The sequence below is a fragment of the Haliotis rufescens genome, unplaced genomic scaffold (assembly GCF_023055435.1).
Source record: "Haliotis rufescens isolate VD_foot unplaced genomic scaffold, xgHalRufe1.0.p SCAF_20, whole genome shotgun sequence".
Lineage (NCBI taxonomy): Eukaryota > Metazoa > Mollusca > Gastropoda > Lepetellida > Haliotidae > Haliotis > Haliotis rufescens.
The window spans coordinates 9,474,939-9,619,117 of record NW_025963891.1 but is presented as its reverse complement, the minus strand read 5'-3'; the positions used below and the strand labels follow the sequence as shown (position 1 = coordinate 9,619,117).

General features: G+C 42.0%; 2 protein-coding genes across 2 annotated transcripts; both read left to right on the top strand.

The window, feature by feature from the left end:
• The first annotated feature begins 43,732 nt into the window (after positions 1 to 43,732).
• Positions 43,733 to 66,511, top strand: LOC124131050 (neurofilament heavy polypeptide-like). The gene is made up of 6 exons (XM_046494133.2): positions 43,733 to 44,838; positions 55,994 to 57,126; positions 58,959 to 59,188; positions 60,039 to 60,588; positions 60,782 to 61,406; positions 64,194 to 66,511. Exons 1-6 carry the CDS (start codon positions 44,305 to 44,307, stop codon positions 64,377 to 64,379), a joined length of 3,258 nt encoding a protein of 1,085 aa, XP_046350089.2. The 5' UTR covers positions 43,733 to 44,304; the 3' UTR covers positions 64,380 to 66,511.
• A 12,731-nt stretch (positions 66,512 to 79,242) lies between these two features.
• LOC124133245 (protein FAM186A-like) lies at positions 79,243 to 138,289 on the top strand. Its single transcript, XM_048401006.1, has 5 exons — positions 79,243 to 79,276; positions 80,412 to 81,736; positions 82,753 to 83,345; positions 137,210 to 137,818; positions 137,953 to 138,289. The coding sequence occupies exons 1-5, from the start codon at positions 79,243 to 79,245 to the stop codon at positions 138,287 to 138,289; spliced, it is 2,898 nt and encodes a 965-aa protein (XP_048256963.1).
• Positions 138,290 to 144,179: the final 5,890 nt, after the last annotated feature.

Below are 144,179 nucleotides of genomic sequence, written 5' to 3'. Positions count from 1 at the left end.
AACAATTCTTATTCCCCAAAACATGGTGTTTGGATTATCTCACATGTGAGTTCAATTGATGTGATTCTAAAGATTTCTTTATGTTGTTCCACTTAAAACTGTTTGAAATACGGATATTAAAGCTATGTGTAATTTGTTGCATAGGTCCTCAATGAGACGGCCCCGTGGTGTAGTGGATAGAGCGTCTTCCCGATAAGTGGCAGCTTGGTGGTTCGATACCCGACCGCGTCATACTAAAAGAGGTTAAAATGGTACTTGTTGTTACCCTGCCTGGCCCTCGGCATGAAGAGGATAAAAAAGGACTGGTCGGCTCGGAAAGTATACGGTGACTGAGTAGGGTATGCAGGATATGGTATCTCAGTTGGCTAGCGCTATAAAACCTGCATAAGTCGAGATTAGTACAAGCAGCCACACACAAATACACACACGCACATTCACACACACACATTCCTGGGTGCCGTTCCACAAAGGGATCGTAGTAGCGCTTAGACTGCCAAGCTTTAGCATGGACTTACGACAATCGTAGTGCTAAGATCACTTTGTGGAACGGGACCCAGGTCCCTCGATAGGAAGACCGGGGTAGAATAGGTGTTCAGCAACCCATGCTTGCTGTAGAAGGCGGCTATGCTTGTCTTAAGAGGCGACTAACGGGATCGGGTGGTCAGGCTCGCTAACTTGGTTGATTCATGTTATCGTATCCCAATTGCGTGGATCGATGCTCATGATGTCAATCAGTGGATTGTCTGGTCCAGACACGATTTACAGACCGCCGTCATATAGCTAGGATAATGCTGAGTGCGTGCGGCGTTAAACAACAAACAAACAAACAAACAAACAAACAAACGTTAGGAAGAACCTTGTTGTGGGCTTGCGGACAGACACTTGAACAATCGTACACCACAGCTGGCTTGCAAGAGTTGTGAGTTGTGTAAGAGGCGACTAACGGGATCGGGTGGTCAGGCTCGCTGACTTGGTTGATGCATGTCATCGTATCCCAATTGCGTCGATCGATGTTCATGATCTCATTCATTTGATTGTCTGGTCTAGACTCGATTATTTACAGACCGCCGTCATATAGCTGGAATATTGCTGAGTGCGGCGTTAAACAACAAACAAACATATTCAAAAGCCGTAATATAACTGAAAAAAAATGTTCCAAAATCCCCCCTCACGCAGGGAACTCGATTAGTCCTTTGCTCTTCGGTTTCGTGTCATTTCCACATAGGCAGCGTTTCGAGATAGCTGGGTTTGGTGTAATGGGACCTGGAGTATTTACAGGAACATAATCTCCTGAAATGTATTGAGACGGGACCGGAAGTAAAGAAATCCGATTGTTCGTCAAATTCCTATAATGATACCTTCTGCGCCATCGTCAAGCAGATAAACTGTTTCTAATAAATGACTTTCCCTCTTACTGCATTATTAGTTTTGTCTTTTTTTTCGACTATAGGTATTATTTACTCTACAAAACAGTTCTGGTCGATTAACGATCGACGCCGACGTCTAATAGCCTTACGGGGATCGCTATTCTCGTTTCGAAACCGATACTTCTAGAAGGTGTACGTGCAGCATGTTAGATGGCGGACAGTTGACGTAGGTTAATATGGTTTTACATACTGACACACCTGACATCTAGAGTATCAGACGCTATTCAACACCAGACACTGCCGGTTTCTCGCCAGACGGAAGCCAATCAATGCATTAATACCTAAAGGTTACAGAGTAAATAATGCAAAGCGGAGGAAGATATGAAATGGGCGATGTTCGTGCATGTATGACGGCAAATCATATGAATTATCCTCTATCAACGCTTTCGAGTAGGTTGGCATTTCGGCTATACGTGACAGTAGAAAATCCCGCGATAATTCCGTTGCAAAAATCGATAAGATTTATGTCGAAATAAAATCATCAGCGATTATGTCCCTGGCTCTGGTATAATGTCCCCTGTCCCGACGATCATTTCATGTGCTAAGCGGTAATTGATAGGGATTTCATATCGTCACTTGAAGTGGTTTCAAACGAGGAAATCACCGATGGCTCTGCGTCGGCGATGTCGCGGTGTTTTGTGTAATGCCGCTGCCAAAGACGTCATAGCCTTGTGCGTCTAACGCGGATGCAGCGGCAACTAGGCAAAACATCATCCCGTAAACGTTACCGGGGGTCTACCGATTTGCATAAAAGGGGATCTAGCGCGGCGTTTGATATTGAAAGACAGATTCGGTTTATTCAGAGGAATGTTTTTGACGATGCATTATTTAGGATAGTTGTCAGGGGCGAGGTTTTGTGATACAGGATAAGCTTTGCGATTACTGTTGTGGCAGCCTCTGAAGCAGGCACGTATCCAGTTAAGCTCTATTTAATGATGTTTGTTTTCTAACGTATCGATGGGATTGATGCACGGAATTCCTCAGTTGGGTCGTGGGTGCTTCGTTATTGCGCGCTGGTGGGCATAAGAACGTCTATATAGCGATTCAAGATTCGATTCTACATTCTAAATCTCTAAAATGAAAACACAGTTTGTTTATCTCCCCAGTAAGGGTTCCTTATTAAAATATAAAAACTGGATTTAACCCCAAAATTACAAACGTTTTAAAAAAGTCCCTAGGCTGCATACATTCGCAGAAACAATGCCAACTTTGGTCCAAAACACAACTATGTACCCGTATAAAATACATCACCATCGAATAACCATTTCTTGTTTGTTACACTTTTACCACCATCAAACATGGGCGTACACTTTCCGTTTCCCGGTAGTTTATATCAAAGTCCATTCGCTCCGATATTTCTGGAAATTAATTAAATGGGCTATAATGAAATAGTTGTAATGATACGAACGCTGATATTATCATCATAATACTATCTAAGTAAACTTATCTTTTAAAAAAATAACAACTGCATTAATCAGATAAGTATTTTTTTTAAATATGGAAAGTAAGGCCGCGTCAATACATAATAATTACACTCACAAAATACAGAGAAACCCCGTTAATCTGGTAGCCTTCCCACTGAAACCGTCCGGATTAACAAATGTCGCGATTAACGAATGACAAGAACGACGTAATGTCGCCTTGCAGATACATGTGAGCGTTCCCAGCAGCGATCATCCGGTAGGTGGGGTTTCAAGAATATCAAGCTCCGGACAGTTTCACAAGTTTGACGAGTGTCGGTCAAGCAGATAAATATGTTTGACGGATACACAACACAGAATATCGCGATGGTCGTGCGTTTGCTGTTCTGTTTCGGCCTCATATACTCGGGTCTGCATACTGGTTCCAGATGTCGCGTACATATATCAACTTCGATCATCGGGATAAACCACATTACTTGATACAGAAATAGATGGCTTTTCAGCAGAGGCTTCGGGCAATGTTCGGTATTAACAATCTGCCCTTAAACAGCAGAGCGAAGAAGGTGGGAAGAATGGGTCACTGCGTTATCTTATTTATGATGTTCGGAATGTAATTAAAATGTCAGCGTTCATTACAAGTACGTATTGTTATCACAATCAAAATGTTTGGTCATTCGCAAATATGTGTGATTTTTACCTTAATAAAATAAATAAATTGTCCCTGAATATAAGAGAAACGCTTCATGAAGACTGTTGAAATAAAAAAAATTGCCTGCCACAAAAATAGCATTGCTGCATGGTGTTTTTCTTAAGAAAAACATGACCATAGTAGTAAATAAATACGGTATGGTTTTGTAGCTGTAGCTGAAGAAATATGTAATCTCAATAACCCCCCCCCCACCTCACCTCACCCCCCATTCTAATGTCGATATGTTAGCGTCCCAAAAGACAAATGGCAACATTTCTGTTATAGAACACACGTTATTTTTTTCTTCCATAGTCCTGAATGACGTATGCTGATACAGAGCTTTCGTTGGTATGTCGAAACAGGGCTATAAATTCAATTTTGACAAAATTACCATTAATAACCCGTAAATCAAGCTGTTTGCATGACAATCATGTATGTGCATCCACGCACACAAACACTGTCTGGAAAGCGAAAGTGAAACCTTCCGGCAGTATACGTGTAGATGCAAGGTATAATTTATTGCGTAAGTTACTTTAAGAACTTCCCTGATGACTTAACACTGGTCGTCATTACGTGGTGTCTGGTGGTGAGATGGCTACAAACATGATGGATTGGGCGTCCTCGTGTGGGATACTTAGCCCAGACACTGATAGCTACATGAGTAAGAGGGCTGGGTTTTACGCTGCTTAGAAACAGATTTCAGTTAAATCAAGGCGTGTCAGCTGATCGTGAGGGAAAGCCCTCTTGACGACAAGTGTAGACATGTATTATTTTGATCAAACCACGAACGGGTGTTGTGGTGGCCAAACAAGGATTGTGTTGGGGTAAACCAGGTATTAAACCAGCGACCAGTGTCAAATGAGTATAATTGACGAGAATCAAACCCAGGACTTTTTGCAGTTTTAAAGACGTAATACTTCACAGGGAGTTGAGGCAGCCCGGTCCGTTAGCTAGGAAACAATGGTTTACATGATGTTATGTGAAATGTGTTAATATGATTACTTCCGGGTGCGTATTTATTAGGGGGGGGGGGGGGGGGGGGAGGTATCGATTGTTTACTTCCGCGTCCAGGACAGTTTGATTTTGTCTGTTTTCCCCCATTCTACACTAGATCCGCCTCCCCTTCTCGTGTCTAACAAGGATCAGTTAGTTAAGAAATAAACGACGAGTGGGAGTTGTTTATCGTACATTAAAACACCACAAGGAGAATAAACCATGAGGGCGCATTTGTTTATTTCTTAGTAGCCTAGTGGTTAAAGCGTTCGCTCGTCACGCCGAAGGCCCGGGTTCGATTCCCGAGATGGGTACAATGTGTGAAGCCCATTTATGGTGTCCCCCGTCGTGATATTGCTGGAATATTGCTAACAGCGGCGTAAAACCATACTCGCTCACTCACTCACTCTTATATGCGACATCAACATAATGTACAACCTCTTTAACGATGATGATCAAATGTACAAACTTTAAAAATATTTACCCGTATTTGATTTACCCGTAATAATGACTCCGACCTAGGAAATTTTCGGACAAATCCATTTTATGAACAGGTAGGTTGGGTATTGGTATTTCCCGCATATTCTCTCAATTCTCACGACGACTATCTGTACCTTTTTTCCAAATACCGATTATCATATCTCTCCCACTTTTGGATGCGATCGTTCGGCAGCTGTGTTTATCTGCGTAGCCCAGCTACATCTGTGGGGAACAACTTACTAGACACGTCCCTCTAAAAATAAACGCGTCCAACATATTACTTCATCAAGACGCGAGCGCATACTCGAATCTCCAGAAATGACGTCATGATAGAACAATGTTTTATCATGAAATAAACCACGCTTCGTTATTCATTGTTCTTTGCGATTTATTGCGTAGCTATCTTATTTATATTTAAGAAATAAACGATGAGTACAATCGTACAATATCGTACAATTAAACACTACAGGGAGAATAAACCATGAGGAACGCAGCTGCGATTAATCGCGCAGCTATCTAATAAAGGTCAATACATCGATGTTGACTTAATATAGAGGGCGATATTGTCGTCGGTTAAACCATGCACACAAGGCGTCGGATCGACATATATTCCTCTAAATTAAACCTTTGCTATTGATTTATATTAAGAAAAGGTTCGACATCTGTCGCCATTTTAGTGGCTTTTTCCACATGTAGAAATTGATTAATACGAAGTAACACGCTGCGTCATCAGTGTAACGACACGAGACTTGTGAACATATGTATTCGCGAGGACATGGATACCGCGTTCAGATACCAGTTGTCCAATTTGACTTAACTAATGATTTGTCCAAATATTTGAAGCCGATTTAATACCCGTGCGGGACGTGAAGCTTCATTTTATCACTTTACGGCCCCGTCGTCCGATGTCACCCAGGAAATCAATGGCTATGATTTAAATTATATCTGTATTTTCCGGTTAATTTTAAAAATCGAAAATAATGTCACAAGGCACAGCTGTTGGGATATCATAACACTAATCAATGAAATGTATTTAATAGGGTAACACTGTCGAACAGATCTAGAAGTGAATACTTGATACTATAGTGATATAAACGTATTGTAACTTAGCATAACGGACTATCTCATTTAGATATAAGTAATTTATTTTTTTACAAGTTAATTTGTTCGTCAATTTATGTTAAAGGTTTGACCCCCATTGACCCCAAAGAAACGTATGCATGCATGACCTTTAAGTACAAAGGAGGAACTTACGAACCCTTGATAATCCTAGAGTAAAGTTCTTAGCTAGTTTAAGAGTCGCCCTTCGTTCAAGGTTCAACGCCCCTCTTGTAAATTGCAACGACGTCATTATCATAAATTCGGTGAATTCGACAGGGTTCGTTCAGGACGTCGTTCACCTTTGAAGATGTTCACACCTTACAATCGTTCTGTGAGACTGGTGTCGTACGAGTTACGTTTTATCCGCTACACGAATTTAAAAATCACGCTTGACCGAAGGGTGTTTATTTTTAAATCACGTCCCCGCGTTTCACAGCAAAGACGCAACATTCTTAAAGCCACACAGCGGGAGTTAAAAAAGTCGGTTGTGTAAAATGCCCTGCGGTACACGAGCAATGTGGTCACATAGTGTTAACGGTGGGTATTTATAGTCGTAATCCCGACACGGAGGGACGTAGCTTGGGGCGTCGTTCTGCACCTTAGAAGCACAGGCCGGCTTTAATTACCGTCTCACTCGTTAGATATATTCAGATACCTATCGGTGACGCTCTGAGCCATATACGGCTAATTAGAATTACGTTGTCGTCAAGCAAAATATTAAAGCTTTTCCACTGATAGTAGGTTGCTAGGCAACGCCACTTCGGTTGGAGATTCGAGCCCCGCGTTTCGTCCATCGCGCGACGGCGGAAGGATATCTTTCTCCACGTCTGCTTCGTCTACGTGACAATTAATCTTATTTGGAGCGGTCGCCATTTGAACTCGATGAGACTGCGTGCAAAGAATGTCCTTTGTTCGGCCAGTTTGTGTCTGAAGACCGGCAGTGTCGCCCTCGCCATGAGTTGTACCTCCCGACTCATAAAACGTTTACGTTCAATTATCTTTTGAATTTTTACAAAATTTAAACGCCATTTTTAGTCGCTCCGTGTATATTTAAAGTAGATCAATGTTGTGTATAAACTACATAAATTGCAGTAGTGTAGGTCAACATGTTTTGTTAAAAATTGAACTGTGAAGTTTTGTATATTTGTATACTTGTACGGGAGCCTGTTTTAGAAGGAGAATTTAATGTCTGACAATATACAGTTAAGTGAAATACTGACATCCATTACCCAGAAGGGGTTGCTGATCGAGCGGTTGTAATTACGGAATATATAGTCAGGTAGGAGAACGTCAATGTCATCAATGTATGTTGTCGCATAATCACAATTGTATTATCACTATTAGTATTAGTATTGTCAATAATAACAATGAGTGAGTGAGGGAGCTGGGTTTAATGCCGCTTTTAAAAACAACAACAACAACAACAACAACAACAACAACAACAGCAACAATACTTTTCCCGCTTATACAAGTTCTGGATAAACGAATCATGGATGCTTGGGAGGGTCCTTCCGTATTCCGTATTTATAAACATCCCCAGGCGTTCGGAAAAACAGGGTTTTTGTTTCAACGGGGTCCGGATAAATGGGTTTTCAGTGTATATACATTTTAATTATTATGTAATACTGCAATGTGGATACTAAACCAAAAGGATTTCCAATACATGACCCGACATGACTTAATATGGGCTCATATGGGCGAACACAAGACATGGTCATTCGATGGTTATGAATTCAGCTTAGTAACGAATAATAATAATAATAATAATAATAATAATAATAATAATAATAATAATGCATTTTTTATTTTAATCTGTAAATAAGGAAAAACTTCGGGCAGAGTACAAATGTAGACTTTAAAAGATCTGTCAGAGCCACAAATACTTATGCTGTGCCCGTCCTTTCGTATTCTTTTGGTTTTGTTGATTGGACGAAACAAGACATTCAGGTATTGACACCCTCACACGACGAATCATGTCAGACAAAAGATCCCAACACCCTTGCTCTTCCCTCGATCGCTTATATTATCAATTATGATGGGAGGGCGTGGATTGATCAATGTGGAGGCTCTTCATGACAGAATTGTTTTGTGCACTTTTGCACACATTTATTTGTCTGAATGTCAAGAAGCATGATGAAAACAAGGTATTCCAGATTTTTTTTAAAACGAGCCAAGGATGTGGGACATAATCTCAATGTTGTTTGTTGATGGTTCTGTAGTGCTGGAGGGTACAGAAATGAGTGTCAACAAAGCCAAGTGCCATATCAAATCGGCCCAGACTCAGTTTTTTCAAGGAGAGGCTTTCTGAACGATCACTGCATCGAATTTATGTGCAGTGTGTTGAGAAGATAGGCAACCCTGCAGAGTCCTACGCTTGGATGAAGTCCTCTGGCCTGAAAAGTGAAACAGCAGGTTTTTTGTTTGCTGCTCAGGACCAGTCACTTCCCACTCGAAACCGCCAATGTGTGATTTTGCATCAAAATATAAATATGAAATGTATATTATGTAATGAATTTAATGTGCACCACATTGTCATTGGATGCCAAGCTTTGGCACAAACACAGTATCTTAAGCGACATGATGGTGTAGCTCGATCATTTTATTACCGCCTTCGCCATGCTTGTGGTTTTGACACAGAGGTCCATCCATGGTACGACCCAGAATATGTAGAGGGCGTCATGGAAAATGTTTAATACAAAATTCTTTGGAATAGGCCTCGCTTTCGCAATGCCACGCTTGCAACCCAAGTACCAAGTTGTCCGACTCCCCATTGTTCTCGGTGCCTTAGGTTTGGTATAATAATAATAATAATAATAATAATAATAATAATAATAAACTAGTCATGTCGGTCTCCCTCGTATTTTTAACTTTCAATCGAAGACGAATAGCGGAGTAGGAACGACTATCAGATTTGCGGGCTTCGGAAGTGTCTGAAATAATACAATTCCATTGAGCTGGTGATTCCTGGCAGCCAATTTCCCCGCTCATGAAGGCTCAGAAATACTTGAGGATGTTAACGTTGCTTGTCTGGAATAATGTGGCCGTCTTCGAGATCACTACAGCGGTTCAGCCTTCGGCTTACGTAACACGCCGAAAGTCCAAAAGGACATATACATGTCTAATTTCAACAGGATAATGTTGTATTTATAAACATTTCCTCATATGAATGTAAAGTTAATGTTAATGATTTCGTGGCACCTGCTTCGTGATTCTTGCAACAGCATGCCTCGTCATTTGACGAAATATCCGCAGTATTCAGTTACCACACAAATGGCGCGATGGACAACTTGATATAATTCATATATTCTACGATCTGACAATTTCATTCATGATTTATGGAAATACAGAAAAAAAACTCAAAACCTGGGAGCTCGTTTTATCAAGAGGTTGATAATGTTTCATTATCCCGTCAGGGCGGTGAAGTAGCCTTGTGGCTAAAGCGTTCGCTCGTCATACCTAACGCCCGGGTTCGATTCTATACCTGGGTATAACGAGTGAAGCCTATATCTGGTGTCGGCTGTGACATTGCTGGAATGGAGCAAAAAGCGGCGTAAAACCCAACTCATTCAAACTTGTCCTGTGGTCATCAATATTTAATACCGTTAAACAATAACACGCATTCCGATTGGTCAATATATCGGCACATTGTTACCGTTTACGTTGTCAGTGAAACCACGCCTTCGATTATTGCTGGTTACCGCAATTAATACCCATAATACTTAAAAGTACCCATAATACGTTAATCCGGACATTTTTTAATCCGTATGATTTGACATGGAACGCTTCCGTCCATTTTAACGGGTTAATGTACTTGTGCATCGGACAAGAAGCACTGAACATATATGTTGACGCTTCGTGTACCGATGTAGCATGAATGTTGAAACCTAACAAGCTAGCGAAAAGTTATATTATCATATTCTTTGATTTCTTACCTGAAGCGAACCGCCATCTTGTACCTGGACTATTGGTGAGTGCGGCGTAAAACAACAGACAAACATATACGTCATTTCCGACAAAGCGGTATTGCTTTGCTGACGCCATGACCAAGTGGTGTTTCCAGGTTCCCATTGTTAGTGCCCCCTTCTAGGAAATGTCTGGTATACTGAGTAGATGGTTAAAAAAACTTATTCCCTCATTCATATAATATGAGGGGACCATGTGTTCTTAAACGTCCGTACAGAGTTGTGTCCCAGGATCCGCTGGCTTAGGTTCGAATTCGACCAGATTATGTTCTTTGGTATGTACAAACCATACTCGTCCATAGATTTCACCAAAGTGGTAAAACTCCACGACCTTTCCTCTCACATTAATCTGACCGCCATCATATGACGTTAAGCACCTGGCCGCCATCGTATGACGTTAAGCACCTAACCGCCAGCATATGACGTTAAGCACCTGACCGCCACCGTATGACGTTAAGCACTTGACCGCCATCATATGACGTTAAGCACCTGACCGCCTCCATATGACGTTAAGCACCTGACCGCCATCATATGACGTTAAGCACTTGACCGCCATCATATGACGTTAAGCACCTGACCGCCACCATATGACGCTAAGCATCTGAGCACCGCCATCTGACAGCAATCGCCATTATTCCATTCATATATCATAAAGATATCTATAAGATATAAACATATTTTGTTTGGTACCATTAGTTCATTATAACAGTACATACATGTCTATGGTATGGAATCATTAGGGATGACAGCAGAGTTCAAATGAAACAATTGCGTCCTTCGCTATAATGTGTGTCATACATACACGCAATAGATATACTGACAACTGGTGTACACAACTAATCAATATCATGATGCAGTTATTAATATCATTTTTGCGTGACGTTGATATCGTGATGTATTAGCAGTATGAGTCAGAGATCGATCGCCCATTGCTGGAGACGAGTTTATTTAATATGAGGCGAACATTTTATGAACAAGAACGTATATTTTTTCCATCATGAAAGGAAAGAAATATTGTGTTTCAGAGCGAAAAATCAACCGTTTTACACTGAATTAGAATTATGAGTGTGGGGAGTCATATAGCCGTGCCTCAGTTAAAATGAGAAACATTTGCGACGTTGAGACGGGAATGGCTAATTCTTGACGATATAAGTGCGACAGCTTTCGCGACTGCGTCAACCCACTGACGTCCACATCGCTGTCGCCGTCCTTGCGATCATTAGGAATGCTATTTTGTTATCATATTTATACAAGCCCTTTAAATCATTTGAATACAATTGCACATTGTGAATAATATACAATATCGATGAAATACAATTCTTGTGACAATGCCGGAGATACATAGTGTTCATATCATGTTCGTTACGTATATTGCTTTTAGCTACCCTTCCAAAGAGATTCTAATCTATTGTGAATACATTTACATGTTGGATGATATTGAGTTACACTCATATTTCAGCATCTCGTGATGAGATGCTGATTGTACAATGAACTGGTTAAATGTTTTATAGTTTGATTTGATATTCGTGACGTAGATATTCAAAATGGCTGCCGTGAGAGCAATGTCAAGGTTAGTGAAGGCGATGGTACACTTATACAGGTCTGGTCCAAAAGTCTTACTAACTTTCAACTATGGGCCAAAGCAGTGAACTAGTCAATGTAGTACATTGTTTGAGTAGTTCATTGCAAGTGTATTTGGTCTGTTAAGGCCGTTTGTATATTAGTGACAGCCAGTTGAACGTGATAGGGGTCCAAGAGGACACAGAAATGGAAAAGAACGAGTACCAAGCAGTCATCAAGTCTTTTTACTTCAGAGAGAAGTACTCGCCAAGACATTAATGACCGCATGTATGGATATCAGTGCCCTAGCTGTTCCACTGTTAAACGTTGGGCAGCTGTCTTAAAGGCTGGCAGAACAAGCCTTGATGATGACCCTCGATCTGGACGTCCCTCGACTTCCATCAATGAAGATTCAAAATGCTTATACTATCAGATAGACGTATTACCATTGCTGAACTTGAGGAACACACGGGTCTAAGCCATGGATCCGTTGAAACTATTATTTATGAACAATTACAGATGAATAAGATATCTGCTCGTTTGGTGCCAAAGTTTCCAATTTCTGATCTTAAGGATAAAAAAGTGACATTGCCAGAGAAAAGTTAGAGCTAATTGAGGAGGATTTCGTCAAATTTAAAAAAATATATTAGTAACGGGTGATGAAATATGATTCCGTGTCATAACGTCAATCCATGGAATGGCACCATTCTACTTCTCCTGCACCAAACAAATTAACGTCTTCAAAATCAGTGAAGCAAGTTATGGCTATTGTATTCTGGGATACAAAGGGTGTGGTCCTTGTTGATTACTTAGAAAGTTAAAAGACGATTACCGGTGCCTACTATGCTGATCCGCCTGAGATATTCTATCAAAGAAAAGCGGCGAGGAGTGCTAACTGCTGGGTTTCTATTCCTTCATGACAATGCCTCTTCTCACACCTTTCGACTTGCAAATGCTGCTGCGCGACAATGTGGGTCCGAAGAACTTCCTCACCCTCCATTTCGCCAGACCTGGCACCAAGTGATTTCCACCTGTTTCCTGAACTGAAAGAACAACTTCGTGGTAAGCGCTATGACGACAACGATGACCTCAAAGCTGGCGTGAATGGGATTGTTCAGGGTGGCTTCAAAAATCTCTTCTTGACTGGAATTGAAAAGCTTCATTATCGATATGAGAATAATATTGAAAAGCAGGGAGATTATGCTGAAAAATAAAATTAAAAACACTTTCACAATTGTTGGTTCTGTTTGTTAGGCGTAGAACTGTTCAACCAGCCCTCGTATAACAATGCGTAGAGGAGTCGAACCAGGACCAGACTGGAGGTCGATAGTGTGAGCAACGATCCATCGGTCGGCTATGATGCTGTAACAGTATTCAAGTCATAACTGATAATCACGACTGTCTTCCATGGCGTTAACCAATCCGATTAAAGCATTAGATTCAATATAACAGTACTTCAGATGCATGAATTGATAACAGTAACTCCTTCCCAGGAAAATGAAGTGAATGCTGTTTTACTCCGCAGTCACCAATTTCAAACACCATAATGGCGGCCTGTAAATAATCCAGTTGGATCAGATAAACAAGTGGCTGATATTATGGGCATCGATCTACGCCGTCTGGATACGATGACAGGACATTCACACCTTGTCTGGTCATCATCTCATTCGCCAAGAATCACGGGTACATTGTGTTAAGTCTATTTGTGGTGAAGGGGGCACGGGTGGCCCAGTCGTCTAAGGCGCCGCGATTCGCTGTGCAGAGTTGCGTCCCTTGGGTACGCCAGAAACCTATGATTGTGGGTTCGAATCCCGGTTCGCCCCGATTATGTTTCTAGGTTTGTCAGCACCATACCCGTGCTCGTGGGTTTCACCGAAGTGGTAAACGTCTGAGACCTGCATCACTTCGGGCTTTCCTCCCACATTAAGCTGACACGCCGTGATATAACTGGAATACTGTTAAAAGCGGCGTTAAACCCAACTCACTCACTCACTCACTCACTATTTGTGGTGTACTCGTGGTTATAGTGTTGAAATATTGTTGAATGCTGCGTATATTACTCACTCACGGACTTCGAACACCACCTTCCAAAGATATCAGAGGATAACCTTTTTGTTTTGGATACACATATTTTAACTGATTTCAAGCAAGACAAATCGCAGTATTCATAACTTGATGCTTCGGAAAGAATTATGCTGCGCATACACTCAAAATCCTGTACACAGTCGCTAAGCTCTCACTAACCTCAAACACAACACCCCCAACTAGGCATTCGCCCCGACAGTGGAAGTCCTTTGTGTAATAAATGTATTTCCGGTGATACGGATTATTCGTCTCTTTTTTGTTTGTTTGTTGTTTAACGCCGCACTCAGCAATATTCCAGCTATACGACGGCGGTCTGTAAATAATCTAGTCTGGACCAGACAATCCGGTAATTGATAACATGTGCATCGATCCACTCAATTGGGATACGATGACCTGTATCAACCAAGTCAGCGAGCCTGATCACCCGATCCCGTTAGTCGCCTCTTACGGCAAACATGGGGTGACTGAAGACCTATTCTACCCCGGATCATCAGAGGTAGATTATTCGTAGTGATATTTAGGTATCACATGTGTGTGGCCGTAGACGTTTTTTGTGTCGTCACTGTAGCTCACATTTATCACCCACCAAATAAGCAACACTATACAACGAAACCCCGTTATTCCGGACGGTACTTTTCCCGCTTATAGTAGTTCTGGATAAACGAATCATAGATGCTTGGTTTGGGTCCTTCCGTATTCCGTATTTATAAACATCCCCAGGCGGGAAAACAGGGTTTTTGTTTCAACGGGGTCCGGATAAATGGGTTTTCAGTGTATATACATCTTAATTATTATGTAATACTGTAATGTGGATACTAAATCAAAAGGATTTCCAGTACATGACCCGACATGACTTAATATGGGCTCATATCGGCGAACACAAGACATGGTCATTCGATGGTTATGAATTCAGCTTAGTAACGAATAATAATAATAATAATAATAATAATAATATAAAAAAAGAAAAAGAATACCTGTTGTGAAGAATGTCAAGGTTTATGTGCAGTGTGTTGAGAAGATCAGCAATCCTGCAGAGTCCTTCCCTTGGGTGAATTCGTCTGGCCTGAAAAGTGAAACAGAAGGCTTTCTGTTTGCTGCTCAGGACCAGTCACTTCCAACTCGAAACGATCACTGTGTGATTTTGCATCAAAGTATAAATATGAAATGTAGATTATGTAATGAATTTATTGAGACTGTCCAACACATTGTCATTGGATGCCCAGCTTTGGCACAAACACATTATCTTAAACGACATGATGGTGAAGCTCCATCATTATATTACCGTCTTCGACATGCTTGTGGTTTTGACACACAGGTACACCCATGGTACGACCCTGAATAACCACAGTCAGCCTAACCAGCCTGACTGTGCCAGTATCATCCAAACCCTCTTTGCTGCATTTTTTATTTTAATCTAATAATAATAATAATAATAATGATAATAACCCTGCTTCATAAGCTCAATAAAAGTGCCTAAAATTGATGAATTGAAGTCATTACGAAAAAAAAGAAGTCAACTCGAACGAAAACCCTGTATAGTCCTCTGATTTAATCAACAAACAATAACAGACACTGACTAAATGAAGAATTCCTTACAAAACAAACCATCCGACAAAATATGCGCCTAAATGAAATCACCATTTTGTGAACCTTCCAACCTTCCTAATGGAAAATCTTAATCAAACCGAAAAAAAACACTGACAAAATAATTTAACAAAATTAACTCTTATGAAACATTTAGCAGTCCATGGATGTTTGTAGGCGGGTACTGGAGCCTGGGGACAGAGAGGACATATTTTATAATCATCTGGACACGTCTCATTAGATGGACTGGCGACGCTGTCGTTCCTGGCAATGTCATACGAGACGCTGATGTCGTGAGCCGATATCTCGGTAGCCTGGGTGGTCATCGGATACTGTGGCGCAAAACACTGGAGACACGGGGGACATTGGAGAGGTTGAATGGTGGAAGACGCTGTCTTGGTACTTTTATAGGTGCTGTGCATGACTATATGATATCGGAACACCCTAGTGTTCGGACGCTAAAAGAGTTTGACCGTACTTCTATGTTTATCACTTTCTTGTTTTCTACCACCGCGCTCTGTTAACCCCTGACGCTCTATTAACCCCTGACGCTCTATTAACCCCTGACGCTCTATTAACTCCTGACGCTCTATTAACTGCTCCCGCGTCTTTTCCTCTGTGAATTTAATGACTATGCAATGCCTTTTGGAAAGTGGCATATTCGAGGAAAGCTGGGTTTAGAAGTTCACAATTTTGGTGTACGGAGTGTCAAATTACGTACAAAGTGGTATGTTAGTATTTAAGTAATATCATGGCATATTCGAGGAAAGCTAGTCTTAGAAGTTCACAATGTTGGTGTACGGAGTGTCAAATAACGAACAAAGAAGTTTGTTAGTATTTAAGTAATATCATGGCATATTCGAGGAAAGCTGGTCTTAGAAGTTCACCATTTTTGTTTCCGGAGTGTGAAATTACGTACAAAGTGGTATGTTAGTATTTAAGTAATATCATGGCATGTTCGAGGAAAGCTGGTCTTAGAAGTTCACCATTTTTGTGTACGGAGTGTGAAATTATATACAAAGTAGTAGGTTTGTAAAAGTGGTATGTTAGTGTTTAAGTAATATCATGGCATATTCGAGAAAAGCTGGTCTTAGAAGTTCACCATTTTTGTGTACGGAGTGTCAAATTACGTATAAAGTGGTTTGTTAGTGTTTAAGTAATATCATGGCTTATTCGAGGAAAGCTGGTCTGAGAAGTTCACCATTTTTGTGTACGGAGTGTGAAATTACGTATAAAGTGGTATGTTAGTATTTAAGTAATATCATGGCATATTTGTGGAAAGCTGGTCTTAGACGTTCACCATTTTTGTCTACGGAGTTTCAAATTACGTATAAAGTGGTATGTTAGTATTTAAGTAATATCATGGCATATTCGAGGAAAGCTGGTCTTAGAAGTTCACCATTTCTGTGTACGGAGTGTCAAATTGGTGGTTCACTTCGTGCGCTTGGTGAGTTTCAGACAACACGCCTCCGAAAGCCCACTTTAACGTCATGTCTTCTCGTGAGAGTGCAACACATCAGCATCCCCCCCCCCTTCCCCCCCCCCCCCCCCCCCCCCCCCCCCACTCCAGCCCACAGGAAACACTCAAGTCTGATTTGTTGGTAACATTGAAACATCAGATGCATAATCCCCCGCCGCCACTGTTCAGATCAGAGAGCGAAGCATGCTTGAGCTATGTAGACACATAACTGGGGGAAATTCGCCACTTCCCGTTCTTGTGGAGCTTGTGTCTTCATCAAAAAGGATATTTTATTTTGTCAACCCACGCACTTGAGTTGTTGTAGTATTAATATGAAACACTCGTTAGAAAATCGATTAAGGTTCTGATGTTATCTACGTGACGGTCAGAATCATGCCAAGTTATGAGCCAACCTTAATATACTGCCGGAGACAAGGCGACAAAACCGTGCTGGAATGACGTCATGTTCAATACGTGTATCACGCAGTGCTTTCGAAAACGGGGTCATCTGGAGCGCAGATCGTGTCTGAAATATTAAACAAAACTGAGCTAAATTGTCAAAGCGTGATGAAGATTAACATGTGTAGGTCTTCCCATAGTGTAATGGTTTTCCTATAGATTAGATCCCTCCCCGTGACGATCCGGGTTAGAACAGGTCTTTGGCAATCCTAGCTTGTCTCCCCACATGAAAATCCGGGTAAAATGCGTCTTCAGCTACCAATGCTTGTCGTAAGAGGCGACTAACGAGATCGGGCGATCAGGCTCACTGACTTGGTTGATGCATGTCATCGTATTCCAGTTGCGTTGATCGACGCTCATAGTGTCAATTACTGGATTGTCTGGTCCAGACTCGATATTACAGACTGCCGTCATTACACTCACACACAGACACACACAGACACAGACACACTCACTCATACAGACATATACATACACATACATGGACACTCTCACACACATATACTGCACACATACACACAGAGAAACTGCGTTCAAAGTAATACATTTGTGAGAGGAATAACAAGCAAATAAAACCCCCGGCTGTTTAGAAATCTACACGTCCTGACCACAACAATGTTGACACGGGGGTGACACCTATGGCCCGGAGTCAGTGTAAGTAAGTTTTATATTATTTATAGGCGGTGACTTTTACAGTGTCATAGGGTGCAATCTGGAACCGCTGTTTGGTTCGAGGTCAACAGAAACTAAGTTTAAAGACCAGTAGAAAGTAGGTAACGCAATGTCGAAGGGCAAGTATACATACGTGGGGGCCTCACAATTAACACAAGCAAGCCTCGAACATTTAATGAGGAACAAACTATGCGCAATTCGCAGCCATCGCAAAATGTGTGATTCAGTATGCTTAAACACCATTAACTCTATCAGCTAACGCTCATCTATATCAATCATTTTGTTCGCCAAATAACAGCGAAACAATGTCTCTTTTTAAAGATGACACTAATTACGGCGAAATTAACAGACCCTTATGCATAGTACCTCGTAAATATGTTTTATGAATGGCAAATCATTATCGGACATTGTTATGTGGAGTGGACACTGCGCGGTGATACCGTTTTATGAAGTCGCTGCGTGCTTTGTGGTAGCGCTATATCGTGACACGGAGAACGCGTAGTCGTCGCGACAGTGGGACAATGACGACCGCGAACACAACGCGATCTTCGCGTCACGATATGTCGTAATGATGAATTCACCTTAATGTCTTGGTGTTTGTGATGGCCGTAAATTATTCCGCTTAGTAGCTACTTGAACCCGATAAACGTTGAAGAAGTAAAAATATGTGAAACCATCACTTTTAATTGTATAATCAACGGAAGATTTCTTGTTCCTGCAATTACAACTTGATAAAGTTTCCACTCTACCATACGGAGTATTTTTATTAAGGATAAAAAATATTTTTAAAAGGAAATAATGTATGTTTTAAAACTTATTGCGCTATATTTGATCTTGTACATGGATGTCTTAATTAACAGATTTCCTTAAGTTTATTCATCTTGATTCCCTCAATTATTTAATCTCTCATTGTAATTAGTGTTCTGTTTACCCTTCAGTGTTTAGCAGGTCGATGTAATGTACTATCTCTCTCTGTTTGTTGTTTAACGCCGCACTCTGCATTATTCCAGCTGTATGACGGCGCTCTGTAAATAATCGAGTTTGGGCTAGAGAATCCAGTGATTGACATCATGAGCATCGATCCACCCAATTGGGACACGATGACATGCATCAACCAAGTCAGCGAGCCTGACCACCTGATCCCGTTAGTCGCCTCTTCCGACAAGCATAGTCGCCTTTTACGGCAAGGATGGGTTTCTGAAGACCTATTCTACCCCGCATCTTCACGGGTCGTGTGTGTGGTGGAGACGACACTGTAATTCTTATGTCTGATCCATTTGTCTTCTGACAATAAACTAGGTTTATAACAAACACTGCGAGTAGGTGCGGCAAGTTGTAAAATGATCAACAATGGGAAAACACAGACATAACCACGTGCCAACAAACATGTTATTCTTGGTGAAAGCGACGAGCGATGTTTCAAAACTTATTGAAGGATAACTGGAGATTATTCGCCGAGAGTGTTTTCACATCGTAAATAACATACAGACTGTACATATGGAACATCACACATCGGGAAACCACTATCTTGTTTGTTTGTTTGTTGTTTAACGCCGCACTCAGCAATATTCCAGCTATATGACGGCGCTCTGTAAATAATCGAGTCTGGACCAGAGAATCCAGTGATGGACATCATGAGCATCGAATCCACCCAATTAGGATACGATGACATGCATCAACCAAGCCAGCGAGCCTGACCACCCGATCCCGTTAGTCGCCTCTTACGACAAGCATAGTCGCCTTTTACGGCAAGCATGGGTTACTAAAGACCTATTCAAAACCGTATATTCGCGGGTTGAAACCACTATCTAATCATTCTGGTGACGTCATGCAATACTTTTGAGGAAGTAAACCCAACACCGATGTACAGACCTTTAGGAAACTAGTTCCTGGTAGGTGATCCCATTTGCATAGTTATCGGATCGTGATACCAAGTTTAACGATTGATTTATCGTATTGATAACAATGTCCATTTTATGATGAACGCCATTTTGAAATAGACATACAAAATATAACCTAACGCAAATATGATACATCTCGACATCACTCGAGAGCAATATTTTAACCAACATATAGTTCCGTATTCACTTCACACTTAATTGTACCCGTGAAGATCCGGGTAGAGAATAGGTCTTCAGAAACCCATGCTTGCCGTAAGGGGCGACTATGCTTGGCGTAAGAGGCCACTGACGGGATCGGGTGATCAGGCTCGCTGACTTGGTTGATGCATGTCATCGCATCCCAATGGCGTAGATCGATGCTCATGATGTCATGACTGTCACTGTCACTGGATTGTCTGGCACAGACTCGATTATTTACAGACCGGCGTCATATAGCTGGAATTTTGCTGAGTGCAGCGTTAAACAACAAACAAACAAACAAATCACACTTGATTGATCTATGAGCGCCTTTCAATATGAACAAGAGAATAAGTTGACAATCACGCGTGACTTGGGAAAGGGTGTCGCTGCGCGGAGCTTGCCGAGTTCGAAGAAAATGAGCGCAAGTAGGAGGAACCAGTTTTTCTGAATGCAGATAAAGACCCGCCTCCTCGTGAATATGAAACATTACTCCATTCATATCTGCAAATATGACAAATCAAACCCGTACCAATAGATAAACCCAAACCGATAACAGATGATAGTCACAGGTCCTAACGGCGAATAGGACGAGAAAGCGGAAAGCTGGATCTAATAAAAACAGGCTCTGCCTCCGAGCTTTTCGTGACCGGATCGTAACGGCTGTTAAAAACACGCCGCAACGACATCAAGCAACGTTGATGAGATGCAGCAAGCGATGAAGAATATGCATGCACATAATTTCTATCCCTGGTAAATATCAGCTGTGATGTTCTTGTGATCACATGACTGGTGTAATTATACGAGCGGGTATACTGGATCAAGCATAACACCAAGATTAATGCGTCGCTTTACCAATAATGACATGACACGTTATACATAAATGACAATGGCCATTCGTCTGCGTGCAGTATTGTTGCTTAGCCTTATGTACAGAGCATATGTTATCATATTTTGCCAAACACAATTGACCTCGCGGATCATGAAATATAACGGAAACGATATGTTCACAACAAAGCGTACATTGGAGGGTTTTGTTTGCCATAGAGTGTTATCACTGACATTCAATACAGCGAGGTTGACAAAGGTCATACAATATACCGAAATGCAGCTATGTTATCTCGGTCGAATTCCGATATTTGTATAGAGTTGGGATCGGATTTCCGAGCAACGCAATATTTTTTCCATTAGGTCACATCGTCCACCGAGCATTGGACGAACACAGTGCAGCTTCAGCCCATAGTAAGACGTGTCACTGCTTGGCGTACATTAATGATCGTGTGAGGTTCACACATCGCAAGTAATGGTGACGTGCTTAGAATTGATCATGTGACTACAACCGGAAGTCGTCGCTAACTACTTCCGGAGTGAAAATTGGGCATTGGCGATTCTGGGAGAACAAAGGATTTAGAGAAGCTTTATAAGGATTGCAGTGGCGAGACAAGACGCGTTGATTAGAGATTATGTTGTTCATATAATTCAAGGCGGTTTTGTTGTGCGCGTTGGGCAAAGCAAAGTAACTTGCGGAATAACCCGGGTCCTGTAATCAAGGATCGTATGATTCGCTGGTTGGATTGTTAACGTCATTGTCAATGAAATAAGTAAGGGAAGAAATGGTAATCCAGAAGACGAATGCGTGTACTGTGTTCAATCTTAATGCATAATATGATCAAAGTGAGTCTGCTTTCGGGAATCCGGGTCAATATAGGTGGATGACGTACCTCCCACTTTTTGTAAAAGCAGATCGGAAGGTCAGGCTCTGTGAGATATCTGTGTCCTCATACCCGACGGAACTCAATGATGATCATGCTCAAGCTATCGACCACTGGTTTGCCCGGTTCAGATGCGATTATTTACAGGCAGTCGTATTATAGCTGGCATATTGCTGACTGTGGAATAAACCTTCACCTACAGTTTGTGATATTTAAACTAAAGTAATACCTCGAATTATATTGTAGAATAGTCTATAGCGTACAAACACATGGCATTAGATATGGTATGTCATGGACGTAGAGTGTTAGGGCCAGTATTGTAGACTATTAACCCAGATCCAGCTCGGTTCGATTCCCCACATCATGTCCCCCGGCGTGATATTGCTTGAATAATGATAAATGCGGCGACAAAACTCCCTCACTCAATCAATTACACAGGACATGATACAAGAAAGTAATGCAAATTACTAAACCACGGTCTTTAGCGCCAGGCTGGTAAACGCCGCATTACAACGTAAATAAAGTAACAAAACCTTTTTCATATCCAGTAGAAATCTCTGCATAAAGCAGAGTCGATTGTACAGATTCAAATGTACGGTGAAAGAACTTCCGAGGAAATGTATCACGACTTATTCTAATAATCGCTATGATTCTGGGACTTGACGCTGCTTTTAAGTAATTCTCAAAATGTTTCTAGAAACTGTTATAGCTGACTGCGCCAAACACACACACAAAAATGTCAATGAATAAAAGCGATTAAACGGTTTCAATAATAATATGAACTCTGCCAAAAGCAGTGTCTATTGAACGGATTCGAATCTATCACGAGCATGTGTTTGTGAATCACTATCTTATAGAAATGATACCAGATAGCAAATGATAATGATAGCAAATGTCTGAATTGTGCGACTGGCTTGTATTGACATTTACGATGCAACAGGATATTAATTTATTGTCGTCACAGAGAGAATTGTATCCGTTAAACTCGGAAGTCCAACCAAAGGTTACCCATAGATAGGTACTATGGTTTACATATGTGTTAATCTCACTGTGTACAAGTCATCGGTTTTCTTCCGGGTACCCATGAATGGCGTATAAAACACATCTTTATTGGCGTTACTCTATTTCGTTCAATAAGTACATTTGACAATCATGATTTTGGAAATTATTGTTTTCAGGTTTCATAGTGTTACCTATACAATCTGAAATCCGTATTCGTTTATTACTACACCTATTTCACCGACCTGTTATAGTGATCTGCCCCCATTGAGTCACACCCAGGAGCAGGATGTTGTGAAAGATCTCATGCCCCCTGTTTACGAACAAAGGCATAGACTAACTTCTAGTCTCTGAAATGAACATATCCTACAGAAACAAATAGTTTTTCAATTATCTTAATAAAAATATAATATAAAGGAGCCCAGAGACTCTCTTCATTTTCAGACACTGCAGTAATCTATTCTTGCCAATCATTATAGGCTTGCATGGGCTGTATTTCATATATTTGTATCAGGGTCTGTAAGACAGACTTAGCAAGGGCACACAAGATATATTTAACATGAGTTGCATGTCATATCCCGCATGTATAAATCCGATTGTTTAAGATATCTATTTCTATCACCACACCAATCCGGATCCGTTTTCCTACGCAGTTCAAAATGTTTTATAAGGCAACTCTGATTAATTCAGATATGCACCCTTAAGACCATTGGAATCCGGATCCGTTTATTTTTAGTTATATCCCTGTAGATTTCGATTATGTGTATGTCGTTGCCGCCTGCGAGGATTTCTTCACGATGGTGGTAGTTGTTTGTTTGAGATAAAAAAAAATCAATTTCAACGACAGTTGGCATACAATAATTAATATATACTATGCTGTCTTGGCTTACACTATATCTGATCTTGCCACTTATTGTGTTTGTTTGTTCTTTAACGCCGCACTCAGCAATATTCCAGCATATGGCGGCCGTTTGTAAATATTCGAATCTGTACCAGACAATCCAGTGATTGATATCATCAGCATGATCTACGTAATGACATGCATCATATCCCAATTGGGCAGACCGATGCTTATGATGTCAATCACTGTATTGTCTGGTCCAGAATCGATTATTCCGTGTGGTCGCAGACATGAGCAGTGTGTGGAGCTTTCAAAGATGGTTTTGTACTATAATTAGAGTTTTGTGTGTTTGTTTGTTAGTTTGTTGTTTAATGCTGCATTCAGCAATATTCCAGCTATATGGCGGCGGTCTGTAAATAATCAAATCTGGATCAGACAATCCAGTGATTGATATCATGAGCATCGATCTACACAATTGGGATACGATGACATGCATCAACCAAATCAGCGAGCCTGAACACCCGATCCCGTTAGTCGCCTCTAGGCAACCTTGGGTTGCTGAGGACCTATTCTACCCCGGATCTTCAGGGGTCGTGTGTGTGGTGGAGACGACAATGTACGTTCTAGTGTTAATTTTATCTGACCTTGTCGTATACGTGGACATAGCAGGCTTGACCGTTCTGGGTGGGTCAGTTTCTGGCTGAAGATAAGTGGGCGATTCGGGGACTTTTTGATCTGATTTGTTTCTGATTCACTTGCCAAATGCAGTTTCGATACTTATTTGGAAACACCTAATTCTTGCCAGCTTCTTACACTAGCCTGGATTAAAAAACTGAGACAGGATTCTATTAAATTCGTAACTTTAGTGAGCGAACAATATTAATATCCTGAGCTCGTTGCTTATTGGCGTTCACACATATTTGACTCATTTTATTTCCTGTTTTGATTGAAAAAATTACCTGTGTGTTCATTTTTTATTGATTATTCTTTGATCTTATATGGGCATTTACTGATTTCACAATCTAGTGACAATTTCTGGATTAACCTCTGCGTTTCAGTTTTGAAATCACCTCGTAACACGATAAACATTAACATGTTTGGCTTTATCACTGCCTCTCCGCTACGCTATAAACAGGTCTATTATTCTGATGTACGGAAATACCACTTTCACATGTGCATTGTTGGCATGGTCAATGGCGTAAATAGATGCCACGTTATTTCAGCTGCCCCAGCTGCATGAGACTTTACACGTACGCCATCTGGTAACCCCTAGTTAACGTCAATACCAATGTCACGAACAGAAAAAACTTTGGTATCAACTGAAGTACCTTTAAGTCTAAATGTCAGTAACAAATCACGTAATTTAGTTTACATGCTGAATACAGTAGACACTATTTGATCGGAAATCTCCCCACAATACATGGCATAAATACATGTTACTAAAAAAATATTACACAGTAAAACCTCGTTCATCCAGACCCCTTTTTTATCCGGAACCCCTTCCTTCCGGACGTTTTCTTTTTAATCCACATCCGGACGACTTCACTTGAAGCGGTATCAGGAATAACGGTCTTGAATAGCATTCAATATGTGAAAAAAGGAGAGGAAGGGTTTTGTTCTTTGTCGTGTGGTGCTTTTAGAAGGAAATGCAATTTCTTTCCTGGTCGAGAAAGTTTGGGGTGTTCTATTGGTTGCTGTCTGGTGCAAGTACTCACGTGTTGAAGTGTACGAAACGAGGAAACCAGAACATGCTGACATACATCCGCGTGTCGGGGAAATACTGCTAGAATTACTCACTGGTACGTGTGTGCACTGTCACGCATGTTTGCCGGTAGCGGAAAATAAAACATACAAGAAACGGTTATTCGATGGTGATGTATGTGATACGGGTATCACACACCGTAGAAATGTGATTCGATTGTAAGCACATACCATACATGTTTGGATCTAATGTCTAAACATGTTTAGGGGTGTGTTTAAATCCTTAACGGAAACCACATTTCGTATGTTTTATCTAAACACGTTTAGAGTCTAAACACACGAAAGGAGATCCTAGCAAACCTATCTAAACTCAACAACCCCATTATATAAATATATGTTTCGGTGACTGTTTTCAGACTTAGTTATGATTTGACGTTTGTCATTTTTGTCCAATTTTCAAGTGTATGCTTTCTTTTGGTTTAGTAAGAGTTTTTATCATTTTTGTCTTTACAACTTAGGGACAAGAATCAAGAATCAGACTATTGAAAAAATGGAAACTGCACGCCATAAAATAGCATTGGTGAGTTGAAATATGTTTTTAAAAACAACAATTCATCCTCATAGTTTTAGATGAGTTTTAGTACATGACAAATATCTAATCTCTGTACAACCCCAGGCCGCGAATATCACACGGTCGATCAATCATTCTATGTTCATCCTCCGCCATTGGGTGCGGTCGGTAGCCTAGTGGTTAAAGCGTTCGCTCGTCACGCCGAAGATCCGGGTTCGATTCCCGACATGGGTACAATGTGTGAAGCCCATTTCTGGTGTTCCCCGCCGTGATATTGCTGGAATATTGCTAAAAGCAGCGTAAAACCATACTCACTCACTCTACGCCATTGACGCTTACCTTGACCTCTCATGAAGGGTTTTAACGACGTTTAACGTTTTCTTCACACGGAAAGGTAAAACATAAAAATTCGTCTTACAGGGGTGGTCTGCTCTGCCTCTCATTGATACGAGAGCAGCTGAAACACGTTGTGTTGAGCTACGAAGCATGGCCACTTTCCAGTCCTCGAGGGGGCACGGGTGGCCAAGTCGTCTAAGGCGCCGCGATTCGCTGTGCAGAGTTGCGTCCCCTGGGCATGCCAGAAACCTGTGATTGTGGGTTCGAATCCCGGTTCGCCCCGATTATGTTTCTAGGTTGTCAGCACCATACCCGTGCTCGTGGGTTTTCACCGAAGTGGTAAACGTCTGAGACCTGCATCACTTCGGGCTTTCCGCCCACATTAAGCTGACACGCCGTGATATAACTGGAATACTGTTAAAAGCGGCGTTAAACACAACTCACTCACTCCAATCCTCGATTCGCCCTGATTATGATTTTTCAGTTCCATTTCCAAACTCCTGAGTATCACCAAAAGGAAAATATCAACAACCTGCGTCCTCTGTATTAAACTGTAGTCTGTTTTACAGACCCTGATACAAATATATATCAAATACAGCCCATGCAAGTCTATAATGTTTGGCAAGTCTAGATCACTGCAGGTCAAATGAAGAGAGTCACTGGGCTCCTTTTTATTATATTTTTATTAAGATAACTGAACAACTGTTTTTTTATGGACGATATGTTCATTTCAGAGACTAGATGTTAGTCTATATTAAACTGATACGCCGCGGTATAAGAAATGTTAGCCTCACTCACTCCAACGTAGACACGACTTTGCAAGGGCAGGTTGTTCTGATCTTGCAAGAAGGAGAAAATACTGAATTATTGGAAGAAACAATAAAATGCGATATATTTTCATTACCATATTCACGAAATACCAAACATTTTGATTGTGATAACAATACGTACCTGTAATGAACGCTGACATTTTAATTACATTCCGAACATCATACATATGATAACGCAGTGACCCGTTCTTCCTAAATCCTTCGCTCTTTGCGGGCTGTTTAAAGGCAGACTGTTTCGAAAAATATTTATTACTTTCCCAAAACATGTAAATGCCTTTACTTAAATACAGAACCTTGAATAACAAATTACGATAGAGACCGGCAGATGGCGTTGTCTTCCCCTTGTTGACAGAAGATGCTGTCTGAGAGACTCTCCATCTGGAGCAGATGCATTTCACTATCTGTTTAAATGTCCTTATTTCAGCTCTCATACATAGTAGTATTTAGAGGAATTTTTTTGATTTGGCCAAAGGTATTTAAATATAGACGTGTGGTATTCCTACAAGACTAAACGATATGGAGAAACTTTCTGAATGTATTTTGATTATTATCGCTACCGTCAAAGAAAGTTTTATATCAAACCTATATCTATGTGTCTGTCTTTCATCACGTGTAATTATTTCCATGATTGTAAATATTCTGTAAATTATACTCTTATACAACCGTGGGTGGTTTTCAGGATTTAATGACTTGACATGACTTGTTTGTTTCTTTGTTTGTTTGTTGTTTAACGCCGCACTCAGCAATATCTCAGCTATATGGCGCCGGTCTGTAATCGTTTGGACCAGACAATCCAGTGATAGCTATCGTGAGCATCGATCCATGCAGTTGGGACACGATGACTTGCACCAACCAAGTCAGCTAGCCTGATCACCCGATCCCGTTAGTCGCCTCAGTAAACAGTCTTCGTCAAACCGACAATGTGTTGTGGACTATAACACCTGACTACACGTGGGCCGAATGTGCGGAGACTATTTATTAAATTAAATAATAAATCAAGATTAATTTCGTGTTATTTTTGCAGAAACACTGTTACGTCCATGCTGGTGAATGTTTCGTTGAATTCGTAATTATTGAAATAACGTCCTTCAAACTGGTGTACAGTTCGTTGTAGACATGTAGAGCAGACAGACATCGTGTTGTCTCCCTGTCAGCTGTGCAATTAATTAGAGAGTTTATTCATCACGTGGACAACTCGGGTAATGAGATCACGTGGTTATTGCTGACTGTGGCCAATTTCGGCCAGATTTATGTCTGACGGGTCTGTCTTTACAACAAAACCATAAAATATTACATGGTTATGAGATAAGGTATTAATAAAAAAATCGTTTACGGTCGGGAGATTGTCTCGCGAATACCCTTGCCGCATAAAACGTTGATTAGGGGACAGATGCAGAGCAGGGGCTAGTCACAGTTTCTGGGGAACATGTGCAATCTTTAACACTTTGGGTAAACTGAATAGTTTGAGTAAAGCCCCATGGGACCCCCCGCGGTATTCCAGGGAAAAACAACGCCCTGATTCCCCCATGGGACGTGAGTCACGCCGACATGGTGTTCGGGTGGTTACTATGTGTCATATGTTTGTTTGTTTGTTTGTTGTTTAACGCCGCAATATTGCAGCTATATGACGGCGGTCTGACAATATTCGAGTCTGGACAGACAATCCAGTGATTGATATCATGAGCATCGATCCACGAAGTTGGAATACGATGACATGCATCAACCAAGTCAAGGAGCCTGACCACCCGATGCCGCTAGTCGCCTCTTACGACAAGCATAGTCGCCTTTTAAGGCAAGCATTGGTTACTGAAGACCTATTCTGATACGGATCTTCACGGGTGGGAAATGGTCTTCAGCAACCAATACTTGTGGTAAGTGGCGACTGACGAGATCACTATTTGATGGTGATTCCTAAACACATGCTCATCATACAGTCGAATTCGTACAATGAACACTGCTTTTGGCAGAGAGTTCATATGATTATGGAAACTGTTTGATCGCTTTTATTTATTGACAATTTTTGTTGTGTTAAGCACAGTTAGCTATGACAGTTTGTTTCTAGAAATTTCTGAGAATTACTGAAAAGCAGTGTCAAGTCCCAGAATCATAACGATTATTAGAATAAGTCATGTTACCTTTCCTCGGCTGTTCTTTTCCCTTACAATGACCGTCATGAGTAACCATGTCAAACGCTGAGAACCAAGTACATTTTAAACAAATATTGACGTATTTTCTATTCCACGTATCCAATGCTCAAACAAATATTATTTAAAAACATTAACAATATATGTGAATATACCCGCACCATTTGATAAAGAAAAAAGGGGACTTATTAAAAAAAAGGTAATTATTTTCCAAGAATAATAAAAAGTATTTATTTTCACATATAATCCAATAGTGAGTGCGTGTGGTTTTACGCCGCTTTTAGCAATATTCCAGCAATATCACGGCGGGGGACACCAGAAAAGGACTTCACACCCATGTCGGGAATCGAACCCGGGTCTTCGGCGTGACGAGCGAACGCTTTAACCAATAGGCTACCCGACCGCCCCATATAATCCAATAATCCAATAAATACAATATGAGCATATTCCAACGTGTTACGTCATAATACACATAATAACCAAAGTTTTGTTTATTTACATTTTCCAATAATCAGATATACTATAGTCACATATTTCAGCGTGTCATGTCGTAATATATTTCGAATTGATAAAGGGCGACAGGTTTGATATTGTCGGACAAAATGGTTGATTCTGAGAACATCACGTCGCCCTCTCTGATTGGCCAAATCATGTGGCTTGGATGACAGGTGTCGATTGGTCAATGGTAACATTGCCCACTGAATGAATTTAAAAATTATACATAATATAATCTACAATATATGGGAATTTATCGAAAAAGATAAATTGTCTCCGAAAATTCAAGAACAAATTTATTATGCTTCAGACTGTTGAAAAAGAAGAAATTGCCTGCCACAAATATGACATCGTTGAAATATGTTTACTTTAAAAACAATTCAGCCTCAAAGATTTAAATAAAAACAAACATCTGGTTTTGTAGCTTTAGCTGAGAAAATATATCTCGATACAAAATCTCAGCCCCCGCAACAACAACCCCACCGCCCCGCCCTAATATAAATATCAAATGGTCTGTCGCATGCTCTGCTCAACAAGTTTAGCATCCTTGGCTGCACCGCCAACATTGCACCTGCACACCTTTGCAGCGTCTCAGTCTCAGTTACCCGAGTCTTGTCAATACACACGCCGTCGACGGCTTCGTGTTCCTGTTGATAGTATCGAGATGTTGCAGAACCATATAAGTCAAGGCTGATATATTATTGGTGTGAAGATGGAGGATTTACTTTTTTTAAATCAAATTTCTAAAAATTTAAAATCTGGAAATTCAAATTCTTTCTGGAAATGTTTTTTTCTTGAAAGGTTATGTCGGAATTCTGGTCACAGATGAGAAACATTTTGAAAAAGGGAAGGAAAATTTGAAGGGTGACTTCCCTTTTAAACGGTCAACATCAGTTCCGCACCAACCTACCCGGTTACATCGAAACTGATCAAATTATAAAGCCATATAGTCCATATGATCATTAAGTCTTTGAAAGGCATTTAGAAGTGATACACATAAGGAGGAGAATTTATTGATGTCAACTTCTTTATTATGAGGAACACAAAGTTTCGGAGTACAAGCATTCACCTGATGAAGGAGTAAGCATGTACTCCGAAACGTTGTGTTCCTCATAATAAAGAAGTTGACATCCTTAAATTTTCTTCCTTATGATTATTATTATTTGTAATTTGCAGCGATCAATAGAGATATATGACCACAGACCCATGACCCGTGAAGATTCTTGGGTAGAATAGCTCTTCAGCAACCCATGCTTGCCGTAATTTTAAGGCGACTATGCTTGTCGTAAAAGGCGACTAACGGGATCGGGTGGTCAGGCTCGCTGACTTGGTTGATGCATGTAACCGATCTCAATTGCGTGGATTGATGCTCATGATGTCAATCACTGGATTGTCTGGTCCAGACTCGATCATTTACAGACCGCCAAATTGCTGTGTGCGGCGTTAAACAACAAACCAACCAACCAAACAACCACAGACACATATAATATTCAGTATGTGTTCATTGTTCGACAAAACCTTTTCCACCACCATTAGAAATGTCTGCTAAATGAGTCGATTATACGATTCCGACTTCATCATAAGCATATGTTTATGAATCACTATCACATAGTGATTATAAAATCTGTTCGCGAAAAGGTGCGCGTACCCTTCCCCTCCGGTGGTACCCATCACAAACACATGCAAAGGCAAGTCAATTGTTCAACTGTCCGAAAAATACTATGCTTGTTGTAAGAGGCGACAAAAGGAATCGGGAGGTCAGGCTCGCTGACTTATTTGATGAATGTCATCGTATCCCAATTGCGTAGATCCAGACGATTATATACAAACCGCCGCCATACAGCTGTAATACTGCTGAATGAGACGTTTAACAACAAACAAAACAATAATAGTTCACCTGAAAACAAAAAGGGAACATATGGCACAAGTCAAAATAGGGAACTGCATCAGACGCCGTTTTTTTGTCACGGATGCGTCAAATGTGGAAATTTCCTCCACATGTCTACCAAAAAAACCGTTTAGAAGTTTTACTAATGTCTTCAATGTTGTAACCCTGATCAAACAACTTTTAACCAGGAGTCGTATGACGCTCTTTGAAATTTTCGTAGAAAGAACTCGCTAGTGTGTGCCTCAACAGCTGTGAAATATAGACACCAAAGGCAGGAGCTGTTCGAACATTGCTCGTCATACCGGGAAGCTGACTATTGGAAAGTTGAAGTCATTCCCCTTGTCATGAAGTCATTCCCCTTGTCATAAAGTCTTGAGGATACTTTGTCTGTCACTCTGACTCTTTGTGCATAGATCTGATAATGAAACGGATGAGGCGATCTCGCTGGTCTCCTTTATTTCTGTTTCAGGTGGCAAGGGCATTTGTAAAAGTGAGGGGGCCAAAATATCAAAATCCCCTCTCATATGATTTTACTGCCAACAACATACTACATTTGGTTTTCCAAAAGGGTGGGTTCCCCACCCTCCAGATCCAGCTGTTTGACAAGTATTGAACATGTCAGATCGTCGATTTCCCTGAAGCTTAAGATAAAATTCCTTTTCTTTGATTTTACCAATCTGCTTACTCGTACGCATGAAGAACAGATTATCAAGGAGGGGAACGAAGTTGGTGCAAACCCTTCTTGCCTGAATGTCTTATCTTTAAATGACACATATATGTTTTCTAGGAGGAAGTCTAGCAGTTCAAAGTTTGTTTTCTCATGAAACTTCAGATGACATTTGCTTTCTTTTTTTTTATAAATTGTCCGAAACCTTGATAAACTATATCTATGGTCACCACGCTTAGTGATAAAACCCGTACAGATCCGGGGTAGTATAGGTCTTCAGCAACCCATGCTTGCCGTAAAAGGTGACTATGCTTGTCGTAAAAGGCGACTAACGGGATCGGGTGGTCAGGTTCGCTGACTTGGTTGAAGCATGCCATCGATCCCAATTGCGTGGATCGATGATCATGATATCAATCACTGGCTTGTATTGTCCAGACTCGATTATTTACAGACCGCCGTCATATAGCTGAAATATTGCTGATTGCGGCGTTAAACAACAGACCAACCAACCAAATCTTTTCATGCTTTTCGATGAAAAGATGTTCACGTAATTTGATGCACTTCGCGAATTAAGACTCGTTTTATTACAATATAGATCTTGATTATCGATCAGAAGTCTTCACTGGACACATTTTTTTTGAAGCAAATGCAAGTGATATGAGAAGTGGAATCTGATTGGTCAACAGGAGGGACATAGAAGGGACGTAACTCGTAAACGCCACTGGTGGCGCAACGATCGAACCCAGGAATTCCAGCCTATTTCGGCAAGGGTGAACTGGACTATTACAGTCAGTTAACTCCCTTGCCTCGAAAAGAGGCAGTAGTGAAGTCACCCGAATTTATTTGACAAAGATATTGGTAGCAGAATGATGAGTCCTGGCAGGCACACTTATTTACATCATGAGCTGTCAAGCCTACATTCAGCAACACGTTCCTATAATTGACCAACTTGCATGAGACGGTGTTCACAAGAGAAAGAAACTGTTAGGTCTTGAAATTTGAAATATTGTGGGACATTTTGGGAAACTGATTTTTGTCTGAGAATGTTACTTATCAATTAAGTTTAAAGCATCAGTTACCTTGTTTGCAAATTTCAATTAATGAACTTGCGGTCTTGTTGTTTAGTGGAGTCTTTCCGGTTCGGCCAAACGTTTCAAAGCAATATGAAGACATTATCAACGACACAGAGCATAGTTCTTACTTTGTACAGCCCTAATGGTTCCTGGGGAGAAGCAACGAATCTCCCAAAACAATGGCCTCGTTTGACCTTCGCCCTTTCTTGTGACCATGGCTGCGTCGATGTCTTTAGGATGCCGGAAACATACTCAATAAATTGACGTTGGCAGTTAGCTGGTTAGATAGACTGACAAAGTCATTACATCCATATAACATTGATGTATACAACAGGCGAATCCAATGATTTTCTCTGGACATGTTGTTGGGACGAATGGGTTGAAGCCTTTTATATTGATGGTATATTTTCTTTAATACAGGATGCACAGGATGGAGTGATTTTCAGAACTGAGATATTGGTTAACACAATATCGAAACATTTCTGTTGATGTCCGATCTGTGCTGGCTTGTTTCGATAATGTCTGGTGTGTGTCTACAACACAACTCAATTCACCTTTGAGGCATTCAATGCCATAGATGGTGGTTTTAGTTTGATATACACACGTTTTGTGTATTATGGTTTTGGCTGTAACGTTAGATTCAAATTATTTAGATTGGACAAGTTTTGCAATTTTGTGTGCCACGTGTAAAAATACTGCAGATGGGTTCGAATGCAACTAAACTGAGATTTATTCTAATGATGATGTTTGTAAATGAATTTTTGTTTAGGAAATAGAAGTTGACTACCAGAGAACTGCAATGTAAACCTTGTGGTGTGTGTGTATGTGTGTGTGTATTTATATGTGTGTGTGTGTGTGTGTGTCCATTTTTAACAGATTTTTAATGTGGAATCTATTCGACTGTCTACATACTATTCTCGACTTATACCAGTCGCCTAAGGCGCCGCAATTCGCTGTGCAGAGTTGCGTCCCTTTGGCACGCAGGAACCTATGATTGTGTGTTCGAATCCACGTTCGTCCAGATTATGTTTCTAGGTTTGTCAGCGTCATACCCGTACGCTCGTGGGTTTTACCAAAGTGGTTAACGTCTGAGACCTGCATTAATCTGACACGCAGTGATGTAACTGACACACTGTTCAAAGTGGCATTAATCTCAACTCACTCACTCACTCACTTTTAACGTTTTCGGATTCGTGACGCCACTGACCAACAGATGTCGCGCTGTGTATCACAAGATTATATATATTTCAAACAAATTCGATCCAACAATATGTTACCAAGTAGTGACACAAAACAAAGGAAAATCCGTATAAAACAACACCTAAAAAACATTATCGATCCGATCCACGTGGCGTATCCTTGCGTTGCGCTCAATGTACGGTTGAACCTAGTTAACGTTCGCCTCTCTGATCAGATTAAAACGAAATTGTAAATCCCTTAACTCCACCTGCTACAAAACAGATGTGAAAGAAACAACGGATTTTAACATCCCATAAATGTCGCCGCTGTCAAAACATCAACAAAAAACAACAAATGTTAGCATGATGTGACGTCAACCACATCTTTCGCCCGGATGGTTCTGCGTTGACGAATTACGACTCAGAAGTTCTACTAAAATGTTCAAATAGAAAAAAAATCTAAAGTACGAGCAAGTATATTTTTGACCAAATTATCAGCATTGTCGGATTTCTGAAAGATAGGCGTGTCACTCCTTGAATAACTTGACCGATCTTGCGCGCCTACCAATCGTCAGTGAAATGCACAGCGTCGCGTAATTACTCTTAAATATGCTGTTTACATCTCAATGTACAATTCCAAATGTAACTTGTGAAAATGATTCACGTAGTTACCATAATACTGTATGAACTATACTACTCAACGTTTGATAGGAACACTGATATAGGTCATACTGTTACAAAATATAAAACAACAACTTTAGGGAATGTTATAGAATTTTTTTTTTATTTGTAATGATGCAAAAAGATGAGTCAGTTTCATGGTCCTATTGAATACGATTTGTATGACAACTCCTCCCAGCGATCAGCCACAATCAGTCCCTATCCGGACTCACAGAATATCTCTAACAAACGTTGAGTAGTATATACTAGAAACACGAGTTTAATATACCCATGTGCGTATCATCATAGCTGCAATACGCCCATGAACTTTACAATGATATTAACAACGAAATCAATAAAATTGATTTACGTACGGTAACCTAAGTCACGAAGAACGACAATCAATAGAATTTTATACCAAGCAGTTTCACACCGCAGTGTACGTGGCAATATCGCAACAGCTGCTGTCGATCAGGCCTACTTTTGCATTACTTCACATCTTCTAATTGCGACGCCACACACTGTTTCAATATCACAACTGCAGATGATAACGCGGGACATGCACTGGACACGTTTCCTTTCGTTGTTGGTTGCGAAGCCGGAATGCGTTTGCCGGCGATAGCACTGAGCTATGTGAATAACAGCACGTACCGGTTAAAACACAACACGGATGTACGTAAGCGTGACTAACACGACGCCTCTTGAGCAACCCATCTTATAATACTTCGACTTAAGGAATGTATGATAAAACGCCCGGTGTTGTTTATTGTATCTTTAAATATTGAGTGAATGAGTATGGTTTTACGCCGCTTTGTGTCAGCAATATTCCAGCACACGGCGGGGACACTAGAAATACGCATCACGTCGTACCCATATGGAGACTCGAACCTGGGGTTTGGGCGTAACGTGCGAATACTTTAACCACTAGGCTATCCGACTGCCCCCTTTTTAAAGCAATGGAACATATACGATAAGTACATTAAACTAGTTGCACATTATAGAATGGTATCGGGAGCGCCCGTCCCACACGCTATGCCACGCCCAGTCCACACTATCTCAACCCGTGCGAGTAAATGAGAATCGGGTGGGCACAATTTGCAATAGACAACATGTTTATCTACCAGTGGTGTGCCAGCTCAAGGTCTAGTATGTACTTTCGCTGTATAGTAAGAATAACATTCCCTCACTAACTCAACAGTCAGATACAACAATTTGGGGATTGCCGGTTACATTGTGTCAGACTGTGTCCGTAAAACTCGGAAATCAGGTCGAAGGTTATGTCAATGGCCTGGGTAATGTAACGAAGTACAGTAAACTACGGTTATAACGAACTCAAAGGGACTACTAATTTTAGTTCGTTATAACCGTAATTCGTTATAAGCATATATACAGTATTACTACAGCAAATAGTCGGGACTAAAAAATTAGTTCGTTATATCCGTTAGTTCGTTATAAGCGTGTTCGTTATAACCGTAGTTTACTGTAGTCTAAATGTTGAACTGTATCTTCAATTTGTCCGTGATACTGTCTGCGGCGAAAGTTGTCTTTGCTTTATTTCGACGAAAAAGAAGTAACATTCCAGACAAAACATCTGAACAGAAATATTTAATCTAGGTTATATTACGGGACGTCGCCCCCACTCCCAAACAGTCCCGGGGAATCTCTCTAAATATATTCAAACTTCCCACTACTTACAAACATATTCATTGATAAGGAACTTGCCCTTGGTAATATAATCCGATTTCACATGTAGATACGGATATGCATGCAATTAATGCATGTGACGTATTTCATTCCTTGGGAATTTCGTTTTAGTGATGCATCGTGCTGTTTCATTTAAAGGAGTGGGAAAACCAAGCAAAAAACACAATTGTGCTTTCAGCGTTAAATCACGTGCTAATTCCGTATTGGGTGCAAGAATGACTTTAAATGATGGTGATAAATAACTATTGTGTGAAATGGGCGGTATCGTCGGTGACCCGGATGTACACGCATATTTATCGGCCAAATTACCCGAAAATCGACAGAGATAACAAGAAGGGACATTTTCCTGCATAAACCGTCTCATTTAGATTTACATTATGACGGTCGCTCACGACATTAAACAAAAACCTACACCAAACCGATAAAGTGGTTTTCAAACAAAACGAAACAATGCTAAATATATTTTCTTTACTGTCATGTGAAGAATTCCTAAACTTTATTAGTTATACTAACTTTGGATAATATATATATTTACAAAATATTTCATGGTAGACATATTGAGGACATTTCAAAATGAGACGCATCGGTGACCAAACTGATTTCCTTTGCAATTTTGTCCCGTGTTTGTTCAGATGAACACTTGCCTAGCCTTTGCATGTGTTTGTGAAGGATGTCACTGGTTGGACAGAATACGCTCATCATTTCACAAACATCTGGTATTATACCTACTTTATAGTGATTTATAAACATATGGTTGTGATATGGTCAGAATCGTACACCGGACTCTGCTTTAAGTACAGCGTTGTTATGGATTATGAAAATTGTTTTGTCGCTATTATTTTTAAGATTATGGAAAAGGTTTTGTCGCGTATATTCTTGTTGCATGGCGGCCAAATGCAAAAATTAGAGTGAAGTCACCAAACAGCTCACCTAATACAAAGGTAATACGTTAGGTAGGGTAGTAAAAACAAGCAGAAAACAACTGACAGAATCGGCTTTCATCAGTTTATCCGCCAGTCACGTCGCTGCGTACAGTCCAGAGCCATTATCAATCTCTGACGACGATGTTGCGCTGTCAATAACTGTCCTCTGTAAGAATACACAATGCCTCTGTAAGGTCTGTGAACCCTAATTCCTTGAGCCCTGAGTCGCCACTGTCTGTCTTTCGACAAACATATGTCCTGGAACATTCGTCGCTGATGGAATTGATTCCGGAGATGCAAAGTACGCAAATTCCGGTCTTCATTGGGCGTAGTTACCCTTGGTAACGTTGCATCAGGTTAGTTACAGCAACACAGGAGCAACCTAAAGTGCTAGCAAAGTGGGCATGGGTGACTCCTATCTGTATCATACCCAGGGCCCGCGCGCGTTGTTCGGGTGTCAGTCGTGGCATTTCTGTAGTGTTTTTTTTTTTTTTTATCAGTGTTAGTGTCAGACATGCCGTCCGTATAATTTATATACCCTTATTGAACGTGTATTTTCGGCTGCCCAAGCGGCACGTGTTTTTCACTTTTTCGAATTTTCTATAAAATATATAAAAAAGGTGCCTCGAACGTGTATCACTTTCTGCATAGGGCATTGTTATGTTTGGGCGACATGTTTTGCAATTATTTACTTGGAACTTGTGTTTCTAAAGTTTTACAAATTCATTTTTAAAGTGGTAAAGTTTCTTTTGGTCGTCATTTTACATTGGCGCTCACTAATAAGATTAACTTGTTTATGTTCATGGCTCTCTAACCTTTACAAATACGTTAGTAAACGAGGGGGAAGTACTTTGATATGTGAGTTATTATCGAATTTGTAAAATATAATGATGGGCGACTGTCACAAACTGTCAGTATCAGCTGTTACTTGCGATGATCAAACGTTATGACATAATCCTTGATTTTATACTCCCCGCTGAGCAGAGAATGAAAATCGAATGCACAGATCCATTGACAGGGGTAATAATGTAGTCCTTTGGGCATGCTTTAGGGTGCGGGTTTGGTTCGTTATAAATATACACATCATTAAGATATTCCATACATTCAAAGGAGGACTGATCCCTAGTGCATAATAATTCCTGTACTATATTATATATGTTTGAGACCAGCCCCAATGGATTACTACTTCAGTGCAAATATTATGAAATACTGAACATTTACCAATTTATAGATACCACCGTTGGTTAAATCCTGACCACAAAACTTTCTCACATTTCGTTGACACCTTTTGTAAACATCCGTGACAATGTCTTGTATATAGTATAGCCTTGCTTCATGCTCTACTTAATTTAATAGCAGTGAACAGGTTTTTTCTTTTCATTTAACGCTTTTATTCCACCCCTATCCCCGGGGATCCCGAGGCGACATAAAACGTGCCAATACAGCAATCTATGTACATCTCTTCAACGAACTTACATTAGATACTAGATATTAAGACTAGATACTTTATAGTCTTCGTTTCAGTAACCATTTGACCTACTTTCTCATGTCACTATAAATACTTACATAAACGGTATGTAGGTAAAGTTGGGTAGTATTGACTCTTTATTCTTGTGCGATCACCATAACAAATCAACATAAAATAGAACGCCCTTAACGGCGTTTGAAATCTCAAAGGCAATAAACAGGTCTTATGAGACCGCCTTGCCGCAGACCTCATCAAAGGATTGGACATTTTTCTCTGAATATGTAAAGCGTTATTACTTTACTAAACGGGCGAAATACTTCACGCATTTACTAGTTCTTTATCAAGTTTTATTTAACGTGTAAAAAATACACGATGTGTATCAGCTTCGCCTGATAACCGAGACTTGTCATTCTCTGGTCTTGACGTTTCATGTTGTAAAAAGGTTTGATGTTTGTTTGTTTAACGCCGCAATCAGCATTATTCCAGATATATGATCTATAAATACATTGTAATCGAGTCTGGACCAGACAATCCAGTGATTGATATGAGCATCGATCCATGCATCAACCAAGTCAGCGCGGTGGACCACCCGATCCCGTTAGTCGCCTTTTACGACGCGCGTAGTCGCCTTTTTACGGCAAGCATGGGTTGCTGAAGACGTATTCTACCCCTAAAAAGTTTGCATTTCGCAAATTTATTGCAAATCCCTTAGAAATGATAAACCTAGTTAGTGTTCTGTATGTCATACAACCACTACAATAACATAATATATATACAAAAATTCGAAGTGTGTATTTCAGGACTGGACATATTCTATAATAATACATATTCCCAAGGCAAGAGCGTCCACTAGCTTCTTTTATCAAAGTCTTGTTTCCACTAGGCTTTGATATAGGCTAGTGGACACGCTTGCCTAGTAAAGATGAAAATAATAACAAATTAATGTTTTCAATTTTTTTTCCGCATAACGTATGTATGTTTGTCAACGTGACTTACTTTGAATCTATTCGGGTATCTATGATCATGAAAAACAGTTCTTATCACCAAATTATTCCTGTCTCTATGGTTCTGCACTCGGATGTCGAATTTCCTCACATGAGTAGCATACGTATTTCGCATAACTACATACATTACCTATAACGCATATATACTGACCTACTTCGCCCGAGGTAAACACCGCGGCGATATCTATTCATGCTTAAATATAACATCTGGTCTACTACTCGAATTTCATTTTCTTTCTAACAATGTATATCCAAGGTTCATACATATATTTATATGTCATATAAATTCATTCGTTTTTAGTCTACGTGTTGCGTCGTCTGTCTTTTATACATACATTCGTTGTTCAATTCAATAAATATTATTCGTTCGTTTTGTTAGTTTCTTCGTGTCTTATATTTCATCCAATTTTGACTGATATATACATCTATATGTATATGAAGACATTTGTAACAGGGCAGTGTGCGAAATTAAAAAATACAACGCATTATTAGGTCTGATTCATAAATATCCTTTACAGTAATAAGCACGACTATATACTGTCTCGCCCTTGACGATAATTACACATGTGTTACATTTCCTGCCATGATTTATGTGATGTAATCGATGAGCTCGCGCCGTTGAGTGACATGTGTATATTTCAATGCATTAGCGTCTGTTTGGATGGCATCAACCACACCTTACAAAATGACAGATGACATTTAGCAAATGCTTGAATGAATTATCATTATTTTGCAACTACGTTTCTGAAGTTTTTCGCGGCTGGTGTATTATGTAAAGATTTTAGGCATTTGCTCCCTATATGAAACATCCCCTGGATGTGAAGAAGCGACTGTGATGTGTATTACAATAGAAGCGCGTGTTTCCGTTTGGGATGATGACGGTATTGACGCACGGGAAATCGCTGATGTCAGAGGAGCGTTTTATTCCTGTACATCGGCAATAACTATTTAGGCTCTTGCACACATTTGGGTTTGGTCAAGATTTACAATGTAGGAACTCCCGTTATAAATGTCCCGTTTCAATTTACATTAATCTTTTTAAATCTTTATTAAGTAACTTTTTGATAAAATTTACTTAATATTGATGATTTATACTTAAACACATATCCGTCGAGTTCTTTTAAAGATAATGCGACATTTGATATGAATAAGTAACAAATCAAAAAGTTGTTATTCTTCATCTGTTTGTTGTTTCACGCCGCGCCCAGAAACATTCCAGCAATATGACGGCGGCCTGTAAATAATCGAGTCTTGGGTCATTCTAGTGATCGTTATTCTACGTCGTAACATTGTACATCTATTATGTAAAAATAATTTACGTTTGTTCTTCATGTTATTACGTAGCTCATGTACCATCGACGGTAGTTATCGAGTAATAAAGGATTGAATAAGATAGGTAACAGCTGGGAATTTAACTATGTTTCTTGATATTTTCAAGCAAAATTCAGCAATGTTGTTCGATAAAAATGTGATCAACAATTTATTTTGTATCGAAGTATAAACCCGGAATTGTTGGTATTTAGAAAAGCAATTTATATTTACGTAAACCAAACGATTGCAGTCTATAGTGTCACTTACAGATGACGTTAAATGCCAATGGTACACATTCGATAAACACTATTTCAAAGAAAAGTCCTAAGAAGTTTAGAAGTGTTACCTAGTAACGCATATATTATAAATCAAAATGATAGTTCTCCGTGAGCGAAGTATAGAATTTGATGAGACAATACTGTGAGGCTAAGCGCAAGAAGGAGCAATAAAAGTGGATTGCGTAATTTGAGTAGAGGTTGCGATGCCGGTGTAATCTCGATTGCGTCGGGTTTAATTAAACTTTGTCGAGGATATCCGCCGTGAAACAACGCGGATCTCATTGCAAAAATGCCATTTCTCTCGTATCGACAGCCTCACGTTTCGGTAACAGTCCGCGAGATCGGCCCTTCGCGTTAGCCATCGGTTCAGTTAATTACTCTCGCAGTTTACGCCACGATTCGGCGATTTTTTTTTCATCAAGTCGAGGCATGAGTCATACTATGCTCTATCATCATGAAACCTCAAGATTTAAACTTACCATCCGTAACAGTTCCGTAGCTACTTAACCTCGTATGACGTCACAGAATAGCTAGATATTCAATTGGGCATTCGTGCAGCATACTATTCGATGTTACTTTGTGGCACTTGTATATACGATACGCGACCTGAATAGCGTACAATGTGAGTTGAAGAAATCACTTGAGGCTGGTTTTATATCTTTGCTAAGATACCGGCTCCGTTTCGTGCCCCGTGCGTGTGTACCAGTAATACTGTTCTCAGTTGAAGGTCCTTTGTATGATTGGGGACCCGCCACAAATGCTATTGATTCGGGCTGGAAAATAATAGCAGCTTAAGCAAAGCTATTATCCCTGAGAAAGTAGTAGGACAAGGGACGGCACTTTAGTTTGGGGATACGGAGAAAGGCGACGTTGTACACTCGTCACCATCAAACTGAAACAAAGGCCGGATAATCAATTCCCCCGTCTTGAGACAGAAATAAAATCGTTTCCCGACGCGCTCACGAAAGGCCGCGAGTTTTGATTCAAAACAGCCTGCGCGAGTGCCGAGTGTGAGATGTAGAGAAATGTACTTTGATACTCTACGCACGTCCCTGCCCGAACCGCGTTGCTCCACCGACCTAGGAATAAACTCAGCCGACTGTGAGATGATTTAGGATAACCCAGCTCTTCGGTCGATCCCGCAGTCGCCTAGCGAATGTGAGCTCGTTTACCGTGAGACGCTGAAACATATGCAGATCGTTCCCCTCCCGCTCCATCCAGCCTCACCATGGGGTCTAAAGCCACACACGGATGTCCGTTATGTATTATCATGAATGTTGTCTCTACAAAACAACCCACGCGGGTGACATAATCTCTCCCCCCACGCCGAGTTCCCCCATTTACGGCGCCGTCGAATTTCTGTTAATCCGCCAAGCAGTTGGCTGGATCTCGCTTTAAACTGAAACAATAGCGGTACCCGCTTACACTGTGTTGTAAAAACACGTCTTTATCACCGCAAGCCAGATGAAAGCTATTGACGCAATGTTGAGGATATGAATTACGTAATGAACGACCGAGTCGCGCTACGGTTCAGCGAGCGGCGCGGTGTTTAGACGTGTCACGTTCTTTATCAATACCACGTGTGTGTGTAGTGTTTGATATGCGGATAACACAGCTCGGCTTTGACAAATGTATATTGCAATACCTGACCTTTACTGAAATTGACAACCCACTCACGGAGTCGTAAAAGTTTGTTAAAACAATGGAACGTGGTTAGAATATTTACATATTAACGACGTGGAATTTCATTTGCTATTTCGACAAGGGACGTGGAGTTAAAAACTTTCAAATAGTCATATCAGGCACGAATGGTTAACGTGACCACGGACTATTTTCCTTCATTCGCCGACCCTCGCGTATAAATACGGCGTCGTAGTTGTACTAGACATTGTTCAATGTGCGTGACTTATGCATTTATAAGCCAGTATCAAGTTACCTCTTTGTTCAACTTCTCTAATAGCACGTAGCGGCCAACGGGTTTTATTTCTATTCGCTCGAGGGGAGGGCGAACTTCCGTGCTTCGTGCGTGCAAAGGCCGGGACGACAGCGTTGCACGTGACAGACTTTGCCAATCGTAACTGACTCACGCATATTGATTACATACACAGTGTCACTAAATCGGCCGACACGGCGTCGACTCGCGCTCTTTGGAAGTTGGGACTGTACTCTCGTCAGATCGAGCCTAGCTGGTATTGGCTCCTGTCATTCAAAGCCCCTCAGTCGGGCAAGCGCCACAATCAATACCCACATGCCTTGCCGCGGTGAGCGCACACGGCCCGATATCACATCAAGGAGAAGGTTATTACTTCAGCGTGGACCGCCCCAGAAAAGTCTTTCTCGGTGTCGTAAATAGCTCACGGTCTTTACTGAAGGATTTCCAGTGAGAGGTTAGCTGTTCCTAAACTCTCACCAGATCGGTGAAGATAACTGGGCGAGCTGGAAGCTTCTGTGACGGGTCCATTATAGTTTATCGCGCTCTCCTCTCGAAATAGCTTCTCGGGCGAAACAGATTGATCAGCTAGCCATTCGTTTTTGTTGCATTGCTCTCCACGATGAGGCGACGGAAGGGTAATCGCGGGCGACCCAGGAAAGTTAAGAAAGGACGCTTTCCCAAACTGAGGGAGAGTATACCGTTTGATTCAAAACTTTGTGAAAACAACTCGAACGACCAGACGACAAGTTTGAAAAGTGACGACGCCGTGACTGGAGTTATCGGGCTGGATAAGACGGGGCCATTCAGCTACCGTGTCGGCAGTGTTAACATCGAACTAGAAGGATCTGAGGAGGATATTAAACCAGTCATTCAGGAGAATGACATTATGTTGGAGGTCGAGTGTGGATCAAATACCGCAAGTATGTTTTTGTCAAGACTTTGCCAAGGGAGCAAGGGGTCGTGTATTGAGTTCGATGGAGCCTGGTTAACTCCCAACGAGTTTCAGTTTGTCAGTGGACGGGAGACGGCGAAAGATTGGAAAAGATCTATCCGACATTTTGGACGAAGCTTAAAACTCCTAATTACTAAAGGAATATTGACTGTCCATCCCGCTGCTTGTCGATGCGACAGCTGTCGTCTGCTCTCCTCAACGGTACGTATTACTTCTCTACCGCCATACGACTCGCTGTGTTATCATTACAAATGGCCGCCATCTTGGGGCGGTCGAGCAGACGAGGCAATATGTCTGCCTATGATACGTGTAGGTCAACTAACCGACATTCAATCACGCTTTACACATTAATGAAGCTTTTAGCCGCTACGGAACACGTTGAATACTGGAGCTGAAACACCCATTTATACAACGGTTCAAGTTCCGTAGCACATCTCTTTGAATGTTTTTTGTTATTTGATGACGTAAAGCGACAAATTGAAAGCAGAAAGACAACACCCCTCTCGCCACTTCCCAAATCGCCATTATCCTCTACCGTCCTTCGTTACGGAAATGTTACAGCCAGAAGCGCGACTGTTTTTACTATCGAACTAATGTTGTTCCGTAGCATGAACGTGTCTTTGAACTTCTCAAAAAATGTAAACGTGTGCTATATATTGTAAGTGACATTAGTAAATAAGTATATATGTCCATATACTGAATTTTCAATTTTATCTCAACAGGGATTTCATCAAGCTTAACATTCCTCTTTTCGTATCGATTCCCCATACACTGATCTGAATTAATCATTTATTCACATTAAGCACGTGTTTATTGATGATTGGAAGGTGCACAGTTAATCGATAGCATGGTGACGACATCGATAGCGTGACGCTATTGTTCAAGGCAATTTTTCCCACCGCGCAAGCAACAACCAACACCGTTGTCAAATATACTGCTGATAAATATATCATTTTTCCACATTTACTTTAATTTACGGCGTCGTCAGTCAATACTGACTTTGCCGCACACCCTTATCTCGGTATGTTATCAGATGCGACTGGGTAGCGGTGCTTGATAGCTTTAATTGCAGGACTTTAGTTGATTTTTTTTGCATGCACGTACAAAAGCTCGCCATTATCTGGGCCCCGGCTATATGGGGAGAGCTTCGTGATCGAAATGCGTGAAAGATCACGCAGAAGGCTTGCCCGGGTCTTGTGTAACCTTGCCTCACTGATATCCCAAGTCCCAAACGTGTTTGGGAAACTCCTGCGGGCATTTGAACAAATGTTGAAATATAGCAGACGACAGTCCGTTCGTGACGTAAATACCGACACGCCATTATCCAATCAGATCTATCGATTAGAAGTAATAGAATATTTTTTCTCCCGATGGCGAACCCGATCGCTTTGTCCCTTGACGGAAATCCACATTCGTTTCAGAAAAGCCCGTCTGCAATTTTATCGCTACCTTCACCGCGGGACGCCATCTTGGCAGATCAGGCCGCGCACACGTGACGTAATTAGTGGCAGTGTCGAAAGCTTCCCGCCTTTCCCCTAGCCAACGTGACGTTTATTTACTGAGAGTTTTGCTCACAAAGCAGCTATTAATCCGCAAGTTCGGCACAGGAACCCGACACATGGCAGCCGTTAGAAGTAACGCTTACGACCGAGATTGCCATGGCCCCCAACGCACGCTAACGCCAGCCACATTCTATTGTCTATATTTATAATCTTTTAGATATACATGCGCCCCTGCACGGAATTCAGATATCGGTGTAACTTGATACGACGAGACATCTCCTCGACAGATGAGTGTCAGATGGTGCGAGGACTGCGCGTGTATTCGTAATACCAACATACGACGCAAATAAGCTATCATTTTACGTAATCATTTCTCACAAACGAATGTTAGGTTTTCGTGTGCACATTAACAGCGACATATGTTGGTTAATGGTTACACACTCGTGTCGTAAATACACCCGTGAACGCTACGGGACAGACAGAAAACGCGTAACGTTACTGATAATATGTCATCGTACCCCGACGTGACGGGTCGGTGCTCATACTATCGACCTAATGTTTGCCGAAACGCGTCATAAATGCCCCCACAACGTACACAGGTGACGACTACACTCTAAACATCGTATAAGTTCAAGCCACATTTCAAATGTTTAATGTCAAGGGAAATGCTAAACAGCAGTTCCAACGTTTTTCGTGAGATGCGCTTGCTGTTTCCACGTAAATTCTGTCTGTAAGATTAATGGACCATTCACGAAATGGGTATTGAAGCGTGAATGATTTCGTTTCGTTCTCTCTGAACGGTTTATTACCCCGCGATTCGGAAAGGAGTCCATTAATCGTAGAAGAAACCTCCCGACTGCTAGAACAAACACGTGGATATAAAACAAGCACGGGTTTATTGCTTCACGAGATGTTGCCATGGTAACCGCGATTGTAACGTACGCTCTGCATTTATAAGCATAAGGTGTATATGTCCCTTTGAAATGCAGGTCTGTTGATACGCACGGACGGATACGTAATATTTATTTCAACGCCTTGCTCGCAGCCTGGACAATTGTTCGTGAAAGTAATCACGTGGGCAATTTGCATAAGGGCTTCAGCTCAACGTGTTTAGCATAAAGGGGATGGTAATGTTGTCGAATTTCCTCCATTTTGGGATCATCGACAACCTGGCTCCAAACAAAAAGAGCCGTGACATTTCTAGCCGACAAAAATGCCCTTGTCACGACTTGGGTTCTAACACGTGTCAAACGCGAGATGTCCCACCGCTAAGCGAACGTACTGTTTGCAGTCGAGCGGTGTCGATTATTGAGACACATTAAAACGAGTGAATACTTTACGCTTTATGGGCCAGACTCTACATAAATTGTTTCCAAAGGCAATGTACGTAATCGATTTGCACAAAACGGGATAAATCCATAAAATTCCTGTCATGTTTTGAGGACCATATGTTGCCGCGGCGCACGTTCTCTTGCAATGTACAACGGTTACAAGCGCTCGTGACGGATATGGACATCTGAATTTATCATCCTGGCATGTTACAACTGTCACGCTTTATGAATAATATATGGCACATGAACGTATAAATATATCATTAGCGTTACTAACACAAACAATGAGAGCACAATGCGTTTATTCGGTTGGGAACAGCTTTGTGGGCCTTGTGTATACTCACGTATCACATTTGCCAATGTAAAAATCAATATTTATACACGTGTGTGACGTACATTTCACCAATCAGCTGTGGCTCCGTGAACTGTGTTTTATGCGCTGTAGATGCATAACCTGGAGTCAAAATGGATATCATAAATTTTAGACAGGCAAATAAATTGCCAAGCCATGCTCGAGGCATTGTTAAACAGCACCGACTCGTTTTAGATTACTTACCGTGACCCGCAGTGCGCATCCACCTATATTTATCCTTCATTTACCGTGGCGGTGCAATCTACACGGACTGAGCGGGTGTGAATTGCTCTGACATATACAACTTGCGCCACGTCGGCTTTTTGAAATCTACAACATGATCAATAACTAATGATATGCATTATTTATTGTCGACGTGCTGGAGACGGTGTTGTTGAGGACTTGTAAATTTCATTTACGACACCAACCTCCGCAATGGCCGGTATGTTCAATGTAAGTAGCAAACGTGGTTAATTTCAGTGTGTTGTTGTACATTACAGCGGTGATGGTTTGAGCACGGCAGGAAATGTACATATGCCGGGCGCAATGTGCGTCACTCAAGACGGTTCACGCAAATAGAACATTATCGTGTTACTACCGTGGATCGTGCTCGCCTAAAAAGGAATAAAAAGGCCGGGGGAAGTACATTTTATTGAATTTGGCCTACAGCGGAAAATGAATGTAATTTTTTTTAAAATACAGCTTGATTTTATTTCGTTCTCTTGGCTCATTCATCGATTTACGGAGCCGTAGACACGAATACTCGCCGAACATTCGCGGTAAATGCTGTTCTTTTCATGGAAAATCGGCTTGATAGAGGCCGTTCTCTCTTCACCACGGCACCGATGTAATTAAAGATGTATTTGCAGGCGATACGACCAGTCTTATGCTATTATCAAGGGTCAGTAATTTTCCACACCTCGCCTCTTCTTGTGTTTAATGCGCTGAACATTTGCACACGGTGCAATAGGGGTTATTACGTCACGACTTTTCTTATCTAACCACCACAATTAATTGTGCCTGTTAACCTTTCAACCCGATACCCACGGAGTATATGTTGCTGATAATGAATTGTCAGACGCCGCGTCCGCTTTAGGAAGTATTGACATTTTACACGTGTGCTAAATATCTACGCGTCTCTCAGCGTAAATAGTGCGCTTGTTTGTTGGAAGTGAGATGGCGGCAGTACCACGCATACTGGACTCGATGCCTGGAAGCAGTTACAGACACTTTTCAAACATCATTTTTAATCGATTACGTCTTGAAATCTAATTTTTAAAAGGACACGTGTCTCGTATTCCGCTGAATAGTCTCTATGAAATGCGACCGTTGTTTGAAAGGCTTGGGATTTTTAAACTGTGTGCGTACAACGCTATGCAACTAGATGTTAAAACACAGGATGATTTATGCTTCAGCAACAATATGTTTAACCCGGCAACATCACGCAAGAAAGAGTGCCGCAGATTAAAGGACTGCTGTCGATTAAAGATGCTGTCTTAATCAACCGATATACGTTTAATGTCAGTTATGGTTTTGATATCTATAAACTCTAATTAGTATGAAACTGATGCAGCAAACTAATATTCAACTACGACGAATCATTTCTGTGGAATGTGTTGAATGTGATTAATATACGTTAATGCCAGATTTAACTGAAACCATACTCCTTTAAATATAGTACATGTAATGCTTCATAGGATGAAAAGTATATGGTGTTTGTACATGCAACGTGTAGAGTGACAGTTTTGGGACTCTCCTAATCTTTCACAGCTTCAGTTGTGTTTTCTAATTAAAATAGTCCCTCGACGCTATTTCCGGCACGTGGGCGATAAACGAGCTGTCTTATCCATTCCCAGCAATCTGCAAAACGTGGTGATGATGGGGCGTTGTTTACCTTATCTCCATCCGCATCATAGCTGCATAGAAACTCATCTTCAATAAACGTGTTAGGCAGGGTGTACGTAATATGTAAATTAACCTGTAATGTGTAAAGAACACACTTTTAAAAAAACTTTTGAAATTTTGAAAATCGGGGCTCGTTTCGTAGAGGAATATGCTCACTCATATTCTGAAGTAAACAAGCCGTCAACAAACAGTGTTCACAAGCGTTATTTTTCCCGGCCATACAGAGTCATTATCGTTATTTCGTTTAAAATGGCTAAGATTGGTTTGATATACGGGATCGCAACACATTACAACGCATTAACTTGGTTCCTTAACGTAAATTCTTTTGAAACCATACAAAGCTTTATGATCAAGTTGCGAAATATTTGTTAAACCTTAGCGTTGTGAATAGACGGCTGTCAACGATTCGTCGGGGAACGAGTTCGTGTCATAGCGTTCCCTCTTAATAGACCCGGGCGATGACGACGATAAATTGTGTAGCGGTAATGTCTGGGTATGTCGTATACTGAACAACAATCATCGGTTGTCTAGTAGGTGACGTTGTACAAAAATAACTGGTTTGTTTTGTAGGTCATGCGTGCAATGTTCACCATTTCGAAGACCAATAAAACAAACCATTTTAGAATATGTAATATGATCCTAAAAACAACAACAATAGGCCTCGTACGCTGGTGAGCCAATTGGTTGTAGCAGCCATCACTGGTAATGTCATGCAGTACTTCGTCGGTATTTATGCGAGAAGAATGTTTCAACGATAGGTAAAATACCCTGCGAGATCGGTAACATTTCATTACAGACTCATTACGTCAGCAAAACCGCATCGTAATTTGAATTCGTGGTGACGTCAGTGCCTTTTTATTTTGAATAACCGCTTGCTGTCCGTTTGGATGATGTGCAATAAACAGTAATGTTGGTCGTGGGTTTGGAAGTGAGCGAGTCTGATCAATTGTCATCAGCATATATTTAATGTACGTATGTTTATTTTTAATCGATTTGGTTGTGAGATGGATTGAAATGTACATGCTATGGGTGTCAACAGACCAGAGAACGCAAACTGATGTCTATTGCATGTACTTTTCAATCCATCTCAAGGCGATATCGATTAATTGCAAACATGTATTAATCTTGTAGTGTACTGTTTAATACTTCATCTTAACCTTCTCACGGCGAAATCGTTTAATTGCATGTAGTTTAATGTTTAATGGTTTTATTTCAAGTAGCATTTTAATCAAGAGTTCATTAACGAATTATAAATATACAAATGGCTGACCAGTGAGTTCTATTTAAATAAACTATAATTATTTTGGGTGTAAGCTCAACGAACATGGAAGTGAGCTGTTATATTGTTGACTTTTGACAGTTTCACGATGTGGATCACGTCCCCACAGACTTACGTCCTTGCTCGTAGCTCACATCGTGACAAAAATATAACATAACTCAAGGAAGCAGGGTTTGTTTTAAAAAAGCCAAAACAACTTTAACATTCTCTGTTCACGGTAGCCGACTGGAAAGTTTGCAGACGATCGTTTGCGCAGACATCAATCCAAAATGGCGCCTCTAAAAACGTTTGGTTTGTAGCCGGCCCGTGTCACCATACCTTCCCTTCTAGGCAAGGATCAAATCTTTTGGCCGCGACTTAACGTCGACTTGCAGAGGCGAAACAACTACACTTATCTAAACCTCCCAATCTCTGGGGGTTCATTTTCGGGAATAGCGTTACGCGAACGGATCACGTGTTGGACTGCCATTTACCCCTATTGCCATGACAACCGCGCGTGTTTTAATATTGACAGGAATTGTTCGAGACCAACCCGCACGTTCACGGGACTGGTTTATCGACAGGGGGAGAGCGGGAGGGGGGTCTATCAAGTCTTGTAGGCGAGCTTGACGGCGCCGAACATGTTCGCGTGATGCCCGTGTCCAACCCATGCATGCTGAGTTGGCTCGGCGCCAGATCTCGTGCACTCATCTGGTCTCATGGCTCTCCGTGATCGAAGGCAGCCGTGTATATAATGTCTACAGACCGGCTGGTCTTCGATAACTCGCTTGCGACAAACCTTAAATTGTTATCGATCCCACTGAGACAATCATGTGACCAAGACCCAATCACTTGCCTTCTACATTCCAAACTATCGATTCTCTTTTGTATCGGAGAGTGTTCCGTTTCTCAGCGACTCCTATATTCGATAAAGTTTTCGAGACCATTCCGTCCCCAGTTGCACGGGAGTGTGAACTGCTGTAGACGCCATCGGCAAAAAATCTGACGCAAATATTAGCAATTTTCTCCATGGTTAGTACTGGTTCTATAGTCTTGCCGCGCGTCGAACAGTAATTAACGGTCTTATAAAACCGTATATGTTCTGAAGCGAAAAGAGAGATTAAATGCGACACCATCCTTTTTCTCCAGTTCCGTTCTTTAGACGCGAGTTCATCTACCGAACCAGTGAAGTACAAAAATGCCATGTCGTTAACTGGTGTTATAGTTAAGAATCTTATTTTCGATTACATAGCTTATGAGTATCTAAGTAGCGAGGACATTCTGGGCTCTTTCAGACCTCGCCGCCACATTACGTATTCAGTACACGGCGCATTGCAAGTAATCACGTGAGCGAGATGTGGTTTGAATTTAGCGAAAGATATCACTTGTTTTTTTTATGTCCTGAAATGCTATTATTTCTTAGTTTATTGAAGTTTGTTGACTCACGGGTATTAATTGTTTCGTGTAATCATTTCCCCCTATTACTGTAGTGATATTTTTCCTGTTGGTTATCAAGTCATGGTTTCGGAACAGGCAATAGCGTTTTTATTAATGACACTTAAGGAGGGGTGTATACTGAACAAAAGAAGTTAGGGATCATGAATATTTCAGGGGATCCTTTTCTGAAATTGTGTGATGTCTTCACTACAAAAGCTTATCCCCCAAAATATTCATGCCAAAAGATAATTATTTGTTAAGAATATGTGATGGTACAACAACGAATGGTAATCGTTTTTCAGTTAACAGTCTGAAAATTTGTCATTGTATTTCGCAACATAGCATTTCTTCTCTTATCTATAAAATTGCAATATATGTTGTAATGTATCTTGCTATCCATCACAATGTTATTTTAATATAGATGGGCAATATCACCCAATACCCCTTGGCAAGGACAGATAGTGAAGTCCAATATTATACACTCGGTATAATTTGAATATTTAATGAATAATTCATAATGTCATGCATATGGATAATAATGGGCAATTTATTTATTTGTCGAGATCAACTTCCCAGAAACACTTATTTTGTTCCTCTGACACTGTACAACAGAACCGTCATCTGCAATGCGAAGCCCTTAATCATGAAGCTGATTGCATAAGAGACGCATATGTTAATACCATTGTGGTACGCAATAATGATATAAACAACTGTTTAGTCACGAGACTGGCGAACTTTGAGTCCGTGTCAAATCGGTTTGTGCGCATTAACCAGCATGTCTCGAGCGCCGCGTTAATCTGAACGTTAGATCGGAAGTTGCCGGTTTCATTTAACGAAATCGGGGCGTTATCATTTGGTTTTTCCGCATTAATAATCCTATCAAAAATATTGGTCGTACTGATGATTCTGTTACCCCTCCCACAGGTCATTACATCCACTGACCGGTCCCCTTGAGGGCATTTTGGACTCTCGTCACGTGTTGGCTGAATATTTATGATGACCACCGGTCTTAGTTCTCCGACTGGACGCTTGACCTTTGTGTCTGGTTTGTGAAAGAACGCTTGACCGTAACGGTTATCTGAGATGGCGGTTGTGTTTGCAACGAGGGCAATAGCTGATAATGATCGCTCCCCGACCTCGGAAGCCTGATAAAGAGGGGCATTATCTAGTTTACCGAAGGACGCCCAAGATGCGGCGATTCAACCCACGTCATATATGCATGGCGGAATCATAAATCATTATACGTGGGAATTGTCACGTGCTTGACAGTTTAAGTTATCAGGCAACATTTATGCTTCCAAGCCGAACAATTAATGTGAATTTAAGATGACGATATTTCGACAGACCTATTCTACTTGTCAGAGGTTAAACTTAAATATATATCTTTTAAGTTTAATAGAGCAATGTATCGCCGTTTCGGCGTATATGGTACTCTCTTTCCAGTTTGTTGCACTGTACCGAGAGTAATCACGTGTTGACATTTTAGGAAATGAGATAAGTGTGACTTCAAGCATGTATATTGTCATGGTAATACTATCAAAGCTCGACTGAAACAGTATTTGTGTGAATAATTTATAATGTCGAAGTTAAAGTAGGCAATAGCGTGTGATGCCTCGGTTGTAAGATAGCGCATTAATGTCGCCTCTCGCCTTCCTGTCACGTGACGCTGGTATAAGTCCGCGATCTACATTTACCTCAGTCGTTGATGAACCTGTACCCCAGTCAATGTACATTTACCCCGGGATCCGTGAAGATCCGGCTTATAATACCTGTCTTTATCAACCCATGCTTGTCGTAAAAGGCGACTATGCTTGTAAGAGGGATCGGGTGATCAGAATCGCTGACTTGGTTGATGTATGTCATCGTATCCCAATTGCGTGGATCGATGCTCATGATATCAGTCACTGGATTGTCTGTTCCGGACTCGATTATTTACAGACCGCCGCCAAATAGCTTGTCTATTGCCAGGTGTGGCGTCAAACAACAAACAAACAAAACAAAACAGTGAGTGACGTACTTTTACCTCAGTCATGGGATTATGCATTTATGGAAATACTGATGTTCACATGTAGCCATTTCTTTCAGGTTGCCAACTACACTAATGTGGTACAAAAACACTTATATAATTATTCTTATCAATTTCTACATTTTCACCAATTCATTTATTTTATCAATGTACATTATTTTGTCATTATAACTATATATACTTACAAATATGTTTTGTTTCGTATAACAGTTAGTCTAAGACGACTAATATAAACGTACATGTAAAACATATGTAAATGATTGTCAATCATTTCGTTTGAAATGTACAACCCGATGTTTACACAAGCGCGGTCATAGCGCTCAGTACTGTAAAGATACACCCTCTCTGGCAGATACACCCTCTCTGACAGATACATTGTCTCTGACAGAAACACCTATGACAGATACACCCTCTCTGACAGAAACAACCGCTCTGACAGATACACCCTCTCTGACAGAAACACCCACTCTGACGGATACACCCCTGAAAGTATTCAGATTTCTCGAGTACCCGTAGATCATCAATTAGATCACACAGACTTGACAAAGCCCATAAACTTAATACGAGATCAACATTATCTGTAATAATTCGAAAAACCCACATTATCCACAAACAAACATGACCAGAATTATTCATGAAGTACTAAAATGCGCAATCGTGGCCCGAACGTCCACATGACTCCATGCATTCCTCCTCACATGCACTTGCTTCACGCAATGTCCATTCGTGACAGAGACCTCCCTTTCCCGACTTCCCCGACTTCTCCACCTGATTCAGGGGGACTATGAATTATTCACGGATCATCAAATTGTAATTAGTCAAGAGACGTTTCGTAATTACAGTCTTGCGGCAGTAATTGTCTTGTAGTCGAGGCCGAAAACGTCCATTTGAAATTAATGTCCACTTTCTGAGTTGAAAGCAAAATCCGGAATATTGTCAAATGAAGTTAGCGTAACTTTGCTGGGAGGAAAGACTCTACGGGGGACGGGGATGGGGTTGGTGACACAGGGGGAGGGGTGGGACACAGAAAATGCCATTCTATTGTTGTCAGTTGACATGCGTCCAATCATTCGTGTATTTCTCGCAATACACTGCGCAGTTTAGTAAATGTGACTAACCCGTTTGGCATTCGTCGTAGCACGAATGTATACGTTTTGAAACCCGTACGTCCTTTATTTGTATAATTAGGAGCAGGTTACACAAGTAAATGTAGACGATGTCGGGCAATACGACACGCCTTTGTTGATAATGAACACTGCCAGTGTGGGGCCCTAGGACGGGAGTTGTCGTCACATGGATGCGCGTACCCTATCGGCTGAGGTGAACTTTATGAGACTCACAAATTCATATAATCCCCCCTAAATAAACATGCGTGCACACGAATTAACGCCGACTTTAGTAAAAACCGATCTGATGTGTTCGGCTTGACTGGGCAGCCGAAGCGTCGGTGTCAGATTTTATTTCGTCGATTTTAATGGGCTGATTGTGAATGCTCAATAAAGTTGCTTCGTGGCTGTAGATTTATTGAGCTGGTTTCTGTTTCAGACAAACGAGCCCAAACTGGTGAAAGACAAACGTGAACGGGACTTGAGAGAAAGGGCAAGCAAAGGTTGTTCCGGGTCAGCCTCGGGGTCGGACAAGGATGAGGGCGGAAGTCGAGGGAGCGAAGATGATGGGAGCGAGGAAGCTGACGAGGAGAGTCAGGAATCCGGCGAGAACGGAGACGAAGATAGTGGGTCTGAGGAAGAGGAGGAAGAAGGAAAGGTAGAGGAGAATAACAACGAGGCTGGTGAGAAGGAGTCGAGTAGTAGTGATACCTCATCTTCATCGTCTGGCTCCTCTTCCTCCGGTTCTGATTCTGACTCTGATGAAGACGAGAAAAAAGAGGAAGAAGAGGAAGAAGAAGAAGTGAAACAAGATGAAGCAGTGGCTGAAGAACCAACTGATAATGTGACCGAAAATATGACCGAAAATATCGAAACTCCCGTTGAAATTACTAAAACAGTTGATGAAGATGTGGACACACCTCAACAAATGGAGGTTGTTGAGGATGTCCAAGGGGAAGAGGGAGGCAATGAGTCTGTTGTAGAAGAGGAAGAGGAAATGCCAAATGATGAAGATAATGTTGTTGAATCTAAAGATGAGGATAGTATTCCTGCTTTGGAAAATGGCATCGAAGCTGAGGCAGAGAAGGCAATGGAGGAGGAGGAGGAGGGGGAGGGGGAGGAGGATGAAGAGGATGTCGAGCCCAAGGATGAAGAGATGGAGAAGTGTGAAACCAAAGTCATACCCATGGAGGAAGAGTGTTCCGTGAAAGAAGAAGAAATTGTCGAACCAGTTGAGTCATCTGAGCCAACAGAACTTGAGGCCGTCGATTCTTCTCCCGTCAGTGCCACCGAGATCGAAGACTCCAAAAACCTTGAAGAGCCAAGGGGGGTTTCTCCCGTAGAGGTCAAACCGGAAGATGAGCCTTCTGACAGTGTTCCTGTGGTAGATTCGGACAAGATGAAAGAACTAACTGAGGACGAAGCCAGTCGGGGTAGCGTCAGCAGTGCACCCAGCATTGACAGTAGCATTAAAAACTCCTCAGATAGGGAACAAACACCTGTCCCTCGCAAGCTTTCCACACCAACCCTGCCTGACGTCTCCGTCAAGAAGAATGCTGAAAGATCAAACAGGTATGTATCTTTCAGTACTGTTAATCCTAAGTATCCTTAAACTAATAATTTAGACAAAACTGAAAAATACACAATAATATATTACTCTTACGTACATCAACCATAACAAAACGTAATCTTTGATTGGACAAACAGGTGAGGAAACTTAGACGAGAAAAAAAAAACTCATAAAAAATTATCGCTAGGACTTATGCAAAAAGCGTCAACCTTCAAATTCCAAGATGGCGTTTCGGTTGTTTCAGTCTTCACGGGCGGTGGATGTAATTGTAGTCATGTCGACAGTTGATGAATCGTTGTTCGCCGATGCCGCGGGCTTTCGGGTCATTGAGCGTTAGGGGACAACGGGGAGGGGGCTTGGGGCAGGGAGGCTTTCTTGTCACTCTTTGCACTGTGTTCCTAATGTAATTTAACACATCGAAGGGACATTTCTCAGGATTAGCTTTGTGGCAGCGTGAAATAACTCCCGACTTGTTTTTGTTGTTTTTCGGGACATCTGGAATTTGTCGCAATTCTGTTGAAAAGAATTCGAATTAACTAAGGCAAATTCTAAACTTAAAATGTATAGTTCGTGTGAATGCGCATTTCCTCTTACGTCCGCATGTTTCGACTGACATTTTGATACGACATTAACATCAGGGCAATACCATGGTAAAAATACTATATCCACCTTGTCATTATGTGGATCGATGCTCATGATTTCAATCTCTGGATTGTCTGGTCCACTATCGATTATTTACAGACCGCCCTCATATAGCTGGAATATTGCTGAGTGCGGCGTTAAACAACGAACAAACCGAACAAATCATACGTTAGTTGAGTTTAACTCCACATTTAACATCGTATCCACTATATATCACGGCGAGTAGTAATTTAGGTTTGCATCTTTGGGGAGCACACCACGAATGGGAACCCGTGACCCCCCACCCCCTCCCAACACTCACACCACAATATATCCAAAGGTATAAACACGACACAATATCACAATATGCCAGCCCGGTCTTTCTGTATATTGAAACATATGGTGTAAGTCAAAATAGGAAATTGCTTCATAAGTAATCAAACGCAGGCTGTCTGCTTCGTCGCTCTTGTCACAAACTACTGGCGTGTTACACGTTAATTCTCAACTGTTCAAGGGAAGCCATTATTTAAACAGCATTCCAAATAGGTATTACCCAAGTCCATCAATCTTCCAACATCGTTGTCAACGTTCATCAAAGAACTTTTTCCCTCCTCGAATTGTCTTGGGAATATCTTTCAATTTCAGTCAATTTCTACTCAGCAACCGGTATGGTGTTTAAAACGGAACTGATTGATACATAATAACATCAAAGAAGGTTCCCGATCACTTGGAAATCGAACGTGATCGGCGTCGGAAGAAACAATGATAAATGGCTTGGGAAAACATGCTAGAGGAAGACTTTCAGACTAAATGCCTTTAGAGATTTATTACCAGTGTTGTAGATTTCCTAAACCGACTCGTTCTATATAAAGGCGCGTTGTGTTAGATGCCTGCATCTCTCGCGGGGTATACATTGTGTTTGGTTTTCGCACATTGCCATATAATTGAGTAAACGTATGTTTTACATTCATTGTATTGTAAAGAAATTTTCAGACCAAGATCCAGAAGGACGTGTTTTGAGAAAATACGATCAATTTCTATTAAATTCTTACGATCTTTGTCTCGCGATTGAAGAATCTTATGAAATGACGTAATTAGTTGCTGCCAGTATCGTGTATTTACATTGGTGGGGCAATCCACAAGTTATTGCAATGAATTAACCAGAGGTAATGTATTTCTGCAGTACATCACAATCTGCCATTGTTAATTTCAGCGGCGGAGGTAAATCTCGCCTGAGCAACATTATTGATCTTCTGAGGACATCGAAAGAGAAAGAGACCCAAAAGCAAACGACACCAGACCGACCTGAAGAAAAGCGCCAAGAAACGCGACAGCCTGAAGTGAAGGATGTTAAGACTCCTTTTCCCCTTCCACAAAGACGTGACGAGACCAAGCCAAGGAAGCCAGAGCGGGAAGAACCATCGGTTCAGAAACCGTCAAGAGGTAGCTGCCGCCAGCTCGTACTGGCTTCATCTCACACATATATGTTAGCGGCGATACAATTACAAAAATAACCTCGTCTGCTTCTATGCTCAACCGTTTTAGTGAGTGAGTGAGTATTGTTTACGCCGCCTTTAGCAATATTCCTGCAATATCACGGCGGGGGACACACATTGTACCCATGTGGGAAGTCGAACCCAGACCTTCGTCGTGACGAGCGGACGCTGGACCCTACCGCCCCCAATCGTTTAAAAATGGATCGTCGATAAATATTCTCAGACCTTTCAATATGGATCCTCGATAGTCAATGGCTTGTCACGAACGTCATCGCGATATGCGATATGAGTGTTTTCTATTGTGGTCGAATGTGGTCTTCGTATGTCTTTGATGGTGATTAGGTGGTCAAATCATGTGACGCGTCTGTCAAGCAACGTTGATGGTTTCTTGTTTTTTAACGCCGAACTCAGCATTATTCCAGCTATATGACGTCGGTCTGTAAATAATAGAGTCTGGGCCTGACAACGCAGTGATTGCCATCGATCTATCAATTAGGATACGATGACATGCATCAATCAAGTCAGCGAGCCTGACCACCCGATCCCGTTGGTCGGCTCTTACGACAAGCTTGGGATGCTGAAGACCATTCTAACCCGGATCTTTACGGGAAACTCTTCCTGACTCCATCAATTGTCCAGTGACCACACCTGGAATACTGCTGACATTCACTTACTCGCGTATTTTAGCGACATTGTGATTATTATAGTTATATTATAATAGACTGACTGGGTATGGAAATAGACCACATAAATATTGTTTAATTTTGGTTTTTATTTTTATCATTTTGGTTTTACAGAAGACGCGAGAATTAGCGAAAAAGCCCGTGAAGCGATGCGACTTCCCATGGGTCGACTTCCGTTTGGTTTCCCACCACCAGAGATCTTAGAACGTGCCAGCAGGGAGGCCCACGAACAGCTGTCCAAGAGCCACAGGCAGTTTGAAAAGAACCTCGAATCCCTCATCACCCAAAATATGAATCCATTTATCCCAGAACTAAGCATCTTCTCCTTACCGGAGCATCGGGCACAGCTCGAGTATAACTACATCAAGAACATGGAACGTCTGGATCAGATGGCGAAAGAACGGATGGCATCAATGGCGGAGATGCGGCACCAACAACTTCTCCGGGAACACAACAGCTTCGTGGCCAAGTTGGCGGAACAACAGAAGCCCAAGCCCGTTAGATCGGAGCCCAGTGAACACAGGAACAATAGGGAGAGTGTTAAGAAACCAGTGGCTCCGAATAAACGTACTGTAGCCGAAGGAAATTCGTCATCTTTACCAAAGGTTCCACATGCACATAGAGCGATGCCTGAAGTCAGGAAAGACAAACCAGATCATAGAACGTACGTTCAGTTATTTTCTCATTTTATATATTTTACAAAATATTTTTCTTTGTCCCTTCTCCTGGGACAAAAAATTATAATGCTAACATCACTTTCATATTCATCTGTTTTAGTTATTTTGTTAAAAAATGCTATATATATATATAATCGTTTTGTACGTTCTGTATTATTAATAATGTGTTTTAATTTACAGGCTCCAAACGCCCCCGGCAGCGCACCACCATCATCCTTCGAGTCGACCTCCAAGTACCGGAAATAAACCACCGTCCGCACTTCCGCTTCCTGCTTCAACCGGAAGAGCGGCTCACCCAACAGGTCCGAGTGCGACACAGTCCCGGAGTTCCCCAATGGTGGCACCAATCGCCCCGCCGCTCCAGATGTGGTCGTCCTGCTTTCCATATGTGATTCCACCACCAACAATAGAAATGCAAAGACTTACTCAGTTTTTTCCTAACCTAAACGGAGGGATGTTCTCGGCGGAAACGGGCGAGAAACGTCAAACGGAGTCCCCTATACTTGACCTTTCCACGAAAAAGAGAAAAATGGACGATAATGGCAATGAACATCGTAGCAAACAAGCAAAACTGTCTTCCAACTCGCGATCAGTTCATCATCCTCATGCTAACGGATTACCAAGAGATCGTCACTCTCATAAAGACTTCAGTGCTAAAGACAGACCCATGTGGGCTAACTTTGAAAGGAGTGGCGCTATGGCTTGTACATGCGCATTGCAGCATTTAAACGACATCCGGCACTGGTCCGTGGAGGATGTATGTTGTTTCATGAAGGGACTGGAAGGATGCTCTTTATACGTTGATGTAAGGAGAATATAATGTTCTAGTAATCATTATTTATTTGTAATACTCCAAACATGGCTTCAATCGCCTGACAGGGCGAGGGCGTCCATTGGGTTTTACCTGGCGCTTGAATTACGCCTTGTGGTCGCCCGGAGCCAAAATATACTATTGAGTTGAATTTTCAATGATTATAGACGCAACTACGCAAACAACTCCAAATAACAAGAATACTTTCCATAGTACACGAGGGCTGATAATCAGAGTTGGGGGAAAAAGCGAAAATCTACGTAGACATACTTAAATACCTCATCTTACGATTAAGCATCATTTAACATCTTCTGAAGCTTGTAAGTTTTCTCAAAAGAAGCCAACAATGTTCGAAACAGATTGCGAATAATTCATTTACCCAGCTTTGAATGGCGGTCGCTAGGTGTCCCACTCCCATCGCTTCGATACAACTAGGGCGACGGTAATACATGGAAATATTTGAACGGATCACTAACCAGACGGACGGTCTCCAGGCACGGCAAACATACACTATTGAAGAGAATACACCATCACTCCTCGGTTGGCTAATCATTCATTTTTAGCATTTTATCCATAAGCTGATATTGTGCGAACGTTATGAACCGTTTAGCGATAGCATTGCGAGGTTTGCGGTATTTGCGGTTTTTTTCTATTGTGAAGGAGTCCCTGGGAATATATTGCCTTTCGTAGGAACAAGAATATTTCTAACTGCGGTTGGTTTCATTTTCGACTTTGATGGTAACGCCAGCTCCTAATGCAAATAGAAGTGAGAGAATGGTGCAGTCGTATACAGGGCATGGCGGTAAAGGGCGCACAATGGACATAATCATATTGCATTGTATGAAAATGGGTGATGTAATGGAGGCAGTCACTGGATATAATAGTAGCCTGTGCATGAAAGGAACTTCATCTATGGTATTATTTGTACCACAGTTGGTGTTATTGTGTACGGATGTATGTACGTATGTCGAACGTGAATCACAATGGGTGGTAGTGCACGCAGAGGAATCTCTTCATGTTATGCTTACAAATATACTTCTAAAAAGAAGTTAAGGATCCTAGATTATTTCATATTACTATTGTTTGGTTTGTTTGTTGTATAACGCCGCACTCAGCAATATTCCAGCTATATGACGTCGGTCTGTAAATAATCGAGTCTGGACCTGACAATCCAGTGATTAACATCATGAGCATCGATCCACGCAAACGGGGTTAGGATGACATGCATCAACCAAGTCAGCGAGCCTGACCACACGAACCCGTTTGTTGCCTCTTACGACCAGCATAGTCGCCTTTAACGGCAAGTCTATTACTATGGCACGACAGATTAACTATAGTATTATAAAATAATCGCGTGTTCCTTAACTTCTCTTGAGTAGTGTAATTGATATCCAACGATAAGCGACATGACGTTAGTTGATAAATAATCAGAGTGGTATTTTGAATACCAGGACTGGTATATGTGACAATATGGTATTGCATATAGCAGACACGATAGTTATCTGAAATATCGGATACGAAGAGCGTGTACGGTATACACAATATGTTATTATTAATATATATGCTAATGGTAGGTTTATGAAATGAGTCGATATCGACATGTACGAAAGGTCGTGTTGGTACGCAATAATTTAAATTCGGAAATTGACCAGTGAAATATTAATCTCGTTTTAACCCAGACATGCCGTAAGCACTTGTTCTATCTATGCACATTACATTAGACTCTTGCTCCCATTGTTCCCACGTGTTATGTAATACTCCACGTTGAAGAACAACGGACAGTGCTTAGATAGACAAGCGTTATCGACGCGTCGACTCATTCACGGGGTCGTAGGTATTACGCCAAGGTTTTGTTTGTATAGGTCTTGACAACCCGGGGTTTTAGGAAATGCCCATTAACGACGTAATGACAAATGTGACGCAACATGCTCCAACGACAGTTAAGGCTGTGATTACAGCAACGCAGAATTCAACTGATATCAATGGCTCCGCTATCCCGACGCGACCACCCGTGAATAACTACAACTGGTTTTGTTTACACGATACGTTCGGGCTAAAGAAGATTGCAGGCCAATAACTAGTGCTATTATCTCGTAACCAGGAACGTACTATCACGGGAAAAATAAGTTGTTTTCATCACCAGCGTGACGGAAACGGCGTAACAACGTAGTTTGTTCTTATGTAATGATTGATTTATTAAGACTTGTTTTAGCATCTGTGGTAAACGGTTGACAAGGGGATATTATTTCGCGGAGAAACAAGCGGGTCGGGTTAATAGGTGCTGATGTCTATAAGTCGGTAGTAGTTGTGTCGGTGGATCAACGTTACCTTCCGTTAATATATTATACACACTCATTCATTTCAACACAAGCATAATCAATATTCAAACTAACGTTTGAACGAACCCCCCCTCCCCCCCCCCCACGAATACTGTTCTTACAAATGACCAGGTTACTAAATGTATGACCCGTGAAGATCCGGGGTAGAAAAGGTCTTCAGCAACCCATGCTTGCCGTAAAAGGCGACTAACAGGATCGGGTGGTCAGGCTTCTGACTTGGTTGATGCATGTAATCGTATCCCAACTGCTTGGATCGATGCTCATGATGTCAATCAATGGTTTGTCTGGTACATACTCGATTATTTACAGGCCGCCGTCATATAGCTGGAATATTGCGTAATGCGGCGTTAAACAACAAACAAACTAAATGTATAATTATTGATGGGAACAATCAAGATTAAACTATGGAATGTATTTATAAACCGTATTATTTTGTTTTCAGACATTCCGTCGGCATGGGATTGATGGTAACACATTGCTCCTACTGACGTCAGACACGCTGGTGAAATCCCTCGGCATGAAAATCGGCGCCGCAACGTTCCTCACAGATGCCGTAGCAAGGCGGTCAAGAGAGCTTCAGAAACTAGTGCCATGTGAATACTGTCGGTTTAAGAACCAAAAGGGCTAGACTCGTCATTGTGGTGAATCGGTGGTGCTTATGGACGCCATGGAACTGGAACGCGAGGATTTGTACATAAGGATTGGTCGGAATATTCTGCAATAAACCGACCGAGACGATTCGGTGAACGGATGTCAACACACGCTAAAGTGACGTGAACGGGATGTATATTTTGGTTAAATTGCTTTTGAAGGGATGGCTAAGCTGGACTCATTTATCATTCTCTCGTTTTGGAGAAATACGGGACCATGAGATAAATCCTCGTTGGGTGTTGAGTTTGTGTTCAAAGACGGAGTGTGTGTTGCTCCACTGAGGGTACCAGGCAGGTTTTGGATACGTCGACTTGAAAAATTCCAAAATTGTTCCTTCAAAAATGAACACGAACGTCCGTCATATTCTGCACGGATCTAGTGGTCGTGTGTGTATATAATCACTGACAGGTTAACTATCCATGTAGCTCATTCCAGTTAGCAGTGGACCAGCCTCTTTTATGTCACGTGACTGAAATAGACATAATCACCAAGCCATTTATCACCCATCATGATGTATTGATACAACCATTTCTCAGTCATTCGTGGACATCGTGTACAGAATGTTAAACATGCTGTGTGACCTTATTTATTGCTTTGTCGGTTTCATACATACATGATATCTACATGTGTACATTTCACAAATGAATGACAATCGCATATGTCAAAGTCTCGCCATTACTGTCATCTATGCGTGTTCATTAAGTTATTTGCGTCCGGTGGTGTTTTGTCCGGACGCCAACCCATATCACAACTATGCACTCTCATCTATTCCACGCACTATGCAGTCAGTGGTGTCAATTTCAGTGTTGAAATCGATTACCTTTGAAAGACATCTTCCAATTGAGACCAGAGATGTGTCCGTAAAGAAGAATAAGAGTTAGACACGGAAACTAGGACGGATTTATATATTTTTTTTCTAAAATAAAGAAATATGTTTCACGAACCATTTTAATAATAAACAAAATGACTGAATAAGCTGTGGACTGCTTGGCTACAAATCGCGGTGTCGACCCGTGATAATATTATTAAAATCATGTCCGATCATCGGGCCAGTTTTAAGAATACTTTATGAATTTTACGTGTTATTTTAAACGTTTTCGTTAAATATATCATTTTAAGTTTGTATTTTTAATCTATTCACGGACACATTTCTGATGGTTTGAACAAAATATATGAAGGAATATGTTGTTTTTTGTTAATGCGATGACGTATAGTATTACGCTTTTGTTATGCAATCAATATACATTGATGTGTTTTACATCCGATCGTTTCCATGTTGATTTCGTGCCATAGACTCAGCACATGGAACCAAAGTTCTTCAGAAATAAACAGTTGTTACTCGCAACGACCCCATAGCTAGCCCGCTTTTGAACTGACAATTAGCTTTCATCGGCATTTTTGCGACCGAAATTCATGCAAGATTATTCACAAACGTTTCCATTATGGTTGTGAATCCCTTCCGGATATGACGTCATTTCTAGCGGAAGTCAAATGGCGTTCACTTAGCAAATGTCAGTTTTGGGGTGAATGAAACGACGACGGCAATGATAACAACCCGCCGTGTTGTAGCGGCGCTGTTATAACAGTCCCGCAGAAATCGTCGGCTGTGGTATAACACAATTTATATCTTCGTATTTTTGCAGCGGCTTAAATGGGATCGGTTGCGTTTGACATGCTCATATTTCTAACCAAATGAATTATGCTTTGAAGTCTTGGGTTTAACAAATCGATTGAGATCGTTAGTGGCAACATTTATCAGACTTTTGACAGTTTTTTTAGATAACGACAAGGTAAGGCTTTTTGGCAGAAATTCATGCTCTGTAAGGTCGTGACTTTGCTCACGATTTTAATGGATTAGAGTTTTAAAGTTTTAAACCTGAACCAAGGGGTGGCTGATTTTACTTTGGATTGAAATATGAGTCTGTCTCGCTGTGTGACAAACCTGCTACAATGAACGGTCCCCATAAGGGATCTGTTGAATCGCGTAAAACCAATATGGCGGATGTGCCTCTGTGCTCGAAAAAAGTGCGCAACATAACTGGTTGTACATATGTCTGAAAGCTTATGTTGAGATGAAATTGTTTGTAATAAACAGCCTGGTAGATATAACGTCTGTGTGTGTTGTTTATCTTCACTGATCGCTGTCATGTGAATAAAACCAGAACGAGGCAGTGAAACATGACCTACAGGAAAGGACAACCCAAGACAGAACAGTGTGAGTGAGTAGGGTGTAAAGCCGCTTTGAACAATGATATCACGGCGTGTCGGCTTAAGTAGGGAGGAAAGCTTGATGTAATGCCGGTCTCAGACGTTTACAACTTTGGTGAAACCCACGAGCAGGGGTATTGTACTGACATACCTAGAAACATTATCAGTACGAACCGGGATTTGAACCCACTGTCCTAGGTTCCTGTCGTGCCCAACGGACGCACCAGGACAGAAGAAGCGAGTGTTTTAATGTTGTAACGACATTGTCGACGATGGTCGCACTATTGACACATTTAAGCATTAACGCCATCGACGCTATCATTCTCGTATATATCCCCCAAAAGGCGACTATGATTGTCGTTGAGGCGACTAACGGGATCGGGTGGTCAGGCTATCTTGGTTGATACATGTCATCGTATCCCAATTGCCTGTATCGATGCTCATGATATCAATCACTGGATTGTGTGGTCAAGACTCGATTATTTTCCAGACCGCCGTCATATAGCTGGAATATTGCTGGGTGCGGCGTTAAACAACAAACAAACAAACAAACACATCTTCGTCATGCGAAGCCTCTGCCATTTCGAGCTCTGGCCTTTAGCCAACTGACCAGGGTCGGTGGCGTCTAGGTCAGACAACTGGAGATAGCTAATGGGTTATACCTACGCAAGACCTCGTCAACATTCTCCAACACAACAGACAACTTTTCACGTATCAATAGACAAGGACGATAACTTGGTAAAAACCTTTCTGATAATAACCTTTGGCTGAAGCAAGCGAGCTGGCGGCATGATACATGTGCACATCTTCCCTGATCCCCAAACAGGAATAGGGAGGAGGAAGTCATACAAAAAACTTGATGATGTGGATTATGCTTTACGACAGAACTGAAACTTATCAACACGTTAAACAAATGACACCATGTCGCATACAGTCGAACATCAATACGGTTTCTACCACGAAGACAAGCATATAAACTTAACTCGTTTCAACTCGTTAAACCCTCACATATAGCTTAAAATACATTGTTAATGCTGGATCATAGAGGACGCTCTGATTGGCACCGAACACCATTGTGGGGAGTTTATATTACACCGTAATCTGCCAAAAAAATCCAGAAACTATACTCTGCTTAAAAAGAAGAGCAAAGGTGTTTCCGATGCATATTTTATATACCATGTAAATAATCAACAAATGGTAATCGATTGTTCAAAATTAGCACATATCATTGTCATTGACCCAGGTCTGTATGGCACACATGGAACAGTAGATTTTCAAGGTCGGGGTCATCTGTTCTCAATATCTTGTATGGCCACAATTAGAGCACAGAACTTATTGGCATCGCCGTCCAATGGACGAAATTAGATCCCGGATTGGGTTTAAATCTGGAGAAGGACCATGGCAGGACCTGCATTTTGTGATTCCTGAAAAAGCCTGTTGTCAGTCTTGCCGTGTGAGGTCGCGCGTTGTCTTGTTGGAAAATGACGTTTCCCTGTTGCATAATGGGAAGGACATGTGACCGCAAAATCTCACCCATGTAACGTTGTGCTGTTAAATTCCCGAGAACTTGCACCAGGTCTGTTCTACTAGTGTAGTACCACATTACCACCACCAAATGTGCCCACTTCCTGAATGCAGTTTCGTGTATAATGTTCCCCGCGACGCCTCTTAACACGACCCTCTACCATCCACATGGCGAAGCAAAAAAAAGCGACTCATCACAAAGCCAAACTTGTCTCGTTCGCAGTTTTGGCCATACAAAGCCGTGGCCTTGACACCATTGACGTCGCAGGTCCGTCAAAATGACACCTCGAACTGGTTGTCCAGCGCGAATACCTTCAGCGCGTAAATGGCTCCTCGCTGTCTGAGCTGATATCCTACGCCATCCTGGTATTGCCGTAGTTGTAGAGGTGGCCGTGGTGGTTCTTTCGCGACAGTGACGAAGCCGTATGTATCTATCCTGTGCTCTAGTCGTGATACGTGGTCGACCGGATCTGAGAAGGTCACGCGTTGTCCCGTGTGTCTGATAACGCTCCACAGACTTGTAATGTTGCTTGGTGCGACGTGGAAAAAACCTGGCTGCGGCTAAATATGATTCTCCTGTTTTCAGTCTGCCGATGGCATTGTTGCGTTTGGCTTCCGTTATTCGTGGCATGTTTTCGCTCTTCACTTGTTGTCAGATTGTGATGGCATGCAAATGAAAACCAAACGTTTTCACAGCCCAACAAGTAATGTTGCACGTGCATGTCATGTTGGTGTGTTTCGGCGCCAGATTTTTCCATATTTTCACCTAATTTCTACTGCACTTCATTCTTTCCACACAAGTCAATCACGCTCCATGCATAAATAACAAATTCATTTTTGGTATGAATTTTGTATGTTTGTCGGCAGCACTTTCCTATTTTACTATTTTTGCGTTTCTTTTTTTGCAGAGTATATATCTGGATAAGAAAACAACCGACAAGCGCCTTCACCATTGTCTATACATGTGCGTCATTGTGTCAATCAATATTTCTTTTATTCAGTTATTTCCCATTGTGATTTAAAGATGAGAAATGTTCGTTTATGCTCACAAAGAAACGAAATACTTTGTCAACATATGCAAACGCATTACACAAGCTTAACATAGAAACAACCTTCATTCGCCATCTCCATTACTTTAATATGGAGGACATATACCATCTAAAGCGTACACAGGTCTGGGAGGTCATATGAAAAGAAAGTACACACTTGAAAATTGGATTTGGTAAAAAAATTATAAACCTTATCTAAACGCTACAAGCCTGAAGACAGTCACCGGAAAACTGCAAAACACAACAAGATCAAATATACAACTCAAGGTTTGCTAAGGATCATAGGTGGATCAAAAGGTAATAGTGAATGAGTATGGTATTACGCCGCTTTTAGCAATATTTCAGCAATATCACGGGCGACACTAGAAATGGGCTAACCCGTGTGGGGAATCAAACCCTGGTCTGCGGCGTGACGAGCGAACGCGTCACCACTAGGCTACCCCACCGCCCCTTAATTCGTCAAATTGTGTGCATCTGTTGAAATAGCCAAAGGCAATATTGCATGAAGACATATTTAATGAACAAAAGCCTGTTGTCGTGTGCCACACAATGCCAACAAGCAACATGTGACCAATAATCAGTCAGATCAGCCGTCAAAATGAGAATATCTTACCAAATCTAAAACGTAATTCATTGTCCCAAAAAACATCAATGTGATCCAAGTGATGCGATGACATCGCCTGTTCCCAATAAGAGTCAGGATGGTTGCAAATGGAAGATTGTTAAACTCTTCAGTAAGAGCATCGCGAGGTCCTGCAGAGTTGCCGGAAGGACAGGGTGTCATGAGAGGGCGATCTGCAGCTCGTTTGAAATGTGTTCGTCAGGGTTGAGGATATTTCATGTGGACAATGGTCAATAGTCTCCTACTCGAAATGGGCATCAACTATCCTGACACGGTGAGATCGTGCGTTGTCGTACATGAGGATGAAGTCATGTCCGATTGCACAAGCATGCGGTCTCGCGTACACATCGAATGTCACCCCTGTAGCGCACACCTGTCGCCATGCGCCGATGTAGGACATGGGGATCGGTTCTCCCAGCTCAGCTGATCCCACCCCAAATCATGATTAAGCCCCATCCACAGCGGCCATGTTCGGCTACTATGGAATCCTGAAATATTTCCCCTTGTCTTCTCGACACTTGGGCACCAGGATCTGTGAAGTCAAGACAGTATCTCAATTCATCAGTGAAAAGTACTGGAGCCCAGTCCTTTGTCTGTCCAATTGACGTGATCTTCAGCCCAATCCAAACTTGCTATCCTGTGGTGTCGGTTCAGTGGGATGCGCATGCATGCCATCATGTGTCTGGAGACCAGTCGCACGGAGACGATTACGCGCTGTCTGAGTAGAAACGTTACCGCCACTGGCAGGTCATTTCTGAGTGTGGTGACAGTCACGATATGAAGACATCTTGCTGAACTCAGGGAAACTTGTCTTCCCGCTGTGTGAAGGACGCTGTCAACAACCTGCATGTCTTTGAGTAGCTGATCCAAACGTCTGCTGATCACACCAAAGACGTTTGCAGCGTGATGTTGTGTTGACCCAGTGTCATCTGTCTAATTCTTCGGTCGTCAAACGACGTCTTTGACGCTGAAGGGGCATAAGTACTTTAAGTTGTTGCAATCCCCACTAGCAAATGTTGTTGTGCTCCTTGAAAATGATGTGCAACGATTCTGTCGCGATACATCCAAACACAGGTTTTCAAGCACCTCGTGCCCATGCCTCTGTCCGTTCATCGTGAAATTGAAGGTCCGGTGTTTGATCCCCGGCAGCGTCATTACAAAAGGCGTTACAAGATGGTACTTGTTGTTACCCTGACTGGCACTCGGCATTAAGGGGCTAAAACAAGGACTGATCGGCTCGCAGTAAGTATACTGTGCCTTAGAGGAGCTTACACACACACACACACACACACACACACACACACACACACACACACACACACACACACACACACACACACACACACACCATATATAAGTGCAATAATCTTGGACGCGACGTTAAACCCCATTTCACCTCACCTATTTACTTTATATAGTGGTTGTATCTATAAACAATAGAGATTTATGTCTATGAACAATAGTGTCTATCTCAGTTTCATGTGTTCTTGTGATCTCGGCATGGGGATCAGTTTCTTTGTTGTCTAACTCTGTACTCAGCAAGAGTCTTGCTGTATGGCGACGGCCTGTTAGTACTCGACTCCGGGCCAGACAAACCAAGATAAGATGGAAAGAAGACGCTATCAACTAGGCCACGCAGCCTGACCACCGACCCATTACGTGACATCGTGCGACAAATAGGTTGCTCGAGACTAACCAGGAATCCCCAGGGGGGTGATACGTGACCGAACCGAGAGTGTGTTCCAGTTTTGCAATTATTGAAAACGGACGTGTGGTAGTTTGAGCAAGGCTTGGAAGGAAAGGTTCTACAAGTACTAGTATATTAAAGAATTATTTAAGAACTGACTTCGATTGTTTGCGTTTATGGAGGTATAAACGTACCTTCAGAGACTGCTTATGTTATCATTCACATAGAAAAACAATATTGACAACAGTATGAAATCAGTGACAAAGTAAAAATACAACAAAAGCCCCGCCCATTCTATTATCAGCAAATCAGGAAACAGTCGCCGTAGTGGGCTAACTTAATGTTTTTTCGGTTTATGGATAATAACATAAACGCATAAAAATAGCTATCAAATGCCATAAAATCATCACTATTTATTTTATGTCCAACAATATTTAATTGGTCAGGCTCTGTGTCAGCGAATCCCAACGACGTGCAATTTTACTCATGCTGTCGGCTACAGGTTTGCCGGATCCAAACGCGATTAGTTACAGACCGCCGACATAACGGTTAAATATTACTGACTTCATCGTTAAAACAACAAATGGGTACTTAAAATGAGATATGGACTAGAAACACTACTGTTTGATAGCATAAGCGATGAAGCACACATCTGGGTCACAGTGACACCCATTTATCATACATTGTTGCCAACCAATACCCGTTTTTATAAGCGTTAAGCATGGGATACCGGTAGTGACCCGGCCCGAGAACCTGCCTTAGCCACAAGGTGTAACGGACATAGCAAGTACCTTAGCAAACATCGATGGCAACACACACACATGAATTAAATGAAAAAGATCCACAACTTTACACTGTCATTTTCGTGTGATCAATCGTTCGGCCAAATTAATGATTTTGTTAAGGCATGAATTCAACTTGAAACTGTTGTCATCCGATCGTTTAAAATATGCACCTTCCACTATTCGGTTCTCGTCCTCGCGTTCTGAACCTCATCTATTGATAATAACATCATTTGGGTGTCGGTTCGAATGAAATATCGCGGCATTATGATAAGTGCAGTTCAGTCATGACACGAGGGATGTTATACGAAACCGGGGCTACATAATTACAGGCAGCGAATATATAGACCCGAACACGCGTAGTGCTTGAAATAAACTCCCTCACTCAAATGTCAGTTCGCTTTCAAATAATCGTCGTACAGACAACGCCAAAAAATTTAAGGTCATTTGTAAACCTGCTTTTAGTTAAAAGACATGTGACCTTTAAAATGTTACACGCCTAAATGTATTGCGAGTTTATCGCATGCACTGCATGAGTGCAGATAGCTGAGCATGCTCGCTGTGACGAAAGTGCTATTTAAGACGTGACATTGTTTTCTCGGTGGTTTTCTTTGTCATCGTACTCAGGGTTGTGACGTATGTATTATATTACCGTAAACTACGGTTATAACGAATACGCTTATAACGAACTGACGGTTATAACGAACTTACTTTTTTGGTCCCGACTATTTGCTGCAGTTATGCTGTATATATGCTTATAGACAGACAGACAGACAAACATGTTTATTCAGTAAAAGGCCAATGGCCCAAAATACAGACATGTGAGCATGACATTTACAGGGCACAGAATTTATCATTAATTATTTTGTGAGCATAATATAAGAATTTACAAACTAGAAATAATGTTTGCTCATTATAATTATTAAGAATATTTATTACATGAGAATATATGCTTATAACGAACTAGGGTCATAACGAACTAAAATTAGTAGTCCCTTTGAGTTCGTTATAACCGTAGTTTACTGTATTTTCTAATGCTTCAGGGAACTAAATCACTGCTTCAAAAAACACAATTTATTTCTGTGAAAAGGCCTTCAAATATTTTTTTCAGGAGATGGGAACAATTAAATTTGATTTTAAGACCGGAGGCACAATTAAAAAATAAAAATTCATTTTTTATTGAACAAATTACGTTTTTGTATTATGTCTCATAAACATATCCGATAACTCACACAACATTATTTTGATATTTCTGTGAACTACAAGCTTTGAAAATTGTCACTGTAGTGGTAGTCTGTTTCCCCATGCATCTTCCTTTACGAAATGAGCATCCCATCAACATGTGTTAAATATCAGCTGACATTAAGTGGTCTATCCTAGACTTTCCGAACCCAGCTCCCCTGTGCCTGAGTGAAGCAAAGCACCTGTCAACAGAGACACTCCTTGCCGTGGCATACGACAAACTGAAATGTGGTTTAAAAATTGAAAAGAATAAAACTAACTAAACTGACGGACAAAAGAAAGTATACGCCAATGTTTGATAGTGGCTAAACACGAAACGTACAAGAAATAGTTTTTCGATGGTTTTTTTTAAAAACGGGTATCATGTTTTGGACCTTCGCAGTGTTTCGGCGATTGTTTTCAGCCCTGTAACGTTTTGATAACGTTTGTGATTTGTGGGTCGAATCCAATTTTCCAGTGTATTGTTTCCCGGTAGTATCTTTCCATAATTAGGTTACATCATCATTTCAGAAAAAAAATTAAAAAAATGTATCATTAACTTTCCATAACGAGTATTAGGCACCGAAACAAAACAAAACATATTTCGAAGTGCCCTGCCATTCATTCTTCAGTCTGTAACGAAATACACTTGACCTAGGCTACACGTCACATCGCTATCTCCAATTCTCGTATCAGTAACTTCCCTCGGAATTACTCTCGCACTTTAGCGTACTTTGATTGGGTGACTGTTTTAGCGCCACGTCTTTCGAATCTGATTTTAAACGAATGTATAGCAGTGACTGTACCCATGGTATTTTATCACAACAGAACGGAAATACTCAGTGGAATGTCTGAGATGCATGCTTGTCTGTGATCATTCTGTTCAGCCAATAGGAGCAAAGATGCTTGCGTGGCTGCAGTCGGCCCTGATATAAAAGAAATACTCTGCTGAAAAGATGTTTGCTGTCACCACTTATTAGCTTTAGATGTGGGTATTCATGAATGAGCGGGTTTGGTTTAACGCCGCTTTGAACAGTAGTTCAGCTATATAACGGCGTGTCAGTTTGATGTTGGGGGAAGCTGGATTTCGTACGGGTCGTTTACCACGCTGGTGAAACTTACGATCTGTGCTGACAAACCAAGAAACATAATCAGGGCTAATCTGGTATTCGATCCCACGATCATAGGTTTCTGATACGGACAAGGGGCGCAACTCTGCAAAGCGAATGGTGCGCCTGAGACGCCACCCAAGCCGGAAGTATTATAGAACACGACTTGATTTAAACATAAAAGTGCATATCCATATCAGCATATTGAAATATTCGACTGTTTCTACCGCTGTGAGGAGCTGGGTCATAAAAAGAGGGTACATGTGTTGAACATTTAATGTAGGCGTCGTCTCGTCGAATTTCAAAGAAGGATCCAATGGTAAAAAATAATAAATTTAGTTATCAACGCATACATGAGTATAGATTACTTTCGTGTACATGTCTGTTCACAACCAGGACCAAATAATGAGCAGTCAGCTATGGCTGGAGACCAATTATGCTGTATCCCCAACACTATATTGTGCTAATCACCGTTGTTTCTCACAGGACCAGGAAGGCACCTGTCGAACTTGTCAGACATAGTTTCCTGGGGCAGGTATAGTCACACCGCAGTGAGTGGGGATCAAGGCCACGACTAATGTCCGCATTGCTAGTTTACGTACGAATTTAACGACGAGTTACCTTTCGGCGGAAATACAAACCGCAATGTCGTCGTCAAGGAGATATTTGTTTTACAATGTATAATCTTCTTGAGGGTTTGTTTAAAGCTTGAAATACATAAAATCGTGAAGACATTGTGAAGTAGGTGTGAGACGTTACACAAAAATAAATGTTATTCCTAAATGTTCTCCCAACTTCTAAATGCCTATCAAAGACTTAATTAAAATTATTTTCATAACAGTTGGCAGTTATTTGTACACATAACTGTAAAACAGTTATGTTTAAAATCAACAGGTATGGTAATCCAAAAGTCCTTGAAATCGCATTGTAACAAGCTCGGTGACGTCCCTTATACAGTGCCGGGCAAAAGAAAGTATACACTTACAAAAATTGACATTTTTTTTTTACAAACGTTATCAACACATTACAAGGCTGAAAACAGTCGCCGAAACACTGCCACGTTAAGGTCTAAAACACAGCTGTGATACCTGTATCACATAGACATTGCCATCGAAACCATTTCTTGTTTGCCTTACAGTAACGACAGAACACGACAGTCAGACCTTAGACATTGGGCAGATAATCACTGGAGCCTGACTTCGTGCAATCAGTCTTCATTAAGTTAGTAAAAGTATGAAAGTGATAGACACAGACGGGATACAAACTTGTAGAACGTGGTAGTCTTGTTTCACACATCAGGGGCGGTCGGGTAGCCTAGTGGTTACAGCGTTCGCTCGTCACGCCGAAGAGCCGGGTTCGATTCCCGACATGGGTACAAAGTGTGAAGCCCATTTCTGGTGAAGCCCGCCGTGATATTGCTGGGCCCATTTCTGGTGTTCCCCGCCGTGATATTGCTGGAATATTGCTAAAAGCGGCGTAAAACCTCACTCACTCACTCACTCAAACATCAAGTTCACCACACACTTTCAGAGTTGTAGAAGCGCTAGTTTATACGGCGTCGGGAAGACCTAATATACATGTATATTCAAAGTATTATATTATCAACTGTTGTTATTGTTGTTGGTATTTATATAAGTATGGTGTGACGAAGCCTTCAGTGATATTCTAGCAAGGTGAATATGAAGAATGGGTTTCTCACGATGTACAAGTGTAATGGACAGAATCAAACCTGCTTCTCGGCTTGACGAGCGAACCCTTTAACCACTAAGCTACTACTACCCCCCCCCCCCCCCCCCCCCCCACACACACACACACCCCTCCCCACCCCTCCTGCACAGCTGTCGCCACCTCTTTCAGCCTTTCACATAAAACAGCTCCCCGTTTCTCACCGATCCACTCTGCCTTACCCTAGAATTAACATGAAATGCATGTTAGATTCGGTTCCATTTCTCAGCCGTTGAGTAATTTGTTGTTTTTCATTCTGAAATTGCACTCTTTGATGTAACCTGCCTTTATGACCAGTTATTCGCTTTGATATATCTCGTATAGTTTAAAAAATAACACAGCATCAGCATTGTTTCAGACATATATATTGACATTTTCTATCAAAGGCTTCAAATACATACTCTCCACTTTGAATTCTTTATAGCATTGTTGTCGCTCAGTACAATTGCGAATTTAGATTGGCGTGTTTGGGAAATCGAAATAAAAAATACAATTCAAACAACCTATCATGTTCATTTTTCTAAAAAGGTACGAGAAACAAGCTGTTTTAACGCGGCGGTAGCTAGAACATTATTTTCACTTACATCGAGATCGACGTTTTTGTTACTCTATATAAATTGATATTATACCGCAAAATCCTACCAAACGATATTTTCTTTACAAAGAAAATTGAAATGAAATACTGTAACAAGAATGGACTCAGTATCACCGAACGAAATTAGAAGCACGAAAACAGATCCAGTATCGCAGAACGAAAGGAGAATCACGTGTTTGTAATGAGGAAACACATTAAAATCATACAATTAAAAATAAACAATTTTCCTCGTGAACCGGAAGACGTCGATTATACACGTAGCGCGTGGTTCCTCCCAGATCGAGTCTAGTGTTGCTAAAAAGGAAGTTACACTCGATTTGATGACCTTTTGACCCCGCTTCGCCCTTATTCCCGGGGCAGCTTCAGATATAATCAAACTATTGAGCGCTGGTATATTTATGTAGACAACAAAGCGCTCGCGATATTCGATATGAGGATCAGCATATCCGTCAAGAACTATTGTTGTTTTATGAGCAGTTAACGTTTGTGATAAAAGTCCTAACCTTTATTCTGTTGTGCTTTGCATGGAATGCGATATTCGCTGGAGGCTGTTGAATGCAAGCTCTAGCCGCACGGGTATTGTGATTATGGAACGACATTTAGCTGCATGTTGTTTTAACGCCTCGTAAAGCTTTGAAGTTTTCAAACTCAAGGCGTACTAAATTCGCCGTTGCAGTTGAACACTGTTTTCTTTTATTGTTTTGGGGTTATTGTTAATAGTTGAGCAATGTACGAACTGTTTATGATGACATTAAAACGTCATTAAAAGTATAATGATAGCTGGATTAATATCATTACGAATGCTTTGTTTGGCGGGAAGACGTGTGACTCTATTGAGCAGTGTTAAGGACAAAGATATTACGGTAATTACATCTTTTGACGCGCGTTATGTTCATAAACTATAGCCACGCGAGTGATGTAATGTAATATACTCACATGTACAGATTTTTTTATCTGTTGAGCAATGGATCAATTATGAAACTTTGGGATTGACGGGATTTCGCCATATGCAGAATTGCATCTCTTAGTCATACCAGGTCCATTGGTCGACCCTGTTCGAGTCTCACACTCAACCTTATAATACTTCTTTGGATATCGAGGGGCGGTGGGGTTCAAGTTTGAATCCCCCAATGGTACAAAGCCCAATACTGACGTTCCCCACCACGACATTGCTGGAATATTGCTGAAAGCGGCGTACATCCATACTCACTCACTCACTCACTCACTCACTGATTCTCTCTCTCTCTCTTTCTCTCGCTCCCTCTCTCTCGCTCTCTCTCTCGCTCTCTCTCTCGCGCGCACTCTCTCTCGCTCTCGCGCTCTCTCTCTCTCTCGCTCTCTCTCTCGCGCTCTCTCGCGCGCTCTCTCTCTCGCGCTCTCTCTCTCGCTCCCGCTCTCTCTCTCTCGCGCTCTCTCTCTCGCGCGCTTTCTCTCTCTCTCTCTCTCTCCTTTGGCCATCGCTGCCATGTCTGTTGTTTTATCACCACAACGATAACTCTCAACGACCTGCGTTACAGACGGCTTCCCTCACATGCAGATTACAAGTCAAATACTGTTCAAATCTGTGTTAAACCCACAAGCACTAATCACTCGAATTCCACGTCGTGATACTATTAAAAGGGCGAATTGAGCGTTAGTTCGAAACCAGTCGTGTTCGGGATATTGCCAGTGGATTAAATAAATCACGTTTCCAATTACGAGACAAATAAAATCCACCAAATATGTTACTCAAAAGAAATTAAAGAACACTCGTTCCTTTCATGTTAGTGTAGTTAATCTTTCATGGCATGACAGATTAGTTGTAGTAATTTGAAAACAATTGTTCTTTTGAGTAACATATTTCGAGGGTGTTTAAGTAGTAAATATGGCAATATGAAGAAAACGGAATGGAAATGTGATTATTTGTTTTGAGTTGTATATTATGCCAATCAATATTCTTCAGGCAACCGTAAATTCTGTACGCGTTTAGGATGCCTTAAGCGTTTGCTCGTCACGTCGAAGGCCCGAGTTTGTTTCTCCACGTGGTCACAGTGTGTAAAGCTCTCGGTGTTCCCCGCTGTGAAACCACAACATGCAAAACGGTTTAAACCCCAAACTCACTCACTCACTCTGTTGGTTGAAGGTGAGCTATATCTCGATTGATACACATGCTTGTTCGGGATATAGAGGGTGAAGTATAATTCTGTCCTCACACATCGATACACGCAATAAAACTGAATTATTCAACACAGCCAAGGAGCGATCGCTGTGGTTGGAATGGGCATATTTTTAATACTAGGATTTCCTATTTGGTTTATTCCAACACATTCCTCGCGAGAATGACAATTATGCCGTTCTCGCTCCTCGTGGCTGGTAAGATATAAAAAAAATAGCCTCCGACAAAAAACTCTGTAATCGTTTACATATGCTATGAGCGTATTGGTACGCCGAGCATGATGCCCTATACAATATCCGTGGTAACGGCACGATCGCGATCGATCAGGAGAACCGATACGACAGTTGGTATTTGGAAAGGGATGTTGGGGTAATATCCTGGAAATTGACAGGTCGTGATGCGGGTAGATATATGTATCAGTATGGGTAGATGAAGGGATGAGGGACGAGGATGTATCTATTCTGAAGTTGATATATTGACATACAGGATATGGAATGATTAAGATCTGTTAAGGTTTGACAGTTAAATATTTTCAATCTTCATTAAGCATTTGACGTCCTCGAACTTAAACCGATCTTTTAGAATTTGAAAAATCGTTTCTGGATTCGTTCATGTTGTCGGAAAACGTGACTCATCTAAAGGATTTCTGTTTAGCAAAGTTGTATAATCGACTCTCTATATCTGATACTGTTCATAAACTGGAATAGCATATCGGTCACATCAACGATTGGGCTGTAGTTACTCCCAAGACGTCCATCTATCCGTGGTGGTAGTGTGTGGGAGTGTGTGCATGTGCATGTCTGAGTATGCGTGCGTGGATGTATGTGTGTGTTTTTGTTCGTGTCTGTTCGCCTCTGTATATCTCTGTGTGTGTGTTGACGTTGTTAATGATACTCATGACGCTTGTCATCCACTGACTTGCTTGTATTCCGTGCAACCCGCTGTCATATAGAAAAAAGCATCAGCTGTCTATACCGCGCACCTCCAGTTCACATCATCAGCTTGTGAATGCGGCTGCAGTAGTCCTGGACATCGTCATCAGCGGGGTAAGAGCATCACCATCCCTGGCTAATCAGCACTTTGTATTTTCCGATTTGGGCAAGTAATTCCATTTTGTTCTAAGCTTTCATAAAAAAGAACTCAATGAGTTGGAAGTGTGAAAATGTAGATATTACCAAAGAAAGCAACTGCCATCTCGATTTTTTTTCAAGATGAAATTGTCAGTGTAGACCTCGAAACTGTCCAGTTGATCTATTCTTGTTTGATCACCGAATAGTCACGTCCTCACCTCAACCCATCAGTGTACTCCCTCACCCCACCTCAACCCATCAGTGTACTCCCTCACCCCACCTCAACCCATCAGCATCTCCCTCACCCCACCTCAACCCATCAGCATCTCCCTCACCCCACCTCAACCCATCAGCATCTCCCTCACCCCACCTCAACCCATCAGCTTCTCCCTCACCCCACCTCAACCCATCAGCATCTCCCTCACCCCACCTCAACCCATCAGCATCTCCCTCACCCCACCTCAACCCATCAGCATCTCCCTCACCCCACCTCAACACATCAGTGTCTCCCTCACCCCACCTCAACCCATCAGTGTCTCCCTCACCCCACCTCAACCCATCAGTGTCTCCCTCACCCCACCTCAACCCATCAGTGTCTCCCTCACCCCACCTCAACCCATCAGTGTCTCCCTCATCCCACCTCAATCCATCAGCATCTCCCTCACCCCACCTCAACCCATCAGCATCTGCCTTACCCCACCTCAACCCATCAGTGTCTCCCTCACCCCACCTCAACCCATCAGCATCTCCCTCACCCCACTTCAACCCATCAGTGTGTCCCTCACCCCACCTCAACCCATAAGCATCTGCCTTACCCCACCTCAACCCATAAGCATCTGCCATTCCCCACCTCAACCCATCAGCATCTGCCTTACCCCACCTCAACCCATCAGTGTCTCCCTCACCCAACCTCAACACATCAGTGTCTCCCTCACCCCACCTCAACCCATCAGCTTCTCCCTCACCCCACCTCAACCCATCAGTGTCTCCCTCACCCCACCTCAACCCATCAGTGTCTCCCCCACCCCACCTCAACCCATCAGTGTCTCCCTCACCCCACCGCAACCCATCAGTGTCTCCCCCACCCCACCTCAACCCATCAGTGTCTCCCTCACCCCACCTCAACCCATCAGTGTCTCCCTCACCCCACCCCAACCCATCAGTGTCACCCTCACCCCACCTCAACCCATCAGCTTCTCCCTCACCCCACCTCAACCCATCAGCTTCTCCCTCACCCCACCTCAACCCATCAGTGTCTCCCCCACCCCACCGCAACCCATCAGTGTCTCCCCCACCCCACCTCAACCCATCAGCTTCTCCCTCACCCCACCTCAACCCATCAGTGTCTCCCCCACCCCACCTCAACCCATCAGTGTCTCCCTCACCCCACCTCAACCCATCAGTGTCTCCCTCATCCCACCTCAACCAATCAGCATCTCCCTCACCCCACCTCAACCCATCAGTGGCTCCCTCACCCCACCTCAACACATCAGCATCTCCCTCACCCCACCCCACCCCAACCCATCAGCATCTGCCTTACCCCACCTCAACCCATCAGCATCTCCCTCACCCCACCTCAACCCATCAGTGCCCCCCTAACCCCACCTCAACCCATCAGTGTCTCCCTCACCCCACCTCAACCCATCAGTGTCTCCCTCACCCCACCTCAACTCATCAGCATCTCCCTCACCCTACCCCAACCCATCAGCATCTCCCTCACCCCACCTCAACCCATCAGTGTCACCCTCACCCCACCTCAACCCATCAGCATCTCCCTCACCCCACCTCAACCCATCAGTGTCTCCCTCAACCCACCTCACCCCATCAGTGTCTCCCTCACCCCACCCCACCCCAACCCATCAGCATCTCCCTAACCCCACCTCACCCCATCAGTGTCACCCTCACCCCACCCCAACCCATCAGTGTCTCCCTCACCCCACCTCAACCCATCAGTGTCTCCCTCAACCCACCTCACCCCATCAGTGTCTCCCTCACCCCACCCCACCTCAACCCATCAGCATCTCCCTCACCCCACCTCAACCCATCCGTGTCACCCTCACCCCACCTCAACCCATCAGTGTCTCCCTCACCCCACCTCATCCCATCAGTGTCTCCCTCACCCCACCCCACCCCAACCCATCAGCATCTCCCTAACCCCACCTCACCCCATCAGTGTCACCCTCACCCCACCCCAACCCATCAGTGTCTCCCTCACCCCACCTCAACCCATCAGTGTCTCCCTCAACCCACCTCACCCCATCAGTGTCTCCCTCACCCCACCCCACCTCAACCCATCAGCATCTCCCTCACCCCACCTCAACCCATCAGTGTCACCCTCACCCCACCTCAACCCATCAGTGTCTCCCTCACCCCACCTCATCCCATCAGTGTCTCCCTCACCCCACCCCAACCCATCAGTGTCTCCCTCACCCCAACTCAACCCATCAGTGTCTCCCTCAACCCACCTCACCCCATCAGTGTCTCCCTCACCCCACCCCACCTCAACCCATCAGCATCTCCCTCACCCCACCTCAACCCATCAGTGTCACCCTCACCCCACCTCAACCCATCAGTGTCTCCCTCACCCCACCTCATCCCATCAGTGTCTCCCTCACCCCACCCCACCTCAACCCATCAGTGTCTCCCTCACCCCACCTCAACACATCAGTGTCTCCCTCACCCCACCTCAACCCATCAGCATCTCCCTCACCCCACCTCAACCCATCAATGTCTCCCTCACCCCACCTCAACCCATCAGTGTCTCCCCCACCCCACCTCAACCCATCAGTGTCTGCCTCACCCCACCTCAACCCATCAGCATCTCCCTCACCCCACCTCAACCCATCAGCATCCCCCTCACCCCACCTCAACCCATCAGCATCTCCCTCACCCCACCTCAACCCATCAATGTCTCCCTCACCCCACCTCAACCCATCAGTGTCTCCCTCACCCCACCTCAACCCATCAGTGTCTCCCTCACCCCACCTCAACCCATCAGCATCTCCCTCACCCCACCTCAACCCATCAGTGTCTCCCTCACCCCACCTCAACCCATCAGTGTCTCCCTCACCCCACCTCAACCCATCAGCATCCCCCTCACCCCACCCAACCCATCAGCATCTCCCTCACCCCACCTCAATCCATCAACATTTCATTGTCCACCCCAACCCATCAGTGTCGTCCTCGTCCCATCAATGTCTTCATGCCTGCGATGCTATCTATCAAGCCGTGTTCAGCATCTAGATTTACGATATGCTGGAAAGCAATGATTCACAGTGCAGCAGCATTTTGATAATTAAACTGACAAACCTATGAGGAGTGACGCATGGTATCGCGGTGGTAGATTACTTCCGTCTTTTTGTCATTAATTGCCTCTTGGCAGCCTGACAAACGCTGCGTTCAGGCTGTGTCGTGTGCTGGTGTCGCTCTCCAGCAGAGTGGAGGACAACCCTGACCCGGAGATCTATGGGCGTAAACATCCCTGGAGTCATAATACATCAACACACACAAACTCGTCTGTAGTATTTACTGCGCAAACCGATTAGACGTACGGAAGTTGGTACTGATATACATAGCAAACAACAACAACAACAATAATAATAAACATAATAATAATAATAAACATCATCATCATCATCATCATCATAACAACAAAAACAATAATAATTACAACAATAATAATAATAAGCATCATCATCATCATCATAATGACGATGATTATATGATGTTTATAATCACATCGCATGATCTGTGGCATGTACCAAATCATAAGTGAGGCAGATGCTGATATATATATGTATGTATGTATGCATGTGTGTGTGTGTGTGTGTGTGTGTGTGTGTGTGTGTGTGTGTGTGTGTGTGTGTGTGTGTGTGTGTGTGTGTGTATGTCCACGCACTAAGCCTCAACAGTCATATTTAGTGTTGACCCTGTCACGGAGGATCATAATTACAAGTATACGCTTACATGGAATATGTCCACACACAGAGTCTCAGTCAAGTCAACAAACGGATGTTGCATTGTTCAGTACATCAGCTGGTGCCTTTATGTTATTGAATTAACTGTTCCTTTATATGACAGCAACGCGGTTGACAAGATCCAGAAGAAATAGCCACAGAACGAAGACATCGCCTTTGTGACGAACCATCTGCATCCCAAGTGTGAAGTTGGACATATGGGGGCACGGGTGGCCCAGTCGTCTAAGGCGCCGCGATTTGCTGTGCAGAGTTGCGTCACTTGGGCACGCCAGAAACCTAAGATTGTGGGTTCGAATCCCGGTTCGCCCCGATTATGTTTCTAGGTTCGTCAGCACCATACCCTTGCTCGTGGGTTTCACCGAAGTGGTAAACGTCTGAGACCTGCATCACATCGGGCTTTCCTCCCACATTAAGCTGACACGCCGCGATATAACTGGAATACTGTTAAAAGCGGCGTTTAACCAAACTCACCCACTCACTCACTCACTCAAAACATATTTGCAGGGACAAAGCATAAGTCTACGCTGCACGCGGTGATTTGTGCTGCTTCCTTGGAAATCCGAATCGGGTTTGCATCAGTACTGCGTAGGACATCAATATCAAACATAAACCCAAATTACCAAATCCGGGTCTATTGTCTTGATGCGCGAACGCTTAAATTTGCCCAAGGTGTTGGCAGATGGAAACAAAAAGACAACAAGGAAACATTTTGGACAAGTTCTCTATTTCATCATTGTGTTATTATCAAAATAATGTACGTATGGAGGATGTAATGTACTTTCAAGGATAAAAGTTCACACAACTAGATGTTTTTTGTGTCTGACCCCCCGCGTGTTTAATCGCTGTTCCTGCTTGAAGTTAACTGGCTTTTGTCTGATGGACCAGCTGATCGTCGAACCGTGGTACCAATCGCTAGCTTGTTTGAGGGTCAACGACCCTTATATATGATGTGTCTGATCCAGACTGTACAAGTATCACATTGACCCTCCTTGTCGTGTTTTTCTTTGCTAATGATAATGATAATCAGCATTGTAATGTTCATCATTGATCTATTACTGACTTAAACCATTATGGTGATTATTACTTTAACCATTATCATCACGATACCTTTATGCGGGTTTCTGGCATAAGTGAGTGAGTATGGTTTTACGCCGATTTTAGCAATATTCCAGCAATATCTTGGCTGGGGACACCAAAAATGTGCTTTATACATTATTATCGATCTATTACTCACTAAAACCGTTATGGTGATTATTACGATAACCATTATTATCACGATACCCTTATGCGGAGTTCTGGCATAAGTGAGTGAGTATGGTTTTACGCCGATTTAAGCAATATTCCAGCAATATCTTGGCTGGGGACACCAAAAATGTGCTTTATACATTATTATCGATCTATTACTGACTAAAACCATTATGGTGATTATTACTATAACCATTATTATCACGATACCCTTATGCGGAGTTCTGGCATAAGTGAGTGAGTATGGTTTTACGCCGATTTAAGCAATATTCCAGCAATATCTTGGCTGGGGACACCAAAAATGTGCTTTATACATTATTATCGATCTATTACTGACTAAAACCATTATGGTGATTATTACTTTAACCATTATCATCACGATACCTTTATGCGGGTTTCTGGCATAAGTGAGTGAGTATGGTTTTACGCCGATTTTAGCAATATTCCAGCAATATCTTGGCTGGGGACACCAAAAATGTGCTTTATACATTATTATCGATCTATTACTCACTAAAACCGTTATGGTGATTATTACGATAACCATTATTATCACGATACCCTTATGCGGAGTTCTGGCATAAGTGAGTGAGTATGGTTTTACGCCGATTTAAGCAATATTCCAGCAATATCTTGGCTGGGGACACCAAAAATGTGCTTTATACATTATTATCGATCTATTACTCACTAAAACCGTTATGGTGATTATTACGATAACCATTATTATCACGATACCCTTATGCGGAGTTCTGGCATAAGTGAGTGAGTATGGTTTTACGCCGATTTAAGCAATATTCCAGCAATATCTTGGCTGGGGACACCAAAAATGTGCTTTATACATTATTATCGATCTATTACTGACTAAAACCATTATGGTGATTATTACTATAACCATTATTATCACGATACCCTTATGCGGAGTTCTGGCATAAGTGAGTGAGTATGGTTTTACGCCGATTTAAGCAATATTCCAGCAATATCTTGACTGGGGACACCAAAAATGTGCTTTATACATTATTATCGATCTATTACTGACTAAAACCATTATGGTGATTATTACTATAACCATTATTATCACGATACCCTTATGCGGAGTTCTGGCATAAGTGAGTGAGTATGGTTTTACGCCGATTTAAGCAATATTCCAGCAATATCTTGGCTGGGGACACCAAAAATGTGCTTCATACATTATTATCGATCTATTACTGACTAAAACCATTATGGTGATTATTACTATAACCATTATCATCATACCTTTGTGCGGAGTTCTGGCATAAGTGAGTGAGTATGGTTTTACGCCGATTTAAGCAATATTCCAGCAATATCTAGGCTGGGGACACCAAAAATGTGCTTCACACAGTGTCCCCATCTGGCATGACACGTCATTAGGATCTATGTTCTTATGAACGATTAGATGAGGATTGGGTGGCCACTATGTCTGACCACGACGACTGTGTGCCATCGCGCCCCGACAGCATGGACCAGCATGGACCAGCGTGGACAGCCAGTGTGATCACCTTGAATATCTGCAAACTATTACTGACTGTGGCGTGACGTAAGGTATCCCTTCGCCACGATACCAGGGGGTAACATATAACTCTACTAAGAGGGTAGGCGGTGGGGTAGCCTAGTTGTTAAAGTCTTCGTCGACACGGGGAAGACCCGGGTTCGATTCCCCGATAAGTACGATATGTGAAGCCCATGTCTGGTGTCCCCCGCCGTAATATTGCTGGAATAATGCTAAAAGCGGTGTAAAACCAAACTCACTCACCAATAGTGTAAACGGTGGGGTAGCCTTGTTGTTAAAGTGTTCGTCGACACGCCGAAGACCAGGGTTCGATTCCCCGATGAGTACGATATGTGAAGCCCATTTCTGGTGTCCCCCGCCGTAATATTGCTGGAATGATGCTAAAAGTGGTGTAAAACCATATTCACACTCTCACTCACTCACTCACTCTCCCACTCCCTCTACACACCCGCTGCAAATGTTTGTACGTACACCAACCTAATCGCTGTACCTTATATAATTCTAGACAGCTGTCATTCACTCACTCACTCACTCACTCACTAAGCGTGTAATAATTACTGTGCACAATGGGCACTCTGGAAACAAGAACACACATTGAAATTAAATAGGATCGTTTCTATATTTCAGCGGACCCAAGTCTTGAGAGACAAATCAATTGCAGAGAAGATATTTCACGTGTTGGGATTAAAGAAAAAGCCGACAAACACAATATACAGTTCCAGGAACTAAAGAATGTATAGGTCTGACATTCCTCTGTGGTTTTCACAAATAGCGTTCAGGGGTTTAAGTGTGATGGATGATGCTTGGTCAATGATCTCGAGATCTAATTACTCAACTGGGACGCGCACCTATTTCAGGATCCCGTCCAATTTGGCTTTAACGCGATAACGTACTAGTATATTTCAATCAACGCTTCTTTTCGTGGACTAAATATCACTGTAGACAAGGCGACGGCACATGTACCCCCCATTTACACACGATTAGTCAATAGTTACATTATTAATAAACAAGATAAGAGAACCTAGATCCAACGAGCGTCTACCCAACATCATAACGATCAACATCTCTCTGAACGGTGCAGCAGGATTTCTGAACACTGCTGTTCCGAGGTGCTTCGAACTTTGAGTTTCTCATGTGATAAATCTTTATCAAAGACCATTCTGGGAAGCTCATTTCCTTAACCCTCCTGTGAGACCCGAGAAACATCTTCAAGAACTATGGTCAGACGCGTGCAAAAACCTCCGCCATTTGTGATGGCCGGCCATGTTGCCACCGTGTCTCGTTCGCATCCGGTAATGGCGTTTGCGCTTCTTCGCCAGAACCGAGGCAGGCCTGACGGACTGTTTACCGGGAAAATAATAGATGCCGTCCCCCCTCCCCACCCCCAGAGACACGCGGTATTAAACAATTAAGGGGGAACATAGGTTAGCGGAACTGAGACTTGTAGATCTCGTGTTACATCGCGCATTCTCGCGAGATTATCTACGGGGAGTAACCAAATGGAAAGTTTCTTTATGTAATTGATGCATCGGAGACGCGGTAGTATTCACTACACGTCTGTGTAGAATTACATTTGCCTGTTAAGCAAACGAAAGGAATTGTTTACATTTGAAACACGCTTCTTGAGAATATCGATTAGGCTGTTTAATAACACTCGTGTCGTTAATGTGATAAAATCTAAACTGAATAATATCATAAGTGAATTAAATACTTTCCAGAATTTATAGGAGCTAAAAATGAAAGATCATGTTCATACTTTTCGAAAAAATGCTAAATACGAATATCGTTCACATTTATTATTTATCATCTAAAATTTAAGTTTAATATTTGTATTAGCATCGCAGCCGTTGCAAACATTTAAGCAAGAATTTACGATTCATATTCAAACATCACGTGATCATGTATGCGAGTTCAAAATGAGATGTTTAGAGTCCATGACTAAACAAATGATAATCACATTTGCAGGACCGGTTCAGAAGCCAAACAAATTTCATCAGGCATTTAACACTGTCGACCGCACCTAAAACCCCACGAGTTCATATGATCTGTATAAACCATACATTCAGCATGAACGGCTGTCCTTGGATTGTGAAACCCGTACAAAATGATCTCCGTGTCAGTCGCGTCCTGTGAAATCGAGGGAAATGGTAGTATATGGACGCGTAGACCTTTCAAAACGTGCCTATTTGTCAAATCGAAGACAAAGGCCCGCTCGTCGACATATGCAAACGTTCCCCAGCCGTTCATCACCACTACGTGACAAAACTATTTGTTATTCGCTGTCTAATGTCTTTGTAAGGCCGGCGTTGTCCCGTGACGGAGGGGAGAGCGTGTAAACAGCCGCCGTCGTTGCACAGTATACGTGTGTTAAAATGTTTAGAATGTAAGCTCACGGAATACGAGCGATTGGAGTACATTTCCTCTTCATTGTCTTTTTCTATAGTGTGATTATTCAGTTGGGTAACGAGACTTCAGTCTGGAAGTTCACTGTCGAATTGCTTTCCGAATTGTTTTCCGTTTGTCATATTGGTGATTGGTTAAAAGTCAAATTTGTTGAATAAGTAAAAAAGCTTGTTTTTACTTCAACCAAACCATACATTCTTTTAAAGTTGTGTTACTTCTTTTGGTTGCCGCTAGATTTTGCGTTCGAATTCCAGATTCGCCCTGAACGTGATTATTGGCCTGTCTGCACCATAAAGCTTTTCATGGGTTTCACAAAAGCAGCAAATGTCTTCGACCTTCGTCAGTTACGGCTTTTCCCCCACACTAAGCTGACACGCCATGTTGGCATGCACTGTTCAACGCGGCATTCAAACCATTTCTTTCACCAGTGGGGCGGTCGGGTAAAGCGTTCGCTCGTCACGCCGAAGACCCGGGTTCGATTCCCGACATGGGTACAATGTGTGAACCCATCTCTTGTGTCCCCCGCCGTGATATTGCTGGAATACTGCTAAAAGCGGCGTAAAACCACACTCACTCACTCTTTCATCTATTGGTTTAACTTCAAAGTATTGCAGTATTGCAGAGTTACGGTGACAACAAGCTAGATATATAGGTTTCTTGCTTCAGTGTAAGCTAAGGAAACTTGAATGGATAATGTCGCGTTGCAATTTGGTGAAAATGAAAAAATATGATTGAAAACGGGACAAAGCGACAACGAGACATCGTCGTCGCTTTGTCGCATGTGTTGTAATTGTCGCGGGACATTTTAAAGGAACACTGTCGCAGGGTATTCCTAGAAGGGACATTGTCGCAGGGTATTCCTAGAAGGGACATTGTCGCAGGGTATTCCTAGAAGGGACATTGTCGCAGGGTATTCCTAGAAGGGACATTGTCGCAGGGTATTCCTAGAAGGGACATTGTCCCATGGTACCCCTAAAGGGAAATTGTCGCATGGTATCCTAGAAGGGACATTGTCATATGATATCATAGAATGGACATTGTCGAATTGTCCCAATGTCGCTCTTTATTTATATAATTATCTATGCTTGGGTTTGGTAAGTAACGCGACAGTTCGATAACATACCAGATTGTGCGACAGTGCGATAACACGATAGCCCAACAAGATGACAGTCTAACAACACGCCAGTGCGACAATGTAACAGTGCGACAACACGACAGTGCGACAACACGATAGTCCGACCACACAATAGTCCGACAACGCAACAGTGCGACAACTAAACAGTGCGACAACACGACACTGCGACAACATGATAGTCCAACACGATAGTCCGACCACACAATAGTCCGACAACGCAACAGTGCGACAACTAAACAGTGTGACAACACGACACTGCGACAACATGATAGTCCAACACGATAGTCCGACCACACAATAGTCCGACAACGCAACAGTGCGACAACTAAACAGTGAGATAACACGACAGTGCGACAACGCGACAATGTTGCTTCCAGTATTCCTTAGTAAAACAATATTCCGTCATCCACACTTTATGAACCACATTATCAGTCTTGGAAATTCGGGGGACGCCATGAATGGGCTTAAATTCACACATTGTACCCACGTGGGGATCGAACCCGGGTAGTCGCACTAGGCTAAGGACTGGTCGGATTGGAGTCAGTATATAGTGTCTGAGTGGGGTGTTCATGTTAAACTGCGGCATGGTATCTCAGTGGGCTAGCACTATAAAATTGGCATTAGGTCCGGACTAGTGCAAGCAGCTGTACAAGATAAATCTGGAACCAAGATGGCGATAAGAGAGATAAAGATGGTGATATCACTTCAGAAACAAAGCTTTGGTGTCGAATGGTTCAGGGTATATGGCAAATACACTCGATACTCAGGGATGGACACACACCTACTTACTCTGAACCCATTTTCAGATTCAGACAAAACACACGTACAATTGCTCAAGACAGGGCAGCTTAAAACTTCAAATGACCCGAAGGTCAGCGTTCGATTTCCCATATGGGTACAGTGTGTGAACCCATATCTGGTGTCCCTCGCCGTAAGATTGCTGGAATACTGCTAAAAGCGTAGAATCACACTCACTCACTTATTAACTCCCCCACCCATTCGCTCACTCACTCAACAGACCCGCTGCAAATGTTTGCACGTATACAACCTAATCGCTGTACCTTATATAATTTTAGACATTTGTAATTCGCAACATGCAAATACAACAATATAAATTTATTATCCAAATAATCAATGAACATTATGTGAAAATTACACTCATTGCCCAGAATAGGAAATACGTGGATCCAATCCATGACGTGTAAAACAAAACCATCATCGGATTGAAAACAATTTCCTTAATAATCGTTCCCCACGCTGCGGCGCCAGTTGCTGTTTCGCCAAGTGCTTCACAGTCAATAATCGCCTAATGTAACCAAACTTCCAGAACAGTTTAAGCCAGGCATTCAATACCATGGACAAATATTCATCCAAATCAATAAGGTCAAAAGGTTAGGGTATCTATCTTCATCTCCTATGACGCCATGGCTAAAGGTCATGAAGAACGTAAGATATCAGTTAGTATTGACGCAACGCACGAAGAGGGCTTATAATTACGACTGCCCTACAATGTTTCTTGTTTGCTTAGTCAATAACCAGGTCTGTCCCCCAGCGTCCGTGTTAAGATGTTTAGAAACGCTATATTTATGTCATTTTTATGGCCGAGAGTTTCATTGACGGAGCCGTGAACGACTCTTAAGTACGCATGGGAGATGCGACCTCAGCCCGCCATATTAATGAGATCCGGATTATTGTTCAAAATGGGTTTTATAAGATGCACGAACACGATTTTGACATTATAAATGGTAGCTTCAACGACGTAGCCACTGGACCGTAAATAGGAAATAAGACCCAGTTATACGGAGGCATGGTTACTCGTTCGCGAAAAAAACAACCTTCTGACGATCCAAGGTTGTCTCTTTTACCCTTACGCCGGTCTCGTTGCTATGGTTTCCTTTGTTAAACCTGTAGGTGTACTGAATGATGATATATATTTTCCCGTGAATAGTGTAGGTTTACGATAATATGTTTTCTTTCTCAACAGGGTCCTTGAATATGATATACTACAATTATGATGTCAATAATGCATCATGGTTCAGAGGGTGTGCATGTATTTATTGAAATGTACACCACATTTGTTTATTTTTTTTTTATTGCGTTGGAGTAGGATGAGAGAGAGAGAGAGAGAGAGAGAGAGAGAGAGAGAGAGAGAGAGAGAGAGAGAGAGAGAGAGAGAGGTCAGGTCAGGTCAGGTGGATAGAGCTCTCACAACATTTTAATGATTATCTTATTTACACAAAGACATGTCTTCCACACGTGGCAAAGTCTACGCATGTGCTGTAAATCCTCATCCGTCAATTTCGTGATGTGACTCAAGTTATGTTCAACGTGGCGTTAAACGAAGCTCACTCATCCAAAATCAACGTGACACCTTATAAGTTATGTCCGAGGTGAAGTTTGACATTGCCCGAGTCCATTCTGGCGCTGTGACCTTGCCCTGACCTTCCAGTTGTCGCTATGAAACTGTTTGTGTTTTGTTCATCAGGCGCAGCAGCAAGAAACTGTGTACTGTCCCACAAGGATTAAACGCCTCGTTACTCTACAAGTTGAAATTCTGTGGGTGACCAACTGCGTGGAAAGCGTGAAATCGCTTATCACACCGGTCGCAGGGCAACGTAGGAGTTTAAACGGAGCTTATAAATCAACCAAATTCTGAAATCGTCCTCGGTTAAAAACTAGAATAGCAGACATAGTCCCGTTATAGAAATAATAAAGATATAGATTACCTGTACCAGTTCCAGGGTGCGGACGTTAAAGGTGAGATTGGTCAACTTTAAGCACCAGTGAGCGAGTGATTCAACACCTTAAGGTTATTCGATGGTGATGTATTTGACACACGTATTATAGTCATATTTTTTTAAACTGAAGTTTTCGTTGTCTCGGCTACTGTTTTCGTCTGGTAACGTTTTTATAACGTATATAATTCGTTGGTCAAATGCAATTTGGAAGTGTGTACTGTTTTTTGTCAAGCAAATATCGGGTTCGTCTTTCTCCCAGACCCGAGAGAATATATAAAAAAGGAGACCAAGTCAAGTTGAGAATGATTTGGCAAGTCTATGCCCCAGAACAAAAGGATTGTTCCAGGGTCCATTTGGATTTTAATTTATTTTATTTTACATATATATATATATATTTAAGTTAGATAATTCTATTTCTTGGGCTAAATGTCAGTCTAATATCGGGTATATGACGGGTATCAGCCTATCCTGGAAAGAAGGTGAGAGTAACCACACTGATTACGGTGCTGGTGAAACTTCAACGGTCATAATCACTGCGATTCCGGGGTTCGAACCCATACCACGTTCACCGTGGCAGTTAAGGGATGCTGGGAAGTTTGAAAAATGTCAACAACACCCACATTTCACGATCATGTTAAAAGTTTACACTGCCTTAGTTAACCATCGGCCGATACCTTGCACATGACTTTATTGCCGATCACTAAATTCCTGAACCCAATAAAATGGACCCCCATCGATTTTTGGCTTACATGGTTTTGCTTTATCCTCTCACTGAGCTCAATTGGGTTTCCTGCGTCGCCAGCTTACAGCGGTCATCTCGTGCATGACCAGGTTGTCCCAGTCGTCTACGGCGCCGCTGTTCGTTTAGCCGAGTTGCTTCCCTTGGTCATGTCGTGATCCGATGTTCATGTGCTCGAATTCTGTGATGGATTTTTACAGGAATATTTTTACACGTTTCACACAAAAGATGACCTGTTCACCGAACATATTGGTTGTCCTGAAAAGAATGTCCTGTCTCTGAACGAACATTCCAAGAAGCCCACGACACCCTTTGATCTAGACTTGCATAAGTCTTTAAGGCAATTCTTATTAGTGTAAATAATAATTCCTAGATTGTAGAAACACTAAAAACAGGTTGTCCCTGTAAAAGACCGACGTCCGCTTATCTAGACGTTCCTATTATAAGGATTGGAATACGAGACATCCATGGATTTATAATTCAGTACAGCCCAGGAGCAAGTCTGGCCTTCATAATTTGCATATATTAATGTTCAAATAGTTTCTACTCTGAATCACGAGGCTTCACACAATGACATATGTTAGTGTTTTATGTATACTAGTATATGGCATTATTTAACTACTTCAACCCTGTTGAAATACCTTTGCTTTATCTTATCACGCGTTTGTGCAGTCTTGTAAACATTACGACGGCTTTGCCAGGCATATCTCGAATAAACAGCCACGTGGCTGAATGATTGGGTTCTGGGGCACAGAATTAGAGTAGCCTCCCTTTGCTGTAATTGCGGAACTATGCATGAATAAATACTATATAATCAGCACTTTGGGTATAGAACTATATTTAACATTGTAATGTTTTAGACCATTATCATTACGTATGAGATTCTATTTTCGTTATTCTTGGGTTAATGTTCGGACAAATAAAAGAAACCTCGCCCAAACTGTATAATACCGACGGGTCCGTAACACAAGAAAAGATATCTCTCAAACATGTTATCATTATTATATAAATAATCTGCAGGTGATTCTGTGGTATTTGATTTCCTAACCAAGCAATTTCTTTTGCGTTTGTGTTTCTATAACAAAAAGAATTAAATCACGCCCAAAACGGAATACTGTTGCCTTTTTGGCTATTGATGTTTGTTGTTTAAGGCCGCGCTCAACAATATTCCAGCTATATGACGGCGGTCTGTAAATAAACGAGTCTGGACCAGACAATTCAGTAATTGATATCATGAGCATCGATCCACGCAATTGAGATGCGATGACATGCATCAACCAAGTCAGCGAACCTGACACCCGATCCCGTTAGACGCCTCTACGACAAGCATGGGTTGCTGAAGACCTATTCTAACCCGGACCTACACGGGTGGCAATTAAATGGAATGTGCGGGGTTTGTGCTGGATTATTGCGCTGAACGACGGCACTAATTTCGTATTGTTCCTGACAGTTTTTGTGTATGTTAATAATTTTGTAATATATAAACAATGTGTGAAGTTATTATTGTTGATGTATTTATTTATAGGAATTGACTTTAATATATTGTTACGTCTATGAAGTTGAAAACGAAAAAAATCGGATTGCCAGACCCGTTTTGATGTTTATGCCTCCATACACACAGAAATATTGACGCCAGTTCTTAAATAAAGACAGCGTCCTATGCTCAGACGGGCATTACTCATAACGTATTGGTAAATGGAAACGGGCACCAGACTGGTGTCGTGTCTCGCCCATGTCCTTTCTAGATGACCTGGAAGATGTGGATAGGCATTCCCAAGTTGCCTTTTCTGTTGGCGTTGTCGCAACAAAAAACGATAGATACTCGTTATCATCCTACGCTGTAACCGGTTCACATCCGTCAGTTATGTAAGGAAATCCACGCAATCGAAACCGCAAGAACATGAGAGACTTTTGGATAAACCGATAGTCATGTTTGTAAAATGATTTACGCAGACGTGAAGCGAAACAAGATATGTTGATGACAAGATCAGAACGTACGGAAACAAGTCCGTAATCGCCGGAGCCTAAACTGGGCTCAAGCCTATACCGATATCAAGTTAAATGCGCCATGCAAGAAGGTATCTTTTGAAGATATAAGGACGTTTTGGCTAAGCCCGATACGGCTATATGTAAATGTCACGGAAGTAATGCTCCCGAGGCGTGTTAGTTTACATGGTGTTGTGTTATACACTCGCAGTCATTGTTTTCTTCTACGAATGTTTTAACTTAATTAAGTTGATGTGTTTTTGTGAAAATGTACCGACAAAGCAACAAAAAAAACACGTTTGACCCCTGGACCGATGAGGGTGCTATCGTGATCTGATCGATGTGAACAAATGAAACTCATTTAGTGAAGTAATATATTTTTTACAAAGGTATTAAAGATTACCCGACCCAAGTTTCAAATCTGAGAATCTGAGTTATATTTAAAAGCAGGCGATAGCTTACCCGTTGGTATTGTTTCCGTATCTTTCAAATATGTAAAATATTCTAATATATATAGAAGATATTCCCTTTAAGATAATTTAGAAAATTATACACCACAGCTGAATATTAAGAATATAAGAACTCGCGTTTGACTGTACACACATGCGTTTGACCGTACACGCATCATAACTGCTGATTCTCACAGCTGTGCGTTACGTCATTTCTAAACACTGCTATGTTGAAATTGTCGTAAAACGAGTGAGTGAGTGAGGATGGTTTTACGCCGCTTTTAGCATTGTTCCAGCAATATCACTGCGGGGGACACCAGAAATTGGCTTCACACATTGTACCCATGTCGGGAATCGAACCGGGGTCTTCGGCGTGACGAGCGAACGCTTTAACCACTAGGCTACCCGACCGCCCTCGTAAAATGAATTCTTATATTTCAGACAATAATTAATCTTTCATTTTATATTTGTAAACTGTGAAAAGGTATGTAACAGCTTAAAAAGTTATGAGAATAAATTGAAAAAAGAAATGTAGAAAATGGACTTCAGACCAGTACACGTCACCTTAGAATGCCCGCGGCGTGACGCGCCATGTATTGAAATGACTGTAAAGATCAATAGATCGTTTGAGAACCGCGCTTCCTTGTGGAAGGTCAGTGCTAACAGCATGATTTGTTGGGTGATTTCACCAACGGATCGTTGACACTTCCTGGAAAACATAGCTTAATGTTATCATGAATCCCTTATACCGAACATACTCAACAACAAGCCCGGTCTCTAAAAGAGGCGGGTCGGGACATGTCGATTACAGCTGCGGCAGTCAGTATCGCAGGGATTTGGGATCCAACATTATAGAACGAAAAAAAAAAATCAAATAATATTCAAATGTTCAGGCAGATTTTGATTTTGGCGACTGAAGAGAACAAAAAATCTTTTATCAAATATAATCAGGCTAAAACGGCGTCCTCGGAGTCAATCTTGTATTTACAATATTTAATATAATCTAATTTAATGTTAATATGGAACACTTTCGGAAACTTGGTTTTATTAAATCATTAAATACGAGTAGAATTGTAATCAGCATCGCCATTTTTAACTTTTTAACTTTTTTAACATTTTTTAAGTGCTCGCCACTTGCCGCTCATCTGATGTCACTAATTAAACTACACGAGGTAAGAAATTCAATAAGTGAAGAAAACATACCCCAGAACTTACTTCTTCACCAATGCAAATTTTAACCAAACTTGATCTGTTCATAAAACTGCATCAGAACATTCGTATTGCCCATGGCTGCGAAAAGGTTGAATTCTTTTAGAATTGGTTGGTTGGTTTGTTGTTTAAGGCAGCACTCAGCAATATTCCAGCTATATGACGGCGGTCTGTAAATAATCGAGTCTGGACGAGACAATCCAGTGATTGACTGGATTCGAACAACACACGAACGAAATCGATTCCAGGCAGCAACAGTGACTGCAAGAAGCATCCCTGGGCTTCGACGAATATCTTCACAAACCGTACGTCGTCTCCTCAGTTGTGCAGGGATTGTCGCCAGAAGACCCGCCAGACGTCCCATTTTGACAGGAAACCACCGTCAAGCACGTCTACAGTGGTGCAGACAGCGTCTACGCTGGACGGCCATGCAGTGGGGACAAGGTCTATTCACTGACGAGTCTCGTTTTCACCTCAGCCACAGCGATGGACGGATTCGAGTGAACCGACGTCGAGGTGAACGTTACGTCAATCATTGTGACATGGAAGAAGATCGGTTCGGGGGCAACAGCGTTATGGTATGGGGTGGGATTACAGCAAGACAGAGGACCCGTTTGATAGTGGTAGGGGGAAATCTTAATGGACAGCGCTCCCGCGACGAGATCATCGGCCCTGTTGTTCTACCGTTTCTGCGTTGTCATGGCCCAGGCATTACCTTTCAACATGACAACACCCGGCCTCATATTGCTCGACTTGTTCAGGATTCTCTTCAACAAAACAACGTGAATGTCGTCCCCTGGCCGGCTCGCTCCCCTGATCTCTCACCAATCGAGCACATGTGGGATGAGATGGATCGGCCCCTTCGACGTCAACCACGTGTTCCACAGACACCCCAGGAACATCGAAACATGCTCCAGCAGGTATGTACAGATATCCCACAGGACTTTGTACGACGCCTGGTCCATTCCATGAGACGAAGATGTGTTGCTTGCATCGCAACAAGAGGTGGACACACACGCTATTGATTTGTAAATTGACATTTTGGCGTGTTCATGTTTTTATTCACGCATTTTCTGAAGTCAGTATGGCAAATTAAACCATTTGAACACTTACAGGAGCCTTTTATCTGTTGCAAACCGAAATTATTTCGGATTTGGTTAAAAACATAACTTTGCATTAAATCTTATTCAATGTCACAGGAACTTTTGTCAGGTTGCACTTGTTTGCTAATCGTTTTGTTTATTCATAATTATTTGAGAGAACAGTCAAACTGACCTGTTTGCTGATCCTCTTGTTTATTCATAACTGTTTGAGAGAATGGTACAACTGTGAGTAACGTTAAAAGAATATTGACAATAATTTGGATCGCGTTATCACGTATGGCCACGTTATATGTGATCGCGATCGACCAGCACTAACTGCAACACCGTCAATATCTACCTCGTAAATACTTCGCGGTTTGACATGAAAAAGGTTTTTCAAATTAACATGGCACCAATGGCGATAGAAAGATTCACGTAACATTTAAAACGGGATTTTGATGTCGATGCATTTGTGTTTTTGTGAGACAGGCTTCCAAATGTTTACATCCGTTGAAACCGTGTGCTCGCCGAGAAAGAAATTATTTCACTGGAACTTCAGATTGACAAGAGGTGAATGTTGATAGGAATTTTGCCATAAAGGGTGGCAAGACAAGATTATTTATAAATTCAATTGTATTTCATGTAACGATAGGCGTTTTAAAATACAGCTGTTAAGATTATCGCGTCGAATTGTCTCCTAAAATAATCCGGCAATAGCAAACATCTGTACACAAAGACGACTATGCTGGTCGTAAGAGGCGACTAACGGGATCGGGTGGTCAGGCTCGCTGACTTGATTGATGCATGTCATCGATCCCAATTGCGTGGATCGATGCTCATGATGTCAATCAATGGATTGTCTGGTCCAGACTCGATTATTTACAGACCGCCGTCGTATAGCTGGAATATTGCTGAGTGCGGGGTTAAACAACAAACAAACAAACATCTGTACGCACATCTTCACCCGCAGTCTCCCGGTGATGCAGAAAGAATACACCCAGTGTTACGACTCCGCAGAATGTTAAATTAATGCAATCATCGGAAGTTATAGAATCTGAAACTATTGTATTGAAACAAAAATTTCTAAATCTTGTTATTTTAGTTAACACTTGTACTATTTATTTTTGAAATTAAAATAATCTGCAGTTTGGTATATTATCGGATCTTTTTGACGCATGGAACAGTTTGACGAATCACCGTTTGCGATCAACCACGCGACATTTACTTACAAAATAGCGAAATATTTACGAGTTGTCGTGATGGAGTTGTTTGTTTCTATCAAAATTATATATTATAATCTTTCTCCGTGGACAAGTGATAATTAGGAGGGGAACACATTCGTACTGAATTACGCGCTTGCCGTAAAAGGCGACCATGCTTGCCGTAAAAGGCGACTGGATTGTCAGGTTCAGACTCGATTATTGACAGACCGCCCCCATTTAGCTGGAATATTGCTGAGTGCGGCGTTAAACAACAAACAAACAAACAAAACTGAATTACGCAAGTTAGTCCTGTTATTACGCTTTCTGGTTATAAAGACTGTTTGTTTATGAATGTTTCTATCTGGATTGGTATTTGTAATCTATTTAATTAATTTCAGAAATAAAACATTAATTCAATACTGTTTAAATTACTTTTGGTGAAATCGTGTGTGAAACTCATCACCGATATTTACAGCAATCACGATCAGATTACCGTTAAGGACCGCTAAGGATCGCTAATGACCGCTAATGACCGCTAATAACTCCTTGAAACGAACCTTAGATGTCAAACGTCGACTCTATTGAGCTATATTTGTTGTTATGTGACACTTGTATCTCAATGTATAGTTTTCTCACCTACTAATCTACATATACTCCGTTTGGTTTCTCATTTCTCTTTATCGGAACAGTGAAATTATCTGTATATCTGTTTGTTTGTTGCTTTGTTGTTTAACGCAGCACTCAGCAATATCCCAACTATATAACGGCGACCTGTAAACAATCGTTTTTCGTCCAGACAATCCAATGGCTGATATCATGAGCATCGATCTACGCAATTGACGAATCATCAACTTGAATCAACGACCTCCACTATCGGAGTATACACTGACTGTTTTCCGACAAAATATATGAACATAAGTGACAAAACCCTTTCCATATTCATGAGAAAACTCTTACAAAAGCAGAGTCGAATGTACGATTCCGACTATAACATGAACATGTGGTTATGAATCACTATCAAATAGAGACGATACCAGGTGTTCGCGATAAGGTGACCGTATTCTGCCCCACCGGTGGCAACCGTCACAAACACAAGCAAAGGCAAGTCAAATGTTCGCCTGAAAAATCACGGGAACATATGGTACAAGTCGAAATAGGGAATTGCATCTGGCATAATGTTTGTCGCTGATGTCCTTGACATTTTTTACCATAAAACCCTTTGAAATCTTTATTTAGGCCTTGAATGTTGTAACCTTGATCAAACGACTTCTGAGCAAGAGTCGTATGACGCACTTTGAAATCTTAGTAGAAAGAGGATGCTCGATTATACCTCAAAAGTGAAATGTAGACACCATGGCTGCAGCTGCCGGAACAAAGATGTCATTCCGAAAGTATAACAAAGACGCAATATACTGGTTAAATACGGTAACAGTCCAAAGCCATCGCGGATACACCGTTGTAACGTTATGCGATCTTTGACACGCGTGAATATTGCACGTGCGCATCATGCCAAGATGCATTGCCAGAGATGCGCATACGTCATGTGGTTGTAAATTGCACGTGACATGTGTCTTTTCTCAAGGCGCGGATAGCACGCAGTCTCATAAAGAAGAACATATTTCTAATCCAACAAAGATCGCGATAGCTGGAAACACAAACGTTTTAACGCATAGCGAAAATACAGACCGTTCGGTCGTATGTCAGTGTCTGTTAGTGTTTGCTGAGGAAGACACTGTGTATCTCTTGATGTGAGAGGTGCTGTCACGCATCTGTTTACAGTGTTATTATTTGCCTCATCCCGGACAACAGCGAACATCCCACCGCCCGACGCTGTAGTCCCATGTGACAATCACATGACAAGCGAGCTCCGCGTTAATGACGTTACCGCTGGGAGTCAGGGCGCTGGATGAGGTGTTTGACCACAGCTGTCAGCCGTGCAAGACACAAGGTCGAGCTTCTTCCCTGCTTACATATATATCAAACAACGTGCTTCTGTCAATCTTGGCACAACGGGGGCACGGCGAACCAGTCGGCGAACTCGTTGTGAAGAGTTCCGTGCAGACCTATTGTCGCGGGTTCGAATCCCAGAATCACCCAGTTTTGTTTCTTAACCAAAGTGGTAAACATGCAAACCCTCTCTCATTTCTGGTTAAAATACCAAATAGTGATTTTCATAATCTACGTTCGTCCATTCGTTATCTTTCCGTAACCTTATACCTTATAATCAAAACAGATCAAAAGTGTGATATAAACAATGAATAAAGTTTTTTATGTGAATCATTTATCAGTCTGCCAAACGGTTTTGCATAAAAAATAGACCCGTGAAGATCCGGGGTAGAATAGGTCTTCAGCCGGCCATGCTTGCCCTAAAAGGTGACTATGCTTGTCGTAAGAGTCGACTAACGGGATCGGGTGGTCAGGCTCGCTGACTTGGTTGATGCATGTCATCGTATCACAATTACGTAGATCGATGCTCATGATATCAATCACTCGATTGTCTGGTCCAGACTTGATTATTTACAGACCGCCGTCAGATAGCTTGAATATTGCTGAGTGCGGCGTTAAACAACAAACAAAACCAAAAAACAAAACAAACAATGTAGCCTTAAAATAAAACTCTCTGGAGACCAAAGATCATATTTGTGCATTGTGTACTTACATACATTTAATTTGGGGTGGCTATTTCGGATATTTTCACCTTTTTCTATAGCATAGCATACCATCAAAATACCACAATAATGGTACAACTATGAGTGAGTGAGTGGGTTGTGTTTAACGCCGCTTTGAACGATGTATGGTTCAGGTTAACCACGTGTCAACTGTATTTAATGCCACACTTTACGAATCTACCGACTCCAAAATTTAAATATGAAAAAACTGATTAACTGTCGCTATCAATATAAATGTTTTTTTGTTTAAAAAACAAAACAAAAACAATAATTAAAACTTGTTGCAAATGTATCTTTAAAAAAATAAAACACAACGAATTATGACGAATCGGGGGAATAAAAAATAAAATTATTGGAATTAATCTTTTTTACTTTTTTAGTAAAAAATCCGCAAACTAAACGTTTTTCATGTAACCTGCAGCAATGCGTACCACGTGACATGTGAGTGTCGTGACAGTTCTGCCTATGATACCGACGCGGATGGGTGGGAGCAGCTGAGCCTTGCTCCAAGGCTGTACTGAAAGATATGTCCATGGGTGTACAGTTATTTTATCCTTAAATAGGCAAGTCTAGATGAGTGGACAGTCAGAACGCCAGTCTCTTATATATGTTCTTATTATTTATATAATCTAGAAAATATGATTTAAACTAAAAAACAATGCCTTAGAGACTTGTGCAAGTCTAGATCCAGCTATGCGCTCCATGATACAAATAGTTTCGTAATTAATTGAACGATCTTGTTATGATGTAAAAACACTTTCCAGTTCTGTTCTTTTATTGACTTTTTCATTCCCAGTTCTCCTCTGTAAGGAATAAGCTAATGTAAGTGATAGTGTAACGGTATAGACTGTTGAACCTGGTCCGTCCGCTGTTCCTGGGTTTACCGTCAACAGTCTTTGACGTCATGAACGAAGAGCATGTATTGATGTCTCTGGGTGATACCGTGCAAGATACGGAGTCTACATGCTCCACGCTGTATCGATATCACGATCATTAAGCTGCTTTCGGAACAGTAAGAAAGTACCGTTATTCAGTCCAATGGGCAGGGCTGAATGAGCAAATACGAAAACTCAATACTAGCACTTGAACCTCGTAGAGTGGAAACTCGTATCTTTCCGTAACCTACTACTAAATAATCAAAAGTATGATAAAGACACTGAATACAGTTTTCAAGTGAATCCCTTATCAGTTTGCCAAACTGTTTTACATAACACTAGTCCCAATTGCGTGGATCGATGCTCATGATGTCAATCACTGGATTGTCTGGTCCAGACTCGATTATTTACAGACCGCCGTCATATAGCTGGAATATTGCTGAGTGCGGGGTTAAACAAACAAACAAACAAAACAAACAGACAAACTTGATAGCATTAGCAACGTGAGACGCCGTCGGTAGACTATGACACCGTAGTCAACGAAGTCACCGAAGTCACCGAGCCAGTTCATCCAATACAGTCCACTTGTGAACCGCATCCGTGGTCTGGTGGATAGAGCGTCTTCCCGGAGAGCGGATGGTCGGTTGTTCCATCCCCTGGTCTCGTCATACAAAAGGGCGGTGAAAGATGATACTTGCTTTTACCCTGCCTGACGGTCGACAAGGATTGGTCGGCTCGGAGTCAGTAAATTGTTATATACTACAAAAAACAACAACAAGTACAGCATAAGTCCGGACCACTTCAAAGCAGCATGCATAGGCACGTCGGTAGATAAGTGAAATAATCTTGAACGCAACATCACCTCATCCCTCGTCGTCTCCGAGACCCTAGAGAATATATTTAAAAATTCCAAATCAAGTCAAGATTGATCAGCTCTAATTCCTGAAATATAGCATTGTTCTAGGCTCTATCTGGATTCTATTTTGTTGATGCAGTTTTGAATAAGAAGACCTCATCACCTAGAGTTAAGACCAAGTCTACCTCATCACCCAGATCAAGTCCGGGGTAGAATAGGTCTTTAGCAACCCATGCTTGCCGTAAAAGGGGGACTATGCTTGTCGGAGGAGGAGACTAACGGGTTCGGGTGGTCAAGCTCGCTGACTTGATTGATGCATATTATCGTATCCCAGTTGCGTGGATCAATGTGCATGTTATCAATCACTGGATTGTCTGGTCCAGACTCGATTATTTACAGACCGCCGTCATAGAGCTGGAATAGAGTGCGGCGTTAAACAACAAACAACCAAAACCTAGAGCAACAGAGATCTGGGAACCTTTTCCAGCCAGCGTCAAAATGGGGTGGGTATGAAGCGAGTAGGGATATGAGAAGGACGACCCCAGCACGTTTTATCCGACAAAGAATTAACAAATAGATGCAATCTGAGTAGATGGTATTAACAAAATAGGGTTACCGTTAGTGATTGAAGTAGCTGATGTGATATACGCAAACAAAGACGCCTTAAAAAAGGGGAGAGCCGCGACGTCTGGTATGACACGAGTCGTCGCGAATGCCAGAAGGCGTAACGGTAGTGACGAGAATCCTCCGTTTGCGTGACGTATGTTCCGATATACAGACCCAGACGGTATATATATAAAACGGGGCGGTATAAATTGAATCTCCGCGGAGTAGGGCACAGGCGCACGACAAAAACTTGGGGGTTGGGTGCACATGCTACGACTTGACAAAGGTGGTTGAAATTATAGCGGCGGCCGCGTCAAGAGAATAATTGTGCGAGATTAAATGTGGTCCTGTTGGTTTTTCATATTAAATTCCGACGTGACATTCACGATAGGCCTTTATCTATGTATCATTCGTGAAGAACATATACTCGCTTCACCTTATCGCGGCTGTCCAACCCATTTCCCCCCAAAGGTTTATCACGATTCGAGCGTTAGATTAATCGTGGTTACAGTTTACATCACCATGAAAATACAAGCGACCCGCTTGTTGTTGTAAGCCGTCGTTGCCCTGCTATCCCTATACTGTAATCGTGATAGTCTATCGCCGGCTCTGCGTCACGCTCGTATACTATAACAGTATTCATGCGTAATAAACTTAGGAGGAATTTATCAGGATAGTATTACTCCAGGACTGAGACTTAATGCATTTAGCGGTGTATTGAAAACAGATGCCTTGCGAAATAACCTCCAACCACGCACAACACGTCGGATCGTGTGAAGAATTGTTGCCCCATCTTGAGGCGGAGAACGATAAGACAACGGCCGGATTACGCTCTCTCAATAATTAACCTTTGATTACAACTAATCTCAGTATCTGTTAGTTGACCTGCGGTCGAGTTCGATTCCTAAATCTGGAATATGTGACGGTTGCCATGGCAACGCCACGTTGACAGGCCCGACGTTGTCGATACCGAAGATCAGCACGTTCGGCCCGTCTTTTAAGGCTCAACTCTCCTCATTGTTTATATTGACCTACGAGACTCCGGTCGATCGTTCGATCGAACTTTCATTTATAAATGTGTTAGGGGGATACTTGAGAGGAAGGCATTCCTGGGTTAAGACACGCGTAGGGAAAATTAATAACATTGGACGGCAAATGAAGCCCTTTCGTGACTTTGATGTTGAACGGCATGTATGTAATTTTACCTCGCTGACGAAATCGTGCTCGACGTACCTCGTGTTTTTGTTGTTAGAAGAAGCACGACTTAAATAGCAAAGCTTTGTGATAAATATCGTGTCTGAGGAACGTACATTGATGGGAACCGTTAATAGGGCTTTCTAAAGTGCGATATTACCGGTTGTTATCTAAGAATGCGATGCGCTGATACATTTAATCTCCATTAATATAAAGTTTTTTTGGGAGGCTGATTGGAAACGAGTGAAAACATCAATAACGTCAGTTGGTGCAATTATGTCTCGGTTTCGACTGATCCTCATGTTCAGGGTGTATTCCTTAAATCGGGTTTAAAAGTGGCGATGTTTGTTTAAAAGGATTTGAAGGCCGCGTAGCACTCCCCGATGAGCAGTGTCGGGGGAAAGAGATAGATGTGTATTTTTTAAAGAGAGAGTCATTCTGTGTCAAGTCGACACTCATCTCGTAGGATGAGGCTATAAGACTTTGATTCCACAGTTTATATTCATCTCGTCACGCATCATGCACGGTATATCTGTAAAATAACACGTGGAACGGATTTGAAATTTGAAAAATAAAAAAAATGAAACCGACATTGGACATTTGGTTAAATAATATGTTGGCATATTTCATGAATTCGACATCAGATAGGGAGCTTATCTGTTTTCTTTTCGAATATATGTGGCCAAGTGGTCAATGAAACTTAATTCGCTGCGCGGAGTTGCGTCCCTTAGCAGCCAGGATCCGCTGATCGATGTTCGAATCCCAGAATCGCGCTTTATGGGCATTTATTTCTCAGAACCATTTCCCCATACTCGTGGTTTTCAAGCTTTCTGCGGCCTGTGTTAGTTCAACATACAGATGAAATGCTGATCAGAGGGACATCAAATTCTACCGTTATTACCATGGTAGCCAGTCATTCAATAAGATAAATACTTACCCGAAACACAACTGATTCGACACAGTCTTAACGTATGTTTATTTGTTTGTTGTTTAACGCCGCACTCAGCAGTATTCCAGCTATATGACGGCGGTCTGTCAATAATCGAGTCTGGACCAGACAATCCAGTGATTGACATCATGAGCATCGATCCACGCAATTGGGATACGATGACATGCATCAAACAAGTCAGCGAGCCTGACCGCCCGTATCCGTTATTCGCTTCTTACGACAAGCATTGTCGCCTTTCACGGCAAGTATGGGTTGCCGAAGACCTATTCTACCCCGATCTTCACGAGTCCAGTCTCAAATAAGTGACACACTGCTGATTAACAGCGACCAAGAGACCAAGGCATTTGTAATCACAGAATGCGGCTCTAACGTTTAATGAAGAAATTAAAGTGTTTATTGTACGCGCGTGGGTGGGGCTCTTGTTTCCCCTAACGCAACACCAGAACGTGCAATTAATGCGTTTATCCCCGTCTATGTAACCGAGCATCTGTACAGCGAGAGCCGGGAGTAACAGGATCCATCTGAACGCAGAGTTACACATCTCTTTGTCTCGTGAACGTCAGTCGAACAAATAAACACACATGGCAAAGATTTACTCTGTGGGTAATGGCTGCAGAGTGCGTTACAGATCATTACAGATTCTGACTGCTTTAACCCCGTAACTGACCCGCTCGGTCAGCCAATCAGTGGGAGGTATTTCAACTAGGGCATGGTCGGGGTCATTCGCTGAATGCCGGAAACAAGAGCGTCTTTTTCGTCAATCGGAAATGAAAACACCGCCTGAGTTTGATCATGTAATGTAGTGGCGAGAGGCTGTAAAGGGGCTCCGGGTTTTATCGATTTCGTCTCAAAATGTTCTTAGCGCAAGACATTCGTGTTGTCACACGACTACTGACATGTTGCGTAACAAAGTTACTCAATCTTGTGCCAAACACAATCAAATCCTACTTGTGGTCAACGTGCCGGATTACGACAAGTCGAACAGGGATCTTAATAGCAACGTCACTTCCGGAACAATGGTGGCTCGCTCCTCACACATCTCGTGTATGGGTGTTTTTCTCGATAACATCAATTTCAAATTTCCGATCCTTTCTTGCTGTGATTTCTTGGCAATATCGCATTTGTATGGCTGCCGGGGACTCAAGAGAGCACAGATACTCGATGATAACGTGTATAGCATAATATATTCGTATTGAAAAAATCGCAGCCCTCTATACACACAGACAAGGGGTGACACCCGCCGTCTTGGTCCTTATTCAGGATTTCGCACTCGTAAGAATCACTGCTCGATATCGCATGAAATATGAATGTCTCTTATTTCAACTTATTGGCAAACCATAGGCTACACAGTCCCGCTCATCTGTGGCCACCCTACCTCGTACTTATTTGAACACAACCATCAAATCTCAACCCTAAGCTTCGCCGCTGAGGTCAACAAGAATAAGGTGGCCGGAAAATACGGCGCTACGCGGGCTTGATCTCAGCAAACGTTTCTGATTGGCTAAAATAAGAAATAGTTGTTTTCATATAACTATAGTTAATCTGTCTTGGCTGGTGGGGATTGTAACACACATCGTTCCAATTTGTGGGTATTGTTTAACTTGTTTTGAGTAGTATATATGGTTGTGACTTGGGCGTTTTAACCAATAGTTAACACAATCGCCCCTGTCAAAGATGCAGTCTTTGGTTACGACACCATAATGGCAATGTTTGGGCTCGAAACCAACACGGCCTAGACGACGTCGTTATCAATGTGGCAAACTTTGACCTTTTTCTCATAATGACAATGCATTTTGTTGTCCAGGGCTCCACGTTAACTCGTTCCTTATGTCCGAAATTCTCCTTTCACGTTATAACAACATTATATAAATTATCATTATTGTCTGGGAACTGAACATGTGCTTGTGTAAAAGCCGACTTTCTGTGTTTATTTGTTGTTTAACGCCATATATGACGACGGTCTGTAAATAACTGGACCAGGCAATAGAATGACTGACATCATGAGCATCGATCCACGCAATTGGGACACGATGACATGCATGAACCAAGTCATCGAACCTGACCACCCGATGTCGTCAGTCGCCTCAGATGATAAGCATGGGTTGCTGAAGGTCTATTTTAAACCGGATCTTGAAGAATAGAATCCCCCTTTGAGAGTCTATAATTAAAACTTGATTTGAGCCTTAAGATTATGTCGAGTTAATAGAAGACTGCAAACGAAAACAAAGACAGTATACATTGACGGCGACCTGTCCGTCAGAACATGTACATTTTATTCATCATCTCTTCATCTCAACTCCTCCTACTAGCCCCAAACATGTGTATGTAGAGGCTTGAGAACGTGAACCTTGTGTCTGATCGTTGAAATGGTTAGTTGGAGCTCGAAGCGCGGAAATTAACTAACCATTTCAACGATTAGACACCAGGCTCCAAGGGCTCTAACCTATTTAAACCATGGCCAACATTTAAAGAATCCTAGCACCGAAAATGTTTAAACAACAATATTTTGATAACCATATATAAAGAAATCCCAAATACTATAAGTCGACCTCCGTGACCTATTTCCCTGTGCTTTTGGCTCCTCACTCTTTGGCGACCCGGGTTTTGAAATACTTGTCCTGGGGCAAGTATACAATTGATGGACCAACTCGAGCCCATTTTTCAATTACATAAATAACGCTTGCCCATGTTGATAAGCCTATTATGAGCAAATGCTTTGATCGAGAAAAGAGTTACATTCTGAATAAATCACAAATATCCCTGTCCATAAACGGAATAACTGTCAGAGTTGATGTTAGCAAATATCGGGAATGCCATTGTTAGATCCACATGATTTGGTTAATGTCGCCCTTGTTTAAGACTACATTCATTTATCTTCGGTACGGGTTCGGATCCCGCTGGCGACACACGTTTTTTCGTGAAATGGTTCATGACGGTAAATTAGAGGTGGAAAAAAATGGTTCGTCATTAACAAGTGTTTTTCTGACAATTCATTTAGTTAATCTGCGGTCAAAGACAAAGGAGCCATGGTTGAAAATCGATACCGCACATGTTCGGAACACGTTGGCCAGAGCTATGATGATGATGATGACAAAAACACCAGCGTTGAAGAAACATCTTCAACAAATCCCGGGGCTTTATAGCGCTAAGGCATAAGTAACGCTAGTCGTAAATCTACCTCCCCGTGTGAGTTCCGGGTTAGAACTGCTCCCCAATCTAACGCTGTTGTTTGGGGCGGTCGGGTAGCCTCGTGGTGAAAGCTTTCGCCCGTCACGCCGAAGACCCGGGTTCGATTCCCGACATGGGTACAATGTGTGAAGCCCATTTCTGGTTTCCCCCGCCGTGATATTGCTGGAATATTGCTAGAAGCGGCGTAAAACATACTAACTCACTCACTAACGCTGTCGTGAATCGGGTGACGGTTCATTGCATTACGTCGTCTCCTGATAGGGGCGGTCGGGGAACCTAGTGGTGAAAGCGTCGCTCGTCACGCCGAAGACCCGGGTTCGATTCCCGACATGGGTACAATGTGTGAAGCCCATTTCCGGTGTCCCCCGCCGTGATATTGCTGGAATATTGCTAAAAGCGGCGTAAAACCATACTCTCTTACTTGTACCCTGAGAACGTGGATCGTTGCTTACAATATCGACCACTGGATTATCTGGTCCATACTCGATTACTCACGTGCCATTGTTATATAGATGGAATATTGCTGAGTGCCGCGTTAAACAACAAACAAACCAACGTTGCGCTACGATCGCTTTGTGTAAAAAGGCCCAGGTCAACAAAACGTTTGTAGCGCTATGACAGTCGCAAGTCAATCAACCCGTGCAGATCCGGGGTAGAATAGGTCTTCAGCAACCCATGCTTGCCGTAAAAGGCGACTATGCTTGTCGTATGAGGCGACTAACGGGATCGGGTGGTCAGGCTCGGTGACTTGGTTGATACATGTCATCGTATCCAAATTGCGTGGATCGATGCTCATGATGTTAATCACTGGATTGTCTGGTCGATTATTTACAGACCGCCGTCATATAGCTGGAATTTTGGAGTGCGGCGTTAAGCAACAAACAAGGAAACAAACAAAGTCAATCTAACACTATAGAGTTGCGGGTGCCTTAGTACAAAGCAACCTTTCGCTACGTACGACTGTCGTAAGTCTGTGTTAAGGTATGGGAGTTACGATCACCCTTGCGCTAAGTTCGCTTTGCACAACGGCACCCCGCTTTGTGGAACCGGCCCTTAGAATTGGGTATAATATAACGTTCCTTACATCTTTTTGGGTTTCAACGCTTTTGTTACGAAAATATGTCAATTTCAAATATCTCCGCGTGTGAGATACTGACATATGCCTTTCCATTTTATCTTTATAGTTCTTTTATGATCGCTGTCGGTTTTAGTCGTTGTGTTGGCTGTTCTACTCGTAACGAATCTTCACTGCAGTTAAAAGTTGATGATGTATCATAACGTACGTTCATCTCTTCCTCAAAGAACACAAGAAGATTGCGTTGTTACTCGATTGTATATTTCAGCAGGGAATGTTCATGACAGCTGTGAAACTTACAAGCGCCGTTGATTTTCGAAATGAGACATTAAACAAACTATATGTGTGAGTGTCGTGATTAATGTAAGCTTAAATAAGTATTTCAATTTCAGTTAAGGAGGCAACAGAAACAACAGTAAGTATTTTGAAGTTAACGTCGGTTTACACGAAAAAAAAAGTGTTGTCAATATAGTGTGTATTTCACGGAGATATGTCGATTACACCTGTCAAATGGCCGTCAAGCGTCGTTTTAAGTTAAGCTGATCGTGAAAGAAGATGTGACGTGCAGCATTCAACCGCTGTTGGAGAAGCGGAACGAACTTGGGTCAATCCCTCTCGCTTTAAACATATTTGATAGGTTACGGAATAGGTAAATATAGTGAGACCGTGTACCAAGTTGCTAGGATACCAAGCGCACAAGTTTAACAAGGCGACGCGTGTGAGCCAAACCCCGCTGTTATCAGTGCTCGGCTTGGCTTATTTTTAGTTGTGTGAATTATAACTAACTACAGGCTACAATTTCGCGTTACGGGAAATCAAATTTCGTCGTCTAATGACTCGGTATTTAAGCGGTTAACGTTTCAGTTAAAAAGAGTCATTTGAAATTCTCCGATACTTCGTAGTTTTCTATTCGCAGATTAATGAGACTACAAGACAAATATAACACACTATTTATACTGTTGTTCCGGTTGATTCTAAAACAGGAAATCGCTGGCCGTTCTGAAAGTGGAATTTAACACGTATAACTTAGTATAACTGTAGGTCATTATGCAACAGTATACGGAAATTGTATTTCAACCGTGGTTTGAATCAGAGATAATATTATCACTCCTATCTGCTAATTCCGGAAGTAACATCAACTGCGCCAGTTGATTCCACTTCCGGAATCAACAAATTCGGGTGATTTCTCCATTACAATTCGTTAATCTCGACCCGGGAGCGATACTATCGCGATGTACGGTGTGTATGTGTATGGCCGTCGAGAGCCGATTCCGAAAATAAAATGAGTATCGCCGTGAATATCTCAGGGTTTGCCTCGTCTTAACTGTTTACGGACAAGATCCGTTACGTGTAGTTTGCTAATTACGGAAACTTCGCGGCCGCAGGTGCAACTGATGACTTCAAGGAATATCGCGGTGAAAATAGTTTAAGAAAATGGATGACAGATTCACTTAAAGCATATCTGTTGAAGTTCATTTGTACTCAAGTTTAAAGCGGTTAATTGTCGCTGTGAGGTATGTCTTTACAATATAAATGGGTGGTTTGTTTGTTTGTTTGTTTGTTTGTTTGTTTGTTGTTTTACGCTGCACACAGCAATTTTTCAGCTATATGACGGCGGTGTGTAAATACTGGAGTCTGGAGCAGAAAATCCAGTGATTGATATCATGAACATCGATCAACGCAATTGGGATCGATGACATGCATCAACCAATTGCAAGTCAGCGAGCCAGACCACCCGATCCCGTTAGTCGCCTCTTACGACAAGCATAGTCGCCTCTTACGACAGGCATAGTCGCCTTACGAATGAATGAATGAATGAATGAATGAATGACAAACCAGCCCAGTGATCCAAAGGGTGAACAACGCTGTATCGGTACCATGACATATGTCCCCCGAGGCCACCATTTTAATCACCCGATCCCCGATCCATTCAGCCTGGAGCAATCCTCAAAAATAGAAATTAATTATGTAAGCGCTCAATACGATGACGCGTTTTGTGTGAGACTGGCAATTCAGTCTGGAATAATAATAAAAATCGTCATCACTGTTGCGTTAACTTGCAAATTAACATTTAAATTCCCACCATTTCCCAGACATAATGACCATGGGAATTATAAATGCCACCATTCAGTAAATGTATTCATATTCAAAGCTCTCTAAAGGATTTCAATTATCACAATCGTATTTACAAGTCTTACGCCGCCGCACCTAAATGTACTTTATACGAAATTAAATTATCAATGTTGCTATAGCAACCTTAGTCGTCAATAGCGACAGTTTGCAAAAGACCGCCTCAATTTCCCCGCCCGGTCATCGATACACTAATATCAGGTAATGATATTACTGCACGGAATGTTATAGTATTAGCATGTTAATAGCCATCAATCAATCTCCGTTGATTGACGCGACCCCGTTGCTGGTTCGGCGTTGTATTAGCGATCACGATCGTGTAAATGTGAGAAAACCTTGACTATGTGTATGATTCAAGTCTTCCAGAGGAACATTCGGAACATATTTGATATTTTATTTAACGAAATTCTACCAAAAAAAAAATCCTTTGTTAAATTTATGTGTTTTCGATCAACACGGATATACATTTATTCATTGTCCTCGATGGGGGTTCTCAGGCGAAGCTTCAGCCCCTAATCTGTATTTAACATGTGATAAAACTATACACCACGACCTGATCTACGTGGGGTATTCATTAGCACGCAATGCTCGGAGTTTCGATACGGGGAACTGATTCTAAACCGATAACTCGATTTAGGTTCGGCACGTCTGACACATGAATTATTTTCCGATTGATGCTGAACTTACACTTGTTCAAAGGACATGTTTGTGAAAGCAGATATTACGTCAAGTGTTTAATGATTCATACACATCATGAATTATGAAAATATTTAAGTGTTTGTGAAAAATGACCCACCTTTTGATACTGTTGTGCGATTAGATCACAGAGTGCGTCTATAATTAAAACTTTAAAAGAACGGCTTTTCTATACAGCTTATTCATAAGGACACAATTTAATATGTAATTTCGGGTTTTTATGGTTAATATGCTAACAGGAAAAATTCAACAGGATTGATTCGAGCTTAATTATTAAACTTTTGAAACAAAATAGAAACAAATAGTTGTTGAAAAGCATATTTTCAGTCAAACAAACGGTTTTCAGTATTGTTTACTTTTGCAAAATGTATGACAGGCAAAATGTATAAGAACAATATTAGTGAGTGAGTTAAAATTTAACGTCGCATCGGCGTTATATCAGCCATCTAGCGACGAGAGAACAAGCTTAGCCTAATCTTAAAGTGTTCAGGGGCACGGGTGGCCCAGTCGTCTAAAGCGCCGCGATTTGCTGTGCAGAGTTGCGTCCCTTGGGCACGCCAGAAACCTATGATTGTGGGTTCGAATCCCGGTTTGCCTCGATTATGTTCGCCTCGATCTAGGTTTGTCAGCACCATACCCGTGCTCGTGGGTTTCACCGAACTGGTAAACGTCTAGGACCTGCATCACTTCGGGCTTTCCTCCCACATTAAGTTGACACGCCGCAATATAACTGTAATACTGTTAAAAGCGGCGTTAAATCCAACTCACTCACTTAAAGTGTTCAAGGACGACAGGGTAGCCTAGTGGTTCGCGTACGAGTGTTCGCTCGTCAACCCGTGAAGATCCGGGATAGAATAGGTCTTCAGTAACCCATGCTTATCGTAAAAGGCGACTATGGTTGTCGCAAGAGCTCTCCCCTTTACAAAAACGCATTCCTGTTTTCGCTTTATTACCATCGGGTGGTCAGACTCGCGTACTTGGTTGATGCATGTCATCGTATTGTTCAGCTTATTCAGTCAAACTGGGTGATAAGAGGTTGTTACTCCCGATAGGAGTGAGTGAGTTTGGTTTTACGACGCTTTTAACAATATTCCAGCAATATCACGGCGGGGGACACCAGAAATTGGCTTCACACATTGTACCCATGTCGGGATTCGAACCCGGATCTACGGCGTGACGAGCGAACGCTTTACACCACCACTAGGCCACCCGACCGCCCCACTCCCGATGGAGTACTCGGTAGAACGCGATGTCACTGTTAATTAAACCTGGGTCATGTACTCGATTTACACGTTTAGCATCAGTTGTCTTCAAATACTTACCTTAATCACCAACCTCCCACGTTGAAACGTGTTCTAATTATAGCACGTTATTTTTATTCGTGGCTTATGTGTTCCAAGCATTTATGAAGTCATTGACACGAGTTACCCTGAACGAGGCCGAAGCCTAAAGACCGAAATATATCCGCGGTTCTATAGAATAACACTGAATACACAAATACAACGCGCACATTATTTACTACAGTTTCGCTCTATTCAAAATACGTTCGCGCTGGCAACAAGAGCTCTCCCCTTTACAAAAACGCATTCCTGTTTTCGCTTTATTACCATCAGTCCGCAATTTACCATGTACCCAACAGCTGGGAAGCTCGAGTTATGCAATGTCATGCGACCACCCCCCTCCCGGTTTCCACGCGATCAGATCCCCCTCCCCCTCTCCTCTTATCCCCAACCCTCCCGCCATCTTATCTACGGTGTCGTAGACAAAGCGATTTATTATTCCGCGGAGGCGACGCGCCGTCAGCTGCAAGCGTGTACTCGATAGATCTGGCGTCGACACCGCAGTTGCAACAGTGCGGGGAACGAATTTAACGACATGTGCTAGAAACGGGGCCCATGAACCGGAAATGGGGCATATCTCACGAGATTTTGTTTACATGTATATCCGCAGTTTCGTCTCGTCAGGTATAGGTGTTTAAGTGATAAATTTAACCTAGCGTGGTTTATTTCCAACCGCGGGGATCACACAGGGGATTTTCTGTACACGAAATACACGACTTGGGATATTTATCATGCAAGAAAGAATTTTACAAACGACTGTATGTGTTTGTGTTAAATAGGTTGGGCTTTTAATAGAGGATAATATTTAGGCTGTGAAACGGGTTTTGCAAACAAATAAAAAAAACCTAATATATATATATATATATATAATACTTAATACACCATAGCTCAGCGTGTTTACAATAAAATCTAACTTGATACCAGTGTGTAGTAACTCTAAATATGTGGTTCATCTCTGAAGATGTTTTGTCAGTTGTCAACGCGCAAATTGCAGTTTGTGTATAAAAAATGCATTTTATACATTAGCGTTCTCCTGAAAGAAATTCACAAAAGGGTACTATATTATTTACGACCAAAGGGGGACTACACTCCACGATCAAAGACCCCTTTCAATCTAGGTCTAGACGTTGCAATTAGCACCGTGTGTGAAACTTAGACATTAGCTGTTGATAATTGGGACAATCATTAACTGCTATTCCTGTAGCACAACCAATGACTTAGCACCAATAGAACCGCGTGGTAACGATTTGAATTAAACCAGGTGACACTGGCAATTGGTGCTTTAATTCTAAACTTTACGTTAATACACACGGGCGTCGAGACGAATTTTGCCAAAAACCAAACAATTACGAAGAACGAGGTTTTACGTTTCTGGAATAATTTCTTTTAATGAAAATGTCTTGTTCTTGTATTGCGTTAACGGCCTTGTACATATTTAGCGATCCTATACGAATGTAAACTTTCAAATTCTGCCTCTGATAAAAAACATAGATATGACCGGTACATTTATACAGATTATTCAACTCGCTTAATTGACAGCTATATTCTAGACTGTATATTTTATCGATTAACGCAATACATAACCAACATGGCGATCAGATCCAGTGACCCGTTCATAAATAGTGTTGATTGTCGACCGACCATTTTGATCATGGTGTACATTTCACGTCGTTAATGTCAGTTGTACGTGACGCATTCACGTTGATATGTATTTGTAAATAACGCATCAATACACCCATGGATGTGTCAGTCAGGTCGTGTACGCTCCGCTACCTATCCAAATTCCAAATGTACTTCGTGACATACACATACATCACGCGTTCATTTACACACGGCGTACATTTCACTGTACCAGTTGAGCCCCTGACCTGTGGAAGGTTCTAGAAATACGCGTAGCACCCACTTAAATACCACCCATCTATCTCCATCGTCAGCACAGAAATAACGAGTCGATCATGTATCGATTTTAAACACCGCTTATCCAGTTGCCATATATTTAGGTGTGTGTTTCACGCGCTCTGAAATCAACATGGTCACCGCGTCTATTTCACCGGATAGGCTTGACACGGCGGAGGAAATATTCAGCGTATTTGATATAGGATACCAAGTGCGATAGTACATCTTACTTCAAAGTAGAGGCGCACTACAAAGACGCGCACCGGCCTGCCCGTATAAAAGTAACGGCGCAGTGATCGAGCTGGACAAATTCGCCGTGCGTGATGTTGAAATGAATCGTGTACTTAAGACCGTTTGCATTGCTGACGAAGTGTAGTATATTTGTCATCTATGTGGCTGTCCGCTTTGTCAACGCCTTCACTGGCGGGATTGGAATGTAACAGCTGGTTGTTTACTTTGACGGCGGCAAACTTGTCAAAACCACTGGGTCATTGTGGCTCGATCGCCCGAGAAACGAGATGGAGATTTTAAGCGCGCTTCAATGAGTTTGAAAACTGCGTCCTTTAAATACGGACCCGTAAATCAACGACGTCGGTGTTTATTTAATGAGTAATAGACCGATAACGACATTTAGGAAATATCCGTGACATTTGTAACGTCACGGAATGCATTGTTATTGCAAATCGACGCTTGGTTAGATTAAAAATTTCCAGTTTTTTAATGCGTTAGTGCGTCTTTTTATTATCACAGACGGCTGTTGTGAGGAACTATTTTTAATATATGTGACAATAAAACTGAGACGTATATTGGTTCTACGGGCATCAACTCGGGAAATTATCCCACTATAGGGTTGCACGTGAAAGGACCTCGTGAAATGGACCCAAACAGCTGATCGTGTTGAGGAATAACTTATATCGTAATTAACACACTGTGTGGTTACACACTGTATGTATAATTATATAATTATATATATATATATATATATATATATATATATATATATATATATATATATATATATATATATATATTCTAGTCTTATACACGAGACTCGCACACGTGTAAACATACCATTTATTCATACAGTAAGAGATGGCCAAGTGCCCCGAATCTTCTCAAGCTCTCTGTACTGTTCGATAAACGAAACTAAAATCAAATGAAAATTCATCCCCATCATTCGGCTTACTGAAATTACAACGCATACACATGTCATCAACTCGACAAGCTTCTGTGGTTTCCTACTCTGAAACATCATTGCCACATGCTATGTATTAATTGAATAAATCAATAAAACACCGCGTGCAGATGGTGTCCGCATGTTGCAGTACGGACATTATGTCAGTGACTGTTTCACATCGTATCACATACGGTCACAGCTGATACCATCCTTATAGATATAATACGCTTGTAGTATTGTTCATCACATGGAAGAGTGAATTTTAGCCTGGCTATTTGTTGCACTAAAATGGATACTGTGACGGATCCGGATATCACCTATCCTGTTCCCACATCAAGCCGACCCTCAATGATATGATTCAAAATACTGTTCCAAGCGACGTTAAGCCAAGCTCATTCACTCACTTTAATATATCCTGGCGTTTATATATTGATGTAAATTATCATGATAACATGTTTTTTTACATAAAAACATAAGACAGGTCTAAAAGGAAACAACAACATAAAGAAAATGAGTTGGATGGAAAACCGCTTTGAACATTATTCCAGTTATATCACGTAAGAGGCGACTAACGGGATCGGGTGGTCAGGCTCGCTGTCTTGGGTGATGCATGTCATCGATCCCAACATCGTGGAGTGTAAGGAAGGGTCAATGTTGAGTGTCAGTCACATGAATGTGTTGAATGATTGTTATAAAAATTTGACAAAATGTTTAGTAACTTAAACATTTTACATTTCCAGAAAGCCAAAAGAAGTCCTTATCGCACCTTGACCTTCTGTCCTAGTTCACGAGGCATGCACCGTGCAGTATCGCACCTTCACACCTGGGACACCGTGTATTAACGTCTTCTATTTAACGGGAGTGGCGAAGCAAAATTTACGTTTTCTTCACACGACAATCATCAAGATGGTGTATTTTTATTTGAATAGTGTCTTGAAAACCTGAAGTAATTCATGTCAGCCTAACCCTTTGTACGAGACTCCCATGAATGAAGGCTTGCTGTACCGGCCCCGCCTGCCACCCGGCTGATGACGAGCGTGTTCACAGCGGACACGTGGCCATGTACAGGCTGTTAGCGTCGATCAAAGGAGATCGATGCTAGTTCGTTGATATTTTATGGATTGGTCAGAACTTGTGGTCACATCTGTTGTGGCCGCTTCAGTTGTCTCAGCGTTGTGCACACATGTGTAATGACTGGCGGTGGTAATAAAACAGTTATGGATATCAGCTTCAGAATGGTATGAATCACAATGGCCGATAAATTGTTCCAGTTTGATAATTTATCGATTTATTAAGTCGTGCCGCTTGAATGTCAGGGACATGAGAAAAAATGGCTAGTAGTAAAAAACAACTTATACATTTGCGTTAATGACAACACTCGTATAGAGTTATCTCCCTTTTTCCAAATTTGTTAAATAGACACGTGACGTACATGTGAACACAAACACAAATTTGCTGTTATGTACATATCAGACAAAGCTCAATAACAATATATATTCAACACATTAAACCATATTCGACCACCATCCGATGGTAATACGACCAACCTCTATCATTCTTACATCGTATTAGACGTGGTAAGTGTCAATACAACGCTATCTTTGTTCAAGCACGACTTAGGACGCTGACAATGGCAGAGCGATCTACACGAGGTAGTTTGCAAGTCCTAAGCTTATCGATTTATCGGCCCTGACGCACGAACTCGGCGAGGAAGACTGATGTTCTTAGTAAATTACGTTGGGGCGCATTACAATCTGTGTATCGCGTGTCCCGACCATAAAGGGACACGAACGTCCCTCGGAGCGTTCTTTCAATCGATGTGAGTAAATTTTACAGGCCAAACGTCTGGTTCTAAATAAGTCTACCTCGTTTCTGCAATTAAGCTACCAGGGGATCAATCCAACCCCAATATTGGAACACCGGGCTTGTAGTGCGTGGCGTGTTTCAGAGAAAATTATATGTATGTAGGTACGAATTTGTCTTTATTGCATTGGCGTCAAGGATTTTAATTTTCTGGAACGCACTTACGTAGGAGGTTGTTTAATATGGAAGTTGTCGTACACTGAGTGCAGCAGGGGTATGTTTCGTGTGAAGCACGGAGATTATTTACTCAGACAAATAATTGACGGTGATCGGCCATGTTCTGGCTCGTATGCGTGTATATACTAATTGGATTTGCGTCGTGTCAAAGTCTTGGTCAGTCTTATTACTGTTTTTCGGAAAAGAATCTCGATACATGTTTAGACATGACACGTATCGCAATATTTTACTCGCGGTAGCATCATGTCATATTACCGGTAATGGGATCCTTGTATCCATTTTGACCTCGAAACACGGAAGAGGAACGGGCGGCCAAGTCGCCTCAAGCGCCGCATTTCTCTATGCAGGGTTGCTTCCCTTAGTCGTTTTTGGACCATGTGATCCTAGGTTTGAATTCCATATTCGCCTTGATTATATCTACGGATTTGTCAGCACCAGATCGTGGGTTTGACCAAAGTGGCTTTCCTCCCACATCATAAATGAAATACTACTTAAAGCGGCGTAAAACCAAATTCACTCGTAACACTCAAGCCACGAAGCTACCTCCATATTAACCTCAAGAAACGATACGTATGATTACCCAACTGTAAGATATCGCAATATGTATCTCATGATGCGATACATATTTCAGACGATCTAACGTGTCAATCATCTTACGACCCCTGAAGATCCAGGTGAGAATAGGTCTTCAGCAACCATGCTTGCCGCAAAAGGCGACTGTGCTTGTCGTAAGAGGCGACTAACGGGATCGGGTGGTCAGGCTCGCTGACTTGGTTGATGCATGTCATCGTATCCCAATTGCGTTGATCGATGCTCATGATGGCAATCACTAGATTGTCTGGTTCAGACTCGATTATTTACAGACAGTCGTCATATAGCTGGAATGTTGCTGAGTGCGGCGTTAAACAACAAACAAGCAAACAATCATCTTACACCGAGCGAACATTTGTCTAATGCGCCGCAATTGTCTGTGTAGGTGGTACTTGAGTCGTGCCAGGATTCGACAATCGTGGGTTCGAATCCAAGATTCACTCTGATTACGATTCTTGGTTTCGTCTCTCCACACTGATGGTCCTTGTTTTAACCACGACTGTAAACATCTATTACCTGCGTTTATTTGAACTTTCCAAACAATAATCTGACAGGTGAAAATCAAAATGTTACATGAATACCTTTTCACAAATATCATAAATACTCCCAATTTCTTATTTGACAGGGGGCACGTGTAGCCCAGTCGTCTAAGGCGCCGCGATTCGTTGTGCAGAGTTGCGTCCCTTGGGCACGCCAGAAACCTATGATTGTGGGTTCGAATTCCGGTTCGCCCCGATTAGGTTTCTAGGTTTGTCAGCACCATACCCGTGCTCGTGGGTTTCACCGAAGTGGTAAACGTCTAGGACCTGCATCACTTCGGGCTTTCCTCCCACATTAAGCTGACACGCCGCGATATAACTGGAATACTGTTAAAAGCGGCGTTAAACTCAACTCACTCACTCACAATTTGACAGTACCAGTCGTCTAAGGCGCCGCGATTCGTTGTGCAGAGTTGCGTCCCTTGGGCACGAAACCTATGATTGTGGGTTCGAATCCCGTTTCGCCCCGATTATGTTTCTAGGTTTGACAGCACCATACCCGTGCTCGTAGGTTCACCGAAGTGGTAAACGTCTGATACCTGCATCACTTAGGGCTTTCCTCCCATTTCAAGCTGACACGCCATGATACAACTGGAATATTGTTAAAAGCGGCGTTAAATCCAACCCACTCACTCTTATTGGACATTTTAAAAAACCCATCGCGTCGCCTGTGCTTGTGTGTAAATGACAGCTGTTCTTCGCGCTTGGATCGTTGGCGACTTGTGCGCGTTCTGTCATTTGCTTACCAATGCTTTCGACCATTTTTTAACAATAAACCATTGCCTGCTGTCGTCTTAAATTTCACTTAGAGTTATCCACTGTTCCCCTGAGAGAACCAACCGAGAGCAATGGTGGTCGTAGACATACCCATAAATGAACTAAGTGACAAAAGAAAGAAAGTATAGGTTGGCGATAACTAGTGGAAAGCGGGTATTGGGAATATGACTGCCCAGGAACAGACACCAAAAAACACCTCACCCGAACGCGCCACCTTTGACGGCGCTCGTGCGGTGACAACAAAAAATGGTGAAACAGGTTTCGCGCCTATTGCATAAACTGCACGTGCATGTTAGCTGTATAAATGCGTTCGTCTGCGGGGTATTACCACACGTGATGAATGCACACAAAAGAAATGTCACGACTGTCACAGGAGTAGAGAGAGAGAGAGAGAGCCATCGGTATGGCCGAAATGGGGGCAACACAGGTCCAAATTGCCAGAAGGTTTGGTTGAACACCATTGGCAGTAGCCAGGCTGATTCAACGGTACAGGCAGACAGGGAGGACACAGGACAGGCCTAGAACCGGACGACCCCGAGTGACAACGCCACTGGAAGACGGTCAGATACGGCTCATTCACCTGCGAAACAGATTCGTAACGGCAACGGCAGCAACAGCGTTGGGACATCCCATTAGCCAACGTACAGTTCTATGACGACTTCGTGCTGCTGGAATCCGAGGGTATCCTCCTTTCCGAGGAATGGTACTGACTGCTCGACGCCTGAGACTGCGATGGGCGAGGCAGGTTTGACGCTGGCAAGTGAGAAATTGGCGTCGAGAGCTGTTTACTGAGTAAGTCGGTTTAACTTGTTTCGAAATGACGGCAGAGAACGAGTTTATCGACGCAGAGGCAAACGTTTAACTCCGGCGTGTATTCGAGAGGTCCATCCATTCGGCGGGAGAGGTGCCATGGTGTGGGGCGTTATTTGTGGAGATCAGGAGACTGACGTCATCGATCAGGCGGCGTATCACAGCATGCATTGAGGCAGCTGGAGGTCATACACGCTTTTGAAGGCAACTGTGTCGACAATGAACTTTTTGGCGACATTTCAGACAACTTTTGAAAATGAAATTTCTTACCCCGCCATTGTTTACCATGAGCTTACATTACCCGTGATTGCACAATTTAAAACTTTGGTTGATCAATCATTTGTTACCCCTCCCTAGATTATATTATAATTCACAACAAAACCTCTTGTTATTTTTTTATCGATCATGGAACTCGACCTATACTTGCTTGATGACCTCCATACACTGCCGACCAAAGAAAGCATACACCCATGCTTGATGGTGGCTAAAAATGAAACAAAGAAGAATAGGTATTCGATGGTATTTGATACAGGTGTCATACATGTGTTTTGGACCTTACGTTTGCTGTGTTTCTGCAACAGTTTTCAGCCCAGTAAGGTTTTGATCACTTTCGTAATGTTTTGGTCAAATCCAATTTTCAGTGTATATTTACTTTTGCCCGGCAGTGTATCCGTATGTTTGCTGGGTTCCGTTTTACAAAGCGACTGCAGCTGGGTTAAGCCTGAGTCAAACTATGGGGATACGACAGCGATGAGCTAAGACGTCTTTGTGAATAGGAATCGACATAAACCACCAAACAGTCTTACAATTTCGACAGCAGTGAATCTCATCTGGTCGCATATGTGTTAATCGATAGAACCTACATGTATGTCATATAATCCTCACTACATTTCTACATCGGAATTTTGCAAAAACATTGATAAATTTGCTTTCAACCCAGATATAGAAATTGAACTTGCCGTTAAATAGGTTGGTTCATTGTGTTCGGATTAATAAAGTTAACTTCGTTGGTGTCGACATTAGCCAAAACGAATCAGCTTTCTTGAGATTTGCGGCACTGTTTTACAAATGGTTTCATTTCCGTTTTCAAAAGTATCTTGGATCGGACATACAGCCCGTAACTGAAGTTCGAAATACCCCGTGTTAAGCTTTTCGAGGTTGCATGATTAGTGAAGATATTCTGCTAACAATATAACAAAACAATATGAATATTTCCTTTTTCAATATTTTATTAACACAAATATATATCGTTATCTATCGAGTAGTTGTCCGATTTTCGATCACGAACGTTGATATTACTTAATTTCGTTTATCCGACATACTCCATAATCCGACATAATCACATGCAACCGACCATATCGGATTAACCGGTCTTGACTCTACGTGGTGTTCCCGGCTTCGTGATAACCGTTATCGACAACGCTGAGTGAGTGAGTGAGTATGTTTTTACGCCGCTTTTAGCAATATTCCAGCAATATCGGGGTGGGGGACACCAGAAATGGGCTTCACACATTGTACCCATGTCGGGAATCGAACCCGGGTCTTCGGCGTGACGAGCGAACGCTTTAACCACTAGGCTACCCGACCGCCCCGACAACGCTGAGAAAAACGGATATGGCGAAAAAGCAATGCCAAAACAATTTCCCCGTAGAGACAGTTGTTCAGGTTCGAAGTATTTTTTAAGTTACGTTGGGTATGGATTTGTTATGCAACGGTAACTAGGACTTCAAGATTTTGTCTTTAATTATTTAATTCATCCCGTCGTGTTCGCTGCAGTCGACGTTTACTGTCGCCCGGACGTTTCTAATGAAACCCGTCAATGACGGTATTGATTGGGCTTACATGTCGCCGACATAATTACTCTTTCAATATAATTCTACGCTTCACGCTATCCGTGTCGCATTCATAGGATTCCTGATTCCGCCAGGGAGGGACACGTGACATTAGGCGCTGGTACTCGCTGTGCAGAGTAGCGTCCCTTAATTGACAGGATCCGCTGACTGAATCACAGATTCAACCCTATTTAGATGTTTGGTCTGTCAGTCCCATGTCCCTGTTCACGAGTTCCCCCCAAAAAATAAACATCTACGACATCTATCACTTTGGGCCTTCATTTCGCAAAACATCCCGATTTTACGAAACGTTAAAAAACAACCTCATTCACATATTCTTAAACACGAAAGTACCAGTCAGTTAAGAGAGCGGTAATGAAACCACTATCTTCAGTACAGCTTACAGAATTTTAACCACACATTAAATCCAAAGGATAATAACAGTAAAAACACGCACAGCTGCGCTAGAGTGAGTGAGTGAGCTGGATTTAACTCCGCTTTAAACAGTATTCCAGTTACATCGCTGCGTGTCAGCTTGGGAGGAAAGCCCGAAGTGATGCAGGTCTCAGATGTTTACCACTTAGCTGAAACCCACGAGCACAGGTACTGACAAAGGTACTAGGTGCTGACAAACCTAGAAACATAACCGGGGCGAAAAGGGATTCGAACCCAAAATCACAGGTTTCTGGCGCCCCTAAGGGACGCAACTCTGCACAGCGAATCGCGGCGCCTTAGACGACTGGGCCACCCGTGCCCCCAACTACGCTAGACCACCTCCCACACATTTAAACAGATTATTGCATACACAAGCAGACTGACAATGATTGATTGCACCAGTTCACCAAACGTACGTATCAGACGTCACTGTACAACGCCGGTACGATCGTTCTGATAACACGTGCACGTAGCCGGTCCGACCCAACCTCTGAATCAGCGTGCCGGGGGCAGAACGCGGTAAACATCGGCAGGGGTTATTTTTGATAAACATTCGATCCGACATAGTAAGCGGCCGCGGTATAAGCGAGATACAGCCCTGTCGCTGAGGCGTTAGCGCCGGAGGGGCTTGTTTAATTACGTACTTCCTAGCAAGAACGTTACTGATTATATCAAAGCTTGACAGGACAGCGCAGCGCTGCTAGGCTATTCGCGTATCTAACAACTCGTAATGGTATACTAGAACCACAGCGACGGCCAGACGGGATCTGAATTAGTTGAAATCGTCGAGCAGGCTTGAGGTTCCCGTCTAAGCCGGCGTGGCCTCGTCGTGACGTCAATGTCCTCATTGCTACGTGGCTTATAATAGAGTTATATTTAACCGTGTTTTCACGCTTTCCTAACACGTATTGGCGTGGTAGCAAATGACGGCCAGTTTTATGCGTGGCTGACGATTTATAATAAAACCGGCGAAATGTCATACAAGATCTCCCCGTTGACAGGGTTTGGAGACACGAACTCTAGTGGCGTCGAGTTTTCTCGATGCTTACGTCATGGCTAACGGATACACGAAGTGCAGTCTTATCTTGCTGTAGTGAACTAACGCGATACCGAGCGACATATCCTGTTGTCGATACTGCAAACGACATGTGTCTTAAAGTGTGTTTTACAGCCGCGTCGCAGGGTAGTGCGTTTCGATTGTTTAATACTTATGTACTTATATCTCCGAATGTCAAGCAAGTGCAATGTTCTCAGAAAACGTACCGCGCCTCCTATCTTCCATCCTGAATTGTTGTGAAATCGTGGTTACATAAATATAAGATGGATCCCTGCTCGAACGCTGTAAGTCTGACTGCGGTACAGACAGCACTTAGTACCCTTTATTTAGCCATGACTAATTTTAAAAAAAATTCAGTTTTAGCTTAAATTCTGATATACGCATATTAGGATGTAAATCTTCCCTTTCAATGTCGTAAAGGCAATATACAGTGATCCCTAACGAGAAATGATTATTTGTATCACACTGTTGTCAATCAGAGCTCAAAGAGTTCGGATAAGTCGAAGTGCTGCTTGTTAACATCCACATGTTGCCTATCAGCCATCAATTATTCTATGGTATAACCGGAGGCGATATCGGTATATGGTCTCAGTATAGCCTGATAATGTGACACACCGCTGGTTCCTTTCACTCCCTCCACCCCTCCCGACCCCCCACCCCCCACCCCCCACCCCCCTCACCGAATTACACCTTCGACCCTCGCGTGCAATATGTTCCTTGAGAGGCCGCTCAATGGCCGGCGACAGAGGTCCTCTTCTTATCAATCGATCTATTCCATATAGTCCGCGTCCGCTTGGGTCAATAAATGATTGTCAGACTTCGCTGATGAGTGTTACTTGAACGCAGATATCAATATTAGATACAAACAATTTGTTGACACTGACGCTAGAAGTGTCATATAAAACTGATAATTCCCGAAAGTAGGTCATATGAAATACAGACAAGCGCGGAAGGATACGCGACAGCGTCTATCACTCGCACAGCCGTTCATCCTTGTTCATATAGATTTTCCGCTTGACGGATAAAAAGCGTCTGCAATGTCAGACCTGTCTATCCGATGGATCAAGCCATTAATACCCAAGGCCGGGATTAACTTTATATCACACCACGTGTGCACAGAATGTTGTATTTTAAAGGGCAGTTCGTTTTTCTGAGCCTGGATAAGTGTTTTTTTTATCGTACGTGAGTTGTTTGACAATGAGTGAATGAATGAGTGAATAGAAAATACAGAAAAATGAAATATATTTCGTAGCAGGGAAGGGAAAGAGAGTTAGTACTGTTTTACGATGTTTGAGTCAAGGATACATTGAATGAGCTTTACTCATTGTTTCTTCGTTTGTTGTTTAATTCCGTACTCAGCAGCATTCCAGCTATATGCCGGAGGCTTGTAAATACTCGTGTCTGGACCAGACAATCCAGTGATTGATATTATGAACACCGATCCACGCCGTTGTGATACGGTGACACGCAATCAACGAAGTCACTCAGCCTGACCACCCGATCCATAAAATCGCCTCTTAAATTAATACCAGTATAGGTTGGTGTGGGCCAATTCAAACTCGGCAGCCCCCACAGAGACATGGTCTACGGTGCACCGCTTTTATCCACGTTTCAGATATAAAGTTTAGACCATTGTGTGCAGGAACATATTTCATATGAATATTCTTAAAACAAATTTTCTTTATAAACAATGGATAGGTTTCTCGGCACGATAAAACCAACGGATATCCGCTGGGCTTATATGCGGATAGAAATGTAAATATCATAGGTCAAGTAGGGACTACTTTCAGTGCAAACATTATTGTATTCACTATCAAAAGAATAGTCTAATATTCTGAAAATCAGTTTCTAACTCTGACGTAGCTAAGGCATGTTACAAGATTGGGCAACTTTGGATATATAAATTGCGAAACTATTTAGCGAGGACACAATAGCTTAGTGGGATCAGTTTCAATAGCTGTGCTTGTTGAACTCTGCGGCTTGGAACCTTTTCCCCCAATTCAAACAGTTGGATTAGGGCGAAATTTGTCTGAATTGTTACTTTGTTTCGTTTTGTGTGTACATCTCACTGCACTTCGTAAAGTTATGGCAGGATAGGCCGACTGTCAACAAACGTCTTATAGACTAGAGTAGCTTCCCTTTGATAAAGGGCAGTTACTCTTGCGGACGCGAAAGGTGATTAGAAACAATTTGTCTAGGCAATTGATGTTTTGTCTATATGTAGTTACGCCATTGTATAAGAAATAGGGCTGGGACGAGTCCACATTTACAACCCGGGTACCCACCCACCCCTATTACCCTACCCTACCCTCGTACCCGCTGTTGGTCTCAAGAGATAGGTAAAACATGTCCGATTGGGAATAGTTTGACCGTACTCCTGTCAAAATAAATTTAAATACACGATCTGGTCATGCATACACGGAAGTTGACTGATGTTGCATCATTATGCAAACATATAAAGTCGAAAAGAATGTGAACATTTATCACTTATAGTGTAGCCATAGAGTTCTAGATAATTTTTGCCATTATACAATATAATCACGTGACTAACCACGGGTCCGGGTAGTCCTGTGGGTACCCGGGTCCTACTCAGTACCCACACGACCCGGGTACCCCAGTTACACGTCCCAGCCCTAATAGGAAACATGTTTCAGTTTGACAGTTGTCACTGTCCGCCTGACACATCACTTGCCTTCTGACGTAATACATATTAATGCGCACATTCCAGGAAAACTTGCAATGTTTGGTTAACGCTTGTGAGAGAGGGGCGAGATTTTTCAAGCACAGAATTGAAGAATGACATAATATGATAAATAGGTTATCACGCGTGTGTGTTTGGGGATGGTAAATATCCTGTATTAGGAATAAACATTGTATTTAGCGAGCCTTGGCGAACCAAATTCCTAGTGTTTTTTCCTACCACAGGATATTTACAAACCCCAAACACACTCACGTGATAACCTCTTTTTATTGTTCACTAAAGGAACAAACAAATAAGCATAAGCAGTTCTGTTATGTGCCACCTCATACAATATATATATATATATATATATATATATATATATATATATATATATATATATATATATATATATATATATATAAAATAACGGAAAGAGAGAGAGTAAAGTTGATTCCTTGTACGCGGGCTAGGATGTTAGAACTACATTGGTAAACATACGAAAGGGTTAATACGATATGATCACGCACAGGAATTGACGGCATTTTTATAATGACATGTAAACTATTCAAATACGTTTTAAAATCTCATTCTTTCTGATGTACTGCCCCGGGCGTTAGACGTCGCATTTAAACTTTCAAGGCTCTTAATATATATTTAAAACACACAGCCTGGTTAGTCACGGATTTAAACAGCTGATTTTAATATCAAAATCGGAAGGCGGAAACCCCCAGTTACTGACACATACCTAACGAGACATGCCCTAAAACTCGTGCTTCAAACGTGACCTCGACGAGGTTAATAAGTGCGCATGCTCAAGAGAAGCGAACCGGAAGTGGTTTGATTACTAGGGTAAAAAGTGCTTTCTTCCGATCCTAAACCATTCTGTTACGGCAATTGACTTCAATACCTCTCGTAAAGTAGCCGAGGCTGATGTACAAGAGATGTTTTTTAAAACGTGGGGGTCTTGGGGTTGTGAATCACGTGGGTGTGATTAAGGGAGAGAAATCTGAGCGTATCTTGCACGCGTCCTGTTCGTTAAAGAGCGATGAAACAGCCCAAATTAGCAAGCGCTTGAAAATTACGGCATCATTATATGTAGACCCGCGTTTTCCTTGAAACAAACCTGCACCCTTGCCACATAAAGTTGTCCATTTTAATTGGGATCAGGGAAGAACGTATGTGTTTTTAAGTTATTTCTTTGATGACAGCAACCTCTCTCTTGACGGATATGCAACAACGAATGTGTGCAGTTAAGTTTGGATTTTTAAAATTTGCATATTTTGCGTTTAACAGGTAGTTTCAAGTCGTTGTAATGTATAGAATATAATGTATGATCACTACAATTTATGACGAATCTAATTAATATAGCTTTGATTTCATAATTATAACTTACATAGCCCTCTTAACGTTATACTTGTATTGTTGAATTTGGAATACCTTTCATATATTTAATTAACAAAATACACAAAACAGTTACCACAGAGTCGGTGATAAATCCCTTAACAGTACGAAATAACCTTTCGTTGGTGATGTATCGTAAACCTTACAATTTGTCTATTAACTTAGATATTTAGAGATATTAAAAAAACCACGTCCGGTTTTTTTCTCACGACTCTGGCTATAAAATCCCCGTTTTGGTTTCCACAATCTCTTTCGACCGACAAGCTCAGCACAGTTATCCCCCTTAGACTATGGGGTTAGGCACTGTCTGTCACTCTCAGAGCGGGTGAGCATCTCTCTGCACATGGCGACTTCTATTAAGCTCCTGGGGTCGAAACGTATTTAAAGACACTGAACACGAACTTCAATCTAAAATGAATCCCGAATTCGATATTTACAAATTCCATTGCAACAAAACGTAAACAGTTGTTGAGATAAGGTCACTGGCGTCGTTGAGTGATGAGAGATTGTTTTCACCACAGCTTGCCAGACAACAGATAGACTGCGTAACAAAAGCTTGATTAGGGCTCTAATATATGTTGTGCCAGCCCCACTCGAGCATGTTTATCGTAACATTAATTTCATTTTAACGGCGCAGTTAGTCAATAGTGCTACGCATATAGGTGTGGGAATACATACCACGGCTGATGGTATGGTGGTGGTATTCGTTGGTATTTCCGCCATGCGTTCAACTAGGTAAGATTGTATTTGCGAGGTATTGTACAGCCGTCGTTATAGTGTCATTCAAACACTTTTAAACGGAGGCATTTTATCTGAAATTTAAAATTAATTTTCGTATGGTCGGTGTAGATATGTGCAATTCACATGCATGGACATACACTGTACAAGAAATGTATATTTCAAAGGTAAAGGTTATATATTCAATTAACCTACACTTTTCAGTTATAACCATAATACATTCATCATGATCTCCAGTAAATGCTTGTTGTGAGTTTATTTTTTGGTTAACGCCGCCTTTTTTAAACAATTACGAACTTAATACAATATCAAGGCTCTGCGTCCCACAAAGCGTTGCTGCTATTCGACTATCGTAACTCTATAGTGTTATACAATTTGTTTGTTTCTTTGTTAATTGTTGTTTAACGCCGCACTCCAGCTATATGACGGCGGAATAAATAAAATAATCGGATCTGGACCAGACAATCCAGTGATTGACATCATAAGCATCGATCTATGCAATTAGGATACGATGACATGCGTCAACCAAGTCAACGAGCCTGACCACCCGATCCCGTTAGTCGCCTCTTTAAGACAAGCATGGGTAGCTGGAGACCTACAGTAAACTACGGTTATAACGAACTCAAAGGGACTACTAATTTTAGTTCGTTATAACCGTAATTCGTTATAAGCATATATACAGCATAACTACAGCATATAGTCGGGACTAAAAAGTTAGTACGTTATATCCGTTAGTTCGTTATAACCGTGTTCGTTATAACCGTAGTTTACTGTATTTCGAACCCGGATCTTCACGGGCTTCCTCTGTATTAAACCCCGGGCAAAGTTTGCAAGTAAAAAAATCCAACGCCCTTGTGAAGAATAACACGTGGTATTGTACCATGGAGTTTCACGGCACTCGTGTTATTTATATAGGCTTGCGACTGTCATAGCGCTACAAACGTTTTGTTGATCGGGGCATCGTAGTTGATATAGCCTCAGCCTCGTTTTACAAAGCGATCGTAGCGCTAAGTTGTTTTGTTTTTGTCTGTTGTTAAACGCCGCGCGGATTAAGCAAAAGTCAAGCTTTATGACGGCGGCCTGTAAATAATCTGTCCTGTAAATGTATAACCTGGACCAGACGGTCTATGGTCGATATCTTGAGCAACGATCCACTCCATCAACCAAGTCATAGAGCCGACAAAAGGGAGTCGGGTGGTCCGTTTCGATAAGACTGATTGGAGTTTAATAATTTCAGTCACAGGTTTGTCTGGCACAGATTCTGTGATATAAAATTCACTCACATCCTGATTATCTTCTATTTCACCAATCAAGTACCTGTTTATATATTGTCACGTGATCACATCTGTATATCCCTACATGATGGCATCACTAACCATAAGAATCAATGGAAGTGTTCTGGGGTTTGGAATTGACAAAGCGATCTAAGATGTACGACCGACTCAGCGTCCATTGTTTTACACCGCTTTTAGCAACGTCGCATGCTGGGGACACCTGGGACCCGATCCACAAAGCGATCTTAGCGCTAAGATGATCGTAACTCCCATACTTTAAAATAGGCTTACGACAATCATAGCACTAAGATCGCTTTGTGGAACGGGCCCCCGGAATGGGCCTTTGTACACACGTTGACGTAGCGTCTACGTCTTTGAACAACGACGAGGCTGCCCCAATGACAGAGGTTCGATTTACCTTCCATGCGTTCACAGAGAACTACAATTGTCGCATTGAATGAGGTTTAAGCGATACATCCTCGATGACAATGAATACCGCACAAGACATTTTGCAAGAAACTCATAAATAATAGTTTCTGTGTTTGCTTGAATTGCGAAGATGGAATTCATCATATTCTCATATTTCATGTTCTAATAAGACTCCGATTTCCTATCTGGCAGTATCCGTGTTTAAAAGGCAAGTGATGACAAAATGGTACAATCCCGGACGGAAAAACGCGTGCTGCAATTATCTTCATCACAACAGGACACGTTATTCAATATTGCTTATTGATCGTGCTGTTCGTTATAGTTCCCCGGAAGTAACAGCTTTACCGGTTCTATTAGACCAATACTGCGGCGCTATGTAAATACATAAATATTGCACGAAATTATAATATTTTATAATTTGTTGAAATACAAATTTCCTCTCTGTGTATAATAATTGGCTCAGTGTTGGGATGAATCTGCTGAGTTTTCATTAGACTGAACGTACACGACTAATCTCGCTGAGGGGCGGTCGGGTGGCCCAGTGGTTAAAGCGTTCGTTCATCACGCCGAAGACCCGGGTTCGATTCCCGACATGGGTACATTGTGTGAAACCTATTTCTGGTGTCCCCCCAGCCGTGATATTGCTGGAATATTGCTAAAAGCGGCGTAAAACCATACTCACTCACTAATCTCACTGATGGTCATTCACCCAAGGAACTATCGTTAAGGTGTAGATGTAGATGATTTAGATTTTATTCAAAAGAGAATGTTGAAGTTTCGGGGCCTCGACCTCATCGACACGAGTTTGAGACTACAATTACAAATTGAGGCTGAGATAGGAAGAAAGAAACGGCGTGTATGCGAAAATAGTTTCTACCACGTGACTTGAATATTCACTAAAACCCCCTTTTTATGGACCCCGGCGGTTTAATAATGGTTAATTATATGTTGGGCGCAGTGATAGGTTTTCCATTTAAGATATCGATTTTCACGTTCTTTACCACGCAATTTGATTATCTTAAAACTCGAGACGCATGCGGGCACGTTCGACAAAACACTATTTCTCCCGAGACTCATTCTTAGCAGGACCTCCGTGGGATAGTATTTAAACTTTCTTTGACGACATTCAATTAAGTGTTTCATGGTACCGGTCGACAGTACCTATCTGTGACTAAAAAAACAAGCCTTTCGTCCCGTTCTTAATAGAAACAAGAACGTGATTTCGCTGCATCCATTCAGATCCTGCCATTCCTCTGCGCGCTTTTATTCGCCTAGTGGATTACAAAAGCCTTCCTTCGAATCTCCAACAATCGTTAATCAGCTCTTTTTTCTTCTATTCTGCGCCATGCTATCACTTGTTCGGCAAAATGCGACCCTAATGCGATCTATCTCCGCAAACGGCCGATCAATGCGCCGTAACAGGCGGTAATAGTCCGCGCCGTAACTCAGCGCCACGGCAGAGCCGTTTCGTCAATCGATGCTAATATATTGGACGCTGTACAATGCCTTCGGCCGCTCCGGATTTCTTTCATACAATTTTACTTCAACAAAGCGCCATCCGAGCGCGGCTAGCCCGACCGACTAGCCCTCGGTGTAATTTCCTTTACTAATTTCGATGGACTATTTTTTGCGCGGAAAGGTTACCCGCTCCGCAGTAAAATGGCTGTGGTAATCAGCAGTTGCCGTGTGAGAGGTTTGCCTATTGTTCTGTTAGCTCGCCTCTGTGACGAATACCGAACCTGGCGGTATGCTGTCTGCCGTAGCAAATCCTATTAGATGTTAGTGAATTATTCCGTCTCCGTTTCCATTCTTATACGTTTTACACATCGAGAAACTAACGTTCTCGTACATGCTGATTGGGCGTATTTCAGAATGGTTTCAAATCCGCGGGTGGCAATTTCCCATAAGTGACGCTAATGCGGTGAGATTACTTAAGGGATTTGCTTACGCCTTGTTAGGATGAGTGAGTGAGTTCTGATCAATCGGCAATGCCAGACGAAAGGAGCTTGGAGTAAAATTGTGTTCATTTACTTATGTAAATTTTGTGTTGGAATTTGGTAATTAAGCATGAAACAGATAGTCGTCACGTGGCCTGGCTAAAATATTCAGTGGATCTCCGTTAATCCTGACGGTACCCTTTCCAGTTAAACGCGCTTATTTACAAATTCTGGCCTAAAGAGTATTTGTGCGATGCAATAACTGTTAATAGGTGAAGACGTTGCGAACAGTTGTTCCCAGGACGACGTGGCTTCCAGGCAAACGATGCCCGGTTTAGCAGGGTTAAACTATGGTACTATATGTTGCATAGCCTGCATACAGTCGCTCTGCTGTATTGTCCACAGAGTCGACACGGAGCATGGCTAACAATGTCGTCATTTTGTATGACTAACAATTAGTCGTCACGTAGCATGGCCTATAGCCAACGCGTTACATAGCTAATATACAGTCGTCACTTTGGATGGCTAACACAGCGGTCACGTAGCGTGGCTAACATACAGTCAACGAGTAACGTGGCTAACATACAGTCAACGGGTAGCATGGCTAACATATAGTCATGGCTAATATTCAGTCTTCAGTGGGCATGGCTAACACAGTCGCCACTTTGTATTGCTGACATAATGTCAACACGTGACATGGCTAACATACAGTCAACACGTGACATGGCTAGCATACAGTCAACACGTGACATGGCTAGCATACAGTCAACACGTGAAATGGCTAACACACAGTCAACACGTGACATGGCTAGCATACAGTCAACACGTAACATTGCTAACATACAGTCAACACGTGACATGGCTAGCATACAGTCAACACGTGACATGGCTAGCATACAGTCAACACGTGACATGGCTAGCATACAGTCAACACGTAACATGGCTAACATACAGTCAACACGTAACATGGCTAACATACAGTCAACACATGACATGGCTAACATATAGTCAACACGTAACATGGCTAACATACTGTCAACACGTGACATGGCTAACATACAGTCAACACGTGACATGGCTAGCATACAGTCAACACGTAGCATGGCTAACATATAGTCAACACGTAACATGGCTAACATACTGTCAACACGTGACATGGCTAACATATAGTCAACACGTAGCATGGCTAACATATAGTCAACACGTAACATGGCTAACATACTGTCAACACGTAGCATGGCTAACATATAGTCATGGCTAATATACAGTCGTCAGTGGGCATGGCTAACACAGTCGTCACTTTGTATTGCTGACATAGAGTCAACACGTAACATGGCTAGCATACAGTCATGCAGCATTGCAAACATATTGTCGTCTTAAGTCGTCACGTAGAAAGGCTAATCTAAAGTCGTCGCGCTGAACTGCTTCACATAAAGTCGTCACGTAGAAAGGCTAACATATACTAGTAATCGTCACGTGGCATGGCTAACATATTGTCGTCACGTGGAAGGGCTAACATCAAGTCGTCTTGCTGCATGGCTTAGCATCAGTCGTCTAACGGAGTACATTGCGTACAGCCGTACCGCGTCTCTTGCTGTGAAGCACAAGAAGTCACATCCATCACGTGAGGCTGACTGCCCCGAGACTGTGATTCCTAATTAACCTCCCACGGATCCGAGCACAGAAAATAAATATCATTTTACAGGATGTTCAAATCGCTTGGTTCGTCTTCAGTTTCAGTCTGAATATTCAGGTTTACCTTAATACAATACCATCGTTGACACGTACGAATTTACAGGAACATACATGTAAAGGTCACAAGCCATACATGTACATACCCCGTTGGAAGCACTGTATTGCTTGTGTTCACAAGAACCGCTTTGTCTGTTTACCCAAGCACTGCATTGATTGTATTCCCAAGAACTGTATTGCTTGTATTCCCAAGAACTGTATTGCTTGTATTCCCAAGAACTGTATTGCTTGAATTCCCAAGCATTGTTTTGCATGTGTTCCCAAACACAGTTTTGCTTGTATTCCCAAGCAATGTATTGCTTGCATTCCCAAGTACTGTGCTGCTAGTATTCCCAAGAACTGTATTGCTTGAATTCTCAAGTACTGTGCTGCTAGTATTCCCAAGAACTGTATTGCGTGAATTCCCAAGTACTGTGCTGCTAGTATTCCCACGAACTCTGTTGCTTACATTCCCAAGTACTGTGCTGCCAGTATTCCCAAGTACTGTGTTGCTAGTATTCCCAAGAACTGTATTGCCTACATTCCCAAGTACTGTGCTGCTAGTATTCCCAAGTACTGTGCTGCTAGTATTCTCAAGTACTGTGTTGCTAGTATTCCCAAGAACTGTATTGCTTACATCCCGAAGGACTGTGTTGCTAGTATTCCCAAGAACTCTGTTGCTTACATTCCAAAGTACTGTGCTGCTAGTATTCCCAAGAACTCTGTTGCTTACATTCCCAAGTACTGTGCTGCTAGTATTCCCAAGTACTGTGTTGCTAGTATTCCCAAGTACTGTGTTGCTTACATTCCCAAGTACTGTGCTGCTAGTATTCCCAAGTACTGTGCTGCTAGTATTCTCAAGTACTGTGCTGCTAGTATTCCCAAGTACTGTGTTGCTAGTATTCCCAAGAACTGTATTGCTTACATCCCCAAGTACTGTGTTGCTAGTATTCCCAAGAACTCTGTTGCTTACATTCCAAAGTACTGTGCTGCTAGTATTCCCAAGAACTCTGTTGCTTACATTCCCAAGTACTGTGCTGCTAGTATTCCCAAGTACTGTGTTGCTAGTATCCCAAGTACTGTGTTGTTAGTGTTCCCAAGAACTGTATTGCTTGCATTTCCAAGTACTGTGCTGCTAGTATTCCCAAGAACTGTATTGCTTGCATTCCAAAGTACTGTGTTGCTAGTATTCCCAAGACCTGTATTGCTTGCATTCCCAAGTACTGTGCTGCTTGTATTCCCAAGAACTCTGTTGCTTACATTCCTAAGTACTGTGCTGCCAGTATTCCCAAGTACTGTGTTGCTAGTATTCCCAAGAACTGTATTGTTTGCATTCCCAAGTACTGTGCTGCTAGTATTCTCAAGAACTGTATTGCTTGCATTCCCAAGTACTGTGCTGCTAGTATTCCCAAGAACGCTGTTGCTTACATTCCCAAGTACTGTGCTGCTAGTATTCCCAAGAACTCTGTTGCTTACTTCCCAAGTACTGTGTTGCTAGTATTCCCCAAAAACTGTTTTGCTTGAATTCCCAAGAACTGTGTTGCTAGTATTCCCAGTTTATTTACCAATTGATTATTAAAAATCGCAGTGATCCATCTGACAAATTACCGACTCAAACAAACAAATAATCAAATACAGCATCTGAAGTGAAGTCCGTTTCAAATTCAAATAATTGTTCCCCGATTCAGTCGCCATTATGTTGAACAATACTGTGATGGCGTCACGTGGAACAATGCTCAGATGACATCAAGTAGAACAATGCTAAGATAACGTCAAGTAGAACAATGCTAAGATAACGTCAAGTAGAACAATGCTAAGATAACGTCAAGTAGAACAATGCTAAGATAACGTCAAGTGGAGCATTGCTGAGGTGACATTAAATGAAACAATACCAAGATAACGTCAAGTGGAGCATTGCTGAGGTGACATTAAATGAAACAATACCAAGATAACGTCAAGTGGAGCATTGCCGAGGTGACATCGAGTTGGTCAATGCTGAGGTTACATTTAATGGAACAATGCTGTTAAGTGGAACAATGCTGAGATGAAATTAAGTAGAACAATGCTGAGATGACGTCAAGTGGAACACTGCTGAGATGACATTGAGTTGGACAATGCTCAGATAACGTCAAGTGGAACAATGCTGAGATGACATTAAGTAGAACAATGCTGAGATGACATTACGTGGAACAATGCTGAGATGACATTAAGTAGAACAATGCTGAGATGACGTCAAGTGGAACACTGCCGAGGTGACGTCAAGGAGAACACTGCTGAGATGACATTGGGTTGGACAATGCTCAGATAACGTCAAGTGGAACAATGCTGAGGTGACATCAGGTGGAACAATGCTGAGGTGACATCTGGTGGAACAATGCTGAGGTGACATCAGGTGGAACAATGCTGAGGTGACATCAGGTGGAACAATACCGAGATGACATCAAGTAGAACAAGATCATGTAAAGTGAAACAATGCTCAGATGACATGAAGTGAAACAATGCTCAGATGACATGAAGTGAAACAATGCTCAGATGACATGAAGTGAAACAATGCTCAGATGACATGAAGTGAAACAATGCTCAGATGACATCAAGTGGAACTGGTACAACGGGAACTCACGTCTAGTGGACACCGGTGTCCTTTGGGCGCAACACAGGAAGGATACAACGAGATTGGGTACTTCTGATTACAACCGTCCGGACTAAGTAAGTGAGTGAGGGAGTTTAGCTCAAGTTGTTTATGTTACCAGTATATCAGGGCGTGCTAGCTTGATTTGGGAGGCAAAACCAAAATGATGCATGACTTCGACGTTTACCACGTTGATGAAACCCACGTGCGTGGGTGCTGACCACCCTACAAACATAATCAGGGCCATACCCGTGCTCATTGGTTTCAACGAAGTGGTAAACGTCTGAGACCTGCATCACTTCGGGCTTTCCTCCCACATTAAACTGACACGCCGTGATATAACTGGAATACTGTTAAAAGCGGCGTTAAACCCAACTCACTCACTCTGAAGAGGAATGAAGTTCAAAAATAATATAATCCCGCTAGGAATATCAGAAACATGCATAAATTCCAATTTTAGGACGTAAGTTATTGGGTACATTTTACGCAGCTTAAAACAATAGCAGAAAGCAAATGGGTTGTTTCACGCCCTTTTAAAAAGCAAGTCCGCAATACCACAGCAGGGGACTTCATGACTGAGCTCACACATTGAACCAGTGTGGTGCCTAGATCTTCCGTGTGACGCAAACAAACTATAACCACCCGCGTTGATAACAAGTGGGACACACCCATTTAAAATAAATTAATTTTACCAGGCTCTGCTGCGTGACCGTATATCCAAAGTTTTACGGAGAGGATTAAACTAATTTCTGAAAGCAGAGAGAAGTCGGGTCCTGACGTCATCATCATAAATAGCTCCCGTGAAACCTTTCATTAAACTTTTAGCTGTTGCCAAACGCTTTTGTTAATGGATACAATCGTGTAGGCCTTTCCCCGCCACCTGTGTCTGGTGTATGTATAATTTACTAATAACACCGTGCTGAGGCACAAATTAAATAATACAAGCATTTGGTTCAGAAAATTATGTTGCACCACTAATTGCCACGCTCGATGCAATAACACATCTAAAATGTACATGTGATGCGGAAGGTTTGGTGCTTTTTTCTCCATAAATTGGAAACAAAACCGTTTTGGACTGCACGTGTTCACGTATTCCGGAGAACATCTATTCCGAATGTTATGGTGAAATGGCGTTACGGAAATTAGCGGAAATTCGCATAACGGTAAACAACGCGTTAACTACAAATTGTTAATAAAAATGACATCGTGTTATATATATTTGTTAATGGTACATATATTGATTTTTTAAACTTTCCTGTTCGAGAAACATAAACCTAGCTTAATAAGAGATGTTGATATATATTTATTAGTTTCCGTGGTATTTAAACCGCTTAGTGGTCAAGTGGATAGAGCGTCTGCCCGGATAGCGGAAGGTCCGGGGTTCGATCCCCGGCCGCGTCATACCAAAAGACGTTAAGAGATGGTACTTGTTAAACTGCCTGGCGCTCGGCTATCACAAGGACTGGTCGGCTCGGAGTCAGTATACTGTGTCTCCGTATTCATGTTAAACTGCGGCATGGTATCTCAGTGGGCGAGCACTATGAAGTCTGCATTAGTCGGACTAGTACAAGTAGCCACATACACACAGAGACATACAGACACACACACGCGTTAATGCATATCGCTATAAAAGTGCAATAATCTTGAACGAGACGTTAAACACCACCTCACCTCACCTCACCTCACCGTGTTATTTACGCTTTGTTTACTGACATGCTTCATCACTTTCACGTGAATGTGAGGACATTTGTTGTTTGCGGGATATATATAGTTTGTTTGGCAGGCGCATTGGGGCGCTTTAAAACTAAGAAACACTATAGTCACGTAACAACATGGTCACATGGTGGTTCACAGACTCTGTACAATCAGGTGGATCTAACGGTGAATGTGGGAGTTGGCTTCTAACGCCGCCATGAACATACGCACGCACGCACGCACGCACGCACGCACGCACACATACACGCACGCACGCACGCACGCACGCACGCACACACATACATACATACATACATACATACATACATACATACACACACACATACATACACACACACATACACATACATACATACATACACACACACACATACACACACACATACATACACACACATACACACACACACATACGCACGCACGCACGCACGCACGCACACACACACATACATACATACATACATACATACATACACACACATACACACATACATACACACACACATACACACACACATACATACATACATACACACACGCACGCACGCACGCACACACACACATATACACATACACACACACGCACGCACGCACGCACATACATACATACATACATACATACATACAAACATACATACATACACACACACATACACACACACGCACGCACGCACGCACGCACGCACATATACACACATACATACACACACACATACACACACACACGCACACGCACGCACGCAAACACACACATACATACATACATACACACACACACACACACACACATATACATACACACATACACACACACACACACACACACACACACATACATACATTGGGCCACTCGTGTCCCCTGGAGCTAAAGGAATGAGACAAACAAATGAGGCTGAGATTAAATCTTATCATACACTTGTATATCTGAACTTTCAGGAAAGCACATAAAAATGTTAGAAGTTAGTGAAGATTTGAAAGAGGTTGCAAACAAAGTTTGTTATTCGTCTCTAGGTGTAAAGTCGCATATACGCCAGGTGAGTGAGTGAGTTAATATTTAGTTATACACTAATAAAACATATGTTTGCACCAAATAAAAACATCGATGGACAGTTCAAGAACGAGTTCGATTTAAAACGAGAAGGGGACATTTCAGAGAATAAAGTATTAGTCAACAACACAATATCAAAATGGGATAAATATCGCCAATAACTAAGGGGAGATAATCATAGTGGGGGCCATGGGGACTTACAGTACCTTTGCTTCCTGCATGGACCCCGGCAGGATTTATATAATCCCTTCAGTCACTGGCGATAGTTTACCAGTTAAGTCACAGATTAAAATGACGAATATACTACGATAAAAAGTCTGGCATGTACAAAACGTACATACCCTCTTAGGGGGACAATAATTTGACGTTATTTCAGCCCTTCTGGAGGGAACCGCCACTAACAATCTAAGTTACTAATTAGCACTACTAATTAAAAAAATATATATACACTACGTACATCAAAATTTATGAATAAGTTCTATTTTCTTTAAAAAGCACACTATTAAATGAGAATTAACATGACTAAAAAGGTCCTTGACTGTTTTAACACTGAAATATTTATCCCTTGTGGTAGAAAAATCAACACAGTCAAGCAGGACATACTTGACTGTGATTCCTTCATCACAAGAGATACGAAACGGAGGATCCTCACCTTTCACTGAATATTCATGAGTATATGGTCTCAGAATGACTTTTTCAAATCTGGACTGACAACCCAAGTAGGTGTAACCGATAGTTAGCTTCATTTAATGCAACTTAGTTATTGATACCTACTTGGGTGTCCCACTTCCATTTTTTGCTTTAGATCCCGGATGTAAGATCTGATCACTGGTTTGTAATCACTGTAAGGGATCAGAAGTGGCGTCACAGATTTTCAGTAGCATCGGCCATGGTGTTACCATTGATTCCAACATGGCTGGGTAACCAACAAAAGATGATCATATTAACCAGTAGGAAGATCATTAATAATTCAATAATTTCAAGTGAAAAAGTATGTTTACATGACATATTTTTAAAAGCATGAAGTGGGGCTGGGACGAGTCCAAATTTACTAACCGGGTACCCAATCCCCTATTACCCGACCCTACCCGGGTACCCACTGTAGGTCTCAGGAGATGTCTCTAAATGTCCGATTGGGAACATTTTTAGAATAGCCCTGGCAAAACGTATTTAGATACATGCATTAAACAACCTGGTCATTCATACACTGAAGTTGAATTAAGTTATATCTTTATTCAACCATTAGACTAACATTTAGTCTATGAAATCTTATATTCATAATATATTTCTTGACTCTAAGATTAAAAAAAAATCCCTATAATAGAGCTAGCTTGAGCTGGCTAGACTTGCTTTTGTATGCGTTTCCAGATATATTTTTTTCCCCATAAAATATATATATTCCACGGTCATGGTGCAGGACTATTCAACCATATGAAAAATCAGAAGGAATTAGTGATTTGTAGTGTAACCGTAGAGTTCCAGATATTTTTTGTCATTAAACAATATATCACGTGCACGGGTCCGGGTAGTCCTGTGGGTACCCGGGTCCTACTCAGTACCCGCCCGACCCGTGTACCCGAGTTACCCGTCCCAGCCTTAGCCTGAAGTAATGGAAGAGAATCAAACAAAATAATGAATTGTTCATGTTTAGATTGGTTATTGAGACGCTAGGTAGAATGTTATGCAATTTATCTGGATATCAAATCATCGTGTTTCTGTTACCCTGTCCACAAATCGACGATAGTTATGTCCCTTAGTGTCCAGGATCCGCTAATCTAGAGTTTGAAACCAAGATACGATCTTTGGTCTGCTAGCACAAATACCCATGCTCCGGAGTTCTACAAGATGGTAAACGTCCCCCACCTGCCGCAGTTTGATTTTCCTGCCACTATTTAGCGAACACGACATTCTGTTACAAGCGGCATTAATCTCACACACTCACTCACTCACTCACCGTCTTCAGCAACCCATACTTGCCGTAGAAGGCGACTATGTTTGTAGTAAAAGACCACTAACGGGAT

Excerpts from the sequence above, each read along its gene's own strand:
- LOC124131050 (XM_046494133.2), top strand. The coding sequence starts at position 44,305 with ATGAGGCGACGGAAGGGTAATCGCGGGCGACCCAGGAAAGTTAAGAAA. Across the intron at positions 57,127-58,958 it reads AATGCTGAAAGATCAAACAG|CGGCGGAGGTAAATCTCGCC; the intron begins GTATGTATCTTT and ends TGTTAATTTCAG. Across the intron at positions 60,589-60,781 it reads GACAAACCAGATCATAGAAC|GCTCCAAACGCCCCCGGCAG; the intron begins GTACGTTCAGTT and ends TTTAATTTACAG.
- LOC124133245 (XM_048401006.1), top strand. The coding sequence starts at position 79,243 with ATGACAATTATGCCGTTCTCGCTCCTCGTGGCTG. Across the intron at positions 79,277-80,411 it reads GTTCTCGCTCCTCGTGGCTG|TGTACTCCCTCACCCCACCT; the intron begins GTAAGATATAAA and ends TCAACCCATCAG. Across the intron at positions 81,737-82,752 it reads CACCCCACCTCAACCCATCA|TGTCTCCCTCACCCCACCCC; the intron begins GTGCCCCCCTAA and ends TCATCCCATCAG.